The sequence below is a fragment of the Dryas octopetala genome, chromosome 4, assembly GCF_963921425.1.
Source record: "Dryas octopetala chromosome 4, drDryOcto1.1, whole genome shotgun sequence".
In the NCBI taxonomy this organism is placed as follows: Eukaryota; Viridiplantae; Streptophyta; class Magnoliopsida; order Rosales; family Rosaceae; genus Dryas; species Dryas octopetala.
In genome coordinates, this window is record NC_141369.1 from 9,531,632 (window position 1) to 9,663,590 (window position 131,959).

Here is a 131,959-nt window from a genome sequence, read left to right on the forward strand (position 1 = left end):
ATTATAAAAAAAATTATTATATATGACGGTAATATCATGTGATATACAAAAGTGATGTTGCGAATTCACTCAACAAATTTAACACTACGTATGTGTACACTAATTGGACACATATTATAATTATGGTGAATTCGTAACACTACATCGACATATCACATAGTGTTATGTATACTAACATGACATATTATTTGGTAAACAAATTTAGTAACTTTATATTATTGATTTTTTTTAATAAATAAAAAAGAACATTATTGATTTTTTTTTTTCTGAATTTTTTCTTACCTTTTTATCATTTTTCTCTAATCCAAATGACCTATTATATATAGATATATATTTTTTCAAAAGGAATTCATATCTGAATGACCTATTGAATGAGAATAGCTACCTATACCAAAAGATTGAGAATTGCTACCATCAGAACATGATGCGCGCCTCATGGGTTAGAATTTCTTGTACTCTTTGGGATACTTTGATTATATTTATAGGACATTGAGGAAGATGAGAAATGTTTTGGGAAGGACTTTACAAGACTGATTTTCATATTGTTGTCCAAGCTTGGGAAAAATATGTAAGGCTGTGTGGAGCTTGATTTTAACTGAGCCTTTGATCCCCTAGATACTAAAGACACGCATAATTGCACTTTTTTGCACACATTGTTTGGCCTCATGCTCATATATATTGTACAATTCCTTTGTACTTACAATATTGGGGGATCTTATATCTAGGCCTGTAAAAACAGATGAGACCAATGCAGCTTATTTTTTTGAGTAATTTTATTTAATATATTCTTTTAATACCCCTTAAACTATTTTGACTCTCCAGTCCAAAAAATAACTTTTATGACCCTTTTGCATTTGAAATATCAAAAATACCCTCCATATAAAACCATTTTTTTACTGTAGTTTTTTTTTTTTTTTCTCTTCCCCAGCCAACCACTGCCTCTCCCCTCCTTCCCTCCCTTCCTCCCCAGCCAACCACTGCCCCTCCCTCCCTCCCTCCCTCCCTCCCTCCCTTCCTCCCTCCCTTCCTTCCTTCCTTCCTTCCTTCCTCCTCAGCCAACCATTGCCTCACCGTCGCCGCACCACTTGCCGTCCCAGCTGTCGGCGCCTCCATCCTCCGCCGCTGTAGTAAACCCAACAGATGCAGCAAACCCAATAGATCCAACAAACCCAGCAGATGCAACAGCAAACCCAACAGATGCAGTAAACTCAGCAAAATCCAATGAAAAAAAAATCCACGTCGCCCAACAATACCCTCTAAATGAGTTTTTATCTTAAAAAACTCAGATTTGGTTGAATTTTTAGTCGTCACATGGTCGAATTTGTGGTCGCCACATGGCTATAGCACATTCCACCATGTGGCGACCACAAATTCGATCATGTGGCGACCAAAAATTTAACCAGATCTGGCTATAGCATATTCCACCATATGACGACCATAAATTCGACCATGTGGCGACCAAAAATTCAACTAGATCTGGCTATATATAGCACATTCCACCAGATCTGGCTATATCACATTTCACCAGATATGAGTTTTCAAATTTTTTTTGTTTTTTTTTTTCTCATATTTGGGTTGGGAGAGAAGATGATGGGTCGTTGGCCGGTGCCGACCACCATCCTCCACCTCTCCCACCGATATTTCATCTCTCTCTCTCCCCTTCCCTCTCAACCCATTTAAAGAAAAACCCAAATCTGGGTTTTCGAATTTTGTTTTGGTTTTTCAGATTTGGTTTTAGAGAGAATGAGAGAGAGATGGAGAGAGGAAATGATGGGCGTTGGCCGATGATGGAGGTCGCTCTCCATGGTTGCTGCAGCCTGCAGAAAGAAGATGGAGGAAACTGCTGCTACAATGTATTTGTATAAAGGTATTTTGGTATGAAAAAAAAAAAAGGAAAAGGGTCATAAAAGTTATTTTTTGGGCTGTGGGGTCAAAATAGTTTAAGGATATTAAAAGGGTATACTGAATAAAATTACTCTATTTTTTTCGGCTATGGGTCGATCCAGTCCAATATTTTGAAAAATGTTAAATAAATTGGTTGTCATAGCCAACCATCCAAAGTGGGCTACTTAATTAAAGGGCTCTTTTGGTCCTTAACATTTCATGTCGGGCTCAATAAGTTTAACCTCAAATTTGAGTTGGTCTATTTCTTGTTTGGACCTTTCTTGGTCTTTCTTTAATTTTAGGCGGAAGCTATTCCGACCACCTTCCATTGCTGAGTTGACCACCCTAACATATTTTGGATACATTTTTCCTATTTCACATTTTTTTGCAAAAAATTATGAAATCATCTAGACCCATTCGGCATCATGACATCGAAATATACTAAGGAGTTCAGTAGCTTACAGCCGAATATAATGACAATGTTCGGCATAATACTGCCGAATGCCTTTTTCATTTTCATTCGGTGGTTACTTACCAAAAACTCCACTAATATTCGGCAGTTCGATGCTGAATAACCACAAATATTTCGACAGACAAGTGTTGAATGACCCGACGAAAAAAATTAGAATTTTTTATTTTAAAGGTAAAATTAAAATTTAAAAATAGGGTGATCAACTCAGCAATTTAAGGTGGTCGGAATAGCCCGAGCCTTAATTTTATTCAAGTAGCTATTTGGGCCGAATAAAAACCTTTTTGTTTAATTGGACATTAAACGTACATTAACTCTTGGGCTTGAACTTTGAACCCTTCCTAATGTTTAATTGGACTTTTAGGACAAGTTTTAGGGCTGAGGTTATGTAGAAAAAAACTGCTTGAAAATGAATTTTTGAAAGATTAAGTGTTTGGTTATAAATTTTAGAAGTTAAATCAACAATTTTGCCTCACAGCTACTTTACTTCATAATTAATTAACTTCTTAAGCTTTGAGTCATAATTTAAGACACAAAATAATATTCATAATTTCTCATATATTTTACAAATACAAAATCTAATTTCTCACGTTCTATATTTGTTTGTTTGTGTGTGTGTTTTTTTTTTCTGTTTTGTTACGTTGGGAAGTGGGAAGTGGGAACTTGAAACCTCTGTTTCAACATTGTAGAGAGAGAAATACAAGCTTATAGTGAGACTTGAACTAATACCACTTCAAAGAGTTTATGGAATTAGGTTATGTGTATTACACCACATATGTATGTTGGAAGTTATAAAATTACCCTTATGTGAATAGCTAGTGTTAAGTTTTGTTGTACCGGGACATGATTTTTTAATTTAATTGTATAATTATCATTTGTCATATACAGTTCATGATTTATCTACGCTATGCATTGTATGTAGATAGGGTGAAAAACACTAAACCACAGTTAATTCAAGTTCAGAGTTTGCCTAAATGGATGGAGTACATACAAAAGTGAGGGATGAATTCTTTTGTTCCCCCAAAGTGCTGATTGTCAGTTTCATGATTTGTCTCTCTTTCTACACTTCTAGTGCTAATAGAATTATGAGCTAAAGATTGCTTAAAGATACATAAAGTTGGTTGGTAAGTAAGTACTTAATTTGTGCCCTGCTCTGGGTTCATTTCAATTTTCAAATTAAAGGATCTTTCTTCATCATGATAATTGAACCCCCAATGAATATAATAGCTGGATGCATGTGTCAAAGTAATCCCCTTTATCAAATTAATTAGTAGAATAGCATGGAAAGAAAGCAATAATTTCTTCCTACCTTTATATCACATGTCTTCTTTGGAGATTTGGATCACCGTAACCTAATTAATTATGTGAAATTACATAGAACCTTTACTGGGGCCAAAAAGAGTGGAGGATAGAACACGCGGGAGAAAGGGAAGAAAAAAGTTATGTCGGCGTAAAGCATGGGGATTTGGGTGCTTCTTGCCTTTAAAATGAATCTATTTGTACTATTTTAATATAAATTATTCTATGTGACAGATAAATAAATACAGTAATATCATGTGACATCCTAATGTATTATTACAAATTTACTTATATTATAACATGTGTACAATGCATTATATAGTATACTTGTTACCTAAACTCTTACTCTATGTCATGTACTCATGTACATTTACTTACAAGGAATGAGAGAAATGAATAGGACTCCAAAGTCAAAAATCACACTCCTTTTCTTTCATCAATCACACTCCTTTGGGGGGGAATTTTTTTTAATAACCCCAAAATACCCATTAAGAAAATAAAACATTTTAGTAATTAAATAACTTTTTCAGTAAATTCTAATCATTAGTAAACACAAGAGTATAAATCAACTATCTTCATTTTCATTCTGATTCCAGATGCTTAGTAAACAACTTAATGAGAATGACTCATCCCCACTCCAATTCCTTCTCTCCCCACATCCTTCTCACTCCGATTCATTTTCTCTCTCACATTTCATGTTAGTAAACGTGACCTTAATGATTGTACTCTTGTTATAATTTGAGTGGATTCGTAATACTATGTCAGCATATCACTTAATTAAATTACTGTCACACACAATACCACATGTACATTCATTAAAGATAAGTATTTAGGCTTTAGGATTTAGATCATATATTTATCTAAGTATTTTTCGTAATCAATCTCAATCAGATATATAATTGGTGCAATACTGAGATAATTCAATATAATATAACTGAGAATTGAAAATATCCAAATTACAAAAACCAAATTTGATCATTTGCTCAAATTTTATGATGTTATATACTTATATATAAGGATGTTTTTTGATGGGTTAATGACAAACAAGTTCAAATGAGAGAGAATATGCACAAAATATTTAAGCTTTTGAGCACAATTTAGCCCATTTCATTCCAAAGGGTCCAGATGAATTTCTGTCAAAGCGTTTGAACACTCAAATGCCATTATTCGAACACCCATCCATATCACTGATCAATGAATCGGTAACATCCGAGAATTACATCAAAATAATAGTTATGGAATTGTCTTTTTGTTAAATGTTACTTGTAAAATATTAATATATTTTAATAGTTGACGAATATTTTAAGGATAGTGTTAGGGAGACCATTTCTTTATACCATTTAGTGTACCATCTTTCTAATAGAGGTACGACTCACCAATACAAGTGGGTCACAACTCTATTAGAGAGATAGTACATTGGTGAGTCGTACCTCTATTAGAAAGATGGTACACTAAATGGTACAAAGAAATGGTCTCTTTAACATTTTCCATATTTTAATAGTCATGGGCGCTCATAACCAGCTCGAATGCTTAACTCACGAATGTTCAAAAATGCTTATAGTTGACGTTTAGTAGTGTACACTCAACTTATAAAAAATTTATATCTTAAGCTTTGGAAGAGTTCTATAATATTTTGTTTGATATTATTTGAAGCTTTTAGTATTCTATTTGGTTAAAAAAATCAATAAAATAGGTAAGCACAACACTAACACACTAAATTAATGAATGAGTTTAAATTAAAAAAATTCTGGTTTGAACTTAGAATAATTTCTTTTTCTGATCAGAACTTAAAAATTTAGAATGGTTTCACAACACACAACACGAATACAATTAAATATGATACGTTGAGAGTGTTCTTTAGTTTTATTCACTCTTTTAATTTTTTTTTTTTTTTTTGGTCAAAGACAAGAGCAAGAGCATCTACTTGTGTTGAGTTGTAGCTAGTCAAAGAAATTCTCCCACATCCTGACATCCTACTGATTGGACGATACTGCTCAACAGTATCATTTCCTCCTAATAGATTAATTAGTGACAAAATATGCGGCAAAAATAAGAAACAAAATTAGTTAGTGCATGACAAAATCAAAAGTCAAATATCCAAATGTATCTAAACCTTTGTTGATTAGAATCCCAAGACATATATTTCTTTAATTGATGTAATGATGCATTCTCAGATTAAGAATATTATAATCACTTAGTGGGTTAATTTATTTTAATGTCAGTTTGATTGGTAAAGCATAGTTGAGAAGAGACTTCTTTTTCTAATGGTCCAAGTCTCATTCTAATCTAGTATTCATTTAAGAATAAAAACGTTATTCTAAACAAATGGTGGTGCTCCTTATAATCATTCTCCTTTTTTTATTAAAAATATTAATTATCGTCTCCATTATCATTATTTAATGATTATACTTGGCGGCATGCAACAAAGATCGATAAGGAAAGGATCGAAGAACACGACGAACCCATATGAGATTTACTCATATTTTAATCTATTTTATCCAAAATTAATCACTAAATCTAATTTACCCATCTTTTAATTTTTTATTAATAAAATTACTTTTTTTTTATTAATTCAAAATAATAATTTCATATAAATTACTGAAATATTTCAATATTATATAATGGTCAGTAGAAGTATTTTTTTTTGTTACTACTTGGTTTTATAATTTAATTTGTTCCATAATGGTCAATAGGCTCAACCCACTTGCTAATGTCAAGTAACTTTGACAACGAAGGATCACATCGTCATACTAGTCATTGGTACAAATATAAATATGCATGGTAGTGTCAATTTAGAAATGAAGTTTAGAGTTAGAAATGAAGCTTATGGCTTAAGGGTTCCCAAAACTTGGGAGCTAAACCTTAAGTCATTATGTTGCGTAGTAGCCATACAAAAACCTGGTACAAATTTAAGGGTTAATTACAATTTATCCTCCCAAACTATTGAGGGGTTCGTACTTGACACCCCAAACTAAATTTTTTGACACTTTGCCTCTCAGACTATGTTCCATTGACCACATAGCCACCTTACGTTAAAAAAATTCAAATTAACTGTTATTTTTGCACATGTGGCATTCTTATGTTTGAAAAAACATAGTATGAGAGGATAACTGCCAAAATTATTAGTTTGGAGGGCAAAGTGCGAACCCCCCAATAGTTTGAGAGGACAAATTATAATTAATCTCAAATTTAAATATGCATAGTAGCGTATGTTTATTGACACATCGTAATTTATCTTTTTTTATTTTGGTCAATAGTGACTAAAATAAAATTATAAAAAAGTAGATTGAGTAATTTATAAATATAAAAATATTTAGTGATTTATTTGTAACTAGTCATTAATTGATCGATTTAACCCTTTCAATTTTCAAAATAAAAAAGGAAAAATAGAGTTGACCATGGTGGTAATTAATGTCCTGGCTCCATTAATGCCACTATCAGTGTGCTGGTCGTTTTGATCAGTGCCAGTTGCCTCAATGGCTAGCATCAGTGACTAGTTACAATGAAAGGAAAAAAGGGAAAATGGTAGAAGAGGTTTTTATTTTTCATTTATTAGTTTTGATTTTAAGTGAAGTAAGAACCCACAAAATGGAGGCTAACCAAGCATGTTTTGCGTTCAAACATAATCATTTTTTTCAAGATAAATGTCAAAATTATGGCTTTGCCCAATTAAGCAATATGGTGCCTGCATGTGGTTTAAGGACAAAAAAAAAAAGGTACGGTGTTTGTGAGTTTTATTTATTTATTTATTTTTATTTGTCAGAGGTTGGAATTTAAGATCTCTATCCTCACTTCACCATTTTATGCCATCAGAGCTAAGGCTCATGGACATAATTGTGAATGTGAGTTAAGTAGTTGTTATCTGTTTTCTTTTTTTTTCTTTTTTTCTTTGTGAAAAAGCAAGATATGTGAAGATCTAAGGTTTAATAAAAACTATAAAATCTATAGTAAGACAAAATTGGTTACTAGTCTCTTTACTGAGTTATTTGGATCTTATCGATCATATCACAATTAGTATAGCCATACATTCACCACCATTTGCCATACAATGATAAAAACAATGACGTCACTCCATTTATGTTAAAGCCAAAACTTAGGGATATGTCGTTGAAAAATGAAACTATATGCCACATTATTTATTAGGGCAAGCGGCCAAGCGGCTTGAATGCTCCTCCTTTTAGATGACATAAAGAAATTTGTTTAGTTTGAAAATAAATTCTCTTATAAGCATGAGAGATGAATAAAATTTTTGGGTTAATTTCATTTCAGTACCTCAAGTTTGCTTCAAATTTCAATTTAGTACCTCATGTTTTAAATTTTGCAATGTCATACCTCATCTTTCTAATTTGTTGCAATGTCATACCTCCGTCAGTATGACTGTTAAAAAATCTCTTCAATGCTGATGTGGAATTTACGTGGCACTCCCACAATGCTGACTAGATACCACGTGGTCTGACAACATGACACATTATGCCACATGACATAAAAAATAATTTAAAATCTAAAAATTGAAATAAAAAAATTAATAATTACGTGCCATATATGTTTTTAGATTTTTAATTATTTTTATGTCATGTGGCATGACGTGGCCTGTTATCAGACTATGTGACATCCAGTTATCATTGTGGGAGTGTCATGTAAGTGCCACATCAGCATTTAAGAAAGCCATACTGACGGAGGTATGTCATTGCAACAAATTGGAAAGATGAGGTATGACATTGCAAAATTTTAAACATGGGGTACTAAATTGAAATTTGAAGTAAACTTGAGGTACTGAACTGAAATTAACCCAAAATTTTTAGTAGAACTATCTCATTACATGTATAGTATGATTATTTAATACTAGAGCATTATGTGTACTGTTTATTTTAAAAGGTTGTAAATTTTATTAGAAATACGCACACATTTCAGTATATATATTATTGGAAGCCGCACCATACACTAGTTGATACAATAAAGAATATTATGAGAAAATAAGAGTTATAAGTATGAAAAATCTGAGTCATTAGATTGCAAGATTATAATAGCAATTTTGCAAAAATTATACAAATCACAGACCATTTAACCAGATTGATTGGTAATTTTTTCTACATTGTATTCGTCTATTTATTTGGTCAAAACAAGATCTCTTAATGGTGTCTAATTATTATTATTATTATTTTTTTGTTGGGATGATTCTTTAATGGAGACTTGTAAAATGGATAGCTCTAATTATCAAACTGCAGAGTGAACCCCACAAAGAATTATTTAAATAAACATATTTAAGAGATATCTCAATGGAAGCTTCCTCCTTGAATATGTATATATGTATTTGTTTAACATAAAAGTGTAAACTTCATGTTTGAAATTAACTTATATTTATTTTCGCCTAAAATTTGTGTTGATAGCAACTATAAAATTTTCAGTGTCTAATGTGCGTACGTTCTTGTAGTGGCCAGGGAGATGCCAATCTTCAGTTGATCTTTTTGGTGTTGCTTTTGTGCTTGTATATATATGTTTAAAAGTATGTCAGTTTATATTTCTATTAATTAATTATATTTTCAATACAAATTAAGAGTTCGTTAATTACTTACAAATATGTCACAACCTTCAAAGGATAAGGGATTCAAAATTTAAATTCTTTTAAAAATTCAAGTTCAAAGTCGGGCATTCTAACACTAAAATAAAAAAATTAAGGCCAGTTGCGCAACTATAATTGCAACGGTAGTTGTAGAAAAACTAAAACTAAAACAGTATTAAAAACATCAGTCGAGTGTTCAGATGCTCATTGGGAGCGTTCAAATGCTTTTCGAAGAAAATAAAAAGAGCACCGTATTTTTGTTCTTAAAGTTAGAAAACTAATTCCTTGTCCTTTTGGGTATTTTGGAAAGTTGTTAGGTCCTATGCGTAATTAATTCATAAATCAATTTTAAATATTAAACCCTAAACCCAAAATGTTTTACTAAAAATGGCATAGTTTTGGTCGACATAAATTAACACGAGCTACACAATAAAAAATAAGCTGAAATTAAATCCTATTTCACAACATAACTAATTAAAACCAGAGGTTTACATAGTACTGCATCATTAACTCATCTCAGTTACACTTCACTTGGAGGAAGAGAAACGGGTACCCGGCCCACTAAGGCCCATTATATAAGGAGCTGTACTTGCCTGAAATTAAGTAAGAACAAACTGAGTTGTTGTGTAGATGAACAAATTACAACACATATTACATTATGGAACAAGCATTGACATTATCATCACTGAAGAGGGAGACCATATTCTCCTCAGCTGCATTATTATTGTTGTCGTGCGCGGGAAAAGCTTGAACGACATTCCGGACGTAGCCGTTTGGTGCTCTCTTGTCGTAGGCTCCAGAGGCATATGGATAAAACACCAAATGTTGAGGAATGTATGGCCAAAACTCAGCTCTCTTGCCCGTACTCTTTACTCTCTTCAACACCTTGTTTGCTTCCACATACCCACTCACTGTCACCCGGCTTTGTTTCCGGTTCACCTCCACGTCTTTAACACCTAAATATTAAACGGGGTTGTGAAAAAAAAAAAATGAAAAAACATAGTTATTAAATAAAAACTATATTGCTAAATTAGTAGCACATCTGCACATCTTCTCACATAGTGTAGTACTAGCTATATCTATTTATAAAAATAACTTTTTTACACAATTTTTTGACTTCAAAGCCATGCAAGATAATGTCACAGAATAAGAAAAAGTTTGAGGGGTCATTTATACCAGATACCACACATGTATGGTATAACCAATTAATAATATTATAGTGCCATATATTCTATTTTTTTAATTAAAAAATTATAAATTTTATTTGAAATAAAAATACAAGTGTTTATATAAATGAAGATCGCACCATAAATGTGGGACTACGTACTATCCCAATATTGAAAAATCTAGATCTCTATATATATAAGAGATAATAAGCTAGGCTCATTAAAATATGTCCAAATGAAAAAAACCGTGCACAAAAGAGTCCTATTATCCAAAAATTGAAGAACTCGGTCACATTTTAAGTAACCATGCATATGAATTTTTCTATTTAATGTTCAAAGGGCGCACGCCGATCTGTACATATTATTGATCAGTGACATTTGACTATTGTAATTAATAACATTATGTCACTGATTAGCGATCATATAACTTGGGAGTTTTTGTAACAAAAAAGAAAAAGAAAAGAAACAACCATAAGAGTTTTTGAATCCTCAACTTAAAGCTGAGCCGGCCGGGAAAAAAAAACATCAAACATTATTTTTCTATTAACGTAAAGTTTGCAAGGATTTTTAATATTATTTACCAAATAAATTAAACATTTAATATTATAGAAAATATTTCTTTACATAAAACTTTTATCAATGAATTACATGATGTGAATAATATATATATGGCCATTTTGTTTGAATAAAAAATAAAATATTTGTTGGCCGACTTACATCTCAAAAGTTCTAAAATTTTTCATAGCAGTGGTAAGTCAGTAAGAACTTAAAATTAACTTTCCTTCAACTTCCATTCATATTCAATTCTTATTTATTTGAGAAAAAAAAAAAAAAACAATGTTCATGCAAATAGATAAAGCCTTGCTAACTTTCCTTTGTACATCATTCCATTTTGAGAGTAGCATTAGTTAATAGATAAATACGTACTTTTGAAAATCAAAATATGATATGATGATGCATGGCTAGCTTATATGAAGGGTCGAGTTGTTTAATTAATTTTCTTTTTTGGATATTTAGAAACTTCAACGTAAAAGATAATACTATTTTTTTTATTCTTCTAAATGCTTTACGTTTTATGATCCATTTCTTATGATTGCTTCTCTTATTCTCTAACATGTCACAAAACAGCAACTACAAGGACAAAAGTAAGCTTTAATGAGAGGGAGAGAGAGAGAGAGAGAGAGAGAGAGAGAAAGAGAGAGAGAGAGAACCTCTCATAGAGGTAACAGCGTTCTTGACTCTTCTTTCACAGCCATCACAATCCATTTTGACTTTGATCTCAACTGTCTGACAATGAAAAACAAGACACATCTTCAGTGTTTTTGTTTTGTACTAATTAAAACCCATGTTCAGTTTGAGTAAGAGTTCCCCAGAGGGCCAGGAAGGGGAACTATAACTTGCACTGGTTACTTGGTGATAATGATGAGTACCTGCAATGGTTTGCGCTTGCTCCTTGTGCTGGTCACACTGCAAAAGTTGGAAAGATAATCAAGAGCACCCATTTTTAGAGAGAGAGAAGAGAGAGAGAGAGAGAGAGAGAGAGAGAGAGAGAGAGAGAGAGAGAGAGAGAGAGAGAGAGAGAGAGAGAGATACACTGTGAGAGTTGGTATTTATTAAGAGAGCTTAATTGCTCTTTGGATTGGAAGAGGCCTAAGGGATGTGTGAGAAAAATTATTAATTGCATTATTGGTACAAACTTTATTCGATTCTTTTTTCTGACCACATATGACCGCTTTTGTTATTCTTTTTAACGGAAGTTATCAATTGAACTTACTAAAATCATGATAGTTAAAGTACTCAATTAAGATGTACATTTCAAAGTTTAAGTACTAAAATTAGAATTAGATCAAAATTCAGGTACCAATACTAAAGAAAAAACTTTGTATAAATATAAAGTAAAAAAAAAAAAAAACAATGCCCAGAAAGCATATGGCTAGCAATTAATCATAAGAGGACAATAGTGGTTTTAATTGTGTCTAAATTATTATTTCTTGTGCATGTTAGGCTAATGGGAAAATTTGTAAAGTACTTTCGTGTTTGCTTTCCATTTTGTTCAATGACTCCGTGGCTTTGCTTTCAGATTATTTATTAGAAAAGATCCCGCAATAATGGCTTCTAGCTATTGGTTAATTTTCCATTTTGTTCAATGACTCCGTGGCTTTGCTTTCAGATTATTTATTAGAAAAGATCCCGCAATAATGGCTTCTAGCTATTGGTTAATTGTATCCTGAATTGTAGGGGCACTACAACAAATATGGCCAAAGGCCTCTATTTTTTGCACCCATAAATTTGGGGGTGCCTATTGACAAATGAGGTGGTCACTAATACTTATTGTTAGTAATTACTATATTTATGGTGGAGATGATAGTTGCTTTAGGACCCACTAATTTGTACAATAGTTGATTTTTTGATAGCTCGATCCATAAACATAGTAACCAAATTAGGAGATTAGTGGCATAATTTTTTTTCCCCACCCCTAACCCAAACTAATTAAATTTGTAATGGTGGCTGTGCACAAGGCCTCTTTTCTTTGAAACTAAAATTGGGAAAGTGGCAATTGACATTTTGGGTTTAGGGATGAATTTATAAAATATTTCATTAAACTAATATATTTCATTAAAATTATTTTTCTATGAATTTATAAAATTGTTTGTTTTAAAAAGAAATGCTTTTATAAATTGGTTTAAGGTTTTATTTTGACAAAATTAAATATTTATATTATAAATGAGTTTTTTGTCTAGTTGGATAGAGCTCGGGACTACGAACGCGTAGACACGAAGAAGACGTAAATTGGTTTAAGGTTTTATTTTGACAAAATTAAATGTTTACATTATAAATGAGTTTTTGGTCTAGTTAGATAGGGCTCGGGACTACGAGCTCGTAAACACAAAGAAGATGTAAAACGGAGTTACAATCATCAAGATTCGAATTGGTGTACCAGTTAACAAATTATGGTGTTTTTTGTTTGAGGGCTAAATGTGTAATTTCGCTACATAGGGTTAAATAAAAACCTAACTCCAGAATTTATTCTTCATTTCCTCCCACATCCCTAAACTAGCCGCACCCTCCCTTCTCTCTCATCTCTCTGTCTTCGATGGAACATGGATAATCTAGTGACGATTCCAGCGCGACTACCACCAAACTCTTCGTCTCTTCCTCCTCTCTCTCCCTTTGATTTTTTTCTTCCCAAAAACTCAGCCATGAAGCTAGATCGAAAACCAAACAAAACTGCCATCTTTTCCGACGATTTTAGTATTCAGGCGGCAAGGCAGCAAGGCACACGACCTCTATTTTCATCCTCTCGTTGCTTTGTGTTGATTGGTGTCATTAAATCATTTTGGCAACCAACATAGATGGCGATTCAAAGCCCAAACACCTGCGACCTTCCTCTGCCGATCTCTGGCGACTCCGACGGTGTATGACGGCCAGGTTGACGGAGTTGTTACGCTTGGCTGCTGGGGTACTAATTAATTGGTGTTTTATATATCTATATATATATCTTAATTATTTTCACTCATTCTATATATATATATATATGAGAAATTACTAATTTTAGGTTTTATTTTTTGGTTTGTTTTTATTTCTTTTGACATTAAGAAATTAAAACAAGTGAGCTGTAAAATGTGTTGATTGCAGGAGGTCTTGAAGGTCCGAACCTCAAATGTGGAGGTCCAGTCCTCAGCTTCATGGTGGCTTCCTGGATGTCTGGTCCTCAAGGTGGAGATCCGGTCCTCTGCTTCATGATTGTGCTGAATTGTACACGTATTTGTATTTTCAGTGATTATGGTTATTAGTTATGCTAGTTAGTCTATAGCCTATAGTTGTGTGCCATGTGGCTTCTTTTGTTAAGAGATTAGTTAGTTGGTTTCAATATTCTGTTAGCAGTCAATATATAGCTGTGATTCTTGATTCGTGTATTCATTAACTCCTTCAAGCAATATAGTTCAATGGTTTTCTTATTGACATACTGCATTGTTTGACATAGTTTTGTCCCGAATATATACTTGATCTTTCCTGAATCATCAACTGTTTGCAGTGATAACCAAAATGTCCATCTAATAACTGCATAATTGGTCATCTTTGACCAAACAAAATTCTTTTTTAACTTATGTTCATTTTCCTTGTGATTTTATATTTTGTGGTTTTGCTTGGTTCATATTTGTTCTGATATTTTTTTGCCATTTTCCAACCTTCTACAGGTTCATGTGGAACTATAAATACCATGATCTGTGGTATGGATCAGTATGTTCTTTAACTCTTTCTTTAGTTAACTTCAAATTTAAGTGGATACATAAAAATAAAATTTTCCGATTTAACCAAAGTGATATGCTTTAGTGATGATTTTCAGTGACCTTAATGAAGAAAAATGCAGTGTATAACATACTACTCAAAAGTCTAATTTATGTGTCTGTAGTATAGGTCAATTACAACTCTTTTTATTTATATGAACAAGTGTAACAATGATAGTGCATCGTGGGATTTGTCTTGTTTTTTGTTTTTTTTGTTTTTTATTATCTTTAGGTTATGAAAGTGAGAGAAACATGAAAGTATTGTGAGCATATATAATTTTCATGTGTGGTTGGGTTATATCTTTGCTATTTACAGGATGTTGTTGTCAAGGTATTCTCCAAGTAAAAATATGAGAAAGTTCTGATATTTTTCTTCAGACAACAGGTGTGTTTCTTAGCTGCTCATTATTTGGGTTTGGGAAGCATACTTATAGTTTCTTATTTTAATCTGTACTAACTTAAACTTTCTTTTAATTTATGCCTTGTGTGTGTGTTTTCAATCTATATGTATTTCCTTCAAGTTCACATGTGAACAGGGGAATGAGTCAAGATGGGGTTCAAACATGCATATGGGGAAGGTATATGTCTGAACCTCATATGTGACTTGAATACTAGCATGAGTTCCCCTTAACTAGTCTTTCTTTTTCTTTTTCAACATGATTAAGTAATAGTTTCTCTATTGCCTCTCAGTAGGCATGAGGCATTTTTTCAGTGCTATCAAAGTTCATTATATTTTTCATTTTGCAAGCTTATTTGAGTTTGTTGTAGTGAAAAGTATGTTTTCACTTCTATTAATTATAACTTCGATTATGGCATGTTTATAACTCCAAAATATGGTTTTGCTTATGTTCAACTTTGACCAAACAAAATTCATTTTCAACTTATGTTCATTTTCCTTGTGAGTTTATACTTTGTGGTTTTGCTTGGTTGCGATAGGACAAGAAGATCAAAAAGAAGACTTGAGGACCAAACCTCATGGGAGAGGACTGGACCTCCAGAAGTTGAGAAGAAGATTGAGGACCGGACCTCATGAGAGAAGACCGAACCTCCAGTAGCTTGAAAGTGCGAAACCTCCTTCTTCATTTGCACTTTTCTTCTCTCTTCCTTTTCATCCTTCACTTTTTTTAATCCCATTGCACGATATGTTTGGTGGGAAAATGTATTTTGAATTCTAAATAATTAGTCACCAACATTCATGGAAACATTGTTTAATGATATCAATTCTAACACCAATACAGCAATCTTACATCTAATGGTGAAGGGAAAAAACCAACTAACTGCAGCATTAGTGAGCATCTGCCTGTCAGACTGTCATGACAGTTTTTGTCAAATTCTTCCACCATTCTTACATGTGGGTGGGCTTAGCTCCCTTGCCACCCCAACACCAATCTCCAACCTCCAACATGCTCTATGGTGACTGCATGGTGACAATGGGCAATACAAACTAACAACAGTGACAGTTGCATCTATTTCTACCAAAAAAAATTGGTTGCCTTTGCTAGATTTTGTTGTAGTGAGGAAAAAAGAGGCAATTCTAAAGAAAATTGCAAGATTTGTTTTCTCTTTTCGGATTACACATTTGAAAATGTTGAAATGGAAATAATGAAATATGATAGAAAATTAGGTTCAACTCCCTAGAGACAACTTTTCTTTTTTGAGAAAAAATACCCATAGTTGGTATTTTAAAAGAATGAGCCCCTTTTTTTTGGGTTTTGGTTTGAGTGGTCACTGGTCAATGATTTTACTTGTTTTTTTTTTTTTTTTTTCTGAGATTTTACTTGCTTTAAGGAGCTAAAAAATTACTATATGACCGTGACATTATGTGTTTTAAGAATAATGCTAATTATCTCATCTTTTTTTTTTTTTTTTCCAACATTTGTATCACACCTTATGTATCATTATTTTACTGAATATGGTATTTTCTTTTATTTTTTATTTTTTAGTATCTAATGTATGAATATCATATAAGGTGATATGAAATTGTAGTATAAAAATATGGTAAGTGAAACATTATTGTGTGTTTTAAAGGTGAAAAGAAAGACTTTTATCATTGCTGAGTAAAAAAGTTATTAAGTTGGTAGCACAATCTATATATCCCTACATATTTATTTGTTTCTGCCTTTGGGTTGGTATATGTAAGAAGATCCAATCATTCCTTAGTATATTTTAGTGGTTTCATGTGGGTAAGGGAGGGGGATCCATTGGGTAAGATGGGTTAGTTGCAATTTAGGGAAATTGGCGCCTTCAACCAACAAGCCATAGTGGGAAAATTGGCTTGGAGACTTCATTCATCGCCCAAACTCTTATGTTGCATGCCCTAGTGTTTAAATCTGAATATTATGCTGAATTAACTGAAGTGTATGTATTCTTCCTCCTCAACCCTAGGTGTATCTTGCCCTAGAATTACTCATCACAATCCGAAAATTAGTGAACAAATAAGTAATTGTATATGGCAATCAGACAATTTACTCCAACCAAGAGCGAGCCATTGAAGAAGGTCAAGTTGCTGGAAAGGGATGGCCATATTGTTTGACCAAAAGGGCATTTTAAAAGGGAGATTTTTATTGAAGCAGTGGATCCATGTCGGGTCTGTAATCAACCTTGAAGTTGAGCAAAGCCAATATCTTTAAGTTTCGAAATTATACTAAGGACTTTCAAATGGACAACTCTGTGCATTACCTACTTGTACACTAGTACATGATTTCACCATGAAATTCCATTTGAATAAGGGCTCCAAACAAACTTGTTTAGTGGGTTGCTAATGGAAGATTAACAGTCTTCATTTCATCAACAATATCTGCTCTAGGCTTGTCATAGGCTCGTAGCTTAACCAAATTCCATGATCGGTTTGTAATGAAGTTCACTATTCTAAAGCAAAGCGTTAGCCCGAGTAGTAAGAGTGAGTAAGGTAATGCATTAAAATTAGGCTAGATCCAGAATTCGATTTGTAGTGTAAAAAATATAAGAAAGGAAATTAGAGTACCCAATTATGTTTCCAAAAGTGAACATATTGTCCATTCCCTATTAATCCATTTGATACATATAACAAAGGAAATGAGAGTACCCAATTATCTTTCCAAAAGAGAACATATTGTCCACTCCTTATTAATCCATTTGATACCTACTAGACTAGCGAAAAGAAAGCAAACATAACATGATTAGTTTTGATCCCCAAAAGAAATCTCTCTCAAGATGTTCTAGTTGGGTGATTGCTTTCTCAAGACATGGAAGGCAAAGCATAACATGATTTGGCATAGACATACCACTAAGATTAGACTGAATCAATCAATGTTAGTTTACCAGCTTTTCTGGTGAGCATGTTGGCTTTCCACTGCCAATTTGTTTTGCATACGCAAGGTTAACACACATTAATTGATTTGATCTTTCCAGAATATGAGATTATAAATTGTCAAATACTTTCCAATAGTGCACGTATGAGGAACCCAAAATAGGGAATATTGTTGTGAAAGCATCTCCAGCCCTTTCCTTTCCTTTTCTCCAATGTGATGATAAATTCAGGAAAAAAGTTAGATTTGGAGGACACTCCCATGCTAAAGCTGAAATTTTTTCCTAAATCTTTGTTTTGTTTGGGCTTCTATTCTAAAATTTGACCATTTGAGATTTGGAAATGCTCATCCATTCAACTTGATTTGGGAAAACTTTAAAAAAAATCTCAAATTTAGAGAGATTTTAAGAAAGGGTTGGAACTGTGTTTTCTGTCATTTTACACCAAATTTAAATTTGGGAAAATGTATAGGGAAGGGTGGGAGATGCTCTGAGTGATGGACATTCGAGGAAAAATAAGTGTAGACTTATGAAAGTGGACCTTTTGCCCTAATACCATAGAAAAATCCTGTAGAACATGAGGGAAGCCTTAGGAAAAATTAGACAGTCATCAACAAGTATTAAGTTAGCAACATGAGATACACATTGAGATTCACCTACAGCCAAGGCATTTAAATTATTTATAAAAATAGATAAAATAAATAAATACGGGGATAGAAGATCTCCATTTTTCTCCTTACATTTCGCAGATCAATAAGATACAAACATGATGCATTTCATGATCCTGTAACCCAATTAGACTGGAACCAAACTTAAAGTAGACAATGCCTGATAATAATCCCATTCATCTTTCAATAAATTAAAAAATAAAAAATAAAAACTTATGCCAGTAAGGCTACTTTTGAGCCTTTTAAATTCAATCTCAAAAACAATTAGGCATTATGCAGAAATAGGGTCTGGTACAAAAGGAGGAAGCACAAAATGGTTGCACCTACTTGAAAAACCCTTGACCAGATACTTGACACTAGTTTTACAAGCCCAATGACAGTGTTATCCCCACATCTAGAACTCCCACTCAATCCTTATATTCTACCTGCTGTCTATAAATTCGGTTGGGGATATAGTTTTAATTATGAGTAATTTTATGTTACATGTATCTCCAATAAAATTAACTAAAAGAATGAAAGGAAGAGAAACTAGTACAATAGTGACACAAGATTACTCAACAAATTTGCTAGGACTAACTTGAATTACCGTTCACATAAGAAGATAATTCCTTCAGCTTTTGGCCACGTAAACCATTCCAAAAAGCAGCTGCACTCATTACCTTCTTACCAGGAGGCTGAACCTCCAATACCTAAATAAGTTGTTGAAGCACAAAAATTATTAAGTCAAAAGCACAATGTACATTGATTTTGAGAATTGATGGGTATCAAAAACATCATAGTATATATGCTTTTTCCCATGTAGTTGGATTGAAGACAAAGAGGACTACAGAAAATGTAATTTTCAGTTGCAATACTAGACAGTAAACATGTCATAACAGAAATTGACAGAATGCACCTCTAGTGCTGTGCACCCTCCACATGGGAATACTAATGCACCCTTTATAAAAGTGACGTCATCTGCCTGGTTGACCTGAATATTGCTATGGCTGCAAACTTTCGTTGTGATTATTTTAAGTTCCAGGATATTGTGCTGTCCATTTTTACTGTCAACAACTACAACTTTAGCTCGAGTTCCAGGCCAGCCTGCAAATGCACGAACCTATAGAGGTTGCATGTCACTACTCTGTAATCCAATTTAAGGTAAAGTAGAGAGCATACCTTATTATGTAGGACTGGAGCTTCCTGATCAAAGGATAGCCATGACTCCTCAGGAGTAATCTATGTAAAACACAAAATGAACTTCAATGTGCAGTCAAAGGTGACAATAAAAACATATTGGGCCACCATTCTGCTGCAGCAGATCAACTGTTACTATATGGATTGTGCAGAAACATTCTAGTTACTTCACTGCAAGGTGTACCTTGGGAGCTAAGGTAGCTTTAGAGTCATCCTGGGGCTGCGCTTTCACCTTAGCTGATCCATCAAGTATAGAAGGAAGCTCGTGAATCAGTAGTTTTGATCCTACATAATAAAAGAATAGGTTACATATATGAAATGTGACTGAACCATAAGATATACTAAATTGATAATATGATTGTACTGACACAGATCCTACATAAAACCATGAAGCACAAAAGTCACTGCTCATTGAATATAAGCAGGACAACCATACATCAGAATCAAAATATGTTAAGGATTAATCACCAAATTTCAGGACAGCCTTAGAAATCTTCAGTGTGTTGGCTGTATTGCAAAGCAAAGGAGGTATGCATGAGGTAGATTGGTCTGAAGGCACATATAAATAGGTGGACTATAAATTATAAAACTGGGGCCATCAGCCCTTTTTGATGTGCCAGTATTGTTCAAAATGCAACCTAGAGAGCTATCACAGAAAAATTAAGAAAACAAGAGTGAAAAGAAAGAAAGTGCAAAGCATGCCTTCAATGAACCAAAAGAATCTAATTCCATAAATCAAAGTCTATTCAATTCTGGTAAAAGACAGCTGTATGGACACTTTAAAACTTTATTGGAACTTAATAATGAAAAGCTACAGATGAATAACCTTCTTAGAGAAAAGACTGACCTATAAAAAAAATTAATTAGTGCTCAAAATTTGAAACCAATCAATAGGGGGGCTCAAATTAGAACAATATGGGAACCTGGAAACAAATAATAAACAAGCTGGAAACCAGAGAAAAAACACAAGGATTATCAGACACCATTAGAAAGATCCACTAAAAGCTTAATAGATTACATAATATTCTTTGTTGAATTAATATTCGTAATCTGCCAATTATACAAAAACACCATTAGACTACAGCATTAAACTATAGCTTAACAACTAACTGAATTAGCTGAGAGCCACTGCATGTAAGAGTGATGTAATTTACGAGCAATTACTGGTGAAGCCAGAAATTTGTCTCAATAGGATTGAGTTTTAAATGTGATGCCTCGTACTGGAATTTTATAGTAAATTTGAATTAGGTTAATGTACAAGATGCACTAAAAAAATTGGAGCTAATATTCTAAACACACATGATGCATTTATTGTTTTTTTTTTATTTAAATGAGCATTTATTGTAGGAGCCCATCTAATGTTCTGTACCCTATTGATTGTTTTATGTTTGTATCTCAAAATCAGAACTATTACAGAGGAATCAAGAGAAACAATAATAGAAAAGAAAAACACTGAGCAAACATGCCTTACGGCTCTTACTACATCTGAAAATTCAAAATTCCATTATAATCCTGTCATTTTGGTGTTAAAGACTGTCTTTAATCCTGTCATTTTGGTGTAAAATACCATTATTAGACTCTGAGAAAACTCTATTGGCAAATAAATGCTTCCAGTTCCAGAAACAAGAACCTATGCAGATACCAAATAGAGTTCGAATTAACCAAAAAGGCAAATTATAAATGAGATTAGAAATCCAAGAAAATACATCTAAAACTACAAAACACAAGACCAAAGTTAATAATAAAATAATCTGTAAAATTATAAATAAAATTCATATGGGATATTGCAGATACTTCAAATTTTATCATCAATGACTCAAATAAAAGCCAACAAACCCTTGACACAATCATGCAGAACTACCATCATTTAGATGTTGCATGTGGGACATGCATAGTGAAACTCAAGGTGCCATACCAAAAACTTTATACAAATATAGCAGCTAAACCCTCTTTCATTGCTGCAACACATGGACAATTAACAATTATAACGGTTCTGTTAATTTCAGAGTACATCTACAGAGTTGATGAATGCTCCAAAATCAGATAGATTAAATCAGTGAAGATATATACAAAAAAAAAAAATTGCCATAAGAGAGGATAAATAATGATCAAGTGTTAAAACCAAAATAAAATCTTTATCATTATATACATTATCTTGGAACACGCAAAATCCAACTCGTTGGAGAATGTCATGTGTAATACTTTATAAACTGAATATAGTTGCCAGTCATCTGAATAATTCAATGCGGCACATTGGCACAAATATATTAAGGTCATCAACAGACTGGGCCTGACCAGCCCACTATCAAAATATATAGTCAAAGGCCTTACCCGCAAGCAGCGGGCCAACAGGCCTTTAGCAGGCCAGGGTATGGGCCTTGGGCAGCAGGTCATGGTTAGGCCTGTAAATTTTTAATAAAAAATAAATACTAAAATAAAAAATTTAAAAGAAAAATATTGAAGTATTTAACTTTATTTATTGAATCAAAAGGTCAAATAATTATAAGAAATAATGATTAGAAGATGCAATAGCTACAACTTGGTTAGAAAAGAACTACCCTCGTTGGAAGCCCAAGACTAAGCCCATTGTCCCAAATCTAACAATAAGACCTTTTTGGTCTAAAGAGAAATGTCCCTGGTAGTGTAAATATTTCTCTAATATTTAATGAGTCTTTTATTATGTGTAGGAATCTTGGGAGTTCTGTTAGAAAAATTATATCTTGTAAGAAAATCATATTTGGATAAACAAAAAGTTATGTGTTGTTGAAGGCTTGCTGCCTTGATATCCTTCTTTACTTTCTTCTCTCTTCTCCTCCCTATTATTATCTATTTCTCTAATTTGTCTAAAATTACAGCAACCCTAAAACTGCTTTTCCCTAAACCTTTTCTAGTTAACCAAAATGTTCCATCATCCAAATCCCACTCTAATTATAGGCAACACCCACCTTGTGTTGTCCTACATAATTAGAATTGAGAAGATTTCCATCACTGCAAGATGAATGCATTTCAATGACTGATCAAGACAACATTCATACCAAGAAAGTATAAGAGGGAATGGAAAAAAAAAAAAAAGTAGAAAGAAAACGGGAGAGAGAGCTAAGAGAATGAGGGAGCATGAAAGAGATCAAAATTGAAAGAGTGATTTTGATGGATGTGGGCCAGACCCATGCACTGGGCTCAAAATTGAGGCCCTGACAAACTACAACTTGCACGGTAAAAATTAGATTATCAAATAGCAGAAATAAGTTATTTGAAAGAAAGGGGAGAAAAAAAAAAAAAAAAAAAAGAACAAAGTGCACCTTCAGAAAATAGCAACGCAAGAAGATCTGGTGCCTGCAAACCAGAAGAAAAATTACTCAGACAATGCTTCCAAGTGGCAGCAACCGTAAAATTATATTAAAAACCATGAACAATTTTATATGTTAATTCATATTCTCAACGCAAGTAGAGCTGCTGCCACTGGAAAAATCCAGGCATGGCTATGGGTGAACTAAGCCCCTTGCGCCCCGCTGCATACTCATTGTGGTTCTGTGAATTCTGATGCATACCAACTGTGATTTCGTGATCTCAGCATTTATAGTCTGGTTGAGGCATATTTGGGATGTTATGGCATACTAGAATAGACTTGTGAATGTCATGGCTTCTTAACTCTATGACTCCATATATAAACTCCAATTTTCTACGACATCCCACATCTCATGATATCTGGGATGTTATGACTCAAACTTATTTTGTTGGCAACAATGCTTCCTAAATTTATGAGATGAGCACATAATGTCAACAAGGGAAGACATTGACTAGGAATTGCAATTACTTGTAGGTACCAAGAAATATCTAACATGTACACAGAAATCATCATGCATCAAAGATCTTGCACCTCAAGGCATGTCAGCTGCTACTTGATCCAGACAAATCATTACTGACTCGGAGCCAGAAGTAACACAGATCAGATGAATTCTAAAAATTTTGCATCCATAAACTCCATATAAACATTATATGTAGATAAGCATCATTCATACCTTAATTTGATCATCAATTTCCATTCTTTCACAAGCAATGATTGGTCCAGCATCCAGTGCACGGACAGTGAATGCTAATGATACTCCAGTTTCCTTAACACCATCCTAATTCAGAAATTTAAGAATGTAGAAAAAACTCCTTATTCAGAAAGTTTAAATGTAACAATAACATAAAATGCAAAAATGTATAAGAAACATCAAAACCTAAATAACCTGCAAGGCTCTTTGAACAGGTGCAGCACCACGATACAATGGAAGCAGACTTGGGTGTATATTGACCGTGCCTGAGAAAATACTTTGGATTGAGAAATAATTCTGGCAGCTGATCAGGTTTCAAGATAGCAAATATCTCTCAACATATTGTCATATAAAAGAAAATGCCATATTGAGGAAAAAACCAACATGGTGAACTCAATGCATAGAGTGCACATTACAACTACATTAATTTCTGCATCAGAAAGTCTAAGAAAATGTAGCTCATTGGCATAACCATCTATGTCTGATGCTTGGACCACCAATTGCCCTGAAAAGGTTGAAACTGATCGCTAAAATGAACTCCGGCTGAGGTTAAACAACTTATTAGTAACCTCACCCTTCCTCACTTCCAAAAATAAGTGGAATGTCACAGGTGTAGATACAAAATCTAAAGCATGTGTGAAATAGTCTTAAAATTCAAGCCATAAGAGCCAAGTAGAGGCGTAAATCGAAATGAGAAAACCTCTATACCTATTAAGATAGTTACTAACTCTCAAGAATCGGAATTTAAACCAGTCCAATTACAATAACACCCTAATTGAAAATAATCTATAATCTTCTCAACTACTAATAAAATATTTGAAATGCCAAAAAAAAAAAAGAGAACATTTTACTAATAATAAGGCTACCACAGTACCTTGCAAAAAAAGTATTTTATATCCTTTAATTAATTAGGGCTCATTTAGCACGTTATATTGTATTGGATTGTACGGCATTATTTCAATCATATTGTATTGAATTGTATAGCATTGAACTATCTTCTATACTGTCAAGTGTTTGGTGTCATACCGAATTAAGAGACCAGACTATGCAATATTGTACTGTACTTTGTTTGGTGTTATATTGTATAAGAGGTAGAACTAGCCTATTTTCTAAAGAAATAATAATAATAATAATAATAAAATTAGAACAAATCAAAATAATTGAAAATGAAATAAATTATTTTTTGAGAAAAATAAAATTATTATTCAAAACAAGAATCTACAGAATAAGAATCTGAGAGAGATTTTTCAGACCCCATATCCCAAACTCAGAATTAAACAAAGTTCTCATTAAATTAATCGACAATGGCTCAACTGCATAGTTTTTGAAATCATCTGATTTTTTACAACACTGGGGTCGCACTCTTTAATACGATCCGGTGTCTTAATACGGTGCACCAACATAGCAATTCCTGGTGCTATTGAAACAAAAGGATTATGAAATGCAAGACGCAATTGTTCTAACAGATATTGGGAAAAAAAAATACTAACGTGTTGTTTTTCTTATGCAATATACTAAGTGGTATTTTTGGCATTATAAAAATGACAGGTGCAACTCTTGTATTATAAGAAACATACAAGATGCAATTCTTGGCATTATAAAAATGATAGGTGCAATTCTTGTGCAAGTCATTTATGCTCACTCGAGATATGCAACTAGTCAGTTGGCATTTTTATTATAAAAAATGCAATTCTTGGGCATGGAAATTTAATATATAGCAGATAACAGAAATTTTCAATTTTGATGACCAAATTCATTCAACTAACCCAAAGTTGGGATATTGAGAAACTTGCTAGGTAAAATATTCCCATATGCGGCCGTAATGCAAAGTTCTGGCTGCAAAGCTCTTAAATTGGACAAGAACACATCCTGCAAAAACAGTAAATGAAAATGAACCCTCTTCATCTAAAATCACTGCTTTCCAACAGTGTCCAAAACTTTCACTAACGTAAAGAAACACAGAGAACAGATGGAAACCCTTTTAATTATTCTAACATGATAAGAAGCAGTATTGGGTTATTGGTAATGCTAATAGGTTGCTTCCATGGTTATAAACGTAATGCCACATTATTCTTCTATTATTGGCCTAGTAAGTTTCCTTAGACAAAAGTAAGAACTGCACTTAGTCATTCCCATAAGTTAAACATAAGCTGGCCCAGTACACAGGTTCAAACATAATATATCATAATACACATGACTGAAGAGAAGTAAAGGATGGGGTGCCACTACTGGGTGTAAACAGTTAATAGAAAATTGTGCAGATGGTGACAAAAGATGTAGATAACTGACTACTAATGCATCACCCACTTACATAAGCAACTCAAACTCCCATCACAATTGGAAAAAAATCTATATCAAATAAGAGAAAAAACTAGGCACCATGTCATCCAAGTTTAAGGGCTTTGCAAAAGAAAATAACTGACCAACTGTAGTTTAAATTTACAGATGCCACTCTATTACAATATCAAATAATAGTTTTGGCGTAAAGTGTAATCTAACATACCATAAAATAATAAAAACATTGAAAATTTTATAGCTGATGTTCCAGAATACCATTAAAAGTTATGTAATAAATTTAACTAGTGAAAAAGTTAACAAAAATACTAACTAAATCTCTAAAGAGATGCAGGTCTAGTTGATAATTTTGGGACATGAGCATGTAAACCAGTAGTAGTTTAATTCCTCTAGTTACTAATGCACTACTATCACAAGAGAATTGTGAATATATCATCTTCAGATGAAGGATTGCAAAACAATAATGCTAGTTGTCCCACATTTTTTTTCCCACATTTGTATCCCACCTGATGTGTCATTACTTTACTGGAAAGGTATTTCCTTTTTCTTTTTTAGGTTTTATTTGTTTTATTTTTAGTGTCCAATGTATGAATGCCATGTAAGATGGTATGAAATTGTGGTATAAAAATGTGGTAAGTGTAGCATTACTGATTGCAAAATTGCAGCCCAACAGCTGGAATGCCACCCAATATAGAAGATTACTAAAGTTAACTCAATGGTGGTCCTAACCACATAACTAATGATTACATAGATTACTCATAAGGAATAAATAACAAAATTATTTCCTACCAAGAGATGATAGCAAATTACCTCTCCAGCCCGTTCAGGCGTGAAAATAAGGTCTGAAGGGAAGTCTCTGTCAAGAGCATGTTGTGCTAAAGGAGAAGGCATCAACTTTTTCCCCCTATCCTTTCTGGAAGGCGGCTGAGTAATGATTGCTGCAACCTAAATCATACCAAATTAGTCATCCATAGTGCAAGAAATTACTCTGTGTGTTTCTATGCAATCCAAATAGCAATAGTCCGTATCAACTTTTTTTCTGGCTTAAATCAGTCCCTACTAAGCATTTTTTTTTTTGAAAGACCATTCTTTCAAGGATTGCAAGATTGGAAAACGTATAAACAATATGCCTAGAATCAAGTAGTTCAACTTAAGACTGATCCAGTTGAACCCTTGGTTATGCCTTATGACATAGAAACACAAGTAAAAGAGATAACCAGCACACAACCCACCAATTGATGAGTCTACTGAGTAAACATACTTCACCAAAATTAAACCGCTCATGATTTTTAGATGTCCAATATGAGCGCTCATTCCACATAATGTGCTAAAGAGGCATGTCACATCCCATAAATTATATACAAACCAATAAAACAAACACTAAAATCATCAGATTGAGCAATATTAATGGCATCGTAAGGTGAAGCCACCAGATAGCGCATTCCAATTTTCTAGCCATTTTCGCATGCGGGCGAAGAAATAGTTTATTAGATATAACCTCAAGTATAAAAACCAATCTTAGTCCTATAAAGGCCCAACATGAAAACCAGTCTTAGCCATTTTTCAATAAAAAGGTTAAAAAGGACAATGGGTTTTAGAAAGGAAATGAAAAGAAAAGAAAAGAAAAAAACCCATTTTGAGTAAAGTTGAGAGAAAATGGAGCAATCATATAGCTTGCATGAACTAAATGAAAATTTCTTTCAATACCTCGAACAAAGAGTCTGGGGCACTTGATGCATTGAGAAGGGCATCAAGAACAGTTGCAGAGACCTTCAACAACGTACACATTTCATCATACACAAATGTGTAAATATGTAGACATAGAGAGAGAGAGAGAGAGAGAGAGAGAGAGAGAGAGAGAGAGAGAAACACACCTGAGGAGACCCTAAGAAGACGAGGGGCTTCCTCTTGGTAGAGGAGCATAGAGTAGAAGGAGAAGAAGATGAAGTTGCTGCATTGAAGCACCAGAAGCGACGAAACACCAGTGATGAATTCATTCCCCGCTTGATTTTCACTTTCTCTTACGCACCTATAAAGAAAGATGAATAACACAAAGTAAAATAAAAGGGAAAAGTGTGTTGTCTTTGATCTCTTTTATTATTTTATGTAATTTACACTAAACTCATCGTTAGTACAGTGATGATTCCTAACGAAGCAACACAAACTCGAATTAATAGGAGACCACCTAGAATGAATTATAAGTGTTTTAGTTATTTACATCTCCCTGTAAATTTTGCACATGTAGGACAAGAATAAAAGCTACTTAACTACAATGTCAATGGCTATATAACTAGGCACAAATTAGTTTAGCTTTTCTCAGGGTACGCTGACTGACGAGCATAACCTGACCCTAAAAGTTTTATCCTTTGCAACCAGATACAAATACAGAGAAATCTTTAAAATTCAAAATCTGAAAACGAACATTGTCATCCACGTTAATTATAAATTAAAAAAAAAAAAATTACCTGCACAAAGAAAAGATGAATACAATGCATTCTGTCACTTCTGGAACTATCTTTCATGGTCAATTACATTGAACTTCCAGTTGAAAAATAAAGAAAACACACTTTTCCACAAACAAAAAAAAAGTTACATTATGAGTAATTTACTTAACATTAAACTATAATTTACATTATACTTTAGTTTAGTCTGAACTAAACTTTTGATTAAAAAAGACCCACCAACAATTGACAGTGTACTCAAACAAAAACAAAAAAAATGCTTTTAACAAAATTTTTTGATTAAAAATAAAAAACCCAACAACAAATGACAGGGAACTGAAAAGAAAAAAAAAAAAAAAAAAAACCAAACTACACTAAAGAAAGAAAACAAAAAACGTTCATTGGTAAAAATATTCTTTTTAAAATCTAGGAGACCACTTAATGTGAATTATCATTATCTTAGATAATAATATAACAGCCTAAATCGATTTTGGGAAAACAAACAAAAGGGAAACAAAAAGCATAAGCTATAAACTTGAATTTTGAGAATTACCAAATAATTACCATGCACAGACACAGAGGTAAATAAACGATAAAGAAGCAAACTATTAGGAAATACATAACATACCCCACTAAGTTGTTTGGCTTCATAACAATGTTCCAGATTATTCTTGGTGGAAACAAAAGTTAGAAAAACACATACTATATTTTGCTAACGTAAAATGAGAGAAAATATATCTCAGATATTTCCATACAAGAGAATGCATGTATAGATAATTGAATAAATAATACCATTTATGTTGCCCAAGATAAAACAAGCCAAAGGGTAACCAAAAAAAGATAAAACAAACCAAAAAACTATAAATAAAACAAATTCAGTTCTAGATAATTCAAACATATCTAAGTATTTCCATGGCCAATCACAGCAGAAACTACACACATTGAATAAAAAATTGCAGAACTTTTATCTTCGTTTTTCTGGATACTAGAATTATCAATTCGGTAGCTTAATGACAATAGAAATTCAGGAAAATTAAAAGTTGGATTAATTGGAGATAAATATGATTGGCAAAGAAAAAGCCTTCAACTTTAGCAGCTGACGAGAGGAAAATAAACGGAGAGAGAGAGAGGGGCGCACCTGAAGAAGACCAAGACTAGCAGTACCCAACCGTTTGTTTCGCTAAGAGAAAGAACTTCGTTTTTATCTTTTTTTTCAGCCTCAGCAATACAGAAAGAGGGACATGGATCCTCTACCCGTTTTTTGGTGCCAGACTATACCAGAGTTTTAATCTCAACCCTCCAATATTATTGTATGGCTGAGATATTTTAACATCTCCCAACTTTCCATTTTACCGGAAATAATATTAAAAATAAAAATAAAAATAAAAAACGAAAAACACCTTATGGTCCTTATTAGCCCACTGCCCACCCAAGTACAGTGACTATAAACCCAAAACCCCAAGTGCAGAAGATGACGGCTTGGAGGCTGTATTCCCGCCTTTCCCTCAGTTCTCTTTGCAAACTCCCAAAACCCCAAGTGCAGCCTTCACTTCCTCATAGGTCAGAGCCCTTTTCTCCCCATTTTTGCTATGATTTATAGATTATAAATTGTTGGCGCCAAAGCATTGCCTATCAAATTCTGATGTACCCATTTGTGTTTTTCCTCTTTTAGATTGGGAAATCTGTGCGGTTCTGCTGCAAGCACCTCAACAATTGAAATTAGTTATGGGTTTTGTCCAAATTTTCAAGGTAAGCTTCCATTTCTTGAATTTCACAACTAATGATATGTGTATGTTTGAGCAATTGAGCAGTTTGTACAATAAAGTTGTCATTTTCTTCTTCCTTTTTTTCCTCTTAAAGAATTGTGGTTAGCATGCTGTTGGAATTATGTTATGTAGTCCAAAAGAAAAAAGGGATTACTGGAGTTATAATTGATCATTCACTGGTCTTCCTTGGGTGTGCACTCTGGACTGGTGTGATTGACATGTTTGTCATTATGGTGCTCTTATGGAAAACCTTTACCCTGAGGACTTGTTCCATTGCCAAAATTACAAGGAAACAATGAAAAGAAGTACAAACAAGATTTTTGGTTTCCAATTCTTGTCCTATGGCATTTTAGATTGAGTATAATTACTTGTTCTTTCTTATTGTGGTTCCAGTTGAATTAGCTTCTTGAACTTTGGATTTGCTGGCTTGGTTGATTTAAACCATTGTCAGATAAAACGACTTGAGTTCACTGTTACAATAGAAGCCAACTTTGTGGTCCTCTGTAAAGTTAGATACTAATGATGCATTATGGATATATGGTCTTCAAATTATGTGAAGGGATTTTCTTGCCGTTCATTGCTGCAGCAGAAGTATAGCTTTCATTTTACAAAAGAGAAATAAGAAAAAAGACATAGCTTTGCAATACTGTGTTTTCTCTCTGTGTTTTATGCATCAGTTACCTGTATGACTTTATTGAATATGTTGCAGCTTCACGATCATATGCTCGTGGCGGTCATAAATATTATGATCTCTTTGGCAATGGAAAACCTGGCGACGAGGAATTCAGGAAAGCCTGGAACAAAGAGATTGATGAAGATGCTTCTTTATGGACAGGAAGTGAAGACGAAAATGAAAATGGAAAGGATGAAAAGAGACATCTTGAAGAAGAGATCCGAAAAGTAAAACAGAAGGCGAAGGAGCAGTCTGACCTGATTGATGCTGATGACAGTGATGAGTTGAGAAGTGTTTGGTCTGGAAGTGATGAGGAGAAGTCTCTGTGGACTGGTAGTGAAGGTGATGATGACGACGATATTCCTACTGAAGCCTACCCAAATGAAAGTAGTGATAAATATATAGACAAACTGTTTGAGTTTGAGGAAACCTCAAAGTATCGAACAATCTCAGAATTGCTGAAAGCTGAGCAGGAACCAGAGGAGCTGTCCCCGGGAAAGCAAGCTAGGAAAGTTGCAGTTGAGAATGCGTTGAAAAAGTTGAAGAAAGGGCCAGACGGGAGATACACCAATGTTTGGGAGGTCATGAGTGACTTGGACATTCTAATAGGAGCATTTGAAAATATAGTTTCAGGACCGGAATATGCAGAGCTTAGACAGGGAGGGCCAAAGAAATTAAACATGCAGTTCTTCAAGGATATACAAGCACGTATGAGAGATCCAAATTATAAGTTCTCACATGAGTTAAAGTTGAAACCAAAGAGCAAACTAGTTCCTAGAAAGAAATGGCAGAAGGCACAGTCTAGACGGAGGAAAGCACAAAAGCGCTAAGTTTATCATTTTCCTCGCATTTTCTCTTTCTTTTTACAATCTGTCAAAGTTGAAAGACGCAACATGTATATTTTCAAATTTTGGAACTATGTATATGTCTGAATGCTGTGTACTATAATTACTAATTTTGGGTTATCATCCAATTATGCTAGTGGTCGGGTTCCACACATGCGTTTGCAATGTGATCTAGGTTATTTTGCTTTTGGAGGATGCTATAAAGTCCAATCTTGATTACTATTGACTTTGACATGTGAGAAATGACCAAAGCCAAAAAGAAATGGAAACAAAGAAAAAAATTATTCTAGCAGTTATTTATGGCTTGGAGTAAAAATCTTGGTTTTCCACAAAGATTAAAGCCCAACTTGGAAAAACGAAAAGTTGAAAAATGCTAGCTATATATGCTCTGCCCAAAAGCAACAAGTTTCAAGTGACTTGTCACCCTGCTTAATTATACCTATAAATTGTTTGTTTTATTACTTCTTCTGAACCATGTATGTTTATATGGAAAAGAACTGGAATCAATTTTTGTACTTAGCAAAACTATTTTGATCTCTTTTTTTTTTTTTTATAGATTTTTGATTAACTTAATTTGATATAGTTGTAGAATTTTTGTTGAGGTAGCCTCATTTGTGTATAAATGGTTCCTATACTGCTATTATAGGATCTTCTTTCTATTATCTATAACATGATAGTGAGGATCTATAACTTTTATATGTTAAAAATCAACTATATACTTCTTTCAAAAGTAAATTAAAAAGGAACTTTGCATAGTCATTGTTGTTGGACCAATTTGTTGAGACCTACGTGTATAATATGTGTACCTTTATGATCATTGTACTATTTTGGCTGGTTGTTACGTCTTTCACATATATGTCTCTATCTGTTTCTCATGAAGTTTTTATAATATGTATATTGAAACATTTTTGTTATTGTTTCCTGTTAGACTAACTAACATACTCTTATAATTGATGTCTTTCTATCTCTGCAATTGTACTTAAAAAAAAAAAAAAAATTAATGTAGAGGAATAGGAAACTATCAACTTTATTGGAAGTGATACCCAATATTCTTCTAACCCAAATCCTAACTTCTAAATTCTTTTCGATCTTGCAGTGAAAGTCAAGATATAGTGAAGTTAATTCATTTTTTAGTGTTGAACTTGTTAGCAGACCAAAGGTATATTGCAACATATCAGCTACGGTATTCTAAATAATAAATATATGCATCCAATATGTATAAAAATGAGTTGCATTTTGAGTATGATATATCCAGCACCTTATAATTCTTATATTCTTGTGCTTTTCTTTAGAGTTTATGTCTTGCTATTATGTCACAACTGTGGATATTGTTATTTCTAGATTAAGTTGCACTTGCATTTTTATGCAACTTAATTTGAAACTTTTGGATAATGTTATATTTATTCATGGTTTACTTGGTCTCTCAAGATGGATAAAGAATGGCTGAGATTTTCAAGGTTAAACATCATATAACTATAGACTACTAATAGTAATATTGACTTTAATATTGATATTACATAAAATTAATTTGATTGTTGCTTGGGAAGCAATATAAGGAGGCAACATGTAATTTTTTCAATGTAACTCATGCAAAAGCGAGAGATTCATGTTGATGCAAATTCTCGTGAGGTAGATGCAGCAACTTAGAAACGCTGATCTGGCTGATCAGGTGCTTTGCTGGATGATGAAGTGGATGTTGGTTGAGATCTTCCTGCAAAAGAAACAAGATCAAAGGAGATGGACTGGTGTGGTACCAGCCAAACACGCTCCGATGATGAAATCAGTGATGGTGTTTGATGGTGGATGAGGAAGAACAGAGGATGAACTTGGGAGAATAGGAAGAACAAGGCAAATGTTCTGGGTTATTCTCAGCAGGTTGGGTAAGCTCTTTGGTGAATGGGAATTTTTGTGTAAGTGTTTTGTTGATGGATTCGTCGTGTTTGTTTTGCACATATGGGTTGATATATATATAAGCAAAGGAAAACCTGATGGGTAAGTTACCTGCATTTGTGAATGAATGGTTGCCAGTGACTCACCTGATCAGCATTCAATGCTGCATTGAATGCTCCATTAAATGCAAGGTTGGAAGGTCCAGGCAAACTACCTCAATAGTCATGGATGCAGACTGGGACATTTCATCTGTCAGAAGATTTATGTCAGGTGCATTTAAGTGTGGCGGTTCATCCCAACGTGCTCATCCTGGGAATGGCGGCGGGGAGCCGAGCCGAGCCGAACATATATCCTTTATGCGCATGCATGAAGTTTATGCGTGACCGGATCGGGCATGGGATTCCAGACCGAGCCGACCCAAAAGATAGGGGTCCCTCCGAGCCCCAACTGGCCGACGCCAGAACTCGAAGAAGATTTCTTTAGTGCCGAGCCGAGCCGATCTGAGAAGACCGTGGAAAGATTGACACTCAGTCTCTTGGAAATCCATCGGTTCGGCTCGGACCGAACGCGGAGGGCTCGGCATAGAGACCCGGTCTGAGTTGGCGGAGGAAGTGCTGAGCAGTGACGATGTGGAGGTCAAAGTCTGACCAGCCACGTGTCCAACCAGGATTGGCCGTTGGATCGGTGTGGGTTTACCCACAAACAATTCATATATAATTGTGTGTCCTTATCTGATATGTATAAACCTACAATACCACCACTTTGATAGTGTACAAATGCTTGGTCATGAAAGGGGTGAATCCTAATTACAAGATTTAGTACTTTCGTGGTGAAAGACCAAGTAAATTTGTCATGTATGATGTACAAGGATTTATATTTCAAACATGTTGAAGTTGAGTAGGACCCTTGTGAAAGTAAAGAGGCAAAAATTAAAAATCTTGTTAGAGAAGCTGAAATGCATTTGTTTCTTGGTTGTACAAAGTACTCAAAGATGTCAGCAATTGTTACCTTGTTCAAGTTAAAGCGTCATGGTTTAAATGATAATGCATTTCATACCATGCTTTAAATTTTTTGTGATATTGTATCGAAATTCCTGTTAGACACCTAGAGGAAAGGTGAATATGTTATATACAACTTTTTCGACCGTATCACTCAAACACACTCAAATTTTTGTAGTAGTAAAAAGATAAGCAATATGGCCATGACAGTACACAGATTTCACAAGTGGGACAACACGAGATATAAATAAATTAAAGTTCTACTAAGCTACCTAATTGTCAATGAGCTTAATGCTCTCAAGTTAATGGTCTAGTGGTTTTGCAATATACAAGAATTAATTCTTCAACTAGATTAACCAACTTAGGTATCTAAGATAAATATATATATACAAAAATAACTTGTTTAATCTATTTAATCAATCCATAAAGCATTTGTCACTGGATATATATGTTAACATGGAAACCATTCTCTATGTGAAAACCACGAGATACAAGTCCAAGCACCAAATCTACTATGAAAGAAAGATATACAATGACACAAGACTTACTATGGATCCATACATTCCTTGCTCAAGTATTCCCCCACTCCACCCTCTCATATAAGCCACATCCTTGTCAATGATTTTTTTATGGTCGGAAGTTTGAACTTGTATGGTCACATCCAATTGACCAATTCGGCGCGCCAACGAATGATCCAAAATAAAAATAAAGTGTTTAATTTTTGGGTTTGTGTTTCCTCACAAGGTTCACATGACGTACATAACTAGATACAATGGCAATATGATGCATAATATTAATTCTAGATATTATATGTCACTCCTAAAGAACCATGATTGCGTATGAATATATGTGACATGTTAACATTCATAGAGCGAGATTTTCCTAAACTTCTATGACAAATGGAAATGTCCACAAATTAGAGTGACATGAACTTGGAAAGCATAAAAAGCATAATCATTTAACTCTAAAAAGCTAAGGTTTGATCACAATAGCTATATATATATATATATATTTGTTTACACTATATTTTGGTTTTGGGCCAAGTTCGGCCAAGCCCAAGAAAATCCATAAAGTTTTGTGAAAGGTCTAAGCTGCTGTCCCACCATGGATCCAAGACCAGTGCGCCAAGTTGAATGCCAGATCCAAGTTGAAGCCCAAGTCCACGGCAAGAAAGTTTCAAAACCCAAATCCAAATCAGCACGTGTTTTTAATGAAAAAACTCAGTTGTGTTGAGAATCCTTGGCAAATTTGGAGTCTAATTCATGCAAGTCTTGCGCGTAAAGCTCCCGAAAAGGACATTATATGGACTGAATTAAAAGGGTCAGTCATCCTAAGAAGAGTTCAAATACAACAAGGAAAGAATTTCCTAAACTTAGGGAATTGATCAATAAGAAGTATTGACAAGAAGAAATCTCTCTCTCCAACACATTCAATACAACAACCTACAAGTTTCTCAACTAATTTCCCACATTTCAAGCATCTTTGCGTTCTTGAAGCTCTCAAGCCTTTGCTTTCGTTTTTAGCTCTGCTAGGGTTCCCTTAGTATTGATTTTCTTTTCGTTTAGTCATCTGTTTTCTTGTTACTTTATTATGAGATTTGTCATTTCGAACAACATGCAATTGTTTCCCGTTTTCAAAATAATTAGATTACTCATACTTTTTACATCAAAGTTCATAGATTTTCTTTGCATCCAATTACTCGAGCACCATTCATCGCGTCTTTACTTTTGAGCACATCGTCATAGTCACACCAAGTAATTAGAAGTCCTTGAGGATCAAGGCAATTGAATCTAGGTAAGTTTCGTATTCCTTTATTTTCTGTGTAATCAATTGGTAAGAGTTAGATATCTCGGCGTAAACCGGCCATCTGGCCGTGTAATGGCACGCCCGCAATCAATTATAAGGACTACCAATGTTCAGAACGTACAATTTTATCGGCAATCTCTGTTGTGATTTTTGTAGGTGACAATATTCAAGAACCAAACATGCTATTAAATAAAAAAGAACCTAGACAACTTTAATGCTAAATATATGAGCTTCAAATATACATTAATATCGAACCCAAATCTCATCAAACTAGGGCATGAAATAAATGTAAGAGAAAGAAGATGATGTAACACTAGTACAAAAACCTTGATAGATATCACTATTCAAAGAACATGCCATTAAGAGTAAAATGATTGAAAACTTTTCAATGTTCATTCATTAACTTTCACTTACAGAGAAAGAAAAATGAAACACTCTTTAATACTAGAAGAAACAAACACTAAATTATAAAAGACAATATACTTTTTAGAGCAAAATGCACCATTGGTGCACTTATTATAGTGGATTTCCCATGTTGGTCCACGAAGTAATTTTTGTCCCAAGTTGGTCCACTTTCTTAGGCCTTCCACAATGGGGATATCCAAATTTTGTTACCCAAAACCCATTTTGGGTTACAAATAGTGATGTTACCCATTTCTCACAGTAATGGTGCTGTGACCCATTTTGGGTAACAGTATTTTATATATATTTAAAATATGGTTAATATTGATTAAGTGATGTTTAATTTATAATTTAAAACTCAATTAATTATAAAAATTATACAATTGGTCTTATTTTAATGAGATATTTTAAATAAGGTCAATATTGAATATATTTAAAATAAGAAAATTTCATAAATTAGACAACATAAGCCGTACAATATCGGAACTTCGACAACCATAAATAACAAGAACAACACGATGATTTAAAGAAAAAACAAAAATAACAACTGCATTCAACATAACAGAAAATGAAGCAAACTTCTTATTCGGAGTCCGATGACGAAGAATTGACACCCACGTAATTAAACCAATCTGAGATCTTCTGTTCGGTTTCACACTCGTCACATGGTTGAACTGGAGGGTTTTTCCCGCAGGTGCATGGCACAGGTGGTTTGGGCTCTGGCAGGTAGTTCAACCATTGGTGGCAAAGATTTGGGTGATTGGCCAGATTCTTGAGCTCCAATCTCATGCAAAATTCACATAAAGGGACCAAAATATTATCCGAACACTTGCAAAACCTCCAATTTGGTTCTTTTGCATACTTCATCATTAAACAATAATCGCGCAATGGAGCAGCACAGTTAGGGAGGCACTTACACAAGCTTTGATCGCACTGTTGCTTGGAGCTCTCATCGACGCCTTGCTTAGAGCTCTCACCGACACCTTGCTTAGAGGAAAAAGTCATTTCTAAATGATAGTTATGTGGATGTGTTGGCCTACTAATTAAACCTCAGTATTTATAGGGGAAAAAAGCATGATAACTTACCCATTGGATTCTCTGATGGATTCACATATACTCGAAGCTCACATGTGAAGCAACAATGTTGTGCATGGGATGAAGTGTGAAGTAAGTGTATGGTCTTGTCATTGGTTGAGTGAATTATTTTGCAAGCATGTAATGGTTGTGTCATGTCAAGTCAGCTAAGAGAAATCAATGTCTTTATTTCATTTCACAAACTGCAACCAACAAATACAAACACACTTAAATGGCAAACACAAAGACAAAAAACAAACTTCGAAGATAAACAACGAAGATAAACCTAACATACGATAATGAGAACAACATTGATGGACCATGATTCTAATCTCAATGTGTTGGTGCAAGTGGTGGGTTCCCTTCTCGGATCCAGATGTGCGTAATTAAATTGGATTTTAGGGATTCATTGACATTTCAGGCCCTAAGCAAAGTTCGACGAGTATTCATCTAAGGTAATGATGATGGAGCGACACCAGTCGGACATGGTTCTACACCTTCATATTCTTGTTATGCCCTTCTAGTGCTCACTTTTGGGTTTATTAGGTCATCCGTACAGTCATCCCCAGGGCGCTCATCCTCCACTATCATATTGTGCAATATTATGCACGCCTTCATGATATATCCTAGGTCAATCAGACGCCAATAACGAGCAGGGCGTTTTATTATCTGCCACCGGGTTTTTAGAATCTCAAATGCCCTTTTCCACATCCTTTCGGTATCCCTCTTGTCGAGCGGCAAACAACTTGTGGTGGGAAGAATAGGACTGTGCAATGAAGTAATAAGAGTTGACAATTGAGGGTAGATCCCGTCGGCAAGATAGTATGGGAGTGTGTAATCTACCCCATTCATAGTGAATCTCACTTTGTGGTTCCGACCAGGAATCACCTAATCAAATAGATGGGAACAGTCCAGCTCGGTGATGTCATTATTCGACCCAACTATACCAAAATTTGCATGTCATATCCACGTGTCGTACGATGCAACGGCTTCAAGTATAATAGTAGAGACATGATAATGCCCACGATAATGAGCTTGCTTGGCCATAGGACAATTTTGCCATTCCCAATGCATGCAATCCAAGCTACCAATCATACTTGGAAATCTTCTTCGACTCCCTTTCCGTAAAAGTTTTCTCATATCGGTAGCAGTAGGCCTCCAGAGATACTCGGCCCCGTAGATATCTGAGATGACTCTTATGAATTTAGAAAATGATTGTCGTATGGTAAATTGGCTAACGGTCAACATCTCTGAGACCAAATCAAACGGCATGCCATATGCCATCACTCGCAGAGCCACAGTAATTTTTTGATGAGGCGTACAACCCACTCTACCGAGGGCGTCAGGTCTTGCTTGGAAATATTCATCATGGCAGCAAACATCTTTAAGAATCCTATTGAATAGGGGTTGGTGCATGCGGTATTGCCTCCGGAACGTCACGGTGTCCTTGATTAGTGCTGGAATGAAGTAGCTATCCATGAGACGTTCGTGCGCATCTTCCCTATTTTGGTGTGTGCAACGATAATGTGAAGACGTACTATCGTGTCTTGGACGTCCGGCGACGACATTATGACCCATGGACATGATCAATTGGCTCACTCTCTCTTTCTCATCATTTTCCCTATCTCATGAACTATCAGAGTCTGAAGACGAGGAGGAGGATGAATACACGTACAAAGGATTCATCTTTGTGTTAATGGACAGAGATATTATCCTGAAAATAGAGTGAATGGAACTTGGTAAATATAGTAGTATTTATAAATAAGCCACATGATGGTATAATCTTGTCATATGCAAACGTCATGGTATCATGCATTCGTCTTATCAATTGTTGTATGAATAAATGTAGTATGCATTTGTCTTATCAATCGTCAGGGCAATTGGTATCATGCATTCGTCTTATCAATTGTCTTATCATTCATCTCATGCAATAATAGAGGGAATACAATGTTGGGTGACCAACTCAAACATGCCATATAACAAGAAATTCAAACTTGAAATACGTGAAATACAAACCTAGTTCATAGATACTTAATTCAAAGTCAAAGTCTAATTGTTAAGGGGGTACCTCGGATTTAACTGATTAAGGTTGAAAAGATCTGGGTAGTATCCAGATGGAGTGTACTCCGAGCTTTAGTTAGCGCACATCTGCCTCATTGCTATGACTTCAGCTTGTTTTTGCTCCCAATACATCCTTTGGGTCTCATTCATCCTGGAGAGGTCTTGGCCCATAATATTTTGTTCATCCCATTCTAGCTGCCTTGCAATCCTTATCCTCTCTCTTGCTTCTTTTGCCGCTTCTCTTTTACTCTTTGCAGCCTTTCTGTTAATTCTCATTTGTATAGTTATCCTTGCATTTTCATTAAAATCATGCACTTCATCTGAGCTTGGATGGGCTCAGCGGCCTTGGCCGCTTTGAATAGTTTCTTCCTGGTGGCCTTGGCCGCGAGGGACCGATTGGTTGAAATGGTGGTGGGTGTTCGTCATCGCCAATTTGGATAGTCAGACATACATTATTGTCACTCTCGGAAGTGTCGAAATCGTTAGAGGCGAGGGTCTTTGGTTCACTCAACTGGGCCAGGGTATTCGCCACGACATATTTTGCACTTTCCTTTAATAGGTCCCAAACATGTAAGAAACCAAACTTGGATCCAGTCTTGTCTTCAAAACTCCCAAGTGCGTTCGCAAACTACAACAATAAAATTAAATAAATTGCCTTGATAAATAAACAATCATAAAATTAAATAAAATTGCCTTGATAAATAAACAATCTTTAAATTAAATAAATTGCCTTGATAAATAAATTATCGTAAAATTAAATAAAATTTCCTTAATAAATAAACAATCTTCAAATTAAATAAATTTTCTTAATAAATAAACAATCGTAAAATTAAATAAATTGCCTTAATAAATGAACAATCGTAAAATTAAATAAAATTAAATATCATACCAATAATAAATAAATGAAAACTTACCACGTTGGCATCATTTGCACTGCATGCGCGCATTCGCTCTGCCTCCATCAACGAAGCATAAAACTTGGTGCAATTCTGTGCTATGTCAACCCATCGTGATTTAGCGCCGCCAATCGAACGCATGGTTTCACCCCCAAAGTTACACTTGAAGATTGCGTAAATGTCACTCCAAAGCACATTTTTTCTTATATTTGCTCCAAGACAATCGTTGGGAGACTTTTCTAGCCAAGCCTTCACTAGGGCTTGATCTTCACCTTGTGCCCAAGAACATCCTCTAGGAGCTATGATAAAGAATTTTTTTTTTGTTGCAAATGTGGTATGAAAGATTGATGTTTGTGATGAAAAAATCATGGATCTTGTGTAGTATATATATAATCTTTGAGAATATAGCCGTTGGGGGTGTGGTAGATTTTTAGAAATTATTTCTAGAATTTTTTTTAAAAAATTTCAAGTATTTTATGGATTTTACAATTAATTTAGTAATATTTTTTTTAAAAATAGAATGGGAGTGATATGGGCTCTTGATATCCAACGGCTATGTAATCTGGGCCGTTGGATTCAAGGACCGGTCCCTATTTTAAAATTTTGAAAAAGGCCCAATCATGCCAAGAGATCCTAGCCATTCAGCCACAACAGTCAATTAATCATTCCCCTTGGTGGCTTCACGCGCTGGCTTTGGCAACAAACACAATGGGCCCACATGCAGCTTTGGTGTCAGCTCCCCTCTCTCCTCCTGCAAGTCTCACATGGTGGGCCATCACAATTTTGGGTAACAAAAAAAATGGGTTACACTGTTATCTAAATATGGATAACACATTGGTCCACAAGGGAATATGGGTAACAAATTCCGGCCCATTGTGGGGAGTTGTTACCCATTTGTTACCCAAAATGGGTTTTTGGGTAACATTTTCAGGTGCATTGTGGTAGACCTTAAAACTGTTACCTAAGTTGGTCCATTCCATCAAATTTTAGTCAAATGCTGTTAAAATTCAACATGTGCAAGGCATGTGCCTTCTTTTTAGGGCAAATGAGTCTTTTTCACCCAAGCTCACCCCTTCTTCATCTTCTTCTTCCTTTTTCCTTCCTCTTCTTTTTTTATTCTACAACAAATACAATGCCCCAACCAACCTCACCCCTAGACCCAAACAGCCCCCCTCCCACCCATTGCACCGCCCAGCCCACCATCCCCTCCTCCCTTCAAACCCACCACCTTCCCCTCCCCAACCCTTGCCCAGCCCACCCCAAAAATCACTCAAACTAAGTACTTAGACTACAATAAAAACAAAATTCCATATTTTTATCTCCTTCAGTTTCTCAGTAGCTAAACGCTTTTTTATTACTTTTTTTTTAATTTCTGAAAAGCTAGAATTGATTGATCGTATACAAGGGATATAGATATTTGGATAAGGTTTTCTTTAAAATCTTATATTTTCTATCTTCTTTTAATTGCAGAATTGTTGAAGTTTAAACTGGTTGCTGCAGTACTAGACATAAATACATGAAAATACCCAAATTCGTTATATTTAACTATAAGAATTACCAAAGTGTGTTAAAATAGAAGAAATACATCAAAATCTTTCATTTTGATTTGGTCCATTGAATCTATTGTCGGCAAAGAATATAGAGAAAAATAAATTCTATGTGATTAGGATCATGATGAAATTCGTAGATTCTTTTCAAAACATGTAGTCCGCAAAGATCCAGTTCAAGCGCATGTTATTCAACTCAAACAAACTTTCCACATCAGCTGACTCTAAATGATCAAGCCAAGCCCGACACCTCTATGCCTGCAAGTGCTCTGTCCTACTCCCCTCTTCCAACTACATATCAAAAAAAGGAAGGAAGAGGGAAGAAGAAGAAAAAGTGGGTGGGGTCAGTTGGGTGCAGGTTTGGGTGGGTTTGAGGGGAGGGGAAGGTGGTGGATAGGATGGGGGGCCGGCAGGTGCAATAGGTGGGAGGGGGCTGTTTAGTCTAGGGGTGAAGATGGTTGGGGCGTGTGTTGCAAAAGAAGAGGAAGGAAAAAGGGAAAAGAAGAAGATGGGATGGGATGGGATGGGATGGGATGGGGTGGGGTGGGGTGGGGTGTGGGCTTGGGTGGAAAAGACCAATTTATCCTAAAAAAAAAAACACATGCCTCACACATGCTAAATTTCAACAGTATTTGACTAAAATTTGAGGGAATAGACAAACTTAGGTAACGATTTTAAGAAAGTGGATCAACTTGGGACAAAAATTACTTTGTGGATCAACATGAGAAATCTACTATAATAAATGGACCAAAGATGCATTTTGCTCTACTTTTTAATTAAAAAGTGATGTAACTACCTAAACAACAAATGAGTAATAGTGAAAATAGAATCAAGTTGACAAGTTGACAAGACAAAGCTTTCGAATATTCAAAGGATTCTTGAATGACAGTACTTGGGTCACCCCACCCCCTAAATTCTGATTTCGGCATTGCCGGTGCATGATCAGAACAATTCACTTTTTAGACAACCTATTAAAAATCATCTTTACAAAAAATCAAATAAATTGGAAATCATTTGACTATATAAATATTGTCAATTAAGTAGACAAAATCGATGTTTTCCGATTAAAGGGTGATTTTTTAACTAAATCGTTGATTTTTTCTATTTAATCGACAATAGTTATATAACCAAAAGATTTCTGATTGAGTTGATTTTTTTGCAAAGATAATCTATAATAGGTGATCTAAAAAGTGAACGATTCCGATCATACGCTAAAATTATTGAAATTGCAATTTTTGAGGGTGGGGTGACCTTGGGGTACCCCCAGGGGCGATCCAAGTACTATCTTTTTTTTTTTTTTGGTGGTTGTTGAAGCCCATTATTCCTCATATAGCTTCCTTTTTATATTGGTGTGTGGCTTGGGTTTCGTGGGTGACTCCATTCAGCTTGGCTACACGTGTAAGGCCCTTGTTGGCTCTACTTTTGTGTCACCTAACCTTGTACCTTTGACAGTTACCATGTGCCACGTTTGTCCTTTCTCAACTGCAAAAGTGTTCCTGTAGTTTTGCTTTTCAAAACTAGTCGCTCATATTTGCCTGTCACTGTCTCCCAAGGAATTAAATTTCATTTTTTTAGGGTGTCGAAATCGAAACACATGTTTAATAATTTTTCGGGAAAATTTCGCCGAAATTTATCGAAATTTACCGAAATTTATCGAAATTATAGAAATTTTCATATTTTCTATTTTCTCCAACTTTAGAAATTCACCAAAAATAGCTCGAGACTCCAAATAATTCACCGAAACATTCTACGGACAGATATTGATGAGTACTAATTTCCTATAATCTCAAAATAGTCAAATTGCTTTCAAAAAAATTATGAAAAATCCTACTTTTATAATTTAATTCTGAAAAAAATAATAATCGTCAAATTCTTGAATTTTCATTTTCTAAAATTCATTTCCACACAACTAAGCTCTAGAACCACAACCAAAGGTCTAGATTAGTTAAAATAAATTTAAATAAATTTCTAATTTCTTTAAACAAACCTTAAAACAAATTTGAAAAAGTTAAGTAACAAAATTACCATAAGCCAAAATTTGGGTTGTTACACTTAGTGAAAACAAAGCTTGGCTAGGTAAGAGACACGGGAAAAAAGGAAGGAAAGATAAAAAAAAAAAAAGGGCTGAAGAGAGAGGCACGAGGAAAAAAAGTAAGGAAAGAAAAAAAAATGAGGGGGGGTTTGGGGCCTTTGGGCAATTGGAAACAAAAAAAAAGTTTGAGATTTCATTTAGTTATTTTAAACCTTAAACTTTAAGACATTTATATATATAAAAAATAATTAAAAGTATCCTAAAGGGCTTAAAACCTAATATTCTAAAAAATATAGAGTATATAGGGTTTAATGTATAGATTATAGAGTATAAAGAGTATTAGGGTATATAGAATATATAGAGTATTAGGGTTTAGATTTTCGATTTTAGTGTATAATTAAATTATACAGTATAAAGAATATACTAATTTTGTTTATTCATTATACTAATTTTATTTAATAGTATTTGCTCCAGCGCGCATTATATTTACTTTATATCACATGAAACCTACTATATAGGGGTGGACAAAATGCGGGTCTAACAGACCAACCGACCAACCCAAACTGCAAAAACACAGTTTGGTCCAGTCTAGAGATCCAATTTTGTGATAATCGGTTCTCAAGCCCACCGACCCGCACACTGTTGGGTTGGTCTGCGGTTGGGCCTGTCAAAATACCCGCATAAACCTACCCAACCCGCATAAACCCATTATTCTTATTATCCCCAATTTTCAATTCCCACATTCCATACATGTCCCCATATTCCCATCCCACTCCCCAGAGAATTCCTCTGTCCAATACCCATTATTTCATTTTCAATACACTTCCAGAGAATTTCCCACTGCCCAATCCCACTAACCCATCCCACAATCTCAATTCCCAAATTTCCCATACCCTAATCTAATGAAATACAAAAAGAAAATTTTCGACTTCAGCTAGTTCTCGGGCTTGACTTTGGCTAGTTCACTGTCTTTGTTTCTTTGCTCTACCTGGGTCGTTTGGTTTCCTTTGAGTGAACTTTTCCTTTTTAGTTTTCTTTTGTAATTCCCTTATCTGTTTATCCTAGAGTTTTCTGGACAACCACTTTTGTTTCTCTGATCCTTTTGTGGGCCTATCATTGATGCAATATTTTGACCAGAAAAAAAAAAAAAATCATCCATCATCCTCTCACAATCTTATTTTGCGCCTCCACCCTTCACCCTCCACCCTCCACCCTCCCTGTCACCTTTGTCTATCTCTCAATCTCAGATTCTCACTCTCTCTCAATCTCATATTCTCATTAAAGATTGAAGAAGTCCTCTCTCGATCTCACTGACGTACCCCATAGCCGCCACCAAATCTCGCACTCCCACTCTCTTGATCTCACTGAAGATTGAAGAAGTCCAAACCGTCCAAATAGACCAACCCAACCCGAGCCTATTGGTTTGGATTGGTTTGGTTTCAATTCCTTAATTGGGTTGGTTTGGTCTCCAATATTTGCAAACCATGCCCATTGGTTTGGTCTACGGTTTGAGCCCAAAACCGACTCAAACCTACCCGTGTCCACCCCTACTACTATATAATTTGATTTCTTCAATATTTTTTATCAATTTAGTAGATAATATGTTAAATAAACATATGGTAAAGTTTCATTCAAAATTTCCGTATTTTGATAGCAATTTCCGTCATTTCCATCTAATTTCTGTCGAAATTTAAAAATTTTCAAAATTTATGTCGGAATTTAAAAATCTTCGAAATTTCCTCGAAACCCGAAATTTTATTCCTTGCTGTCTCCTTGGTCTATTGAGGTCGTCGACGTGACAAGCCCTGACCAAATTTTGGCCAGGATGTGAATTCATAGGCCAAAGTGATGTTCTTTCGGCCGAAAATCTTGCACTGTTTTCGACGCTATTTGTCATTAACGATATTGTTTTTCCACATGGCAGCTCCCTAGTGGTGACACGTGGCAATTTTGAGATTAGCCCCAACAAAGGTTTAATCTTCTTATTCAAAAGTTCTTTTCTTCTTTGGGTGATTGGATGGAGCAGTAGAATATGAATTCTGATTTCTTTTAGAATTGTTTTTTCTTGTTCTCTTTTTCTCAGGATGTTGCCTTTTTTTTTTTTTTTTTTTTTTATTCTCATTAGTATGTATGGAGTATGAATTGAACCGCAGCTAAACAATATTTTAACAGCTTAAGGATAGTTTAGTCATTTTACAAATTATCTTAGTTGACATTATCATGGAGTTTTGTGCATAGAAATTAAAGCTGTAGTTAAGGTGTGAAATTTTTTTTTTGATAAGTGGTACTGTAGCTTTCATTAACGATCAGGAGGTCTATCCTGGAGAAGGATAGGATACAGAGGAGGTGGGACGTCTTCCCTCCACACCTGGTAATCAGTTAAAGAGAAAGCTAAAAGGGCAAGCTCATGAGCTGCCTTATTACAAGTTCTTTTGCAAAAACTTAAAACAATAGAATCAAAAGAAGAGAACAATGAAAGTAGTCCCACCACAATAGAGCCCACCGGACCCAACGTCTCTTCATTTCTGGATTGCATGGATTAAATCCAGAGCATCAGACTCAAAGATACACTTCCTCAACCCCAAGTCAATTGCGAAATGAACCCCCTCCAGGAGTGCCATTCCTTCCGCAACAAGAGAGGACTAATGTGCCACTTTCTGTTTTGACATGGAGGCAATCACCTCCCCAGCATGGTCGCGAGCAATGATTCCTAGCCCACGTTCAAGACAGTTCTTGGGTACAGCAGCATCCGTGTTAATTTTATAAGTTCCAAAGTCTGGCGGTCTCCAGCTTGCGACAGAGGGTGGCTGCGGGTTAGAGGGTGGGTTGGGTTGGTTAGAGTGTGAAATTTGAAAGTGCAGGGGGAATGTAAAAACACGTCGGAGACTTAAAGGGGGTGTTTGTATAAATAACCCTAAAATTATCATCCCACTCTATCTCAAGACTGACCACATTTATACGATTAAGAGTGCTGCTATTTGCACACCCTTAAATTTTTTTTTGCACACCCCAAAAGTTTAATTTGTGAAATAACCAAAAACATCCAAAATAAAATTACCCAAAACCTCATCCCTTTATCATTCCTCTTCCCTGTCACAGTACCCCACCCCGGTGAGAACCACTGCTGACCACCCCAGCTCCGCTTCGGCCCTCCCCTCTCTCTCTCTCTCTCTCTCTCTCTCTCTCTCTCTCTCTCTCTCTCTCTCTCCCCTTCCCTCTTACTCGCCGACCACCCCACCCCCATCCTCCCTCTCCTCTTTCTCTCTCCCCGAAACCCAACCCCAGCCCTTCACTCTCTCTCTCTCTACAACTTTGAGCCCCTCCCCTTGTTACACCACCTCCCTCTGCACCCCTCCCCTTCTGCCATCCCCCTCCCCTCCCCTGCAACACTCCCCCTGTCGCACCACCTCCCCCTTGCACCCCTCCACCTCCCTCTGCACCCTTGAACATCCAAAAAAAAAAAAATGTGCAAGTGGTTCAGCAAACCAATGCCGAACTCGGCTATTTCGTTCGGTAGACATCCACCGAATAGAAGAGGATTGTTTGGCGAGTAACTGCCGAACAAAATAGCCAGGTTCGACACTGGTATGCCGAACCTGCAATTTTTTTTTTTTTTTTAAGTTGGTGTTGCAGGGAAGAGGTGGTGCTGCGGGGATGAGAGAGAGAGGGAGGTGGTCGGGTGAGGGAAGGAGTGGGAGGGAGGTGGTCGGTGAGGGAGGGGAAGGGAGGGAGGTTGTCGGGGTGAAGGAGGGGGAGGGGGAGGGGCTGGGATGGCAGAGGCTTGCAGGTGGCTGGCTGGTTTCAACATTTTTTTTTTTTGTTCTTTGTTTTTTTGTTTTAATTTAAAAATTCACATTTGGGATAGGGTGTAGTGAGAAATTTTCGTGAGATTAATGAGATTAGGGTATTTTGATAATGGGAGGGATGTGTAAAAGAGAAATTTTAAATTTTAAAAGATAGTAGGAAATATGTAAGAGAAAAGAATGTGCAAAAAAAAAAAAAAAAGATGTGCAAATAGCAGCTCTCATGATTAAACCTTTCACGCAACCATTTTTATGGGCACTGTCCAATCCCATCTGTCTACCAAAAAAAAAACGAGGTCCATCCTGGACGCTTTACGTAGAAATTTCAACTATGATATACAGGTTACAGATTACAAAAAGGACATGTAGGTGGAATGATTTATACCAATCAAGCTGGTTATGACATATGATCCAAAGTCCTAAAGTGCTGGCGCGTCACTAGATCTTGGGTCATCCAACATCTCAACCACAGGAGCAAACTGCAAATGTTGAACGTTAGGGACTAAGAGAATGAAGAGCTGAGGAAAGTGAGCACAGTTCATTTTTTAATACAAACAAAACACTGACCTCATCACCATCTTCAAAGTACATCCCATCAACTGCACTGTTTTGCTGGAATTCCCATCCAAGATTGTTTTCAAGCAACTCCTTGAGTTTCCTTGTCTTTAAGGATAAGTATGGAATTTAGGATTCTTCTCGACATGATTAGACAAAAACAGACCAGCACTTGAAATAATGCAAATTTGAAGCCACCCTTATTAAATGAATCTAGACACAGATATCTTGTATTACTTATCCAATTGTAGGGCACGGCCTATTCTCTCCAACCAAGTTGATATAAAATGTAGCATATAAAGCCACTAAACTTTTGATCTGATATCCAGCATGCAATTATCCATTTCTTCCATTTATCATTATTCTGATAGAATAAACTTTTCATAAAAAGCCAAGCTTAGAGTTAGAGTGCATACCCATGATAGAAGATCTCCATCAATAACTGAGGCATCTTGCACCAGCAAAAAAAAATCCTGGAATCCCAATTATAGGTTAGTCATTAAGTTATGATGAGCACAAGGTTCCATGGATGTGACATGAAATGACTACATGCTGCTTTTTATTTATTTTCTTTTTCTTTAGAAAAACAAACTGAATGGCAACAAAGTTGACTTGTAAAAAATGAACCAAAACTCTCACCAAAGAAAAAAAAAATGAATCAAATTGATCAATGGGAGGCCAATTTTCCATAGATATACCAAGTGCGAGTGTATCATGCAAAAAGCATGGCAGCAGTAGAATAAGGCACTCAAATACCTTGAAAAGATGGTGCAAAAAGCTATTGGCAGAAAACCACGATTCATCTAACAATGCTGATGTACCACTTGTGTCTATGCAATCTTTCTGAAGTCCATGTTTCAGTTGATAGTAGAGGACTTTAATGAACTGTAAGATTTCCATAAGACAGTCATTTATCAGCACAAATAAAGGGGAAAAAAGGAATGCTACATCTGTTCAGTGTTGGTTTACATGAAAAGAAAACGAGATAAAATCAAGACTTGCTGAATGTGTTATTTTGTCTGGAAAGAAAAGGCAATAGAAGCTAGATTTTTTTTTTCTCTTCTTTTCTTTTTTCCAAATGAGAAAAGCATAGTAGACAAGCTGTCCAGTTAAACAAAACACACAGAACCTCTAACCTACCAGCTTCTAAAAACATCTAAAAAGTCCCAAGATAACACAAAATAACAGAACACATCCCAACCACATAAGATTTGTCCCCTTCCCTTTGTTCCCACCTAGATGTACCAAATTTACCCCCCAGCCTGCCCTTTTTAAAAAAATAATAATAATAATTTATAATTCAGCCTCCCATTTATTATTATTGAAAAAGTGACAGATTTTAGACTCCCTTTGATCCATTTCTTCCATTTTTTCCAAACCTTTAACATAAAAAACAAAATCCACAAAGTGTCACTCCACGTAATCTTATGCAGAATCTATCATGCAAACCAACACCTCTTGTTTCTTCTTCTTCACCTCCTCAACAACCTCATTAGCAACAAGTACTGCATCTAAAAATTTCTGCACCTTCCCAAAAGCACCTTGTGGTGGCCCAATTGTATCTCCCCAAACATATTGCATTAAAAAACAGCACTCTTCACCTTATCCTCCTCAATGATCTCTCCAACTAAGCTGCCTTACCCTTGCAAATTGGGCTCTAATCCAAGCATTCCACCCTATACCTAGAAATCTTATCACTTGAATAAAGCTGTTTTAATAAATTGATTAGTTTTTATTTGATCAATCTGTCCTCCACCAAAATACCTTCACTAATCTTGAATCTATTAATTGTGTTCCGGTTCCTCCTTCAAATTTCCATCACCCATTGTCTCCAACAGATCTCTTCATGAAAAACACATTCTTCAAACTTAACCCTTAGGGTTTCATCTTTTGTTTCTTAATCCATCATTCAAACTGCCTCTTTCTTCAAACAAGATTGTTTCTTTTTTACATCCCTGAAAACCTACTTACTCTGCATCTTCAACTTTACCTTAACAAAGGACAACTTCATAAATTAGTAAGCCTCACAATCATTAAAATCCTTCACCTCCCACCAATCCTTAAAGCAATACTTAAACATTTGGTGCTCCAACCACATGTTTCCAAACTGAATGGTCCAAGCACTTTCACGCACCACATAGCATCTCAGTCCACTCATACCATATAAATCAGTCAGTTCTTCTGAAAAAGCAGCTTTCTCTCTTGGCATATTAGGGCCAACAATTCCCCAAAACTGCCAACAATTCCCCCACCAATTACCTCTCTTTGTTTCTTGAATTATCACCACATCAGTACTATATTTCACAATTACCTCCTTGATGGCTCTTCTCTTCCTCTGGTTGCCTAGACCTCTCATATTCCAGCAAATAATCTTCTGGTACTTATTGATAGCAATAAAAACCAGAACTGCTCTATTGATTTTTATCAGAGATTTTTTTCAAGCTCTGTGGCATGACGCTCAAAATGTCGTGAAAAGTGGCTCGTCGGGAGTTTCTGGAAAAAAATGGAGAAACTAGAAGCTTTAAGGGACCGGTCGCCCAGCTCCAGAGAGCAATTGGGCTTTCTAGGCAGTTTGGTAGACCGTCGGAGATCTGGCTGACCGGTAGCCCGAGACCAATGAGGAAAGGAGTCCAGTTTTTTGGGGCAAATTTTGGGTTTCCTAGTGGGGTACGGTTTTGGAAGACAAAGAGGACTTGCGCAAGACTTTCCTAGTGTGGGAAGGAGTTCTAAAGGGTTTTCCTTGTGTACAAGGGAATAGAATTAGCTAATAGGTGAATTACCTAATTCTATTAAGTTTAGGAATCCATATTGTAAGTGGTAAGCCTATGCTCATAAATAGGCTACTACAAGTCTCATAGAAGAGAGAATAGCTAGAGACTTCAAGGGAAGAAACTCAAAGGGAGACTCGGGTTAGAGACTCAAGGGTGAGTGATTTCAAGGGAGAGGTTTTTCAAGAGAGAGAAACACAAGAGGGCTAATTGTGCAAGAGAGAAGAGAGCGGCTGCGAGTTGGGTAGTCTAGGGTTTCAATAAGTTCTTGTAATCTTATTGAATACATATTGTAGCTGTGATTCTCTAAGGTCACACGGGGACATAGGCAAAGTTCGCCGAACCTCGAGAACAACTCTTGGTGTTCTTATTGCTTTATTGTTGTTATTGTGTGTGTTTTCTAATTGTCTAATCCTAGAATACATCAAAGAAAAGGTCACGGGAAAGGGTGTTAATTCACTACACAAAAGATATCAAAATAGGAGTAAACTATCAACTAACCAATGCCTAACCTCATATGTAATAACTGATTCCATACTACGAGAGTAGGTGCTCGAAAAATTAAAACGTAATATATACAAATTTACAGAAGACAAATCAAATACCAATTGACTATGATTTCAACCTATAAACCATGCAACATTGTTTGACTGTTCTTACTGTTTTATACTGGAATAATAAGCACCACTCTCAAAAAACACGTACAAGAATTAACCACTTTAACCATAATGATGCAAGAAAAAAATAATGTGCAAGTATCTGAAAAGCCAGTATGCATCCCAGATATTTCTTAATTGAATCTAGACATATACTTTAACAATTATATCCCGAATCACCAGGATTGTGAACTCTTAGTTATACAGTAAGAAGTTTAGTTATAAATGGTACAATTACCTTAGCAAATAGCTGACTCCTTGTACGGAAAGGCTGCATAAATGGCATAACAGACTTTCATCAGAAACATTTTTCATATTCTCTGTAGGTTTGGGTTATGTGATTTAGCTCAAGTGTGTATTACTGTATTGTTGAATTCTCATGGAGAAGAACAAATATCTCTTTTGAACATAATCAGGAAATTTGCTGAACCATGTAAATATCGTATGAACAATTTGTCATTATTGTCTATTTATTCTGCTCGATTGTGTATTGCTGTCTGGTGTGATTTATCTTTTTAATCTCAGTTTGCACCAAAAAATACCAACAATAAGTGAACTGCAACTTGACAATCAAAGAAATACTTACAGCTTCAGTACATCCAAATAAAAGACTGACCAAAGACTTCCACTGTAGAAATGCTTCAAGTGATTGCCCCATCTGCATAAGTTTAAGATATAATAAAGATCTGACAATATTAATTAACATAAAATGATGTACAAGTCTGCATTCTGCACACACACCATAAATGCAATAAAGGCAAATTGCAGCTCCCCAAGAAGCAAGTCCTCAGACCCTCCATAATCTTCCAGTAGTAGATTTTCTAACAATTGTGTCTGAGCAGATCAGTAAAAGTTAGGAAAAAAGATCAGTCAAAGTATATAGCTAAGTCAGCTAATTTCTTAAAAAAAAAAAAAAAAAACAAGAGAGATGGGGGGAGGAGGGTTCATACCTTGTCAAGATTCAAAGAAGTAAGTTCTTGGCCATGGATTCCTCTTTGTTTGATAACACGGGGAATTGACGTGTAGTAGCATCTACTTGTCTGAGATTTGTCACTGGGTGTTGAGGCACTAGTAGCCTTCAACTGCTCATCTGGAGCTTTCTCCATCATTGTTTTAGGAGTGTTTTTATGCATTGCAGATTCAGATGCAACAGTGATTTCTCCTCCAATGGGTTCTGTACAGTTCACCAGTCATTTAAAATCCAAAGGTTGTTTGGGTCAACAAAGAGTGAAGTTCATATAAAACGTTTCAGGCACCCTATGTAACAGCTCCAAAATATGAAATTTCATGAATTAGCACAAAACTGGTGAAATTTCAGGCACCCGTAACACAAGCTCCTTCTGGTAAACAATCAGCACAAAAGTGGTTCAATAAATAACTAATTTGCATTCCATGAAAACAAATTAAGCTGCAACAGCAGCCCAAAGTGTGTTTAAAACAATCCACAAGTAGGACAAAATTAAAATTAGATCCATAATTTGTAGTTGAAATCTGTTCTCACTTCTCACCTTTTTTTCTTAGATCAGAAGCATTTTTTTTTTTTATTAAAGAGAGATACAAAGAAAGAGGGATAAGTTATCCATCCAAGAAAACAGTCCAACTAAAACCTACATAACATTACACTTATTTATATATTTATTTTAAAAGAAACAGAATGTATTAATCTTTTCAAAGAAAGGTACACAAGCAACAGACAAGAAGTCCACTGATGAAAAGAAAATATTTAACTACATAAGCTATAAAGGCCTCCAACAAAGAAGTTATCTTAAAGCTGCCTTCCAATCGAGCAAAATAGTCGAAAGTGATAGATCCTTGAATTTTGTTGAGACCGAAGCCCAATATATATATATATATATATATAATAAAAAATAAAAACCTCACCCTTTCCCATAGTTCCTCCACCCCCAGTTCCTTATAATTATAAAAAATACTTCTATTCCTTTCTATCCAGACCACCCAAAGTACAGCCAGCCTACAGCAGCCCCAAAGTACTCTGGCCCTCTTTCCATTGCCAAAAGCAGCATGTCTTCTGCTAAGGATATAATGGCAACTCGTTTGAAATAACCCAACTCACTCCAGCTCCCCCTAAACAGATTGTGCCACAGTTGAATAGTTAATAGGCAATGAACAAGCAAATGATGAGCATTATCCCCCTTCATTTTGCATATTGTTGTTAATTTGGCTCGCATTTGAAGATTTCCTGGTTCATGGAAGATTTCCATGGTATTCTAGGATAAAGTTAGGAGTCCAAATAGGTGTTGGAAGGTTATTGATTCCTGGTGCGTTTTGGACTTTGTTTTGGGCAAGTTTTGAGGTTTTCCTTGTGTATAAAGGAAACTTATTTCCTACTCAAAGTTAACTTTCTTCCTACTTTATCTAGGATTGTAATCTAAGGCCTATGGTTATAAATAGAACCTTAGGGGCTTAGAAAAACTGGAGAGAATCAGATTAGAGTGAGCAAGTCCTTGGGATTCTTGGGAGGCACACAATCTAGAATAGGTGAGATCAAGATTAGGTAATTAATCTTGGCTGAGAGATCTAGGGTTCTTGGGAAACACTTTGTGAAAGGGTGTACAAGGGATTTGGGGATTGGGTTATGTGATTTAGTCCAATTGTAATCTTATACTTATTATTCTCATAGTGAAGAACGGAAATCTCTCCCGGGGACGTAGGCAGGAATTTTGCCAAACCTCGTAACAAATCTCGGTGTGATTGTGTGTGCTTGTTGGTTTATTATTTTCTGTTTTCTTGGCCGTGTTTGTTATTTATCTTTCATCGAATTATTGCTTGTATGCCGTGACGGTGGGAATTAGGATTTAATTCTCAAACTACATCAACACATATAATGCACCAACTAAGAGAAAAACAACAATCAGGACTCCTCTGCAGTAAATCACCCTTTTATGAGCCACTAATCAGCCCACTTTGTTCACCTTGGTTGGAACCTTTGCATCCCATATTGCTTCAGCTGCAGGCAACTCCTCTGAATTATTCAAAAATATGAAGAAAAAATAAAGATTTACAGAAGAATTCTCCTGGCTTCTCCAATCTCCACCGCCTTGAATCCGCTCTTCCTTCAATCAAGCGCAGTCTTTCTAGCAATGTCAACAAATCTGGTAGCTCCTCTACCTCTATTTTGTTCAAGTTTCTTCTAAAACCAAAATCCCTGTTCCCCAATGCAAAATCCTCTACCTCTACTACATTAATTAAATCACACCCAATCCAGACAAATCAATGACAAGGGAAAGTCTCCAAATTGCTTACACAATGAAGTCCACAAAGACGTCAAAACTCTGCTCTTTTCCAAAAGAAAATCCACCTCCTTCCAGTTAACTTCAAAAATTATACGGTCCCTTTCCATCCAAACAAGCCAAATAACTGCCAAGAGTGCACAACACCAAACACTGATCACGTTCTTCACAATTCAGTACCAACCCAAACACTTGCAGCAACCTCCCCAAAATTTGAGAGGTGAAAGGGCAATGCATAAAGATATGATCTACACTCTCAGCATCTCCATGGCAAAAAGTACAGGCAATATGAAAGTCAAAGTACTTGTTCTTTCTTCTTTGGAGCATATCATAGGTGTTAATTCTCCCATGGACCACCAACCAAAAGAAAAATGCACCTTAGTATGGACACCAGCCTTCCAAATCATCTTAAAAGGCTCAAAGATCTTATCAATATGATTTTATAACTAAGAATGAAAACAGAATTTACAGGGAAAGAAATCAAGAAACAAGAGAACTCTAACCCATCTGTTAGACCTAATAGGGTTCATTGAGACTACTAGCACAGAGCAAGAGATCTGAAAATTTTCTCATCCAATTTGTTCCTAAAGTCAAGTCCAAGAGATAGTTGTAGAAGGTGTCAAGGAAGCGACAACTGTAGAAGGCGGAAATTCAATACATTACCACATTATGGTTAGTAGACACCCGACATAAACAAGGGACGGTGACTTTACAAGATTAATCTCCTTGCCAAACATCTCCTTACCACTAAGTACTTGTAATAAACAGAACACCATAATGAATCCTGCCTAAGAGGGAATCTCCACAACCATTTTACCTAAAAGATCCCTATTCCTTATCAGTAAGTTCCAAAAAAGTTAAGACCCGATTAAAAAAAAAAAAATTAAACATAAACAGAGAGAGAGAAGCAAACACAGCAGCAGCAGTTGAAGCATAAAATGTATTCGTTTCACAAAACTCAAGCAATGATAATGACGAAACTCCTTATGGAAATATCTACATTAATTGTGAATAAACAGAGCCCTTGAAGTTGTGAGTAATGCCTACCAATTCGTTCAATGCTAGTCCTTGTAATGTAATTAGATAACCGTTTCCAATCTCCATACTGGCTTAGATTATAAGGACCAAGATGTCTGTCAAACTCCAAACTTCTAGCTGCTTGACAATATCTCTCTTCCTTGATGAGACAGAAACAACAGAGACATGAAATAAAATTATTAAATTGATACAAATAAAATCAGTAATGTGCTCTGTTCTAGGCTTGTAGCATAGAATATGTCTTAAACAAAATCTGAAATTCCTCCTGGCTTCCTTCAAAATTCAAGGGTTTTATTAATATAATAAATTGAATAGTAAAAGGAAAAATTACAAAATAATAATAATAATAATAAAGAAAAAAACACTTTAAATGAAAATTGTGATCATCCGAAGAGATGTTGGCCATATTTCCTTGCTTCTTAGCAGTTCAGAAACTAGTATGTCAGCATGTTTCTGACAACTTCAGAGATTTGATTTGCCTCAACATTTTCTAGTAAGTTTAAGCTCAATGCAGCTTATTAAAGATTGAGGTTATAGAATTCAATCAATGGTGTGAAACATTCATTGGGAATCAATTTGGTTCCATATTACTGCAGTTGTGAATCTTTGAGTAAAACAATAATACAGTGGCCAAAAAAAAAAAGTTAGACAATAATACAATCAACATGAATACAAACCTCTTCTTCTGGAACTTTAATTAATCGTTCTTCTTTTTTATCCCACTTACGAACAATTACCTATTACATGAGAAGGGTCAGTGTTGATCACATGTCTTGATATTGTGGTATAAACAACTTACTGTTAAATGTTAACCCCATGGGCCGTAAGTAAACAACAAAAGAGATGGTATTGTTTACTAACCTCTGACGGCCCAGAATCAACAAAAAACCCAATAATTGGTGAGAACTCCTTGCCATCTCTGTGTGTCCAAAAACCAAAATTAACAAATATATTACAGATAAAATACAGCATAAACATGCTACAATAAAGATATATGAAATATATGATTTCCATTCAATCAATAACATAAACATGCTACAATAAAGATATATGAAATATATGATTTCCATTCAATCAATAATATATGATTTTCTGCTCATCTCACCCTTTTCAGCTCAATGCTGAAAGAATTTTTTTTTTTTTTAAATGAAATTAAGTGAGTAAAATGGGATAGTTCAGGAAATTTTTATAGCATCACCCACAAAATATTTACAATTCAATAATTAATGAAGAGAAACACTATTCAGTCTACTCTCACAGCCAATATTCAACAAAATCACATAATCAGCTAGAAAAAGCAAACCTGCTGGATGAGCTGTAGTACACAAAATGAGGACCAGGAGGAATCATCTTTATGCCTTTGAAGGCCGGGCCGACGGAGAACATCTGCAAATACAGAAACTCTCAAGTGTTAAGCGTTCGTTAACTGTGTCTTTTTCCAAATTGTTTTCTCTTTCTTTCTAGCATTTTCTCGGCAACCAAACAAAGGGTGTCTTGGTTACTAGTTTACCTGAGTGTCAATGCCAACGAGGGTGTACTGAGGAACGTCGAGGAAGAGAAGCGTCACGCCGTGCTTCACAAGCTCCAGCGCCGTTTCAGCATCCATTAAACCGAAAAACAAAGTTTTATTCGAACGTTTATTTGAAATTCGGCTACAACTGTGAGAGCAGAGAGAGAGAGAGAGAGAGTGTTTGGTTCAGGAAGTGTCCAGAAGCCTCTTCTTCTTATTAGAAGGGCCTCCCAGTTGGGCTGAATGACGGCCCAAGAGCTAAGCCCATTATCAGGCTTGACATCGGCCTACTCGCTTTAGAGAAACTTTTGTATGAGCCCATCTTCCTCTCATCTATCTTTTTTTATCTGGCCAGCTGGTATTTCTTATATCTATCTCTTTTTTTTTTTTTCCCGGATTTCTTATATCTATCTAAACATTCAGAAATCCTTCAAACTATCCTTTTTTTTTTTTTTTTGTTCAACCCCAAACTATCCTTGGTTTAACAAATTATCTTGACAAAACAACTTTAATCTAGAATGCCATATCAGTAAAAATCAATTACGCAGATAAAAAATTAAAACATAAGTAAAAGGAGGAAAGACCATTATTTACTCAGCCTGAATGTTCAATTACAAAAAACAAAAAAATCACCTTACATACCTCTCCCTAAAATAACTCCATCTAAGAAAATAGTAAAAGATGAGATTTCAAAGAAAAAAACAAAAGAAATAAAACCAAACAAACTCCACCAAAATCAACCACGATTTTGAAAGAAGGCACATGAACTGAGGCAAGAAGGCCCATGAACTCCTCCATCTAGTTTCATTCAGCTTTCAATGCCCACAATTCAACCACTATTCAGTTGCTTTCACTTTTTAAACCTGAATCAACTCCGAAACCATGGTGATTTGCAGAGGCTAAAAACCACAAACAAGTTCTCTCCATTGTTTTCTCCTTTTTGCATGTTCTCTGTTCTATTTGCATCATGCATATATATTCTCTCTTGAGGTAACGAGTAAATTCATGTGGGGCAGGGTGAATGTTATCTTCAAATTTAATAAAGATGTTTAAACATTCTATTTTTATTTTAAAAAATGCAAGTGTTCTTTTATTTTCAATTTGACAATATGAAGCTTATGTATAAATAAACTTCTCTCTTGATGAATACATTTGTCTTTTAAACTTCCTACTATGTTTATTTGATTTTAAAGTAAAAAATTTATTTCCTCAAATCGCGCCGCAATAACATACTATATTTCCTTATATTATTAACATTGGGGTATGACAAGATAAGTCTATATCCAAGTCCAACAAGGTAGAGGAAACCAAATCCTTGTTAGATTTTACTTGATTATCATCCGTGAGGACTAAGGCCTGATTCAACCTTATTTCTTCCAAAAGTATTTGATTTTATGAGATTTTTGTAGATACTAATGTATTTTTCAAAAAATTTATATACGTTGTTTTATTTGTTGGTTTATCTATAACTATGTTCTTTTTGGATATTTTATGTGTGTACGTAATAGAAAATATGTCTTAGCACGCGCGGGAGAAAGAGCTTCTTAGCTCGTAGATAAAGAAAATGTTATTTAATCCATCAGTTTATGACATAAATGTTCCATCTGTAACATTTCAATACAAGGGTTGAAATGTTGAATAAAGATGCAATTCAGCCGATAAGTATGGTCTTAATACTTTAAAGGGTTTTTATCACTAATAGTCCCTCTACTTTCACTCAAACATCAAATTGGTCCTTAAAGTACATTTTCAATCAATTTCATCCCTCATCTTTGTCATCGTATATTAATTTGGTCCCTAGACACACTTTGAAAATTCGTCAAAAATAGTTCGGGATACGAAAAAATTCCCTGAAAATTCATACGGACTCATTTTGACTACTACTATTTTTATATGAGGTTAAATTATTAAATTGATTTTTCTTAAAATTCAAAATTCCCAAACTAATTCCCTGAATTTTTTGAAAGATACTAAACTTCAATTTGATAATTTGACCCCATATTAAAATTAGTTTTAGTCAAGACAAGTCCATAGGAATTTTCAAAGAATTTTTTCGTGTCCCGAGCTATTTTTAGCGAATTTTCAAAGTGTGTCTAGGGACCAAATTAATTTTCGATGGCAAAGATGAGAGATGACATTGATTGAAAATGCACTTTAGGGACCAAATTGATGTTTTTGTGAAAGTTGAAGGACTATTTGTGGTAAAAAGCCTACTTTAAAACATAGGAAAATGATTTTCATATTTATCTAACATTTACTTCTTATGGAAATCACCTAGAATGAAACCATCCGCTCAAAAGACACCCACTTGTTGTGTGTCCATCTCCTTATTTTATAATGAAACCATAGTGAGCTGTCCAACTGGAGAAATTATTGTGTGTGACCGTAACACCACGTGACATGATGACGTGATGTTACAAATCCACTCAAATTATAACACGTGTACAATAATTAATTTCTAAAACCCTAAAATCTAGGAAAAAACCCTTAAAATCATCCACGTATTATAATTTGAGTGGATTGGTAACACCACATTATTATGTCACGTGGTGTTACGATCACATACAATAATTTTTCGTCCAACTGGTGCATGTGGCTATCGAAATAACAGAACAAACCCTTGGGGAGTTGCGTAGAGTAAGTTAATTCATATTTTTTGCATTTTCGAATCTAACTTTTCTTTTTCCAAAATTTTCTTTTAGTTTTTTTACTACTTTCTTTATGTTTTTTAGTCGTCTTTTGTAGTAATAGTAAATCATACATCTTTTCTATTTGCAAATACTACCTTGCAGGCCAGACAATCTATATTTAGCTTCAACTGTAGGTCCTGGAAAATCAACTCACATTCCTCTGGTAGAGTGTACCAGCCTCATTTGTCAAGTCCGAGTCCATTGGCATGTTAAGCTCAATTACAATGAGTACTAGAAGGTGAAAGTCATAGTTACAAATTTCAATTACAAAATGAACTTCACACTGTAGAATCATCTGGTTTTTTAGAAGAGGTATAAACTGTCATTCATGTGAATGTATATGCACTTCTAAACCCTCCCTCCCTCCCTCCCTCCCCCTTATGATCCGGATCCACCCTCTTCCTTCCCCACCCAAATACCCTTTCCTCCTCCGTAGCCCCCACCTAACCTCCTAACTCCCTCCCCCAGCCTAACCCTCCGTGCCCCCAACCCCAGCGTGCGGCATGCCTCCATCCCCTCCGGCACCCACCCCAGCACGCCCAATCAAAGAGAGAGCTAGAGAGAGAGAGCTACACAAAGAGAAAAATAGCACATAGAGGAAAGTTGAGAAAGAGAGAAAGAGAGAGAGAGAGAGAGAGAGAGAGAGAGAGAGAAGAAGAAGAAGAAGAAGAAGCAGCTGTGAAGTGTGAATGAGAAAGAGGAGGCAACTATTAGGGATTTAGGGCTTTTTAATATAATTACCAAAATGCCCTTCTCTTAACGAGTGAAATGGGTATTCACGAATTGACACAACCTAATCCGTTATCTTAATGGGTCACTAACGGGTGACATTGATATCAACCCGACCGATAAGCTCAAACCCGAACACGTAAATTTGTATGTTGTTTCGTGTTGTGTTAACGGGTCGTGTGTGTTTTTGCCAAGTCTAGCCGAAATAGACTAGCCCATACCACCCACCCTCATTGGAAGACGATTTCACTCTCTCTTGCATCAGTTTACCAACCCTCATATGGCGTGGAATTGAAGTAATGGTAGCATCAGTAATCTTGTTCCTTTCTTTTGAACCTCTTAAAACTTTCTTTGGAGGAAAGCCATGAGGTTCAAGGGGGTGGTCCCTCAGTAGTGTATACATATACTTTTATAGCAACTTCACTTGTGTCTTTGAAAGCCTGGGTGGATTGCACAATTCAACATTTTTTAATTCCCTTGATGTAATGCTACTAGACTATATCCGAACTATGATTTGATCGATGCACGAAAGGTCTTCATGAAATCCAAATTTCATAGCTACTTGATGTAGAAAGTACTGCTTGATATTACCAACAAGTCTAGCCTGCTCACTAACCTTCAAGCATCTTGCAAATGACAATAGTTCATCATCCAAAACAGAATCATACACTACCTACATTTCCTCTTCAAGTTAGTATTTAGGAAAATCCGTGTTTTGATTATTCTAAACAGGCAAGGAATGAGGACGCCACTTAAAATCACCTCCGACAGAATCTAGTTAAAAACCATCCTCATATTTTCAACTTCCACACCATTTACTTTATCCCGTTGAGCAAACCTTGGTTGACCATAATTGATAGTTTGGGTTTTGGTCTAAGCTCTAAGAACCTTTCTCATGCCCAAAATTAAACCAATTGAAATGGTCACTTAAGGGTGAGCTTTAAACCATCATCATCAACATTTAATTTGCTTGAACTTACAATTTTACTTTTCAACGATCCCAAATCTTTATAAATGCTTGCAGGAACAGCCGGTGCAAGCGCAATTCAGGTCCCTCTAACTAAATGAATTGTAATGGACAAAACACACGAATCTATCACTTTAAGCATCAATAAAAATATCCCTCGACAACCAAAAGGCAAGAAGGGCTTCGTGCTCAAATGTAGTCCCATTTTTCATGAACCTCTTCAGCCATAAGCTTTGGGTGAGTTTCTTGCACGTAGTCTTGTTCAGTTTTCATTGAACTTTATTTAATTTCTCTTTTATTTCTTGCAATTCTTCGCTTTCATTGAACCTCATTTTTTTTAAATGATGTTAATCATTTAATTTGCACATTTTATATTTTTTTCTTATATGTAATGTTTAAACTATACATAGTGATTCCTATATTTTACTTTCTTGAATTGACAACCATTTATTTGTGCTATTTCTAGAACGCATATGCTTCCCAAAACCTATACCTCGAAATATCATATCTGATCTGTTAGCACGACATGAAACGATACTAAAAAATTCAGTGTTCAGGTTGAGGCTTATCGTGTTGTGTTGAAATCGTATGGACCCATTAATTTTCGTGTCGTGTTCGTGTTAACCCGTGAAACCCGTTAGTGACCCGTTAAGAAATAAATATATTTTATGTGATTTTTTCTTATGATATTAATCATTTAATTTACACATTTTTTATATTTTTCTTATATGTAATGTTTAAACTATACATTTATGGAATAAAACATATTTTTTTATTTATGTAATATAATATATTTAATTTAAATTTTATGTTGAAAAAAATGTATATTTTTTTTCTTAACTAGTGAAACGGGTCGTGTCTTGTCCACATATTATTTTTCGTGTCGTGTTCGTGTTGGCACTTTTTCACCTATTTGCGTAACGGGTCGTGTCTTGTTTGATCCGAACTTGCAAAAACACGACCTGTTGCCGGGTTTGTGTGTAGTGAGAGAAAAAAGAGGTGTGTATATAACAGCCCTCTTAAAAAGCCCTAAAATAAATTAATGTATGCATAATAAAAAAAATGGTTTTTCATTCATATATTTACCAATTGAACTACAAAATTAATCTAGCTAAGAAACAAAATATATTGTGAAAAAAATAAATCCAACAAATACAGAATAGAAAAAGCAACTTGACATGCACTGAAACAAACATAACGCATGTTGAATATTGATATTTGAACACTAGGAAAAGCCCATTCACATGCATGTTAGCGCATACAAAGTGGCTAGTAATACAATAATGCTAAATGTGTCATATTTTTGGTACTATATATACCACATTTCTAATAGAGGTAGTAGAATTTCAAAAAGTGCTTTATTGTTTTGATGGGTACAATTTTGGAGGTTTGTCTACGAAGAAGTTTTTCCATAAAGCATGCCCTATACAACATCATTTAAAAATTAAATGAGACATCAATATATAGGACCCACCTCATTGTAAGAGAGTACCCCATAGGGCACAGATTAAGTAGTCAGCACTAACTGACTACATGGATTGTATTAAGATAGGTGACATGCTAAGATGAGCATATAATTCATGTTGGGTTTAATATATGTTTGTGCTAGTCCTCAAATCAGCTCATGTGTGAGCTTATGAGTGCTTAACTAACCAAAATGTCATTCCCCAATCCAAAGTGTTGACGGTGGCGTGACTTCTTTTAAAACTTGGGATTGTCAAAATCTAGGTTTAGGATAAATACCTCAATTACTTTTTTTCTTCCCAATATCGGGTAAATATAGAGTATACATCCTAATAAGACAAGGAACATAATGAATACAATGAAGAAAGCTAATAATGTGGAAAACTTAATGCAACAAGTAATTGTAATTCTAGAAAAACTAGGACTTACTTAACACTCCTCCTCAAGTTGGAGCATAGACATCACACATGTCCAACTTGACAAATGAGTCAATAAACACCCCGCTTGAGACTGCTTTAATAAGAATATATGTCAACTGATCTTCAGACTTCACAAAAGGAAAATCAAATATCCTGGCTTCTAGTTTTTCTTTGATGGAATGACGGTCCAATTCCGCATGTTTAGTATAATCATGTTGAATAGGATTATGTGCAATCTCAATAGTAGACTTGTTATCACAATATAAAATCATAGTTTTCTTAGGTTTAAAACCCAAATCCTTTAACAAATTCCTTAGCAGTAACAACTCACATACGCCTTGAGCCATTTCTCTAAATTCTACCTCAACACTTGATTTAGCGACAACTTGTTACTTCTTACTTCACCAAGTAATTAGATTTCCACCCACAAAAGTAAAATATCCGGAGGTTAAACTTCTATATATTAGTAGCAGACCCGGCCTAATTTGCGTCAGCGTACCCAACTATATTTAGATCCCCTTGGAAAATAATAACCCTTTACTTGGAGCTGAATTTATATACCTTAAGGTACGCTCCATTGCATCCATATGACTTTTCCTAATACAATGGATATACTGACTCGCAACATTTACAACATAAGCCATATTTGGATGAATATAAGATACATAAATCAACTTCCCAACAAATCTTTGATACATCTCTTTATTAGTGGGTACTTGATCAAGATTGTTTGCTAATTTATAATTTTGCTCAATGGGTGTATCGCAAGGCTTACAAGCAAGGATACCTGCATATAATAACATATCAAGAATATATTTTCTTTGAGAAAGAAATATACCATGCTTAAACCTGGCTACTTAAATTCCAATAAAATACTTAAGATTACCAAGCTCCTTTATCTCAAACTCAGATGCCAAATAACATTGCAATTTAGATATTTCATCATAATCATCACCTGTCACTACCAATCGTCAACATAAATTATTAAGGCAGTAGTTTTACCTCCTTTATGCTTTAGGAAAAGAGTATGATCTGAATTGCTTTGCTTGTAGCCAAATTTCTTCATAGACTTAGTAATTAAATCTTCCAATTAAGCCAAGCTCTAGGAGATTGCTTCAAACCATATAAAGCTTTCTTTAGTTTACACACCATACCTCGATTAGAAGGCTCAGACTCGGACATACTTGGTGGAAGATCCATATATACTTCCTCTTCTAAATCACCGTGGAGGAAAGCATTCTTAACATCAAATTGTAGTAATGGTCAATCCAGATTTGCTGCTAGTTTCAAAAGGACACACAACACGTAGGCTGGAGCAAACATCTCTACATAATCCAATCCATTTGACTAAGATATCCCTTAGCCACCAACCGAACTTTAAACCTCTCAATGGTACCATATGCCTTGTGTTTAATGGTAAAGATCCACCTGCATCCTACAGTCTTCTTCCCCTTAGGTAAAGGAACAACCTCTCAAGTAGAATTCTTCTACAATGCTTTCATCTCTTCTACCAAAGCCTTGATCCACTTAGGATTTGTAAGAGCATCCTGCAATCTACTTGGAACAGATACAGAAGATAATTGATGTACAAAAGATTTATGTGACTTAGATAGCTTGTGAGAAGACACATAATTATTGATGGAATACTTTATCTTGACTTTTGGGTTAGGAGAATATTGAGTTGGTTGTACGTATACCTCGAGTAGAACGAGGTGACAATTGATACTTTGGTGGTTGGGTTCAGACACAGTATTAAATAACTCAACTAAATTATGAACATTAGACTCAGGTCTAAAGGGTACCTCTTGAGGAGCATTTGGAAAAGATATGATTGATGGCTCAACAAAGGAGGTTGAAGGTGTACTAGCATTCAGAGTATATTGAGAATAGGGAACCTGCTCGAAGGTCTAGTGATGTATTTTATTTATTACTCATAAGTGTACGAGTCCATAATATAGACGGCATTTTTGCGAGGTCGATCCTCAAGGAGTGTTGCAAAATAAAAACACTAGTTTAAACTTAAGTTAATTCATCTATAACCGAGCTTAAATATATATATATTTTTTAAGTTTTTGATAAAAGAAACTAAATAACAATGGTAAATATAGGTGGAAAGATCTAGAAATTGGTATGGAACCAAGGTCTAGGAATCCACACCAACATGTGCAAACCTAGAAAACTTCTAGTGATTTCTCATAGAAAGGAAGACACCTAAGACTCAACTTGATACCCTCACCAAAGGTATTTATATTTTAAGCACAAAAGAAATGAATTTTCTATGGTAGATCTTGTTTTTGCTTAAGAGTACAAACTCTAAGCATCCCAAGTGAAACCAAATTTTAGTAACAACTAGAGATCAAAGAAAATTGAATTAAACTTTAACAATCAAGCATAGATGTGGAAAAGAGGCTTCAAACTACCCATAATACATGACATCATGGGTGAAAGTTTGCTCTTTTCACTTTTATAAACAAAGATCTTTGCACTTTTAAGAACTATGACATGGGAAATTAACCAAAAATTAACTAGAGAATGTTAATGGGGTGCTTCTCCCTTACCTTGATAAGAGGGCCTAGTGACCACCCATGATGAAAATAAAATCAAGGAAAGAAATACTAGAACTAGAAATGTAAGAGAATAAATAAACTATGCTCATAATATTAAAAGACAAGAAGGAAATAATAATAGACTAAATAAAAGAGACAAGAGGAGAATTTAAATAACTAAATAAACATAACATTAAATGAAGATGTGCTACAAAGTAAAAATAAAAGAAGACATTACAAAGCATAAAGAAAGGAAAAATAAAGAAGAGGCCTAAGCTAGCACATCCCCTAATGGGCGTGAAAAAGGAAAGAGGCCAGAGATGAGGGCTAAAGGCTCCTTTAAATAGGCAAAGGACTATAAGGAAAAGAGAAAATTTCCATGCAATAGTAGCAAAAAAATTTCAAAAATGAGTGGACATGTGGCAGGAGTGCATTGGTTGGGAGAGAGGAGAAATTAGCATGGAGAGAAGGGCTGGAGTAAGGCTGGAACAACCTAGCTAGAAATGGACAGCTGGCGTGCGCTCAGTTGCTGGGAGAGAAAATGTGCAGCAATTGGAGAGAGAGAGAGAGAGAGAGAGAGACGCAAAAAGGAGGAAGCTTCCTCCCATTTGTGACCATTTGACTTCTAGTTGGGCTGGGATGGCTGCTGTGGCTCTTTGACTTTCGGGCCTGGCGAATTGGGCCGGTTCTCTTTCCTCTTCTTTATAGGCCTTTTTTTTTTTTGGTAGGTTAGGGTTTTCTCTCATTTCTCTTTTGAATTTCTTTTTAAAGCCTACATAATCCAAATTAAAATAAACTAATTAAAAGAAAAGAAAATAAACCTAATAAATAAACTAAATAATTAAAATATGAATAAACTACTAAAAATGCTAGGAAGAAAAGGCTAGGCAGCATAATTTAGAGGTTAAACAAGTGTTATAAAATGAGCTCAACATCGAGCGCTCGCCAGAGAAGGCCAAGCGCTCGTTCAAAGGAGGCATAACTTGGTCATCTGGAACGTAACTTCCTTCCAGTGCCGATTGCTCGCTATTAGAGGTCAAGCACTTGTCAAACTGCTTTCGAATATGAACCTCAAAAATGTAAAATCAACCAAATCTTGGATTTTTCTATTCAAAACCCCTTTCCCTCTAAACAGAAGAATCTAAAGCACCACTGGAATAGTATAAAGTATCTTAATGAAAGGTTACATTCATGGTAACATGAAATTTCTAGTAAGAGGATGATAACACTTACATCCCTTCTGAGATGGAGAGAACCCCATAAATACACATTTTAATGCACGTTTGTCAATTTTACTCCACTGATAAGGATGTAGATGAACATACGCCAAGCATCTAAATATACGTGGCAGTAGACCATGAATGGATGGAACCGAATAGAATTCATATAAAGTGGCTAATGGAGACCAAAATTGAAGAAAACTGGAAGGGATCTTGTTGATCAGATAAATGGCAGTACTCACAACATCACCCTGTAAACATTTAGGGACCCACTATCAAACAAAAGTGATCGACTTAGCAAATTCCATGATATGACGATTTTTACACTTGAAAACTCCATTTTGTTGAGGTTTGTATGGACATATTGTTTGATAAAGATGTCATGACTATGAAGAAACTGAGAAATTCATGGTTAACATATTCTCTACCTACCATTGTTAGACCGAAAAATCTGAATACTTGTATTAAACTGAATCTTCACCTTTGTCATATACACTACTCTTTTGTGTGATCAAATATGCCCAAGTCATGCATGTGCAGTCATTAATAAAAGTCACAAACCTATTTTTTCCAAAAAAAGATTCTTTAGATTGAATTAAAGCAAAAGGCTTGACACTTTTATTATTACTTGAGAAAAATACAGTAATGAATCTTAGCAAAAATAGAACTTTCTCATTGAAAATCTAGCTAAGTCACTACAGTTTGTAAATAGTGAAGGTTTTAAACGCCTAAGATCACTAAAAGATATATGACCTAAACGACAATGTCAAAGCCAAATCTTCTTATTCTCTTGTTTCATACTTTCTTGCATCTGATATGCTTGTACCCCATCTTCAAAATAGTACAAACCCCCTTTGCTTTAATTTACCACAACCAATCATTCTCTTTTTGTGGATAACTCGAAAAAAACAATAAGTAAGAGAGAAAGTGACAAAATAATTGAGGGATTTGGTTAGTTGGCCAATGGACAACATATTACAATTCAAAGAGGGAACAAATAAAACATGAGTCACAAATAATGATGGATTAAGAGATACATAACCCGCTCCAACAACTAGAGAGGACACACCATTAGCATTGGTAATATACGGCTTAATTTGGTAACTTATCAATAAAAGAAGAAAATTTGGTTCTATCACAATCATATGGTCAATTACACAAGTATATGTAAATTATATATCCAATTAGTATTATTGGAAGTAAAAGCAATATTACCCAAAACATAACTAGAGTTACTTGACTGGACATAAGCACCAAAATCATGTGTAGAAGATCCATTGAAAATAGGTTCAATCACTTCAGAGGATGATGCCACATACTGTTTTACCACCCCCTAGCCTTTAGTTCTTTCCACTAACCAGGATAACCATGCAGCTTGAAGCAGGTCTGACGAACATGATTTGGAGCATGATAATGAGAACACTTTCTGTCAGACTTCTTGGGATCAACCTTGCTATGAGATGGCTTCGTTGCAAACGACACCCCCTCCATAAATAAAACCCTCGATCATCTTATTGGAATGACGATTTCCTTCATAACACACCATGGAAAATGCCTCACGAATGTTTGGTAGAGTAGGCGAGGCCAAGATACGCCCATGAACAACATTAAGATGTGCATAAAGACCCACAAGAAAAATATAGACATGATCATCATTAACCTATTTAGCACACAACTTAATATCTTCTGCACACTTAATAGCACCGGGACGAAGAGAATTAAGTTCCTGCCAAAATTCTGCAATTTTCCAAAATAATCACCAATAGATCCACCATTATGTCGAGTGGCTATTACTTGACAGAAGTTGATAGACTTTGGAGAAGTCCTGACTGACTGAATACTGAAGTTTCAAAACATCTAAAATTGCCTTAGCAGTGTTCAACCTAAACAACATAGACTGAACTTTCGTTGTCATAGCACTCAGTAACCAAGATTTCACTAAACAGTCTTCGATTTTCTTCCCATGACTCAAACAAAGGAGAATCTTCAGCAGGCGACGGATTCGATATGATCTACTAACATAAGGTCACTGCTTCCTGCCACTAATAGAATAATGAGTGGTCGTAGCCCAATCAGCATAATTAGTACCATTCAATTAACTTATCAGGAGTAATCGGCGATGAGATTTCATGTGGAGGAGAAGAATCAGCCATAGCCTTCTCATTCTTCGTAGCTAACCCATTAATAGAATAGTTGCCCATTATGAACGACTAGGAAAAAACAGCAATAGAACTTACGAACACGAACTAGTGCATTACCAAGCGCTCGCCAGGTACTACCAGGGAATCGGTGGAGGGAAATAATTGACGCCTTCCTATAGCGTAGCAGGAAGAACATGAAGAAACGTCGTGACCAACACAAGGTACAAAATTTTTTGGAAAAATTTCTTCCAAAGAAAATGTAATTAAGATAATTAGGGTAGGATAAGGTATAGGGTACTCCAAAACCTAGATCAAAGGCCCTAAGGAAGAAAACCTAAAGCTCTAATACCATGTCAAAAACTAGGTTTAAGAAAAATAACTCAATTACTTTATTCTTCTCAATATACAGTATTTATAAAATACACATCCTAATAAGACAAAGAATACAATGAGGAAATCTAATAATGTGGAAAACTTAATACAACAAGTAATTGTAATCCTAAAAAAATCTAGGACTCACTTAACAGGGATAAATGGAGTTCATTTTTTTATCTCTCAAAGAATGTACATCGAGCCATGCATAATGAGAAATTATTGAAACATACTTTATTTTAATGAGTTAAACTTAAAATGAAACAAGTCTCTCACCCAAATTAAACCACACCAACGGTAAAAGGAAGTAAATTTCTTTTTTTCTTTTTTGATGTGTAGGTGCATTACTTTAGCATTCCTTCAACATTTTGCTGAATTTTGTATCCATGGTTTGAATAATTACTTCTATGAAAGCTTGTTTTGGTTTCTGAGTTTTCCCAGCTTCTTTATGCACCTTGGTTTGGATAATTTTTTTTATGGCTTGAAACTTCTATTGTATCATTTTAGGATTTCCTATCATTGGACAATTTTAGCATTGTACCTTTATTATATATTGAGGTTGATCTTTTGGATCTTGAAGTTATTTTCATGAAAATAAAGCATCATTTCAAGTTCATTCACTAAGCCATCTAGATGGAGTGTTTTTATTTTATTTTCTTAAATCCATAAGTATAAGAAGCCTTTGTTATGTTTTTCTTAAACACTTCATGCAAAAATTTAAGACTTAGTAAGACCAAATAAACATTTAAATCCACATACCAAATGTAAACTATTTGTTAGAAAAGGTGACTAATGATTAAGAGGCAAAAATAAACTTCAAATGGTTTTGAAATTCCTTGTAAAACTAATGGAATTCGTCATCCTTAATGGTTGCAAAATTGCCAAAACAAAATGGCGAGGCCAAAGAGAAGAGAACAGTCCAAAATATTGTTCAGTATGTTGAAAAGTAAGATGCCTGACTTTCATGGGCATAACTGCATAAGCATTGGGTAACTAACAGTTTCAAATGATCAAAGGGTATTACACATATTCTGATATCCAATATATAGCACCCATTTAGGTGTATCTTTCGGCTCTGAATTTAATTTGTGGGTTACGAATGTCATCCTGGCTTTGAATTAATCGAATTTCTAAGCTGCTTGACTGGGGATCATGGCCGGCACGTTCATAGTCATTCATTGTCCTCTGCAGAAGGGCCTGTAAGTATTGTAACACATAATCAGTCAACCATGGTCCAAGTAAGGGGATCCAGGGTTCCAGTGACAAGGTATATCTGTGAGACAGTATATTCAAGTAACAGTTAATTTTGCCACCAGGTGGTGTAAGCACGGGCAGTACTTTCACAATTGTATTAACTAGTAACCAGCAAGGCCTACAACAATCACTGAGGCTATTCTATTCGTATTCCCTCATGTGCCTCCGAAAATTTACCATTTCCTTGCGTAAATAAAAATAAATAATGACCAAGTAACCTCTATATGTGTACATCTTCCATATAAGTTTAAGACTTTTTTTTTTTTTTTTCTGTGCTAAGAGCCTTAGACAAGCTTAGGTACTTACCATGAGAAAAAAATAAAATAAAAGAAAATTGGTACAGTTGCAGAACTTTTATTTTTATTTTGTCCAAGAATTATTTACTCCAAGAGGTGTCTATTTCTATAGCTTATCAGGCATTTCACAGACAATCATCTTATGTATATGTCATGTGTAACACAATGCCTAGAAGCATATGTGCGCCACATCATAGAATAAAACAACTCCGTAAGGCCTCATTTGATGCCTAGAATTGGATTGGATAAAATAAATTGCTAGTTTTACATGTATTTAAGGAAAAAAAAAATAAAAAATTAACTTCCCGGCCAAAAAAAAAGGAAAAAAATTTTAACTTGAAGGAAGAAGATGGATTAACCATAAGGAGAAACTCATCCCTTCCAATCCCCACGAAAATGGTGGGATAAGTGGGGATAAGTTTTCCCTTATGGCTAATCCATCTCCTTCCCATCTTCTTCCTTCAAGTTGGAAGACACTCTGCATCTTCTTCCTAAAAATACACATGAATCTAGTCATTATCCTATCCAATCCAATCCTAGGCATCAAACAAGGCATAAGAATAGTGCTATAGGAATAGCATTACTCTTTTTTCACACAATACTATTCAAGCAATAGTATTCGAAGATAGTGTACCATGTTAATGCAGTTATGCTCTATAATGATCTTTGAATGTCATAAACAATGCATCATGTCAAGAGAATCCAAACTTGGTGCTTGTATCTAATTTCTTGTATGCTTTTCAATTTTATTTATTTATTTATCTCTTGATAGATAGTGCCTCTATATGGTTTGTACTCCTACTTAGTCAAAGTTAGAACTCAAAAGAATGCTTTACATCATTCGAAATACTTCTATATGACAAGTAACTCTAGGAAATAACCAAAGAAAAGGAATACCTGCAAGGATGATACAGCAAGCTCGGCTGCCTTGTCTAGGTTATCAGGATATTTCTGGGTAGCACAAAGAACAATCATTGATAGATATAAAACTATATTGGAAAGAAGAACTCAGGAGTTGAATCAAAGCCAAAATACAGTTTAGAGGAATTACATTGCTCCACCCAAGTAGAAGTGCAGTTGTAAGATCTCCTGTTCCCTGCAAGTGCATGCACAGATTTGTTAATCTACAGGATCTTATGAAGCAAATGTAATAACAAATAAGTGTACTCTAAGTTGAATAATACATTTACTTTTACCATAAACTATAAAAAGACAGGATCAATTGACACCAGCATATATAGGATTCCTTTTAGTTAATCCAAGAGTTCAAATTAATGCTCTAATCATGCCCATCATGCAGGTCGAATTTCTAGTCAATCCAATATCTCTAACCTTCATGGAAATGATTGCCTATCAGAAAGTTGGTGAGCATTGTGTGCATCACAACATAAAATCCAATGGTTGGACTAGTAAAGAAGGAATCTAATAAAAAGTAAAACTTGGGAGTTTTACACCAGTGTCCACTGGACTTAGCCAAGGTCCCCAACTACATATACAAACCTATTCAATCAGCACAATTGTGTCATCTATCCCAGAAGGGAAATATATCCATAATGAAGTATGCATCAAGAAGGAAGCCCTTTTGTCTTGTTAATTTTGACCACAGAGAAATTAAATTTCCCTCCCCATCTATTTCTCTCCCAGTCAAACCCAACAAATTTTGAGTTAAAAATGCACACAAAAATACAGTTTGGCAATAGGCATTACCTATCTGATTTGTAGCCGGTAAAATAAGGAGACTTTTATTTATTTATTTTTTAAAGAGGTTCTAGTGTTCTACTAGGATTTCAAAAGAGAAAGTCAACAATATGCTCTAAAAATGAAGTAAAAAATCCATAAGAAATCCATTTTTCTTGAAATGAGATTTCATCCAGGTGCCCACTAATCAAGTAGGTGCATAGGTATATTTAACTGAAATAAAAGAAATGAGACAGTTACATTGCACTGACTGCACATCATCCAATTAGGCAACTATAAAGAAGTCATACTGTAAAAATCATGGATCAGATAACAAGGATAACAGTGCAGGGGTATGTTCTAATTATCACATCTTGATAAATGGTTCAAAGAAATAAATAGAAAAAATTAAGAGAGAATTAACTAAAAATGCGGTATTCTAATATCAGTTCATCATATAGTATTCAACAATACAGTGTAAAAGATATTCCTCGTATGCCTTTCACGTGCTATAATAACTATTATATATGAATAAAGCATTTCAGATGAAAAATCAATAAGAAAATTTTTCTTACCGTGAAATAAGCAGGAATTTTGGGAATCACAATCTTGAATTGCTCAGGAGACAGACCCTATGACATCATCAGTTTAGTGAAAAAGTGAAACTTTACCTTGAAAAGTAAGAACGTCCACGTTTGACAACGATGACATAATTAAAGAAAAAATTGTGTGAATATATTCAGAAGAAACACAAACTCTATGTTTAACAACACAAAGCATACCCTAAAAATAATAACAGTTAAAAATCATTTTGATTATAAAATAATCATTAAAGGTTTTTTCTTTTGGCTGGAAACAGTAAAGCTTCACTTAAAAGCAAGCACAACAAACAAACATTAGCTTAAAGTCAACCAAACAATAATTACAATTTCAGCAGATGATGCAGAAATTGCATAAAGTTAAGATATAGGTTTCAGTAATTTGTTAGTTAAGAAAGATATTATTCTTCAAATATGTAGAACTTGTGGTTGTGACTGCCTACTCTGACCATTTTTTCTATGTATTCGCAATATACTTTCGACCTGAAAATCACCCTAAGAAGATCTTCTGCTAATTTGGGAACTTTGATTTCAAATATAATCTAAATTGTGATTTATGAAATTTGTGTAACAAATAATGATGAGAGACACAAAATTGGTTTATAAACAGAATTTTTATCATTACAATACTATTCATTCATGTTAAATTCTAGAGAGAGAGACTTTAATCTATGGGACAAAAAATCTAACTTATGTGATATGTATAGTTTTAGGCTTTTACCTTTAGAAGTTTTTTGGCGTACAAGAAATACTTTTAAGTTTCTGCATATAGAAAAAAAAAAACTATCTTCCCCTTTTTCTTTCCTTTGTGGCAGAATGAATAATAAAAGGAACAGCATTGGCATATCTAAATATTCTAATACTAAACAAAGAGAAGGAAAACCTGACAACAAATTGTGTTCCAGCTAATAGTATGATGTAGGGTCATAAAACGGTGAACGCATTCAGTTTTGAAATTCTAGAATCAACAATTTCTTTTTTTTTCTTTTTTTAAATACAGTTCAATGGCCAAGTTTTACCCCAAAGTAAAAAATCCCAAACCTGAACTATAATTTCATTTGTAGAGGCGAACTCACCTTTTCCTTTTGATGACTACCAATCAGAAGAAGATTACCATCTATATTTATGCTTGTAATCACAACCTGCAATAGATCATATCTTCACATTACACCATGAGAGAGAGAGAGAGAGAGAGAGAGAGAGAGAGAGAGAGAGAGAGAGAGGCATTGCAACATTAAATAGAAGTGCATAAACAAGTTTCCATATATACAACAAGCTAGTATTGTATTTGAGAAATTTTCCTTTTGGTGCTGCCAATTAGAAGATTACCATCTATATTTATGCTGGTAATCACAACCTGTGAAATATCAACTTTACACATTATAATATGAAATTGAGTGAGAGAGAGCAGATGTAACATTAAATGGAAGTGCACAGCAAGTTTCCACATCAACAAGAAGCTGTGGAAAGCTCATTTTTACTTGAGAAATTTTATCTTTCCCCCAAATTTGGCTTCTTATGAATTTGATTTAAAAAAATACTACTCAGAAAAAGTACTCTATATGAATCAGACTAGACGAAAAATTTGGGATGTCTTGGTCACCTCATCTTCTACTTATGGAATGGTTTCCCATTTGCTCATAGACTTCAAGCGTCTCTTTGTAGTTAAAATATTTTTCAACTACACTAAGTAAATCAAGAAATCCTTAGTGAAGAAAACGACCAAAAATCAATCTTGAATGGATCATGATAGGCCCTCTCATGATGCGCAAAGGGATTCACATCAAAATCGTCAATAGAATATCCATGGCTCGATCCACCATGATCACTATGGGCTTCTTGACGTTCAAGTCACAAAGTAAGTTACTCAACTTGTGTTCGAAGCAGTGTTTTAAAAGGCGAGGTGTAGAGGTGAGGCGTTTTATGTCCCGCAAGGCAAGGTTTACTAATAAGCCTTTCGAGACGTAAATTATTAAAAAAAAAAAAAAACAATATAAGTTATATAAAATACAGTGCACATCAATAAAGCTAGAAAACAGAGCTGATAATAAGTTTGGCCAATTGATCTAACAGTCTGGTTATAAGTTGCTCCATTCTTAAATAAAGATCTTACATTGATAGATTAATTCCCATAAAACTACCACTAGATCGAACACCAGTGAGTTCATACCTGGTAATAAGTTCGGCTAATTGATCAAAGTGGGTAGCTCTAGTAGACCCATTGATCATTGAACAAATTGGGTGGGTAGGTCCAACAGATAAGAAAAAGATGGAAAAGACATAGAAAGAAGATAGAAAAACGGAGGGAAAGAAGGGGTGTATGTTGGCAACGAAGGGGAAGAAGGGGTGGCTGGTTGGGTTTAAATGAAATCCTAATTTGGGCTGGCTATCAGGCTATGGGTGGGAGGAGAAGAAGGGGTTGGCTGGGCATGAAATGCACATTTTCATTTAAACAGAGACACAAAAGAGACAAAATGATTCGTTTTGTCTCAAAGTTAAAAAAAAAAAAAAAAAAAAAAAAAAAAAAAAAAGGTGGTGCCTCTGTATCAAAACGGGTATTTTGCTAAGCAGAGCTCTGCCTCGCCTGAAGGTGCGCCTTGAAACCACCTTTTAAAACATTGGTTCAAAGTGCTTGAAGTTCTTCATCTCTTTCGCCTCTTAATTCTTCCATCATATGGTTTCAGTGCATTCCTTTACCTCATTTTGCAGCCAAGAATATGATTAAATGGATTTGGAGCATAGTTCAAGCTCTGATAGCAAATGATGTGGGGGTAAGGTTAGCGCACTCAACAAAGAAAAGGAGAGAACTGACAAGAAAACCTTAATTCACTAGGGAAAGTTCGTATTTTCTCAATGATTCTTGCCATCCTCACTTAACCCCTATTTGTATTCAACCGGGTGAATTCTAGAGACCTCCTTTATCAACTAACATAAATAAACTAGCTTGGAACTAAAAGACTTACAATATCAACTAACCTAATGACATGAATCAGCTTTGAAATACCAAAGGTGCCCATGCATGAGTCCACCATTGTGAATCCAAATTAATGCTCTGCTGCCTCTGCATCAGTACATTAGCCAGAGATTGAAGATAGAAAATCCTCTTGTTCTGGCAGCAAGGCCTACAGTAACAGACCATTTGCAGTGCCATTTATTTATTATTATTATTTTATCTCTTGTCTCTAAGCAAATAAATAGAATTCACTTAACCAATTTGCAACAAATATTACGATACCAAATAACATTGACTCACCATTGTACAAATATTCAACTAGATCCTACAATTCCAGAATAAAAACATAACCAATGATAGTTTTTCAGGATATAGAGAATTGCGAGAAAAATAAACAAGACCAGAACAATCTGTCAGATAAAAAGAAGTGAAAGCTTTATTAATGAATAGTACCATTATTAATTAAAAACATTATAAAATAAAATAAAAAGTGAAAGAATTTCAGGACTTGTCCAGTGAAATATTAAACAAAATAAACATTCTTAAATAATAGTACCATTGATGGTCCAGCAGAATGAAGAATGTTGCAAGCTTCACGACCATCTTTTTCAGACTCAATCCTGTAACAGCATTTAGATATCACCTATTATTCATAAATAGGACTCAAAATAAAGGTTTTACTGGTCTAAAGTTTCATTTATTGGCTAAATGGGAGACAAACAAATGCAGCCTGAGCAAAACATCGTTCTTTCCTTGTTCTAATCTAGTATATATGTTAAACTTACTTCCAGTCAATATTTGCAATACTAACAGAAAAGAAAACCAGATGTTGTTTAACTACAAGGAGCAATGTTCTATTTACCTACCATATAATGTGGTATCAGAAATTACCTCAAGTTAGTCAACAGTTCTGCTTCAAATTGGTTGGGAGTCAACATTGAAGCCACTGGGACAACCTTATAAAAAGTGCATTGCCAGAAAATAGCCATTATACCAAAGTCATTATCAAGTTCTGACTTTTGTAACAGGAAACAATTACAGGAATGGGCAAAAAATCAAGATTAAATGCTTAGGATTGTTATTTAATATAATGATCTGACACATTCGTAAAACACAAATTACGGATATTGGTTTGACATAAATTTAAGTTTGAGCAGTTGTCAACTACTAACATCCAAATAATAAAAAAATCTTATCTAACCTTATATGTGCTTGCTGTACATATGCACATATAAAAAAAGTCATATTGCTTACCTTCTCTCGATATACTGATATCAGCTCTGAAGGGACATAGAGCTTTCCTTCATCACCCATCACTGGATCACAGACTGGGCAAGAAAGGCAAAAGTTATATCACAATAAAGATGAAAAAGGCATTATTTTATTCTTTTCTATAGAGAATGAACAGAACATTCCATGGAGCCACAAACCTGCAGAATTCAACTGTTGCCCTCAAGATTAAAAATGATAAGGACAGACTGCAATGCATCCATTACCCCTTCTCAATAGTTCCACAAGTCTGCTTTGCAAAAATATTCTATTTATGTCCCAACCTCTTCACATGATAGTTTCTAGAATTTTTAAAGCCAATGACTTATTTGACAAGATAACTTTAAGGATCCGAAATTACAAGTATATGTTTACTTAATTATTATTATTATTATCAAACTAAACAAGAAGAATTTATCTTCATGTGCCATAGAAAAAAATACAGTTATGTTCTTTCATCATATATTAACTACTACAGAATCTTGAATTTTAACCATTAGTAGCAATGTTTTAATTCAATACATATGGCCATACACCAGTTATTTTGCATTCTTGCATCATATAACAAGTAAAACCAGCAAAACGAATAATAATCCATATGTATCAAGTAAACCAGAAGAAGGGTTCAACAACGAAAGCCATGAAGAGAAAATCCCTTGTATAGGTTAGATTAACATTTTCAGATGTCCCACACAATAAAAATTTCAGAGCTATAGAAAGGATTAGTATACATGTTCTAGACCATGTTTGATGAACGGCAAGGACTTATGAAATATTCATCATCCACTCACCATATTTCAGTTTTGGGTTTACAGAGCGAAGCCTATTGACAACTTCCAATACAGTGTTCAAAAACGAAACTGAACCAATATAACCTGCAAAGGCATCAACTAGATCAAAGACACATAAATTTCAAACGAAAACAAAATTAGTAATATAAGAATATATCAAAGATTATCCAAAATAGTTGCTTTCCTAGTTTAACATTTTGTTATCAAGTGTTTTTAATGCTTTGGTTGATGCAATTTAACCTCTTTCCATTCTCAACTCTGAGGTCAGCACAATTGTGTAAGCCCTCCCAAATAAGGAAGTCACAACGAGTACTGCTTTGAAATCTTCCAAATTATATCAATAACCAAAAAGAGAAGAAAAAATAAAAGACGGGAAAGAGAAGAAGGATCTGGTCCTCTTGATTACAATGGTAACAACTTTTTCTAAAACTACAAAGAATAAAAATCGCAGAACCACAAAGAAGAATGAGGTAAGGTGAATATCCCGTGTGACAGTAGAAATGTATGCAAGGTCTTAATGGGTGTTTTCTTTCATGAACATCTATTAGAATGATTTCTTTCAAATTCTACAGAAGTTTGTGTTATCTAATTTTAATATGTGTGATACAGGTCCAGCATATTAAGCTTGTCATGCTATGTTCATGCATACATATTATATGCATACCACTGACATGGCAATCACCAGTCCAAAATATTCAGTTTTTTTCCTTTCACTGGCAGAAAGTCATCATGACACATTCACCTAATAATTCCCATGGCCTACATGATCAGATATTCAAAAACCAATCCATGAATAGCTTATTGTACCTGTTAATAAATGAGTGTAGTATAATAAATCATTTGCTTCAAGGCCCTCTATCAATTCCCATAGTTGTTGTCCATTCAAAACTTGACCCTTAAAAGTTGGGTATCCTGCAAAATATTCAGGTTGATTGAATCATGATCTTACCTTCATTTAAACTAGAACACCATGCTTGAATTTAGACAGGTTCACAGATGACACCACACCATATATCAGGCCTCAGAATTCTGAGACTGTTTGAATGAAGTAGAAGCAGCTTGCCTGTGTGGTTTGAGAACTGGACTGAATTAATTGGATCCACATCATAGCCTAATAGTTGCAGGGGAAATACAGCTGATTTATTCCCGACATATCCCTAACGAGAAGTAAAAAACCAAGAATGAATTAACGTTAAAACATAATCTACAAAATACACTTAGTTATTCCTGACCCACTTTCAAATCCTCGCATATTTACATCAGGATTGTTAAAGATTCACACAGGGCAGGCAACTACGGCTAGTCCACTTCGAGGAAAGTGAGAATATTTAGGGAAGGGAGACAGTCAACTATGGCTAGTCCATTTCGATTTCTCATAATGTACATACACATGAGCCATTTTATTGATAATATAAAGCATGAACTACTTGGCTAGTTAAAGCACGAATTACTTGGTTAGGTAGCATGAATTATTGAAACAACATAACTTGGCCCCTTCATTGAATGTGAACCAAGGAATATAAAATGATGACTGGAGGAGGTTATATGAGTATTTGATAGTAATCATTAGATTTCAGGCCCTTTCAATGGCAGAACTTAGTTTCTAATAATGCATGGTGGCACAAAACAGACAAATGGCTTTATCATTAGCAGCATAGGAAAAATCTGGCAAGGCCATGTCCACCCCAGGAAAATCACCACAAAGAGGAAACATATGGCTGTTTAGATCTATGATTGAGTGACACATATCTGTTAAAAAGTATAAAAGTTATTACATATGAAAAATTTAAAATGTAGCATAGCTATACCTTTTATATGGACTAAAATCCATTACAATTACAATTTACAGCAAAATAGTTATATGCAGAAAATCTAGTAAGCTATGTAGAATAGGGGTAAAGTACAATTTATTTTTCGCTTACTTATAACAAACCCAGCAACTCCAATTTGGGGTATACCATATAATCCATACTTCATTACAATCTAATATGCCATTATTTTATTTATCTCTAGCAATTATTGGTCTATTCAAATCTTAAAGAAGTTTGGTACTCATGCGAAATGTGCAATTGAGTACAAACCTAGAAGACTATGCCTTGAAGTAACAGTCAAATAAGAAAATCATTTATCATTGCATTTTGTCATCCACACATAAACAATTTATATCATAGCAAATCGCATGCAAATAAGAACAAATTAAGGTCAATACTAGCATGCATTCATGCAGAAAGGATGCATTCAACAACACTAAAAACTCTGAAAAAAAAAAAAAAAACCCAAAAGAAAACAAAGGACACGAAAAACTTCACTTGGCCAAAAATTATGAAATCAATCAAGTCACCAAGCTGAGTCAAGCTGAATATCTAAACTTTCTTGTAAGCTTCAAATTTTGCAATTTTCTTCATTTTTCTCAGTGGCCAAACACAAAGAGAACCACCAATACCTGGACTGTGTGAGATTGAATACTTAGAACTCGACCAGTCTCGGAGGGCAGAACCAAGGAAAGGATCGGAGGAGGAGCCATTCCCGAATGTCTCAAGCTTCGCGGGCTTCCCAATGTTCAATTCCAATAAAAAAGATACAAAAAAAGGTCAAGATCAAGGTCAAAGTGAATCTGCAATACGAAATCTGAGAAGAATGAAAAAATTTCCAGGCCAAAATTTTACCGGAAAATATGAGTTTCCCGGGAAATTGTGAATCGGAAGAGGTTTATGAGCTCAGACTGAAGCAACATACAGAAGGAGTGAAAGGGATTAAAATGCGTTTGTTTGGTGACGGTATTTATAGCGAATAGTGTGACGTGGAGTTTTGGAGAAACCACGCAACTACCACGTGTTAGGTTTTGGGTTCGTGGAATAAGAGGTGGCTGTTTTATTCGCATGAATTAAGAAGCTATTTTGGTAAATTTGATGCACGTGCAGGTGGAATCTGAGTTGTAGCGTTGATGGGTGCTAATTGCGAGGTTGGATTGTTGGGAAGGTGGACTAGATACAGTAGAATTTTGTGATACTTTACTAGTCTGCCTTCCCAACTAGGATCACGCATTAAAATCGAAAATACCAAAATCGTTTCATTCCATCCCGTTTCGTCTCGGTCAGTCTCTTTTTGAAATTTTTTTCTTCATTCCGTCCCAATCTCGTCCTGTTTTGTTCCTAAATGGAATGGGAACGGTTTTGATATTTAAAACTCGTCTCATTTTATCCCGTCTCGTAATATATTTAATTTTTTATTTTTTATTTTAAAAACTTATTTTCTCTTTACTCAAAGACTTTAAAGTCACTTTTTTTCTTTTTTTATTTATTCCTTCTTTATTCTTGTGACAAACTGACAACCCCTCATTGTACATTTGTACACTTTTTTTTTTAAATTTATTTCCTTCTCTCTTCCCGTGACAACTAACACCCCTCTTCCTCATCTCTTCTTTCTCTCTTCCTTAGTTCCTTCTTAGTTTTCACTTTCTTTCTCTCTCCCCAACACCCAGCCACCCAGCCTTTCTTCCTCCTTCTCTCTTCCTTAGTTCCTTCTCAATTTCACTTTCTTTCTCTCTCCCTGACACCCAACCACCCAGCCTCACTTTCTTTCTTTTTTCCTTCTTTCTCCCCGACACTTAGCCACCCAGCCATCTCACCGTCCGACCACTTTACCAGTGACCTAAGGCCACCAGAGTGACTCCCTCCCGCCGGCCATCACTTCTCATCTTTCTCCCTTGCTAGCCGACCACCAATTGTAGCAATCAAGGCCGCTTAATTGTGATTTGTTCTGGGATCGGGTTGGTACAGAACCAGTATCGAACCATTTTGGTATGGGACGAGACAGTACCATAGCCCCAAAACGCCCACCTCGTCCCGTACCAGTCCCGAACCCAAAGCATGAGATGAGAACGAGATGAGGTCAGTCACGTCCCCCCCTGTCCCGTGCCCACCCCTACTTTGCGTGCAGGTTACTATGGACGATGGAGCTCAATGTGTTTTTAGTTGGTTAATTCGAGCAATAGTCTCTAAATTTGAGAGCTGCTATTTGTACAAATTTTTTTTTTTTTTGCACATCCCTATTAAAAAAATAAAAATAAACACAAACAAAAATACCACACAGCCCCTCCCTTTTCTCTCTCTTTCTCTTTCCCTCTCTTTTTTCTCTCATTCACACCCCCTCCCTCCCTTTTTTTTTTTCTTCTTCTTTCCCCTACCAAAGCCAAGCAGCCACCACCACCAAACCAGCCCATCCACCAGTCCAAGTTTATTTCCTGAATACAAATAACAAACTCAATAGCCATTTGGGCATACTCTCAAAGACAGTTCATGAGGCCTAATTCGCCAAAACTAATTCCTTTTATATGTTTCCCGTCCAATTTGTTTATTTAACGGAAAGTCAAGATCAACCAAGCAATTCCAATTATCCTATTAGCCAACGAACACCTACCGAAATTCGATCCAATTTTAACCATATAAGACAACTTCCATGCTTATATGCACATTGCTTATATCAATTTCCCACTCGATCCAAATCATTCAAATCAAAGTCAACACATCATTTCCAAATTCCCAAAAAAAAAAAAAAAATCCTTAGCAGCAATCTCATAAATATAAAAGGAACCCAAGACGATTTAAAGAAAGAATTACCCCAAATGATCAGGAACAGTTCTGGAAATCCTCATTTTTCTTCTAGTCCCTTTGTAAAGATCCTGCAAACAAAAAAATTAGGAGTAGGTGGTTCGGCAGACCAGTGCCGAACCCGTCGGTTTCGTTCGGCAGGTATCTGCCAAACACACTAGGTTTGTTCGGTGAGTACCTGCCGAACGAAACCGATGGGTTCGGCAATGGTCCACTGAACCATTGCGCCTAATTTGTTTTTGTTTTCTACTTGGGCGAGAGGAGAGAAGAAAGGAGGGAAAGAGAGAGAGAGAGGGGGGAAAAAAGAAAGTGGTGGTGGTGGTGGTGCCGTGGTGGTGGTTTATACGGAGAAAGAGAGAAGGAAGAAGGTGATGGCTCAGGTAGAGGGAAGAAAAAGAAGAAGAAAAAATAAAATGGGAGGGGGTGTGTACGAAAAAGAGATTGTGGAGGTGTATTGTTTGAATGAATTAAGTGACGTGTGTAAGAGAAATTTGTTAAGATTAATGAATTAGGGTATTTAGGTAATTGAGAGGGGTGTGTATATGAGAAATTTTAATAGTAGGAGGAGTGTGAGGGTGTGAAGTGAGAAAAAGTGTGAAAAATGTGCAAAAAGAAAAAAAAGGGTATGCAAATAGCAACACTACTAAATTTCTTCTAGATTCTCACATTATCACAATTCATATGACCATTTTTAGAAGGGCATAAGTAGAGGTGTACAATAGGCCCATTTGTGTTTCGTGCCGTATTTGGGTCGGACCGGCCCAATTATTTTAAATCTTAAACTCAACACGGCCTATAACCTAACCTATAACGGATTATGTTGGACTCGTGCTGGGTCGGGCCGGCCTAATTAATTATTTTGAGTTTATATTATTATTTAAAAAATCAAAGATTTAACTTTTAAAATTAATTAACAATGCCAGTATAAATTTTTTAAAAATAGAAAACTATGGCCCAGCCTGACTCATATGTATGAGTCGGGCCGAAGGCTGTGCCCGTGCCGGACTCAGGCCAGCCCTGCCCGATGTACACCTCTAAGCATAAGCGTCTATGGACACTCTATTAACTTCCCCATCCTCTCACCATGGTTATCCCACCCAGTGTCCCTACATTTGCACCATATTCCACACCGCTCTTATATCTTCCATATAACACAAAATTGGTTGTAAAATTTATTTGGATTTAAGTTAACTAACCTTGAAGTGAAAAAAAAATTAGAGAATTGAGCTCATCCAATGGATATGCTTTCCATTAAATCATTTGGAAGTTCTAATTGAATGAGGTACTGTGGTTGAGATTGCTCAGCCAACGGAAAACTTCTTAGACATATCTCATCCTTGGGATAAGATTCGAGAAAGAATTTAAGGCTAATACTATATTATTATTCAATGGATATGTCTTCCACTAAATCATTTTCTTTTTATTTGGTTCAAACATACACACATATATCCTGAAAAATAAGACTAATACTATATTATTATTCATATAATTATATATGTGTAAAGTATAAATTATTGTGTATCGTATAAAGATACATGCTACCCACACACTTTTGGTATATGTAATCACTAATTATTTATATTTTTTATATTCAAACATAATATAATATAGGGATTAATGCCATTTTGCTCCCCAGACTATGACACTTGTATCAGTTTGCTCCCCAGACTATTAATTTAGAAAAATAAGGACCTTGACTTTGTCAATTTAGCCAATTTAGGATATTCCGTCAACTTATACAATTTCCGTCTAAAATTCCGTTTGTGCAGAACCACGTGCTTTTCACATGAGTTCATTCTTTAGGACAAAATGGTCTTTTCCCTTCCATTGAGACCTGACCATGTTCCCTCCTTTATTTCCCTCCTGAACTGAACCTAGGGATTGTTCATTGGTTAGTAATTGAGGCCACATAATACGAATAGTCTACTGCTTCAGAAAGAAAGGGTTTGTCGGTTCTCAAGCTTGGAGAATCTTCTACGTGGAAAGTTTCTGAAGATGCCCATCAAGTTGAGGGACAAAGGTGAAGCTCCACTGTATTGTAAGTTCCCACTTTTCTCTTTTTGTTATTGTTTCGTTGGGGGCTGCAGATAAATTTGACCATAAAATTGTTACTAGTGAACAAGGAAGCCATAAAATTATTACTAGTTGTTTACAAAAAATAACTTACCAGGTAGTTGTGGCAGAACAAACAACGTTTATGGTGTTTAGTTTTTGCAATTTTTTGTTTGCTTTTGGTGATAATACTAAGTTTTATTTTTTGTTGATTTATTTTTTCAGGGGAATGTGAGGTGTGATTACTAGGAGTGGTACGACCCCCCAATTTGTGATTGTTCAAGATCCATAATACTTGGGTTGCTTAGAAAAAATAACAGCATGGAGGACCAACTGACTTGTCATAAAGCAAAGGAGAAAAAGCTTTGGTTTTGTTTGTTTTTGTCTTGGATGTTCAAATTGATGGGTGTCTGGGGGCCATTGGTGCATGGGTGACTTGTCATAATAATGTTTTTGTATTTTTTTTTTTTCTGGGCCATTGGTGTCGTTGTTGTCTTGGCTTAGGATTGGTGAGGTTTAGGATTTATGGGGTTTGTGGTATGTTTTTTGTATCACAGTTGATGAGTTTTGTATGCAAGACATGGTTGTTTGGGAATTTAGAAAAATGGATTTCGTTTGGTTTCTTTATTATGGGTTTCAATCTACATTTCTATGGTTACTAAAAATCCAAGGTTATGATGTAAGAAAGTGAATCAAAATCCATCCCAATTCCAATGAAAGTTTATTATTTGTACTGTGGAAAAATTATCATTATGTGCATTCCTACATTGACCTGTTTGTGCATTCCTACAATTTTAATCCAACCATTCACCTATGAAGAACATAATTGAACATAAGTAAACCTTCATAAGTAATCTTGCTTTCATTTCATAATAAGCCAAAAAGTGTCAGGTCTTATCAAAACAGGATCATATTGAAACTTGAACTTAGACATAGTTACAAAATAAGTTTCATACCCAAATTGAACCTAAACATGGTTCACAAAATAAGGTGCTTACCCATGGTTCACAAAATGACCAAATTGACAATAAACAAGGTGAACAAATGGGTTTGATACCCAAACTGACATTAAACAAGTATTACTACATGTCCAAAACATAGTAGTTCCACAAATCATGTCTAGGGTCTCCAATGTGATCCCCTCCTGGCAGCGAACTTGTACTTAATCATTGAGAAGCTCGTAGTTGCAGTTGGAGGCAGTGGTTGTGAACTTGAAATTGCTATTGGAGGGTGGGGTTGGGAATTGCTAGTTGTAACTGGAGGCAAAGGTTGGGAATTGCCATTTGTAGTTGTAGATGGAGCCTTAGACTTGCTTGCTTGGTTCTCCCTTGATTTCCTAGCATTTTCTTGTCTCTCACTCGGTTGTCTTTGTGCTTGACCTTCAGTTGATTTTTTTTTCCTTGATTGCCTCTGTCTTTGAGTTTGAGTTTCAGCCTGCCCAAAACCATAAAACTTATCTATCATAGTGGAATTCATACTTAATAAATCAAGATCTCTTTATAGTATTAAAATGGAATTTATATAAGAGATCACATCATGGTTACAAAAACATATAGAACACAATGCACAAACATGTAATACCTGAGATGAGGATTGGGCATTGGTACTGCTACTGCCTGCTCCTTTTTTTGCACATGTTCTTGCATTATGACCTTCTTCGCCACATACTCCACATGCTAGCTTCACAAAACATCTCCCCAGCTTTGTTGCTTTTCGACCTGGAAGCGACACTTGCTCATCAGGCTCTTTAACCCGCACCCTCTTGGGCCTTCCTGGTTGATTGTGATAAATAGGTGGCTTGATGGCCCTATGCTCAGTTCTGATCCAATACTCTGGACTAGGCATTGGTGATATATAATGAGCATAAGTTCTATCATATGCGTCTCTCTTATAATAAGGATGCACATATCTAATTGGGTTATGCTCTCTCCTAGCGATTGCTGCCATTGCATGTGGACAAGGGATACCACATAGATCCCATCTCCTACATGTGCATGTTTGTCTCTCCAAGTCAACCACAAACTGACCTCCATTAATGTGTAAAATCTGATATTTCCCTGCACCAGCAAAACTAGCAATACAATTGCCACTTTTCTCTATGTTCTTCTCAACAATGGAATGAATCTTTGGTCCAACAGGTTGTGTCCATTGAGCCTCTCTTTGCCTTGACATCCTTAGCATCAAGTAGGATCTGATCATCTCAAGCATTGTCAACACTGGTTTATCCCTTGCATTCAATATTACAGAATTAAATGACTCACACAAGTTATTAAGTAGTATATCACACTTTGGATCAATAGAAAAATGTGACCTACTCCAATGAGATGCTGGCCTATCTTTCAACCAAATGTATGCCCTTTTAGATTCTTTCTCCAATTTATCCATTTCAACCTGCCACACTTGGTTGGTGGTTGCCCTTGCTGCAGCCCACAACCTTTGTTTCAATCCAAGCCCTACATGACCTGCAATTTTGAAATTATTATGTAGGTGCCGAACACAATGTCTGTGTTCTGCATATGGCATCAGATTCTCAATGGCATTCCCTAAGCCCTTTTGTTTATCTGTCATGAATACCCAACCACCTCCATTTTCTATCCCCACATCATCTTTGAATTGTCTCAAGAACCAAGTCCATGAATCTGTATTTTCAACTTCCACAATAGCATATGCTACTGGGAAAATGCTATTATTGGCATCAATGCCAATGGCAGTTAGAAGCTGACCTGGGTGTGGACCCTTAATATGGCAGCCGTCAAAACCAACAAAAGGCCTGCAACCCTCAATCAAACCCATTTTACAAGCTTGGAAACATATATACATTCTCTGAAAAAATAGGATCCTCACCTCTTAACTCTGTCTGGATCACAACAGTGCTTTGTGGATTTTGTCTCTTGAGCTCTTCAGCATAATCCCAAAGTCTAGCATATTGTTCTTCAATGCTGCCCATGATTCTTGTTTTAGCTTTCCTCTTTGCTTTATACACTTGATTCCTAGTAACGTCAATACTGTAATTTTTCCTCACAGTCTCCACGAATTCCCCCACTTTCCACTTGGGATTCATCCTCAATTCTTCATCATATCTATTCGCTAGCCAACTGGCAGTTGCAAACTTGCTACGCTGCTCCCTTGAACATACATGCCTTTTTTCGAAGGTTCTAATCACAAATGTTGTAGACCTTCTTTGTCTACATGCATACACCAACCAAGGACAACTGCCACCTTCACAAGCACCTTCACACTTCACCCTAACTCTCCTAGGGTCATTCCTTATGAACTTAATCTGCTTACCTGTCTTAATGCCATACTCTCTTATGGCCTCTGTACATTCTTCCTTACTAGGAAATGTTAATCCCAACTCCAACTTTGGATTCCTTAAGTCAGTTTCCCTTCTCCACACTCTCAATTTAGGAAGTTTTTTCTTGGGCGGCCTATTTCTCACAGCATTTTCATCAGATCCACACTCATCCAAGCTATCAAATCCATCAGAGTCAGATTCAATAGGCTTACCCTTTCCTAGTCCCAAAGCTTCACCTATTCCCATATCAGCATCTTCATCTTCAGACTCATCATCTGCTTCTGCATCTTCTTCAGCATCAACATACTTATTGAACAACTCATCATCCTCTTTGTGATTATCTTGCTCATAATCACTATCCACAAAATCATCATCCTTTTCCACAGCATCATCATCATCCTTTTCCACAGCATCATCTGTATCCTCAGTAGTAATTGGCTTAATATAGACCACAACTCTGCCACTATGGATAGTGAAACTAATGCACTCAAGCAGTGTTTTATCACTAGTCACATGCACCATACCCTTTATTGGGTGTGACATATAATACTCTACTTCTTCCCCTTTGTACCCAAGTTGGTCAGAAAAATCAAACAAGTCTACCAATGCCACATAGTCAACATTCATATTATCAGCCCATTTGACTTTACCCCCATTGTATAAGCTATTACTAATAAATTCACCACCAAAATGCAATTCAAAAGAGAATTTATCTGGATCAGCTGCAACATTTAACCAAAAGAAGCAGTCAACACAAGTATACTGAGACAATCTACTGCATATATATATATATATATTCTTGATTATTATAAAAATCTACTGAAGCACCTAATTAACTATTATAATTTCTGGCGACTTCTATTTCATTGGTACAGATTTAGCTAGCATATATTAAACCAATATAATATATATATCATTTAATAATGCAAAGGAATAATTGTTTATTCATCTCTCTGCTATATCTGCAGCCCCCAACCAAGTCGAAATATTGATTTTAAAGCAACCATGATTTTAAAGTTACCATGATTTTAAAAGCAGAACAAGTCGAAATATTGATTTTAAAAGCAACCATGACAATTTTATGGTCAAATTTATCTGCAGCCCCCAACCAAACAATAACAAAAAGAGAAAAGTGGGAACTTACAATACAGTGGAGCTTCACCTTTGTCCCTCAACTTGATGGGCATCTTCAGAAGCTTTCCACGTAGAAGATTCTCCAAGCTTGAGAACCGACAAACCCTTTCTTTCTGAAGCAGTAGACTATTCGTATTATGTGGCCTCACCAATGAACAATCCCTAGGTTAAGTTCAGGAGGGAAATGAAGGAGGGAACATGGTCAGGTCTCAATGGAAGGGAAAAGACCATTTTGTCCTAAAGAATGAACTCATGTGAAAAGCACGTGGTGCTGCACAAACGGAATTTTAGATGGAAATTGTATAAGTTGACGGAATATCCTAAATTGGCTAAATTGACAAAGTTAAGGTCCTTATTTTTCTAAATTAATAGTCTGGGGAGCAAACTGATACAAGTGTCATAGTCTGGGGAGCAAAATGGCATTAATCCCTATAATATATATATAGATGTACATGAAATTCCCTAGTAGATCACTAAATAAGCCTAGAGGAGGGTGAATAGGTTTTACAAAAAATGTATCCAATTTTAATTTTACCAAGTTGATTAATTAAGTAGCGGATAAATCAATAAGAATCAATCAACAAAACAAAGCAATCACAAATAACACCAGAGATTTGTTGACGCAGAAAACCCTTCATTAGGTAAAAACCACGGAACCTAGTCCAAATAAACAATCCAATATGATAATTTGAAAAGATACATCCAGTGACTCGATCCAAATCCTAACTAGACCCATTTCAAAAAGTAAACTAACTTCACGCCACCTATAACTCTTCAATCACAAGAATTGTATGGAGACCTTCTTGCCAACGCCCTGAAGAGAAGCTCACAAATCTAGCTTCAATCTTGATGCTCGAGTTTAATCCTTGATGGAGTTGAATGAATGAAGGTGATAGCTTGAATAGATTCACAAGGGACAATCCATTCAAATTATCTATGCTTATGCATAATGAACTATCCTATATGATTAGTGTTTATGCAATAAGGATGTTCAGATAATCGAAATCACACTAAACCCTAGAAAGCATAACCTCTCAAAAGTGTATAATATGCGTGAACACCTAGCCGTATACAAATCTTGGTATTTATAAGAAATTAGACCTTAACAAAGTAGGAAATAAGTCACAAACTTTGTAGGAAAATATTAGAATTGAAATTAGACTTAAAAACCTTTTGGAACAAGGAAATAAAACAAAAACTTTATAGGAGAAAGAAATAAGTCATAGACCCTATATGGAAAGTTTAGAGATGAATTAGGAATCAAAACCTTGTAGAAAAATGACTTAATAAACCTTAGAAATCGTCAAAAGTTCGGCGGGATCGATCTTATATATGCTCAGTAGGATCGATCTTGCTGAAAAACAAAGGTTCTGGAGGAAGGGTCCTTTGAACAGTAGGATTGAACATCGAATCATACATTTCAAGGTCTCTAAGTCACATTCCCTACTTAAGAGATTGAACAACGAATCATACCTTTCAATTTAGCTTCAATCTTAAACTGTGATCAACATGCTTTACTTCACTCTTCTCTTGACACAATATTGATCTCTTTGACTCACACACTCTAACCTAACTTAATACTTACATAATGATGTGTTTTGTCATAGGAAATTGTCAATTACATTATCTTACATTAACAGTACCTAATAACAATTTTTTGTTTTGGTCGAATCATAGTAACTTTTGGTTTAGTGATATTTCGAAAATATGAAATGTGATAATTCCAAATTATTGAAATTTCAAAAAATAAAATAAAATTCCTTATGTAATCACCTTATATGATACTTATAGTATATGGCTCCCTTGGGCACAATATGTATTTACCTTGCATATCAATGTATACTTGTATTTCATAATATATATAAATTGGTCGGTAAGCGTGTCACACCGTTCACACAAAAGTGACATTAATAAACTAAATATCAACACTCAATATATATTTGATCTATTTTATTCGCATATTTGTTCACAAATGAGGAAAATTAGTTGAATTATGTGATCACCTTGCATACTCTAAAGCTAGTACTGTCCATAACATTTTCATAAATACGCTTCATAAATACGCTTCAAACATTTTATTTTGTTAACAAGTAGTTATTGACCACAATAATTCATTCCTTTAGCATAGCCGCACATGCCAGACAATCAATTTCCTTTTATTACAATAACAGTTATGACACATTGACATCATTATTGTTTAGTTATTGTTCACAAAAAAGTTTTACTTACTTGGCTGGAAAGACAAGCTCTTAGAAACACATTGTAAAATCATTTGATGTATATACATGTTGAACATAAAAATGATGTTCAATAGCTTTGCATGTTCTAGCATGCAGAGTTGACCCATACCTGGGTTGATTTTGAATTGATGAATCTTATCAATTATGTACTACGTTGTTTGAAATTAAAGCAAAAGAATAACCAAAAAAAAATATACTATAGTCAGTTCAGTAAAAAGGCAATGATGAAATATAATAGCAAATTTAAACATAACAAGTTCTTAAAGACCGACATAAGCAAACATAATAAGTTTTGTTAAATAATAAGTACAATAAAATTGGAGTTTGGCTGGGAAGACAAGCTCTTAGAAAAACATTATAAAATATACTACTAATTCTCATTTAATTTCATGCTAGTAAATGCTCCTCTCATCATGTAAAGTTATGAAAGTTTGACCGAGATCTATGTCAATGAGATACACCCCAGTCAGAGCCGGTCCGTGAATTTAGGCGGCCTTAAGCAAGATTAAAAATTGAGGTCCTTTGCTCATATAATAACTAAACTGAGTTGAACAAAAAAAAATCAATAACAAGCAAATTATTTGTTGGAATTAAAAACAGAGAAGCGACTCACAAGTCACAAAAGAGAATCATCTACAACAAAATAAGCCAAAAAACAAATAGCCCAAACTGCCAAGCCATAACAAAGATCCAACAACCATCCAACATAAAGTAGCCACCTGAAGCAAAAACTGTAAGACCCCGTATTTTTCAAGGAGTTATTTTAAATATTTTGCGAATTTATTTTAAGGATTTTGGGAATTTATTTGGAAATTTAAAAGGTTTTGGTTTAATTTTTAAGTTTTGTTTTTAAATTGGGCTTGACCCAAAAGTTGACTTTTAAAACTAATAGACTTTCGTCTTTGACTTTGGACACGTTGTAAAGGTCTCGAGTCCACGAGTTCGTAGACACGCGGCACGCGTCAATCGGAGTTACGGTTTGAAAGATATGGACATGTGAAGTGAGTGGCACACTTGTAATTTTTACGAAAGTGGTTTTTAAAACCCAAAAAGTCAGACTCATTTCTCTCTCTCTCTCTCTCTCTCTCTCTCTCTCTCTCTCTCTCTCTCTCCTGCGTCTCTCTCGCCCCTCACCCTCGCCGCCCCTGTCATCGGCGCGTCCGGCGGCGGCTGGGCTGGGTTTTCGGCCCACTAGCTTCTACGTCCCTCCCTCTTCCTCCCCCTGGCCGCCGATCACCCACCTGAGCCACCATCGCGACGGATCGACGCGAAGACCGAGAGGGGCTCTCGCCGGCGATCTTCTTTTTCCGGCGACGACGGGACACCTGACCACTTGGGCTTTCATCCCCAGGCCCCGGCGAGTTCAGCCTCGGCCTTCCCTTGCTCCGACGACCCCCCATGGAGGCGGATCGAAGAATTTTGGCCGGCGGCTTCTTCGGCCAGTTTCGAGTGATTCCGACGATTTTTGGCCGTCGACCCAGGTATAAAAGTTGATCCTCTCGACGTCCCTTCCGTGCCGGTGTAATTTTTTTACGTTAATTTTCAGTTTTGAAATTCGTGCAGGTTGACCACCACGGACCACCGCGGGTCCCGCCGCGTTTGGCCTTGCCGATGGCTGGAATTGTTAGTTTTTGGCTTCTAGCCAATCAACCGAAGCCCGTGGGTGAGTTCTGTGACTTTTGGTGTGTTGTTTGGGACTGGGCAGCTACCGTGTGGGGTGGTTACTGCCCATTTCGACTGTTGAACGGCCAAGTTGTGATATCTGGTTATTAAGTTGTTGATTGTCTGGTCTTAACAGGTACACGGGCTCGGGAAATCTTATCCCTAATGCTGTTATGCTGCCGGATTTGACATCCGAGTAATGGCACCGTGAAGGGCACTTCGGTCTTTTCACGCGGTCAAACAGTGAGTGAAACTTATTGGTATTTAAATATAGAGTACCGTTAATGAATTGCATGTTTGTGTGTTTGTTATTATATGTTAGAGAAGACTTAGTGTAGAATTTAGATCATGAGAATGAATTGACGAGGATTTGAGATTTAGGGATTAATTGGGAATTATAGAGATGCTATGATGATAATTGATGAATTAGAGAAGAAATGCTTATTGTCGAGGTAAATGAGTGAGGATTAGACAATTATTATGCAGATGATCAAAGTTTTGATTGAGGAAGTATTGGTATGATTTGAGTGGCAAACAAGTGAGAGGTCGTGAGTAGGAATCAATTTCGGAAATGATTCGGTATAGCTCGGGGTAGACTGTGAGTGGATCTTTGGTTTTCGAAATGTTTTGCACATTTTATAATTCAACTATTTTCTTGATTTAATTGAGTATGGATAGTTTTTGGAAATGGTTTTGGCATTATTTTGAGAAAGTTTTATTATTGAATTTTCGTCTTTTGGAAATGATTTGAATCTAGTAGCTTTCATGATTTGAGAATAGTTTTATTTTAAGCGGATTTATTGGAAGAATTAAATTTTAGTTTTTATCTGGAGGAGTATTTTTGAGATGTAGTTGATTGAGATGTTAAAAAGCAGTTTCAAACCGCAGTTTCAACTCGGCGGTGTATGACCAGCACTCGCTCTGCACTTGCCTAGTTGGCGGTGTATGACCAGCAATGACATTTGCTCTGCACTTGCCTAGTCGGCGGTGTACGACCAGCATCACAGCTGGTATAGATTTGCTCTGCACTTGCCTAGAGATGACTCGGCAGTGTATGACCAGCAGTTCCCTGGATACTAGTGTGACGTGAGTTTTCAGTTGTGGAGTATTTTGAGAAATTATATTACACCAGTAAATGTTTTAAATGACAGTTTCAGTAAGGCATTGCGTATTGTTTCAGATATTTTAACAGTTTTACAACTTGAGAGTATTAATTGTTTTTCAGAGTTTGATTTACGGTTTGAGGGGATTTAAAAATGGATTTGAAAGAAGAGATTTTGAAAATAATTTTGAAGCTGGGGAATGTCAAAGAGTGATGTGAGTGAAATTAGTTAGTTTAACTGTTTGCTGGATTTCTTGGGTGCATTTGTATGCTAGGACTTGATTTGACTAGGACTTGGTAAGTCTAGGCTTGAATCTTGAGGATGGAATTGATAAATGGATTATGCATTGAGGTTATGAGTTAGGATGTGAATGATTCGAGATTGAGGTTAATAGCTAACGTTTAGGCAATTGATTTGCCAGAATGAGGATTTTTATTTATTGATGGGATTTAAGATGTGAAATTGAGGAATTATGTTTATTTTGATGCTTGAATGATTGGTGATGAAATTGTGATGTGAATCAGTAATTATGGGTGTTATTATGGATTAATTTTTGAGATTTATTGATTAAGTCATTTCACTCATACTAGCTCTAGTGAGCTTACCGGGTTATTTATTTGAATGACCCGGTGTACCATCGATATGGTGCAGTGTGGTTAATTAATGTTTTGCAGGTTAAGCAGACTGAGGAGGCAGTGATGAGAAGTTGAGGCAGTGGGACCTACTTTGTTTTGATTTAACTGATTTTATACAGTGATTTTTACATGCATGTTTTTGGGCTCACACTCTGATTTATCAAATGTATTTATTTATTATGTTAAGTGCATGACTCATTCTTTGAAAATAGGTTTAAGGGATAAAGTTTCAGTGTATTTATGGACCCGAGGTTCGGGGCGTTACAAAAACAATAAAAAAACAGCAGCCCAAGAGGAGTTGAGAACCAACAACAGCCAAAGATAAAAGAAAAAAGCAAACAGTTGTATGTGAGATCAAAATGAAGCAACATACCATCTCCTAAAATCATCTTAAAACCATTCTTCTTACATTTTTAGCTGCAAAATCATTAATCAACCGTGCATAATCAAACTTTTTCAAAAATTCACTTTCAATATAAATTAAAGCTAGCCCATTTAATCTTTCTTGTGACATGGTTGATCTCAAGTAAGATTTTAATAACTTAATTTTGAAAAACTCCTCTCAGCAGATGCAACTATAACATATATTGTTAATAAAACTTTATAAGCAATAGTATCATTTGGAAAACAATTTAGTCTTTTCAAAGAACTCAATATATCCCTGGTTGTTTCTACTTCGTTTGGAAGAGTCTCTCAAATGATTTTTAACTCTACAAACAAGTATTTCTCATCAAAATCAGTAGTATTGCCATGTTTTAAAAAAATTTCAAGATTAGCACAAGATGATTCCAAAAGAGTTTCATCCAAATAACTTAACTTCTCAAAACTAAACAAAAAAGCCTAAGAGATCCTCAAATTTTTGATATTGATCAAACTTTCTATTGAGTGAACCAAGTGCTTGATTAACAATATATAGAAAATAATCAATTCTAAAGGAATTTTCAACATATGGTAGAGCTGTTTATGTGGGTTCCTCATTGGGTCTCTCATCAAAATACTTCTTTCTATGGATTGGACGATTTTCTACAAAAACGGGATCAATCTTCATTTCATTGGCAATTTCTTTAGCAATAATCATAGCTTTTTCAAAACCGGTTTCTCTGTAGTTTTCAAAAAACTTAACCTATATATCCTTTTACTTGATCTATATCAACATCAATTAACATGTCTCACTCTCATAAAAAACAAATTTTCAATAGAATAATCTCATAATTGGAACCACACCATCAAATGGACCTTTCAAATGAAACTCATCTTTTCCAATCAATGGTCTATACTAATGCAAAAAAACTTTCGTGTGGAAAACTAATAAAAAAACCTTTTAAAATTTGGGTTATGTGATATCATAGTTTTATGAGCCTTAATCTTAACCAAAGCATTTGGTTTTCTCATATTTAGAACATTTGCATACTTATACAACTTCCTATAACCCCTACATGATCCCCACCACTTTTTGCATAAGCTATACTTTTCGCCCTGTACAGTTTACTCTTCCAAGCCTCAACCCCATGCCTTTTTCTCAACTCTAGCTTTCCTCAACACCTCAATACTTATGTCAGAACTAGACTGCAACAAAGATTCCATTTTATTTGCAATCTATGCAGCACTAGCCTTATAGTTATTACCGGTCTTTTGTATGTATGTTTTCCACCATACCTCTAAATTTTGAAAGAAACTCCATTATGCATAATGGAAGCATGAAAACTCCATGGGAAGTTTGGTCAGCACACTTGCAAGTGACCCTTGTCCTCTCATTTTTTAACCTTTCCAAAACAAAACCCTCTTGAATCACATAATCCTTAAGGACGTTCCTAAAGTGGTCAACATTATCAAAAATATATCCTTTGTGCAAAGTAATATGCCCATCAACACTAGCCTGATACTCTTAGCCCTTCATATACCTACTCAACTTGGACATAGCATTATCATCTCTTGAAGAAGCACTAATTCATCCTCTAAGTGATCATCATTATTAGATTGATAACTTAACAGTTTATCAGAACTATCATTGTTATTAATCTCATTAGGCATGAAATACTTTTCATTCTCTTCATCCTCTTCATTCCAACCAAATCTTTCACCTGCCCACCTAAACATGTCATCAAATTGATTATCAACTAACTATTCATTATCTATTGGAAAAGTAGAAGATGGTCTCGGTCATGGTATTGAGGATTGTCTTAGTGAATGTATCGGGTATGGTCATGGGAAAAGGGTGATGGGGATTGTCTTGGTGATGGTAAATAGTGTTCATAGACGTTTTTGCCCATAAAAAGTGGTCACGTGAGAGGCACATGACCAATTTTGACAAAAATGTAAACGAAATAAATAGAATGGACTAAAGTGGGAAAACTGGAAACGTTTAAGGACTTATCGATTTAAAAAATGAGGTTGAATGACTAAACTGTAGGGCTGAGAATGGGTCGGGTTGGGCCCATATCGGCCAAACAACCGACCTATCCGACCAACCATCTTTGGTGATTTCCCAAAACAGACAATCGATCTGACTGTTATGGGTCAATTGATGATCAGGCACCCGACTTTGTCAGTTGAGGTTGGGTTGGTCATCCAACAACCGATTGAATTCAGTTTCTTGATAAAATCAAACAACTTCCTGATAAAATCAAACAAATATCCTTTTGGATTCAGTTTCTCTAAACATCTCCTTAACTATTAATTTCTTGATTGGAGTTCCAATAGCTTGCTTTGAAGATCTCCACCATGGTTCCACCCAGAAGCCAATTTAGTATGCCATCCTATGAGCTTCACGAGCTTCTGGAGCGAGTCAGTTGGGCAATATGAGACCGAGACAACGACCCATTTATTAGGTTGGAAATTTTCGTAAGGTGACGTTGTAATATTAGCGATGCAGTCAACGTTGGATTTGAGCTTGGGGAGCTGGATCTTCTCGAAGGTCTGGGTATGGGTCTGGAACAAACTAAGGCTACAGAGTCACGGCGTTCCAGAGGACAAAGAGGACGGCGACGTTGGCGATGTAGAGGACGGTGACGATCAATCTTGTAGAGATTGTCGAAGACCTATGTAAATTGAGGTTTAGAGTGAAGGAATTCAGGAAGGCTCTGATATGAAAGTGAGAGTTGTGAAAGAATTTAGGGGATTTGGGTGTGGTTACTGATGAGAGAAGATGAGAGACTGAGAGAAGAGAAAGACTGAGTTCTTAGACCTGAGAGATAGACACACATCCCACTCAACTCCAAAGTCCCACATTTTTTAATAAAAGTTGGTTGCATGGTCGGTTGTCCGACTTTCACTAATTTTCAAAACCGACACCTGAACTCACTTTACCAAATCGGGTGGAAACAACTGAACCGACTTGGTTGGGTCAGTTGTCGGTTGCATATTGGCCACAAAAACGAGTCCATTTTGGGTCAATTGTTGGGTAAAAATTGACCCATTCCCACACCTAGATTAAAGTGAGAATGAAGAAAAATTGAAGGACTATTGCTCTAATTAAGCCAATCTAAAAAGAAGTTAAACTGGTGTGTGATAAAAAATAGGTGCGTAGAGAAAAGATTAAGGATGTGCAATGCATATAGCAGCACTCAAAAAATCATGTAAGTTATAGAGAGCAAATTGTTGGATAGGATTTCATAGGAACAAGGGTTTAAATTTCGAAGTTTTCGCCGAAAATTTCGTTTTTTAGGGCTTCCGAAATTTTAACACCTATTTGACCAAATTTCGAACAGCAAATTTTTTTGAATTTGAGAGAAATTTCGACGAAATTTTGCTCAAATACCCAGCCTAACCCTAAGTCCCTCACTGCTTCACATTCTCACAAATCACAATCTCACCTGCACAGTCGTCGGCGCACACTTTCGATCTCAAACCCGATCTGCAGCGCAGCACCTCTCTCCTACGTCTTCTCGGCTCTCTCTCTCTCTCGCCTCTCTCCTCCGTCTTCTCGGCTTGCAGCGCCGTTCTCGGACGTCTCTGTCTTCTCAACAACTCCGGCCACCTTGAAGTATCCGGCCACCTCGAAGCCCCCGGCGTTTCTCGAAGCTTAGCCCCCCTGAAAATTCTGAAATCAGTTTGTGGCTTTGACATCTTTGTGCGAAGTCTGTGACTCTGTGAGTATTTGAGTAATAGACATTAGACAGTCAAAATGTCTAAATTGATCTATATCATTATCAGTATATGAGTATATCTGTATGAGTATATCATTTACCCACTTTTAAATATTATCTAACATCAATTGATCAATATCATATTTTGGGTTTACATGTAAATTATATTGATCTTGGGTTGATTTATATAGATTTGGAATTAATTGTATAATTTTGGGTTGATTTTGATTTGTATGATTATATGATTTTGGGTTAATTTTGAATCTTTAATCGTATAATTTTGGAATTGATTGTATAATTTTAGGTTGATTTTGATTTGTATGATTTGTGTAATTTGTATGATATATAAATATTGATATGGAAGTTGAAAGTGGTGATATGATATGATATGCAATTGGAATTGGTATGATTTGTTAATAATTAATATGGAATTTGTATGATTTGTTAATAGCATCTAATATGTATCATGTATGAAATTTGCCGAATTGGTAATTTAAAATTAGTGAAATTAATATGGAGTTGGTAATAAATTAATAATTAATATGAAATTAGTAATATGGAAATATGGAATTGCCAATTGGTAATATGAATATGATATGAAATTACTAATTAGTAATAAGTTAATAACTAATATGATATTAATTCCTTGGTGATATACTGATATGATATTAATATGGAATTTAATTGTTATTGTGTTATTGTGTATGTCTTTTTGTTATAAGGAATTTAGGATTCAATGGCCAGTGGAGGGAGATCACGTGATCCAGCTTGGGATCATGCCGATCCATTACAGGGTAGCAGACAAGGTTCAATATGCAAATATTGTGGCCTTGTAATGAAGGGTGCTGGAGTGACACGATTAAAATACCACCTTAGTGGTTTAGATCCTAGACACAATGTGCAACGATGTAATAGTGTCTCACCAGAAGTGAGACAATTCATCATTGCAGGGATGCAACACAAACAACACCAAAATAGCAAAAAAATACAAAGGATGGAAGAGCTCAGAGAAGAGCTTCGAGGACAAGGTCGGATTGAGCTGAGTGATGATGATGATGAAGATCATAATGATGATATGGGGCCTCAAGAGCGAAGAGAATTTCGAGCTGCACTTCGAGCTTCTAGAACAGTAGAATGGGAGAGGGAACACTCACATAAAGCCCCTAATAGGGGACAAGGTTTTGGGTCTAGTAGTGGTGCACAGATGCAAAGAGAATCAAGCATGAGGGAATCACGAGATTCGCGACCAACACCTCCAGTGGCACCAAGCTTGTACAAGGCAGCTCAAGCATGCCAAAAGAGTGTTAAAAATTTCTTTTCCGGAGGGTCACTCAAAGATGGGATGCAACGCTTGATCAACAAGTTCTTCATATATGAAAATGTTCCTCCTTCAAAAGCAGCATCTCATCATTTCAAAAATTTGGTGATAGGATGTCAACAGGCAAGAGTAGGAGTGGAACCTTTACACCCTATCAGATACGCACCGGATTTTTGGACCAGGAGTTTCAAGAAATGCAAGAGCATGTTAACAAATCGAAGACTGATTGGGCAACTTATGGTTGCACAATCATGTGCCCAGGTTCGACAGGTCCAACCAAACTGTCTATCATAAACTTCATGGCCTACTCAAGAGGGAAGTCGGTATTCCTTAAGTTCGTTGATTCTTCAGATTGCACAAAGGATCATAAATATATTTATGGGCTACTGAAGGATGTAATCACGGAGGTTGGAGAGGAGAATGTTGTTCAAGTTGTGACCGACAATGGTTCCGCATTTGTCAAAGCAGGTAAGAAGTTAATGAACAAATACAATGTACACTGGACGTCGTGTGCAGCACATTGCATTGATCTAATGTTTGAAGAGATGGGGAAGAAAGAGCAGGTTGCTAATGTGATTAAAAAAGCCAGAATGATCACAAATTATATTTACAACCATAACTGGTTGTTGGCAAAGATGCGAGAGATCACGAAGGGAGATATTGTTCGTCCTGGTGCCACCCAATTTGCTATAAACTATATTGCATTGGATAGTTTGTATGGTAAGATGATGGGACTGAAGCAATTGTTCACCAGTGTTGATTTGGGTCGTAGCAATTTCCGGCGTTCAGATGCAGGCATCACGGTTGAAAGTATAGTTCTTGATCACTCTTTTTGGCAATAAGTGCATAAGGTGTGCGGTCTGTTTGAACCTCTCTACGTAGTTTTACGTATTGTTGACACAGAAGTGTATCCTACAATGGGATCAATTTATGAGTTGATGCGTGTCGTGAAGGAAGAGCTAGAAAAAACACAGGGTGCACGGTGGGTAATAAAAATCATCAACGATCGATGGTTTAAAACGTTACAACACGATTTGCACGCAGCAGGTAATCCAATAATTTATTTGTTATTTTGGTTCCGCATTTTTTTTAATTGATTTAGCTTTCAATTAATGAACTAAATTACTAATTATGTATTTCTATATTTACTTGATGCATGATTGCAACCTATTATTTGAATCCTCGCTATCAATATAGACCTGGCGTTGGAGATGATGGTGAACTTATTCGGGCTGTGCACAACGTATTCTCCAAATTGGATCCCTATTCACTAGAAGTTGGCCAATTTGGAAATGAGGTAAAAATAATTTGCCATAAGGCCCATAAGAATCCTTACGAAAAATATTAATACTTTATAGAATTTGATTGTCTTAAATTATATATTTGATTGATATTGTATAATTTGTATTGTATTTGTATCTAGTTAACATATTTTAAAGATGCCCGGAAAATGTTCGGAGAATGAGCTGCAAAGGCCGCTAGATCACGAATGTCTCCTAATGAGTATACATCGTACTTGTATTAGTTAGATTAACTTAATTATTTATTTTTATAGTTACACTTACACAAACAAATTTTTCATTTCAGGTGAATGTTGGATCATGTATGGGAGTGATGCGCCTACTGTGAGGAAGTTAGCCATCAAAGTTTTATCACAAACGGCGTCATCATCAGCTTGAGAAAGAAACTGGAGCACTTTCGCACTCATACACTGTAATGTCCTAAAAATATATATATAAAATAAATAATAATAATAATAATAAATATAATAATAAATAGATAAATAAACTTTGGGCTACATTTCTAATGTTTGGGTTTTAGACCAATTTTCTACAACATACAAAGCCCATCTTAAAAAAAAAAAAAAGAAAAAAAAAAGGAAGAAGAGATAATAACCAACGTCATCAGCTTTCTCAAAACTAGAACACCTAAGCCTTGATCAAGGGTGATGATTCCTTTAGGGGATAAGTCCTTATCTAAATAATCATTAGATACATCTCTTCTTAACTGAAAATGCATGCCAATTAGATTATAAGGTATGCTTAAGAATAGTCTTGAGCAGCAAAAAAGAAAACTGAACAGAGGAAACCAAAGAAGAAACCTGAGAGAAAAAGAAAAGAGAAAGAGGAAAAAAAAAGAGTCCAGCAGCTAGACTAGATTGCCTAGACATAACCGAAACCCAAAGGAAGAAAATAAGAAAGAAAGAAAAAGAAGAGAAAGAGAAGTTGGAAACTCTAGTAAGGAACTCACAGCTTTTAGCCTATATAGAACTCAAGGGGGGTATAAAGAAAGAACTGAACACATAGGAACGGACCAAGAAGGAACTCGTGCTCAAGAAATTAAGGTAGGGTCTCTATTTTCCCCAATGATTGGACTATATTACAATTAATCGTTGTGTCATGTTGTGTGATTAATTTTCTTGTGATAATTTATCTTTATTACTTGTGATGTTATTTCTTCATTAAATGTATCAAGTGCATTATATTTGTGAATAAACTTTTATTATTAATCTTGTGGGTGCACTGTGAAATTCTTAAGTCTGTGATACACTCAAATTGCGTAAGGTTAAATTATTATGCATGTACTATTTAATTTCTCTATACATGCATTAATGTTTATCTTTACATGCATAATTATAAGTGCATAAGGAAAGTGTGATTGTGAACAAGGTTAAAAAAATGATTAATTGAGACACCAAGAAGAGAGAGAGATGAACTTGGTGGTCTCGTGATTTATTAGAGATACCATGAAGAAAGGGAGATGTATCTGGTGATCTCATGATTTGTGAAAGAATTATTGAAGAAAAAGTGGAATTAATTATATTCAAAATATTTGGGCTTAAGAGACGGACAGGTGTTGGCTCATACTTGAGACATTCGGGGCCACAGTGGAAGGATGCACGGTATAGGACGTGTAGGCCTGTTTGTCTTGGGTATGTGTCAACGGGAATGGTTAAGGAGTGAGTACACACATTCTCATTGCATATAATTGAAATCATTATCTGTATTTATTTTCTTTTACTGAGACATTGATTAAATGTAATAACTGGCCATGAGAGATCACTATACCCTATTGAGCCTTAAAAGCTCACACCCCTAATAAATCATGCAGGTGACGGAAATATGATCAATGATGTGGAATACCCAAGGAAAATTTAGAGAATTTGCTGGAGTACTATGTTTTGTTTGTTTATCAATACATTGTAATATATAAGAAAATGAGCATCTAGTATGATACTCTTGGAATAGTAGTTTGCTAAATAAAGTCTATTTTTCATTTTCACTTTACTTAGTCTCTTCAATTATTTTATATTATTTTCTTTTCTTTTCTTCTCACGTCTTAATTGTAAAAATAATTTTATTATTCTGCGATTAGGACGTAAGTCACGCTTCACTCCTAGATATTAGATTTTATTCATGATTGGGGTGTGACAAGTTGGTATCAGAGCTTATAGGTTTGAGAAATTGGACAAATTGAGTAGGATTATATTTCATCTACGATTTTAAAAGGTAAAAGAAATAATATATGTATGTATATGATTGATTTTTGTTTGCTGTTTGCATTCAATATTTATTTGTTTATGTTCTACTAACCCTATGGACAAATTAATTATGTTGACAGTATGGATGTAATTGAAGGAATGGATAGATGGGGGGGTTATCGCATCGGTCCTGAGGGGATAGCTCCTCTTAACCAAGCGGTATATGATGAAGCGGTCAATCAGGATGCTCGTAATTTTTTGATTAATGAGATTAGAGATATCTTGATTTTGTTTCCTTACCTTGCACCGGAATCTCAAAGGGAGATGGTTCGACACAGTGTAAGAGGACATGCTCGGGCTTTACTTGGGGCATTAGAGTTGGCTATGGATGATGAGATTTATGAGATTTCCCGTGAAATAGCAGTAGCACAAAATTTACATGCAGAACAACAGGTTATGGAAGCAATACCTATAGCAGCAATGGCACCTGTGTCAGAGATTTCTACATAGTTAGCTTGTGGCGAGCTCCACACACCCCCACCACCAGTCACAGATGATAGTTCTGACGACGAGTAGGATAGAGTGCACTAAAAATTAACTTAAAGATGACCGTATTTAAGGGGGTTGATTCTGGCAACTGGAAATATTTTGGGGGAAATATTTTGGGGAATGTTTTGGAAATATTTTTGACTTAGATACTAGGATAATGAAAATGGAGGGTAAGAGTTGTAAAAGATGACAAAGTCTACCCAACAAAAAAAAAAACAAGATACCTAGATTTCTAACTATAATATTAAATGGTTGTTTACTCTTTTTGTGGTGTGGTTATAGATTATATATGTAATTGCGGCAAACAAGTTTGGAAATTATTTTCTATTTGTAGAAATGCTAACTAGTATTAACTCTTATTCTATTAAGATGGCCGGAGAAGCAGATGATGCGAACCACGTGTTGAATGAGAACGATGGAGTAATCGTCGCTATTCAAGACATGGCAAATGCGATTCGTGAAAGCAATCGAGGATGTCACGAAGAAGATGAAGTAGAACGAGTCATGCGAATTCAAGCAGAATTTCGAAAATCTCGACGCCCTGTCTTTAAGGGTATACCATATCCAATAGTAGCAGAAGAATGATTACGTCAAATCAAAAGAAGTATGATGAATTAGAAGGTATCAAAAAGACTACGAGTAACTATTGCCAGTTCTTATCTTGAGGGATATGCATATCATTGGTGGGAATAAGTTCAAGGGATGCAAGACACAGAAAATATGACTTGGCAAGAGTTTGAGAGGATTTTCCTTGAAAAATATTTTCCTGGAGTTATACGAGAAGCAAAAGCACGTGAATTCATGTACCTTCTCCAAAGGGAAATGACTGTAGTCCAGTATCAAGCCAAATTTGAAGAACTAGCACGTTTTGCACTTTACATGATACCTGATGATGCTACAAAAGCAAAAAGGTTTGAGGAAGGTCTTTGACCTACAATCAAAGAAAAAGTGAATATTCTCAAATTAACTCGTTATGCAGATGTCGTAGATCGAGCACTTATAGCTGAACGAAGTACTCCAGAGGTAAGGAAAAATTGGATTTATAAGAATGCAAGTGGAGGACCAAGCAGCAAGGGCCCAAGGTTTGGACCTTCTCAACTTCCGCCACCAAGATCAAATGTGGTGAACCGAGACTCAATAATTTGCTACCACTGTCGGCAAGTTGGGCATTCCCAACGATTCTGTCCACAATTGCAGACATACCAGGCTCCTCACGCACCTCAATTCCAATTCCAATACCGTACTCCGTACCCGCCACAACAGAACCAATGGAGGCCACCGATGGTACAACAGCCACCCCGGAAGACAACCCACTCAAATAAGACCTAAACCTCCACCCGGTATAAAACGTTCTGAACAACCTGCCCAGGCAAGAGTGTATGCTATGGGAGCAAATGCGGAATCAACAGAACCAGAAATGGTGGAAGGTATATTCGTAGTATTTAATTCTTGGGCTAAAATATTGTTTAACTTTGGTGCTACACATTCTTTCATCTCAAAGTTATTTGCATCCATCCTTGGGTTAGAATCTGAATTCATGAAATTTCCACTGAAAGTTGGGTCTCCGTTAGGAGGTGCTAGAAAAATCAATAGATTATGTAAAAATTGCATGATAGAAATAGCGGGTCATAAAGTATATTTTGATTTGATGATAATGGACATGTCGGAGTACGATATCATCCTCGGAATGGATTGGCTCACACAATACCAAGTTATTATTGATTGTAGGAGAAAAATGGTAACAGTAAGTACATCGGATGGACAAACATTTAAATTTTATGGGGATAGGGAAACTCACCATCCTAGATTAACTGTTAACTTAAAAGAGGATGACTTTAGGAGCTTAATCGCTAACCTCAAGATCGAAAAAGAAGATGGCCCGCGGATTGAGTTCATCCCAGTGGTGCGAGTATACGAAGATGTATTTCCAGATGATTTGTCCGGATTACCCCCGAAAAGAGAAATAGAGTTCACCATAGAAGTTTATCCAGGCACATCACCTATCTCTATACCTCCACATCGAATGGCACCGGCAGAGCTTAAGGAGCTGAAGACTCAACTTCAGGAATTTCAAGAAAAAGGGTTCATTCATCCCAGCACATCACCATGGGGTGCACCAGCTCTTTTCGTGAAGAAGAAAGACGGATCTCTCAGGATGTGTATCGACTACCGCCAGCTGAATAGAGTCACGATAAAGAACAAATACCCACTGCCTCGGATCGATGATTTATTTGATCAACTGAGAGGATTTTGTTTCTTTTCCAAGATAGACCTTCGATCTGGATACCACCAGCTTCGTATCAAGGAGGAAGATGTACCAAAGACAGTCTTTCGAACTCGATACGGGCATTACGAATTCTTGGTGATGCCATTCGGCTTAACGAACGCACCAGCAGCTTTCATGGATATGATGAACCGAATTTTTCCACCTTACCTGGATCAGTTCGTGATCGTATTCATCGATGACATCCTCGTATATTCCTCATCTAAAGAAGAGCATGAACAACACTTGCATTACGTCTTGCAAACGCTAAGAGAACACAAGTTATATGCCAAGTTTAGCAAATGTGAGTTTTGGCTCACAGCCGTAAAATTTTTAGGGCATGTGATTTCTAAAGAAGGAATATCAGTAGATTCTTCCAAAGTTGATGCAGTGTTGAAATGGAATCAACCAAAAATGTCACTGAAATACGGAGTTTCCTTGGGCTAGCCGGCTACTATAGAAGATTCATAAAAGATTTCTCCCGACTCGCTGCCCCAATGACAAAGTTGACACGTAAGGGGGCAAAGTTCGAGTGGAACGAGGAGTGCGAGAATTCATTTCAGGAACTAAAAAAGCGATTAACCACTGCTCCAGTACTAATCATTCCTGAGCGAGGTGTAGGCTATGTAGTATACACTGATGCTTCCTTACAAGGATTAGGAGGTGTCTTAATGCAATCTGACAAGGTCATAGCCTATACTTCCCGACAACTAAAGTCACATGAAAAGAATTATCTTGCACACGATTTGGAGCTTGCAGCTATTATTCATGCTTTGAAGGTATTGCGATATTACTTATATGGCGAACGCTTTGAACTCTATTCCAATCACAAAAGTTTGAAGTACCTTTTCTCGCAAAAGAAGCTTAACTTGAGACAACGAAGATGGATGAAGTATTTAGAAGACTATGATTTTGGACTACATTATCACCTAGGAAAAGCTAACGTAGTCGCAGATGCATTGAGTAGAAAATCTCAAGGAACGGTGGGAAGCTTACGGATTCAGAAGTACGTGGAAGGTTGTAAAAGTCATTCGTGAATATAATCTATACGTTGACGCCAATAATAATAATGCTTATCTTTGCAACTTAATTGCTTAACCCAGCTTAAAGGAAAAAGTCATTGAAAAGCAACAAGAAGATGCATTCTGCAAATCCATACGTGAAAAGCTCGCCGAAGAAGATGCAAATAAAGGATGGACCATTCCCAAAGACGGTGGATTAAGATACCTGGGAAGGATATACGTGCCTGAAGTCCCGAATTTGCGAGACGAAGTACTACATGAAGCTCATTCTTCTACCTACACCATCCATCCAGGTATCACTAAGATGTATCACGATCTTCGGCGACAATACTGGGGGAAGGGAATGAAAAAAAAAAATAGCAACTTATGTTGCAAAGTGTCTCACGTGCCAACAGGTGAAAGCATAACACCAATGGAAATGGGATAACATCACAATGGACTTCGTGACGGGTCTATCGCGATCGTCAAAGGGACGAGATGATGTATGGGTTATTGTAGATCGTTTAACCAAATCTGCTCATTTTCTACCCATAAAAACTACTGATTCCACCGAAACATTGGGAAAGCTATACATTAGGGAGATAGTAAGACTACACGGAATCCCAATTTCGATCGTTTCAGACAGAGATTTTAAATTCACTTCTCGATTATGGGGAAGTTTACAACATGCACTTGGAACGAAACTGAACTTCAGTAGCACTTTTCATCCCCAAACTGACGAACAGTCTGAGAGAACTATCCAAATTTTGGATAGACATGTTGAGGGCATGCATACTAGATTTTCAAGGAAACTGGGAAGACCACCTACCATTAGCAGAATTCGCCTATAACAACAGCTACCAGTCTAGCATAGGGATGACACCCTATGAAGCACTCTATGGAAGACCTTGTAGATCGCCTTTGTGTTGGGCTGAAGTGGGAGAAGATATTTTGTTAGGACCGGACTTGGTTCAAGAAGCCACAGAGAAGATAAAGATCATCAGACAACGCTTACTTACTGCACAAAGTCGACAAAAGAATTATGCAGACCGACGAAGAAGGCCACTAGAATACAACGTGGGCGATCATGTATTTCTCAAAGTCTCGCCACGACGTGGAGTCAAGAGGTTTGGGAAATCTGGGAAACTTGCTCCAAGATTTATCGGACCGTTTGAAATTCTCGAACAGATTGGAGAGGTGGCATATCGATTAGCATTACCTCCCCAACTCTCTAGTATCCATAATGTTTTTCATATATCTATGCTTCGGAAGTATGAACCAGATCCAGCACACGTTTTGGACTGGGGAGAACTCAGCGTTGATGAGCAAGTATCTTTTGAAGATCGACCAATTCAGATACTCAATCACAAAGAACAAGTTTTGCGCACAAAGACCATTCCATTAGTCAAGGTTTTGTGGCAACATGGGAATGTAGAAGAAGCTACATGGGAATTAGAATCTGACATGCGAATTAAATATCCAGAGATTTTTGACACAGGTACGTCTAAATTTCGAGGACGAAATTTTTTTTTAGGTGGGTAGATTGTAATGTCCTAAAAATATATATATATATATAAAATAAATAATAATAATAATAATAAATAGATAAATAAACTTTGGGCTACATTTCTAATGTTTGGGTTTTAGACCAATTTTGTACAACATACAAAGCCCAACTTAAAAAATAAAAAAATAATAAAAATAAATAAAAAAAAAAGAGGAAGAAGAGATAATAACCAACGCCATCAGCTTTCTCAAAACTAGAACACCTAAGCCTTGATCAAGGGTGATGATTTCTTTAGGGGATAAGTCCTTATCTAAATAATCATTAGATACATCCATTCTTAACTAAAAATGTATGCCAATTAGACTATAAGGTATGCTTAAAAATAGTCTTAAGCAGCAAAAAAGAAAACTGAACAGAGGAGACCAAAGAAGAAACCTGAGAGAAAAAGAAAAGAGAAGAATAAAGAGAAAGAAGAAAAAAAAAAAAAAAGAGTCTAGCAGCTAGACTAGATTGCCTAGACATAACCGAAACCCAAAGGAAGAAAATAAGAAAGAAAGAAGAAGAAGAGAAAGAGAGGTTGGAAACTCTAGTAAGGAACTCACAGCTTTTAGCCTCTATAGAACTCAAGGGGGGTATAAAGAAAGAACCGAACACATAGGAACGGATCAAGAAAGAACTCGTGCTCAAGAAATTAAGGTAGGGTCTCTATTTTCCCCAATGATTGGACTATATTACAATTAATCGTTGTGTCATGTTGTGTGATTAATTTTCTTGTGATAATTTATCTTTATTACTTGTGATGTTATTTCTTCATTAAATGTATCAAGTGCATTATATTTGTGAATAAGCTTTTATTATTAATCTTGTGGGTGCACTGTGAAATTCTTAAGTCTGTGATACACTCAAATTGCGTAAGGTTAAATTATTATGCATGTACTATTTAATTTATCTATACATGCATTAATGTTTATCTTTACATGCATAATCATAAGTGCATAAGGAAAGTGTAATTGTGAATAAGGTTAAGAAAATGATTAATTGAGACACCAAGAAGAGAGGGAGATGAACTTGGTGGTCTCGTGATTTATTAGAGATACTATGAAGAAAAGGAGATGTACCTGGTGATCTCATGATTTGTGGAAGAATTATTGAAAAAAAAGTGGAATTAATTATATTCAAAATATTTGGGCTTAAGGGACGGACAAATGTTGGCTCATACTTGGGACATTCGGGGCCACAGTGGAAGGATGCACGGTATAGGACGTGTAGGCCTGTTTGTCTTGGGTATGTGTTAACGGGAATGGTTAAGGAGTGAGTACACACATTCTCATTGCATATAATTGAAATCATTATCTGTATTTATTTTCTTTTACTAAGACATTGATTAAATGTGATACTGGCCATGAGGGATCACTATACCCTACTGAGTCTTAAAAGCTCACACCCCTAATAAATCATGCAGGTGACGGAAATATGACCAATGATGTGGAATACCCAAGGAAAATTTAGAGAATTTGCTAAAGTACTATGTTTTGTTTGTTTATCAATATATTGTAATATATAAGAAAATGAACATCTAGTATGGTACTCTTGGAATAGTAGTTTGCTAAATAAAGTCTATTTTTCATTTTCACTTTACTTAGTCTCTTCAATTATTTTATATTATTTTATATTATTTTCTTTTCTTTTCTTTTCTTTTCTTCTCACGTCTTAATTGTAAAAATAATTTTATTAATCTGCGATTATGACGTAAGTCACGCTTCACTCCTAGATATTAGATTTTTTTCAGGATTGGGGTGTGACATACACACCAAACAACGAAACAGGCTCTCATATAGTAGGTTAGAAAAGATGGTGTATTGCTACTATAATATGAGGCTTACACTTCGAGACAAGAAAGCAAAGGAGGATTGAGTCGATGAATATGATCCGCTGGATATATATGATGATGTGAAGGAAAACCAGCTTTATCAGTGGATTAGGCCCCTCCATTTAGATGATGATGCAGACAATCCAGACCCTGATATTGCAGCTCAAGCACGCCAGGAAGGTATCAATGTAGACAGAGTTCTAAATGTGGAGGTGAGCCCTATTGCAAGTTTCAATAAACTTATGCAACCAAGGTCGACACATCGTACTGAGCCAGTTCCCACTAATTCTTCTCGATCAGGCAACTCTAGCACAAGATCGGGCACTCCTACCAACAGTGGAGGTAGAGGTAGTGGTGGTGGTGGTGGTGGAAATGAAGATGTCACTGGACATTCTCAAGAGTATATGAGCCCATTTTCTGTCGAAGCAAACTACACACATGCAACACAAGATGAGGATCATGAGAGTAGGCGTGCCGGACCAAGAATTGGTGCCATAGGAAAAGACTATAGTCGCAGACAAAGAGGTCATGAGAGTTTGGCACAAGAAGAAGATGATTTATTATCCACCACTTTTGGCTCTATGGGGGTAGGAAGTGACAATTACAATTATGGGCAAAACCCTCTAATATTCTACCCACCACATCTGCCTTACTTGGTTGAGTCTGATAGTAACTCATTGGCACAACAAAAGACAAACTCTTCAAATGAGTATGCTTATGTGCAAATTCAACCACAACAGGTTCCTGATCTATATGGTTGGCATGTTGGCAATTATATGCAAAATTATGCTGGAGAAGTATTTTAGGATGATTATTCTTCGCATTACACCTACTATGGACATGATGATACTGAAGACAACGGAAATTTTGAACCTCCTAGAAACTCTATGTGATATTGATTACTTTTGTAAATTTTGTGGCAATATTGTAGTAAAAATAAAATTGAGGTATTATTGAAGTAATTATTAATTAGTGAAGCATTTTTTTAACAGTATTTGCCTCCAATGCGCATTTTATTCATCACATATCACATGAAACCTATCATATAACTTGATTTTTTCAATATTTTTTATTAATGTAGTAGATAATATGTTAAATAAACATATGGTAAAGTTTCATTCAAAATTTCCGTATTTTGATAGTAATTTTCGTCGTTTCCGTCGAATTTTTGTTAAAATTTAAAAATCTTCAAAATTTCCGTCGAATTTTCTATCAAAATATTCTCGGAATCCGAAATTTTATTCTATAAAATTTCCCCTAAACTAAAAAAAAAAAACCCCAATATTTTATTTTGTGGGAAGCAGCAAACTGAGCAGACAGAGATGGTCCAAACAAAAAACTGATCGGACAAAGCACCCTTTTCTTCGGCCCCAAATCTCTGAACCTCTCTGTCCTCACTGTGCCCTTTCTCAAAATGAAGCGAAAGAAGTGGTCGGAGCTCGAAGAATGGACCCTTCTCACCAAGTACTCTGAGCTTCTCAGCTCCGGAGCTCTAGCCAAGCTCAAAACCCGTGAGAAAAAATTCAAGCCCATAGCGGACCACGTGAACTCAGTGCACCACCTTCACGACCCAGTAACCTTCCCCTTCAAATGGTCCTGGCGCGATGTCTCAATCAAGGTCCAAAACATGCGCCACCAATACCTGGGTGTCAAGCAGAAGATCCGGGTCTCCAAGGACGAGTTCAACTGGAAAGATGGCGAAAATCACTGGGAGAATTTCTTGAAGTACAAGGAAGTGTTTGGGGATGTGGAGCTTGATGTGAAGGGAAAGAGGGCGTGCGAAAATGAGAATCTTGATGTTTTTGGGGACTGTGGGGACTTGGGGTTTGGGATTGACTGCGAGGATTTGGAGGAAGAAGATGAAGAAGAAGAACAATTGGAGGAAGAAGAAGAAGACGAAGAAGAAGAAGATGGTAGTGGTGGTGGTGATGGTGATGGTGATGATAATGGTGGCGACGAATTGGGTAGGAGTGAAGGCTGTGAATTTGGGGGTGAGAGAGGAATTGGGGAAGTGGGTTTTGCTCAAAAAAGGAAATTGAGTAAGGTTGGATTACATAGGAGGTTGGGGCTGGTGGGTGCACAAGTTTTGGACTTGAGGGATGTGGTGGTGAAGAGGGAAGAGAGGAGGAGGGAGAGGGAGTGTAGGAGAGAGAAAGGTGAGGCTGAGAGAGAGGAAAAGAGGAAAGAAGTTGAGTTCAGGAGAGAGAAAAGGAGGAGTGAGAGGGAGGAGTGGTTGGAGGATAGAGAACTGGATTTGGAAGAGAGGGAGGTCATGTGGGCAAGGAGAGAATTCGAGAAGAGGTTGAGGCTAGAGGGGGAATTTGATGAGGAACGGCAGCGGAGGATGAGGATGGAGGAGAAGAGGGAGGAGGAGGAGTTGGAGTGGAGGGAGAGGATGGTGGGTTTGCAAATTGAACATGAGAAGCAAATGATGCAAATGCACGCGGAGGCATGCCAGAACCAAATGCAGATTCTTGGGGTCATGGCTAGGCTTGTTTGTCAATTTTTTGGGTCGGTGAATGATGGGTTGGGAGGTGGTTTAGGCGCGTTGCCGCCTCAGGTTTTGCAGAATTTGCAGCATCCAGGGGGATTGGGTGACAATGGGAAGCCGGAGGCCAATTCGCCTTCTGAGTTCCTCTAGATGTAATTTAAACTCCTTGTCACATACTACTGCTGTCATAGCTCTATTTGTTATCTTTGTAGTATCATAATGAATTGTTTTCAATGCCTATACGTGCAGTGACTATTGTAAGTCTGGAATGATTGATCTCTGTTTATATAATGTCATATTCTTTCACCTTTCAAGCAGCAGTTATATTCTCTTTCCTACATGTTGAGTTTTTGTCATATTAGTTCGACATCACATGAATAATGCTCATGTACACATTATACATCTTTATATTCTCCAAAAGAAGGATTTAAGTCTCATTATGGTTGATTGACTTCATAGGGTGTTTCATCTGTTCAGGTAATGATATCATTGCTGTCTTTGCAAATTAAGAATGAAAAGGTTTTTGTTATGTTTTTAGGTTTTCTTTTCTTCTAAATGTATTTTTCAAGCTTTTGAACTGACATCTTGATTGGTTTTCGTCAATCGGTTTCAAGCTTTTCAAACTGTAGTTGTGTCTGTTTCTCAGCAAACAGCATTGAGAATTACATAACCCTTTGGTAAGTTGATCATGTTTCTCTTTCTTACCTTTTCTTTTGGCATAGGATAGTTCTATTGTTCTAGCAAAGATAGCTAGAATTCCCTGCTATGAAATTGTTTTAGTGTTTGTGACTAGGATAAAGAATCTGAATCTTAAAGGATTTGAAGCTTGCTTTTCTTCTTGGGTATTCCTTTCTTCTTCCCCTCTGTTGTTTTAATTTTCTTCATTTTTTTTTGGTGGACTTTTTGCTTACAGATTGAATACCAGTTGGTGTGGTCACCTACCGTTTTGGGAATTGTACTCTTGATCAATGTCTGTAAAAGTTATATTCATATTCAGAAACAATATAGGGATTCTTCAAGGTAAATCTCACCCCTTTATAGTTATTCTCCAAGCTTCAAGGGAATTCATTGAGATAGAAGAAAAAATAAGAGGGTTTTCACGCATGCTTTGCAGGTCAAATTTGAGGTCACGAATGATTTTTTTATTTTTTTGTTATATATAACGAATGACGTTTGGATTTTCATAAGTATACTTTGCTTTGCAGAAGCAATAATTATTTCCTCCACAATACCATATATGAAAAAATTCTCACAGGTTATATTATCTGCTGCATATGGAAACAGCAAAATTCAACTTTATAAGCTATTAAACAGGTTAAGCAAGGGGACACTAGTATTGTAGTAAATCTTAAGTGGCCATGGAGCTACCAGATTAGGGACCTGTTACAATAGTCCAAGCTCCGTGTCAGAATTTGAAATATGGCCAAATAGGGGCATGGATTATGATGGATGTAACCCTTGGCTACTCAACTGGGCTTCCCTTTGCCCAAAAGTTGAATCTAATAGATTCACATTTGTCATATGAAATTAAGTTTAGTATACAAGTAGCCCTTCTTCTTTTGGTTGTATACTTTACCTTTAAATTTAGTCCAAGGAAATTCCAGCAAATCAGGGATTGTTCAGTGTGCTTTGCTCCGCTTTGGATAAGTGGTAAGGATGCTGAAATTTCTAAATTGGTTGTAGCTCTTGATTCATTTTGACTTGACATGGTTGATTTAACAATTGCGCCACTTGAGCATTTGCAGTTGACTGCATCAACTTTTTGTTTTTGTTTTGTTGTTTTTTTTAATTTACTTTAGGTGGTTGCAGAGCGGCCTGAGATCACAACTTTCAGCTCTTCAATTGAGAAATGGAAAGTCATATTTGATTGTTTGGTATCAATGCTTGGTAATTCCACACCTTTCATGTTAGATAAGTATCCCCATTCCAATATTTGAGTTATTTTGTATACATGAAATCTTGAATTTAATTATTGAATGGTAGCTGTTCAAAGGATAACAGGATTTTAAAATTGTATGTCTTACATCACCTGTACTGACTAATGAATATAGTATCAAGCCACCTTTGATGACTAAAAAATATGGCATAAAATCATCTTAACGTCTTGTGATACACATGCTCCTCTCTAGAGTTAAAAGAATTAGTAACATTATGAAATTTTTTGTAAATTATAAAGGCCTGCAATCCGTTTTCTTTGCCCAACTTTGATAGAATGCAGTAGGTTACCCCAAACCTATATTTTGATGGATCCAAAGACGTTTCTATTCCTTTGAGACCATGCAATGGGAATTCCAAGATTATATCCACATGGACGAAATCCCATGTCAATTGTGTATAGGCTTGCAAGGTATTGGGCTCACAAAGGCGCTTATCCAAAAAAATCAGTACTCACATCTGAGTTGGGGGACAGGTTAATATATAATTTTTAAACATGAGCTCTTTGAATGCTTTGATAACAGAATGCCTCCATAGTTCACATTCATAAAGCAATAAATATTCTTTGGTTGAATTGAGGTGAACTGAAGAAGTATTAGAGCAGTATATTTTTAAATGAGAAGATAAGGATAATATTTTTGAAGAATTTCCATTTGTGTGATTTCTAGTGATCTGAGAGGGACAATGATGGTCCTTATTTATTTCAGAATCCAATGCAAGAAAATTTGGTTGAATGATCTGACAATACCTTGCATCATGAAAGAAAAAAGAAAGAAAGCTATATATACCTTTGATCTAGCAAGTTAAGGTTGCATGTCTGTGGAACAATTAGGCAATTTGTTTCTTGATAGGAGATTAGAGGGAAACATATATCATGGAAATTATATAAAAGTAATACAGGACAGTAAAAGTAACCTTATAAACTTTTCCACCTTATCTTGTTGTTGAGATAACATTTCATGCAGAAGATAACAATGCATGAACCTTGCTGGCTGCAAAATGGGTAGCTGTGGCAAAAAAGCATACCTGATTTTTTTTTTGTATAAATGACATTTGTTATTTTTAAAAGGATAAATGAGGAGCACAATGAGACTTGGACCATGTATTTGGTGAACTTTCACACCTCCACATTGAATAAATGGATTAGAAGTTTCCACCTCAAAACACTAAAAAAGTAATGTGATTCATTTATGAGACTATGTTACGTTTTTTCGTTGTGCTGCCCCAAAATGTGTCACACACACACATTTACATATTCTTGGTTTTAGTTTCTCCCGAAATGAATGAGGACCTTGAAATATGCGCATTCAACATTTAATATATTACAAACCTGTTGGTTTAGTTCAGCATGTTTAAGAAGTAAGGCTGAAAGGAATAACTGATATGAACTGATATGAGTGACAACTAATGATGCTTTATGCTTGAAAATATTGGGCAATTAAGAGGCAGCCTATACATTACATGAGTTTAGTGGAGATGAGTTGTTAACATATATGAGTGGCAACATGATGAAAATAGAATGACAAACACAATTTGTAACTCCCACGGGGGAAGGGGTAGTTGCACTTTAGGATGAGGGAGATTACTAGAGATGGTTTGATCATGCATGGCAAAAACCTACGAGCATACTGGTGTGAAAATTTGATTCTAGTGAAAGGCAATAGGGGTTTGGGTAGTAATGGGGAAGTATGTGATTGTTAAAAAATTAAAACTATCCTAGATAAGGTTGACTGAAATAAAATACTTAACAACTTGCTGTGAATTGATGTTTTCAGTCAGGATGATAGATTAGTCTTCTATTGAATGTCCTTGAGTTTTGAGGTAGTTTCTTTGTGTATTCTGGGGGCTCTTGGTGTATCTGGAGTTTTAGTTCTACTATTGTAAACATCTTTATTGTTCTAATAAAATTTTGTTTCTTCTAAAAAACAGAATAAAAATAGAATACTTACAAACCTCAATTTAGCTGGAATTAAGGTTTAATTTAGTTGAGATTTTTGATTTATAGATGATTTATTGAAAGTTGATGTGAGTTTTGATAATGTTTAGGGGAAGAATAATCTTGCCATCTTGTGGTTTGGACCAATTTCATATTGCCACATCATGATTTTAATAGTGCCACTTTTTCCTCCTGTCTTATTCCCTTCTTACCTTTTTTTGTGGTGCATCATGAACTACCCTCTGTAAGTCAATCAAAACTTTGCAAAACCTTCACTATTAATGATTTTATGGTGGATATGATAGAATTTTACTGCTCTAATTCTCAAATTTTTTGCTAGTGCAAGTAATTATAGGCATTAATGCACAATTCCATTGAGTTTAAGTCCAACCAACAGAATAAACCATAGCTGATAAGGGGACACCTTTTGACATTTTGAAACTGGGTCATACCACAGGGTGGCCAACCAGATTTTACCTAAAATTTTTTCATTCTGTGCTGCTTAATAAAATGTAGTGGTATTGTCCAACCTTAATTTCATTGCATATGAATTGTGACTCTTGGACAAGTTGCGTAACTTTTGACCCAATAAAAAGGGACAAGTTGCTTAACTGTTCCAATACTTATCTGAATCTAAGAAATAGTTAAGGTTGTAACAAAAGGACTTGTGTGTGAGCCTAGGGGCAGTAAATCAACTACTTCTTAACTACATCCTTTGACTTGTAAACCGAGTTGAGATTTCCCTAGGCAAAGACAGTTTAGACTGGTTGTTGTCAACTGTTGGTCAAATAGTAATGGTAGTTAACATGCTAATGGGAATTTCAGGGCCTCAGTAAATTTATATTCCCTTTTCATGTTATTGAATTCTCTTGATTATCATCACCTACACTGTTGTGTTCATATGACTGAGTAGATTGTGTTGAAGGATGATTGATTCAAGTTGATGATTGTTAGTTCTGGATCTGCCTTGGACATCTTGGTGCATAATTGGCAAGAAACAATGAAAATTGTCTGTTTTTCTATCTGCAGAACTCTGTGAAAGCATGACTGTTAGATAGATCAGGTGGTTTCATGACCAACCAGTCCACATGAAAGTGAATCATAGCCTTCTAATGGGATATACATTATACAAATATTCGTGTTCAAGTAAACGTTCTGAAAGTTGAATATGAAAGTCAGGGCACTGAAAAATTGAAGGGTGAAACAATAGTAATATGGTGACCCCTTGTAGCATTAAATGCCTTGCCTTTTCAATAATTCATTACCAATTAAATGGTTTTGATTCCCTGTGTTGTCATTCGTTTGTGACAATACATGTTTGTCCTGTTGGTATCTAGAACTGGTTGTGAAAATAAAGGGTAAGGATTCGGAAATATTCTATTAGGAAACTTTCTTATCCTCTTTTGATAGGAAAGCAGTTAGGTAGGAGCAGATACTGTTACTAGATAAACATCACCCTTCACCTACATCACACACATGTCACACACACACACACACACACACACACACAATTATCTAATAATTTTAGTCATTGAGTTGGGTCTGTAATTTTAATTGGTTGGTGAGCTTTCGTTCCCAAGGTAGTATGTTTCTGAAAATATAAGGAATGTTCTATTCTTATCTATTTCACTTACCAGTCCTTCATTTGCAACTTCTGTATCCATTATCCAATTCTAAAAGATTAAGGCCGTACAAAAAGTAGGGGTCCTGCTTAACAGTACCTCTGGTTTGGATATTGCAGTATAGTCTGTATTTTAAATAATTTGCTTATGGCATATATCTGGGTATCCATTCGTGCTCCACCTTATCTTACATATGTTCTTCACTTACCCTTCCCTGCCCCCCACCTCTCTCCTCTGAGGCTTCATAAATACATTGTTATTTGTAGTCTGCAAGAAGCTAAAGTTTTAGTGCAGTAGAAAATATTATATTTTTGTTTGTTGTTTAGCCTTAAATTTGTACTTAAATGGGTTCTACCCCTAATTAGCAGACCTTAAAACCTTAATGAGGATTATAATAAAGGCCCAGCTGTTGAATGCTTCCTTTTTGGTACTTGTGTTTTGGATTTACTGGCCGTCTGTTTAATGTAATAGGCTTCTGGCTTGAGTTGGAGGCAGAGGTTGTATTTTACTTATTTTCTCTGGCAGGTATTAGAGTCTCTGTATATTGTATACTGTTCCTTTTCTGTTAATATTATAAAACGATGGAAGAAACTTATATGGCTTGTAAATATTACACCAACATGTCTAATGGGAAAACTGCATCTGCTGTCAAGTTTTGTTCAGGTGAAGACAGAAGAAAGCAGAACATTTGAAATGGTAGTTGAATAAGCTCCTATTTCCTAAGCCTTGGCTTGATGGTATTGGGATAGAGAGGGAGAATGGTAGGTCAAGTGTTATCCTTTCTGGTTTAGGTGGTTTGGGTGTTACTCTACCATATTTATTTATTTATTTATTTATTTTTGTTCAGAGATACTCAAACCATTTAGTATAATTTGAGAGGTGTCGTTTGATCTAAGTATGGGTCATTGGCTTTGATTAAGACCATTTCATCCTTTTGGGCTCAGATAATACCAGTATCATTTCTTCTTTGGGTATGATATTTTATTCATCACAGGTCATTGTAGTACAGCAGTGTTTTTAATTTCGAATTAAGTAAATACTAAATAGGTTACTCCCATTTTGTAAAAAGGTTGCATGAGTAATGTTCCTATTATTTTTAAATGGACATTAGTTTTTATTTTTTGGGGGGTAAGTTGGCGGGCATTATGCCAAAAAGCCTCAAAACTATATAACAAATAACAATAGACCTACTCTTAGAGACGCCTATCAAATCCTCAAACAAAGCATGGCTAATAGTAGGGGAGGCGATCCAAAGTTCCAAACACATGAAGACATTAAGGATTGTAAAAGCCGAAACTGATACCAGCAAGCACATCGGCCACTGAATTCTGCTCCCTAGAGACATTAAGCTTTTCCACATAGTTTTATTTCTCATGTAACTTGTGCCTTGTGGTATGTTAATACACAATTATGAAAAAGTAATACACACAATTTCAAAGAAGAAAAAGAAAGTCTCAAAAATTAAAAGATTCAATTATTATCATTGGTCAGTAACAATCAACACATGCTTGTTACAAACTGACACAATGGGCGTTTGAATGCTCACAAAGGAGCGTTTGAAGGTTTGTTTATAATGTGAATTGGATTGATTTAATTAATTATAAAAAGTGAGTTTATTTAGGGAATTTCTATCAGTATGATCTGTGTCCTACATTCCTACTAATTGCTCTTAGTACCAAACTTAAAAAAAAAAAAAAAAAATTTAGAACCATAGTTTTACCCTTAAAGATCAATAAAACCCAAAATAGATAAGAAAAAGCCCACCCCCCCCCCCTCCCCTCCCCTCCCCTCCCCTCCCCCAACAACCACCCCTGACAGCTCCTTGCCCCTCTTTAGCCACCACGCCGATGAGCCCCTCTCCTCGTGATGGCGACATCTCTCTCTCTCTCTCTCTCTCTCTCTCTCTCTCTCTCTCTCTCTCTCTTTTATGAACACCACTAGACCAAAGGGGTGTCGACGACTTTGTCAGCATCCGACCTGGAGCTCCTTAGGTTTGGTGGTGTTCGCCATCCAATGTAGGTGGAAAGAGAGACGGGAGTTGCGGCGGAGGGGAGAGGCCAACATTGGTGTAAGGGGTTGTCGACATAGTGGTCAAAGAGGGGAGATAAATTTAGGGTTCTTACAAAGCCCAAATGAAATTTACAATGATAAGCCACCAGCCCACCTTTTAGAAATTAGTGATAGGCCGGCCCACATTAATGAAAAACGTGCTAGGCACAGAGCCTAACGCACGTCATTTTTTAAAACACAAAAATTCAACCTTATGGAGTCACATTCACCCTTGAAATATTTGTCGTTGCAAAGATTTTGTCGAACCTGAACTATCATCGAAGCAGCTGTGGCTGAAGTCGCTAAGCAACAATAAGCAAGGAATTCAATTTCGGATTTCGATGGAAATTAAGAAGATTTTTTAATTTTGACAAAAATTAGACGAAAATGACGGAAATTACTATCAAAATACAAAAATTTTTAATGAAATTTTACCATATATTTATTTAACATATTATCTATTAAATTGATAAAAAATATTGAAAAAACCAAATTATATAGTAGGTTTCATGTGATATAAGGTGAATATAATGCGCGCTGGAACAAATATTGTTAAATAAAATTAGTATATTCTTTATATCGTATAATTTAATTATACACTAAAATCTAAACCCTAATACTCTATATACCCTAATACTCTTTGTACTCTACAATCTATACATTAAACCCTATATACTCTATATTCTTTAGGAATTAGGTTTTAGGCCCTTTAGGATATTTTTAATTATTTTATTTATATAGAAATGTATTAGAGTTTAAGATTTACAATAACTAAACGAAATCCAAAACTTTTTTTTTTCTTTCCAATTGCCCAAAGGCCCCAAACTCCCCCTCTTTTTTTTTTTTTTTTTTTTCTTTCTTTACCTTTTTTCCTCGTGCCTCTTTCTTCATTCTTTTTTATTTTTTATTTTTTATATTTTTCCTTCCTTTTTTCCTGTGCCTCTCACCTAAAATTAGAAGTTTCCTTAAGTTTATTTTAACTAACTTAGACCTTTAGTTGTGGTTCTAGAACTTAGTTGTGCGGAAATGAATTTTAAAAAATGAAAATTCAAGAATTTGGCTATTATTTTTTTCAGAATTAAATTATGAGAGTATGATTTTTCATAATTTGTTTGAAAGCAATTTGACTATTTTGAGGTCATAGGAAATTAGTACTCATCAATACGAGTCCGTAAATTTTTTCGGTGCATTCTTTGAAGTCTCGAGCTATTTTTTGTGAATTTCTGAAGTTTGAGAAAATAAAAAATAGGAAAATTTCGATAAATTTCGCCGAAATTTCAAAAATTTCAGCGAAATTTTCACAAAAAATTATTAAATATGTGTTTCGATTTCGAAACTCTAAAAAAACAAAATTTTCGACAAAATTTAATACCTTTACAATAAGTCAATTTGTGCACCATTAGGAACTATCGCCCACCACTTTTTTTTTTGTTTATTTGAGCTTCTTCTTTTTAAAATGTGAGTTTATTTATTATTAGGCGGACCTTTTTAACATTCCAAAATATATATTAAGTAAGTAGATTTAACATTAAGGGGTGTAGAATGAAGTTTAAAATTATCTACTGAAAATTTTAACTATCGGAAATGAGAAATACAATTAAAATAAAATTTGGGCGCAAAATTGTATTTCTCATTGTATTTAGTTTTTTTTATTATTACTTGAAGAGAACATAGTCTAATCCTAATTTATTATACCACTTACTTTACCGCTTGGACTAATTCAAACAGTAAAAATAGCTCATGAAACTTAGCCATGTCCCAAGCGGGAAGGGGGAGAGCCTGCAAGCAAGGCTTGCACAGAGTTTCACAACAATGTTTTTTTAAGGGTTAATTACATATATATACCTCAATTATACATCACTTATCAGTTGGGTACCTCTGGTTTAAAAACTTTCATTAGGGTACATCAACTTATGTTTTTTGTCAATTGAATACCTCCGTTAGTCTGACCGTTAGGAAGACCGTTAAATGCTTACGTGGTGCTGACGTGGCACACGCGGATCCCACCATTAAATATTAATTTAGCATTTAAAAATAGCCACTAAACCAAAATTAATAAAAAAAAAAAAAACCATTAAAATTATATAAAATTGAAAAAAAAAAAAAAAAAGCCAACTCCCACCTAGCACACTCCCTCCCCTTCCTCCCCCACCCTTTCCCCACCCAGGCCACCGCCCCTCCCCCCCAAACCCAAGCCACCCCCCACCTCCCCCGCAAACCCAAGCCAAGCCACTAAACCAAAATTAATAAAAAAATAAAAAATATCCCTCCCCTCCAGACCCTCACTGACCAGTACCGAACCCGAACCCGTCTACACCTCTGTCAAGGCATTCACGCCCGCCATCGTGGCAAACCTCGGCCGGGGCTTCGACTTCCTGGGCTGCGCCGTCGACGGCCTCGGCGACTTCGTCTCCATCACTCTCGACCCGCAGGTCCTCCTGGGAGAAATCTCCATCTCCGAGATCTCCGGCAACCATTCCAAGAAGCTCAGCAAGAATCCGATTTGGAACTGCGCCGGCATCACCGCCATCGAGGTCATGAAGATGCTCGGTGTGCGCTCCGTCGGCCTCTCCCTCTCTCTGGAAAAGGGCCTGCCATTGGGAAGTGGGCTAGGATCCAGTGCGGCCAGCGCAGCCGCCGTCAACGAAAACAAATATCCAAGACATGACGCACACAACCGCGTACATGCCAAAAACGCCACCAAGCCCAACAGATTTGAGCATCACCGGAAGGGAGTAAGTGACAATGATGTCGCAAATCCAAAACGTAAGGGCGCAAATGGCAATGCAGAGGCCTCAAACTCGGGTGGGGAAGATTTCAGCACAGAGTATGTTGGGGATTGGCCCGAACCTCATAACAAACAAAAAGAAGTAGATGTTCCAATGTCATATGGGATGACAGCTGAGTTTGCATTTGGAAGTAACACATCAGGGTTAGTGAAACCATGGGAAGGTGAGAGGATTGAGGAATGTGTATCGGATGATCTTGAACTTACTCTTGGGAACACTAGAACCAGGTAAGTTGGAATCAATTTGTGGCTGAATGATTCCAACTGTTGGAGAGTTCCTCAAACTTTTCTGGCTTTGTTTGTTAAGGACTTATCTTGGTGCTGCAGATAGAGAGGCTTGAGAGAATGGATTGGGAGAGAATTGTTTAGGGGTTTGGGGGGGGAGGGGCGAGGGAGGTGGAGGGGGTGGCCTGAGTTTGCGGGGGAGGTGGGGGGTGGCTTGGGTTTGGGGGGGAGGGGCGGTGGCCTGGGTGGGGAAAAGGTGGGGGAGGAAGGGGAGGGAGGGTGCTAGGTGGGGGTTGGCTTTTTTTTTTTTTTTTTTTTTTCAATTTTATATAATTTTAATGATTTTTTTATTAATTTTGGTTTAGTGGCTATTTTTAAATGCTAAATTAATATTTAATGGTGGGGTCCGCGTGTGCCACATCAGCGCCACGTAAGCATTTAACGGTCGTCCTAACGGTCAGACTAACGGAGGTATTCAATTGACAAAAAACATAAGTTGATGTACCCTAATGAAAGTTTTTAAACCAGAGGTACCCAACTGATAAGTGATGTATAGTTGAGGTATATATATGTAATTAACCCTTTTTTTAATGAACAAACCTTTGAGTTATTGGGGAACACTCCTACACAGCGCTAGGTTGGTATCACTTGGCACTACCTTGGGCTAGCGATACCAACATGCACTCATCTTTGCAAACAATTATTGGTTGTATCCGATATATCGTCATGTTGTGTAACCGATCTAATGTGTAAGTGTATTATTGGACAATATATTTATATTAGTGGATATAGTATTAATAACATCTACTCATATTATGACACGTTGGATAAGTTACACCACGTGACGGTGTATCGGTTACATAGAAAAATTTATCCATCTTTGCAATACATCTACTCTAATACTATATTAAGAAATGCTTTGATCGAGATATATAGAGGCTCTTTCTTTGAAGGATTTCTCAAATAAGCTTATTTATGCGAACTTTTGTGAGGTCTATTTCACATTGTATTTTGATGATCGTAGCTATCTATTTTTTTGGTCTCCATTAAAGGATAGTCTTTGCAAAAAATTAGATTAATCGGAAACCATTTGACCGTTAATTAAATGGTCACCATTTCAAGTGTTTATCGAAAATATTTTATTTATCTATTTATTTAATCAAATTTTGATAGCTTAATGGTTTATGATTTGTCTAATTTTTTGCAAGCAAAGATAATCTTTGAATATAGACCTAAAAAATAGACGGTTCGGATTGTTGAAATACTATATGTAGTGGGCTCATGAGGGATCCCTTAAATAAAATTATTTGAGAATCCCTCAATGGAAGGAGCTTGTACATATATATATACAGTAATGATCACTCGCTCAACATAGAGCGATAAATTCTCTACTCATCTAACCACCCAGCAACGAATTTCAATTATCGGAATCGTTCATATTGTAGGATATCATTCAAATATCACTCTTACAAAAAATCAGTCAAACCAGAAACTATTTAGCCAGTATATTACTGTGAACATTATTTACCCCTTTATTTAACGGACTGTATTTTTCTGTATAGTTTGGAATACCAAATAATTACGGATTTGGCTGATTTTTTACATGAACGACCCTTAAGAAGAGACCTAAGAAATGGATGGTCCTGATCATGGAATTCTCCGCTCTCTGGTTAGTGAGAGATCATTTCTGTATATATATATATACTTCAAGTAAAGATGTTCTTTTTTAAGAAAAGTAAAAACATTATCTCTTGATATCACCCAACAATTCAGTTTAATGATTAAAAGTGTCTATTTTTTAGGTCCATCCTCAATAATCATCCCTATAAAATATCAAGTGATTGTTTAGTCATTTAAACTGTGTAGACAAACACAACTCGTCAAATAAAATTGAAATGATGTGTTAACAATAATAAACTGGTTAAACAGTTTCTGATTTGATTGATTTTTGATAATGATAATTTTTTAATGATATCCTAAAATATGGATGATTCTGATTGAATTGTAAGCTCGGGATAAGATGTCTTTATTTTTTAAAGTAAAGACATCCTTAAATTCCCTATATATAAAATAAAAGGGTTAATTACATATACTATACATCACTTATCAATTGGGTACCTCAAGTTTAAAAACTTTCATTAGGGTACATCAACTTATGTTTTTTGTCAATTGAATACCTCCGTTAGTCTGATTGTTAGTCTAACCGTTAACTAATAATGTGGTGCTGATGTGGCACATTCACTTGGCATTTAAAAATATACAGGTGGATAAAAATTAATTAAAAAACCTAATTAGAGTTTAAAAAATGATACCAAATATAAAAAATAAACACAAAATTAAAAAATGAAAAAAACAAAAAATGGCTGAGAACCCAGCAACGTCACCCTCAACCTTTCTCTCTTCGCCTCCCTCCCCCTCTCTGGCCAGCAACTCGCAACCCACACCCTCCTCCCTCCCCCTCCCCAAGTCCGCCACCCTCCACATGCACCCACTGACCACCACCACCGCAAACCTCCAACCGTAGCCATGACATGACAAGCCCAAGCCCAAGCCCAAACCCACCGCCTCTCTACCTGTCACCGCCTCCCTGCCAGCCTCATCATCGGTTTCTGCGCCCCATGCCTCCGCGAACGCCTAGCCGGTCTCGACTCCGCCGCTCACCCCGAAACCCCAACTCGGAACCCACATTCCGGGTCAGAGCTCCGACGCAGCAAATCATGCCAACAACTCTCCAGAACCGACTCAGCGCAAGTCCTAGCTCCGGCCCAGGACTAGATTTATCAGCCAACAACCCTCTATACTCGACTCGACGCAAGTCCTGCGACGTTAGGGCTCGGAACACTCTCTCGGAGCTCTTCAACATCGACGACGAGCGCAAAGGCCTACCCAGAAAGTTCGAGGTCGAATTGAAGGAAGAGGACGATAATGGAAATGTGCTTAGGGTTTCTGATGCGGAGTTCAAGACGGTGAAGGAGTTGAGTAAATAAAATTGGGGGTGAAGGGCGTCGGAGAAGAGGAAGAGGTTGGGTTGGGCAGGATAGGGGCAGGCTGGGGTGGGGGGTGCGATGGAGCTGGCTGGGGTTGGGTGGCAGAGGGAGGGGCGGGGATTGGTGGAAGAAGGAGGTGTTGCAGAGGGGAGGGGAGGCAGAGAGAAAGAGAAAGAGAAAGTGAGAGGAGGGAGGTGGGTCGGGTCTGGTCTGGTCGGGGTGGGGTGGGGTGGCGGGGGGAAGGTGTGGCCTGGGTTTGGGGGGGAAGGACGGGGGATGTGGAAGGGTGGCTTGGGTGGGGGAAGGGTGGGGGAGGAAGGGGGAATGAGGGGGCTAGGGTGGGGAGGTGAGGCCGGGCCTGGCTTCGTTTTTTTTTTTTTTTTTTCAATTTTATATAATTTTAAGGATTTTATTGATTTTTTTATAAATTTTTGTCCACGTGGCTTTTTTTAAAAGACAAGTCAACGTTTAGTGGTGGGTCCGCTTGTGTCACGTCAGCGCTACATATGTAGTTAACGGTCCTTCTAACGGTCAAAGTAACGGAGGTATTCAATTGACAAAAAACATAAGTTGATGTACCCTAATGAAAGTTTTTAAACTTGAGGTACCCAATTAATAAGTGATGTATAATTGAGGTATATATTTGTAATTAACCCAAAATAAAATTACAATATTCAAACAAATGATTGGATACCCTTTTTCCTCTATAATAACAGTAATATATAATCATATCACTATCCGTTTAATGCCAATATCTAGGTATTTATATCATTGCATAGATGAATCTTCTTTATGGCTCATCTGGGCGAGCGAACAGAGAATACTTTTCTTAACAAGATTTGAACATGAATAAATGAATTAGAGATCGATCATTAAATACTTAATAAATAAAATAAGAAATAGAAATCATGTGAAAAGGAAAGTGACATATACTTAACGGTAAACAACAGACTACAAAGTCTACAAAGCACCACACGACCTTATCTTCTTCTTCTTCTTCTTCTTCAGTAAGCAGTACGTATGACTTTGTGATATATGGAGTGAATGAGTGAGACCCACCTAAACAGCCAAAACCACCAGTCCAAGTCAACCTTCCTCATGCATTCATTCACAACCCACAACTATATCTACACCCATCTCCTATACATTACCAGCTGCTTGATCTCTCTCTCTCTCTCTCTCTCTCTCTCTCTCTCTCTCTCTAACTAAAAGTTAGTCATGAGAAAACCTTGCTGTGAAAAAGAAGGAACGAACAAAGGAGCTTGGTCTAAGCAAGAAGACCAAAAACTCATTGATTACATTAAAACTCATGGCGAAGGCTGTTGGCGTTCTCTCCCTAAGGCTGCAGGTGGGTTTGTAGCTTCATGCATGTTTGTGCAATTTAATGTTTATATAAATTAATCCCCTTTTTTTCCTTAATTGATTATTAACCTATATTCATGTGTATTTCTTGTGAATTAATTAGGTTTGCACCGCTGTGGAAAAAGTTGTAGGCTAAGATGGATAAACTATCTCAGGCCAGACATCAAACGTGGTAACTTTGAGCAAGATGAAGAAGACCTCATAATCAAACTCCATGCCCTCCTTGGCAACCGGTACCATCCCATCTCTGTTCATCTTTGTCCTTTGATTCATTTATCTCGTACTAAATATCAAGCATGTTATGTGAATCTCACATCAAACATTGAAACAAGAGTTTATTAGATCCACAGACAACATAACATATCAGACTGTTTGGTAAAAGAACATATATTTTTTCTTTTAATAAACATGAAGGTCAACTAATGGTAAAAGTTTCATGGGCTGTTAGGTGGTCACTGATAGCTGGAAGGTTGCCGGGAAGAACAGACAATGAGGTGAAGAACTATTGGAATTCTCACATCCGGAAGAAGCTAATTAAAATGGGTATTGATCCCAATAACCACAGGCTAAACCAAATCATTCCTCATACTACCACTCCTCAAAACGACTGCGTTTCGGGTGGTGGTGCTGCTGCTGCTGCAACATCAACTGGGTCAATGAACAATGCATGTGGTGGTAATGAACCATTGAAATCGAAATCCTCATCATCACGTGATCATCAAAATGATGATATAATCATTAGGGCCTCAGAAGCTGCGAGCTGTCTTGACCAAGATGATGATGTTCAAACATCTGGTTCATCTGACTTGAATCTTGACCTCACCATTGCCTTTCCTCCTCCTCATCCACTTCAAGTTGTGGAAGAGATCATACCAAATAATAAGCAGGGGCACTCCCCTATGCCTAGAGAAATGGAAACCAACCAGCTACTGCTTCCTAATCCTAGTCCTAATCCTAATCCTAATCCTAATCCCACCCTTGCTCTTTTTACATAATATTAGATCAGTTGATCACAAAGGATCGAGATTCATCTTTCAACTGATCGATCTGCGAAGCATTTTTGTATGCGCGGGTCATATATAATTACCTTTCTCTCGCAACATGCACATACTGGAGCACCATAAAATGATGGGTCTTACATGCATGTTGTTAGATCGAGAGGTCGTTATAAATAACTGGCACATACAATAATTTTTCCTGATTTGTAGGCCTCATAGTTGCTTACATCGAAAAAGCACTGGGAATTGCAAGGGGCCGGGAATTGTTTGGCTGAGAATTTTTGTCAATTAGTATTGACAAACAGCACGATTATGACTGATTAGTTTGGGCGCGCGCATTAACATGGAAAGAATTAGGGCCAAACTCTTCATATGCCAGGTTGGAACCCCTTGTAGAATTTGGAATGTACGTTGGCATTACAAGATCGATCAGTACACCTAGAGATGTGCATATATGGGAAAAAGGTGCAATGATTGTAATTTGAATTCCCGCAGGGCGACAATTGATGTCGGATGACTGGAGGACTCTATGGTACAGATGTTATTTTATAGTTATATAGCTATCAATTTATCAAACTATATATGAAGAATTGAACATATATATTTTTGTTGCTTAATTATTCTTTTCGTTTACTCTTATTAATTTCCTTTGTTCATGAAAAATGCATTGTAATTTAGCCTTTGTTATTAGCTCGATCAAGTAGTGATGGTCGGTGAGTTTGAATTCATTAGGATGTCCGGAATTCATCTCCCTCAGGTAACTAAAAGGAATGCATTGTAATTATAATTGATGAATAATCCAGAACTTCATTCTAGCTCCCAAACATTTGTGCAAGTTCGGTATGTGAATGACTTATTTAGTTTGGCCATTCCAAAAAGGGAATTGCTGAAGACCATCTCAATTTGATTATTATCTATATTTGGTTTAATTGTTTCAATTCTAGTCATATATTAATTACAGACCAAGAGTTATGAATCCTTGAATATGACCTAGCTCAGACACACCCAAAAGGTGTTATGAAATCATTTTCTTTTTTGGCTCACACCCCATTGGATATATTTTATACGTACCAAACTATGCAAACGTACATGCACCACCCCCAAACAACTTATCGGATATTTAAAAACTTTAAGGACATATATATGTTGATTCTCGCATGTGTCAATCGCGTTCGTACAAAAATTAGCAGCTGCGACAAGAAGAACAACCTACCAAAGGTAAAATACAAAAATG

The 131,959-nt window shown here is 35.9% G+C and overlaps 10 protein-coding genes and 2 pseudogenes across 12 annotated transcripts; 6 read left to right on the plus strand and 6 right to left on the minus strand.

Moving 5' to 3' along the window:
- Positions 1–9,863: 9,863 nt before the first annotated feature.
- Positions 9,864–11,986, minus strand: HIPP21 (Heavy metal transport/detoxification superfamily protein). Its single transcript, XM_086240230.1, has 4 exons — positions 11,964–11,986; positions 11,809–11,926; positions 11,590–11,665; positions 9,864–10,168 (listed from the first exon to the last, which is right to left on the minus strand). The coding sequence occupies exons 2-4, from the start codon at positions 11,878–11,880 to the stop codon at positions 9,864–9,866; spliced, it is 453 nt and encodes a 150-aa protein (XP_086096356.1). The 5' UTR covers positions 11,881–11,926; positions 11,964–11,986.
- Positions 11,987–18,867: 6,881 nt separating this feature from the next.
- Positions 18,868–29,851, minus strand: PDE194 (formyltransferase). 3 transcript variants are annotated; one of them, XM_086242282.1, is made up of 13 exons: positions 29,708–29,851; positions 28,003–28,157; positions 27,836–27,898; positions 26,939–27,073; positions 25,600–25,702; positions 24,029–24,099; positions 23,816–23,920; positions 23,096–23,129; positions 20,265–20,303; positions 19,981–20,081; positions 19,779–19,838; positions 19,516–19,719; positions 18,868–19,309 (listed from the first exon to the last, which is right to left on the minus strand). In XM_086242282.1, exons 2-13 carry the CDS (start codon positions 28,123–28,125, stop codon positions 19,193–19,195), a joined length of 1,155 nt encoding a protein of 384 aa, XP_086098408.1. In that variant the 5' UTR covers positions 28,126–28,157; positions 29,708–29,851; the 3' UTR covers positions 18,868–19,192. The 3 variants fall into 3 exon arrangements, with proteins under 3 accessions (XP_086098408.1, XP_086098409.1, XP_086098410.1); XM_086242283.1 differs by lacking the exon at positions 20,265–20,303; XM_086242284.1 differs by lacking the exon at positions 29,708–29,851 and having other exon boundaries at positions 26,939–27,066; positions 28,003–28,077.
- A 152-nt stretch (positions 29,852–30,003) lies between these two features.
- Positions 30,004–31,993, plus strand: LOC147286620 (glutamyl-tRNA (Gln) amidotransferase subunit C). Its single transcript, XM_086242341.1, has 3 exons — positions 30,004–30,129; positions 30,242–30,318; positions 31,045–31,993. Exons 1-3 carry the CDS (start codon positions 30,041–30,043, stop codon positions 31,836–31,838), a joined length of 960 nt encoding a protein of 319 aa, XP_086098467.1. The 5' UTR covers positions 30,004–30,040; the 3' UTR covers positions 31,839–31,993.
- Positions 31,994–38,533: 6,540 nt separating this feature from the next.
- LOC147286621 (uncharacterized) lies at positions 38,534–39,502 on the minus strand. The gene is made up of 2 exons (XM_086240802.1): positions 39,035–39,502; positions 38,534–38,911 (listed from the first exon to the last, which is right to left on the minus strand). The coding sequence occupies exons 1-2, from the start codon at positions 39,500–39,502 to the stop codon at positions 38,534–38,536; spliced, it is 846 nt and encodes a 281-aa protein (XP_086096928.1).
- A 9,066-nt stretch (positions 39,503–48,568) lies between these two features.
- LOC147286622 (AAR2 protein family) lies at positions 48,569–58,287 on the minus strand. The gene is made up of 13 exons (XM_086241646.1): positions 58,141–58,287; positions 57,934–58,016; positions 57,492–57,549; positions 57,308–57,367; positions 56,640–56,769; positions 53,292–53,515; positions 53,083–53,175; positions 52,928–52,999; positions 52,580–52,612; positions 49,674–49,802; positions 49,334–49,390; positions 48,930–49,025; positions 48,569–48,841 (listed from the first exon to the last, which is right to left on the minus strand). The coding sequence occupies exons 1-13, from the start codon at positions 58,234–58,236 to the stop codon at positions 48,782–48,784; spliced, it is 1,191 nt and encodes a 396-aa protein (XP_086097772.1). The 5' UTR covers positions 58,237–58,287; the 3' UTR covers positions 48,569–48,781.
- A 13,308-nt stretch (positions 58,288–71,595) lies between these two features.
- On the minus strand, positions 71,596–82,265 carry SOS4 (pfkB-like carbohydrate kinase family protein). Its single transcript, XM_086241485.1, has 13 exons — positions 82,194–82,265; positions 81,971–82,076; positions 80,591–80,684; positions 80,335–80,439; positions 79,528–79,611; positions 78,722–78,795; positions 78,359–78,423; positions 78,024–78,087; positions 75,591–75,656; positions 74,491–74,547; positions 73,290–73,334; positions 73,136–73,189; positions 71,596–71,885 (listed from the first exon to the last, which is right to left on the minus strand). Exons 1-13 carry the CDS (start codon positions 82,259–82,261, stop codon positions 71,745–71,747), a joined length of 1,023 nt encoding a protein of 340 aa, XP_086097611.1. The 5' UTR covers positions 82,262–82,265; the 3' UTR covers positions 71,596–71,744.
- A 5,043-nt stretch (positions 82,266–87,308) lies between these two features.
- Positions 87,309–94,258, minus strand: LOC147286624 (uncharacterized; annotated as a pseudogene).
- A 6,821-nt stretch (positions 94,259–101,079) lies between these two features.
- On the plus strand, positions 101,080–102,503 carry LOC147286625 (uncharacterized). The gene is made up of 2 exons (XM_086240803.1): positions 101,080–101,705; positions 101,774–102,503. The coding sequence occupies exons 1-2, from the start codon at positions 101,080–101,082 to the stop codon at positions 102,501–102,503; spliced, it is 1,356 nt and encodes a 451-aa protein (XP_086096929.1).
- Positions 102,504–106,060: 3,557 nt separating this feature from the next.
- On the plus strand, positions 106,061–107,020 carry LOC147286626 (uncharacterized; annotated as a pseudogene).
- A 2,372-nt stretch (positions 107,021–109,392) lies between these two features.
- LOC147286627 (uncharacterized) lies at positions 109,393–113,138 on the plus strand. The gene is made up of 2 exons (XM_086240805.1): positions 109,393–110,453; positions 112,471–113,138. The coding sequence occupies exons 1-2, from the start codon at positions 109,733–109,735 to the stop codon at positions 113,136–113,138; spliced, it is 1,389 nt and encodes a 462-aa protein (XP_086096931.1). The 5' UTR covers positions 109,393–109,732.
- A 483-nt stretch (positions 113,139–113,621) lies between these two features.
- On the plus strand, positions 113,622–116,624 carry LOC147286628 (uncharacterized). Its single transcript, XM_086241770.1, has 2 exons — positions 113,622–114,975; positions 115,737–116,624. Exon 1 carries the CDS (start codon positions 113,747–113,749, stop codon positions 114,971–114,973), a length of 1,227 nt encoding a protein of 408 aa, XP_086097896.1. The 5' UTR covers positions 113,622–113,746; the 3' UTR covers positions 114,974–114,975; positions 115,737–116,624.
- A 12,929-nt stretch (positions 116,625–129,553) lies between these two features.
- LOC147286629 (transcription factor MYB8-like) lies at positions 129,554–131,342 on the plus strand. Its single transcript, XM_086238910.1, has 3 exons — positions 129,554–129,713; positions 129,831–129,960; positions 130,176–131,342. Exons 1-3 carry the CDS (start codon positions 129,584–129,586, stop codon positions 130,720–130,722), a joined length of 807 nt encoding a protein of 268 aa, XP_086095036.1. The 5' UTR covers positions 129,554–129,583; the 3' UTR covers positions 130,723–131,342.
- Positions 131,343–131,959: the final 617 nt, after the last annotated feature.

Bases quoted from the DNA above. Each gene is read 5' to 3' on its own strand.
- PDE194 (XM_086242282.1), bottom strand. From the start codon at position 28,125: ATGAATTCATCACTGGTGTTTCGTCGCTTCTGGTGCTTCAATGCAGCA. The intron at 24,100-25,599 runs GTTAGTTGAATG...GTATTTTCTCAG, and splicing joins TCTCAATATCCCAACTTTGG to GCACGGTCAATATACACCCA. The intron at 19,720-19,778 runs GTATGCTCTCTA...CAACCTCTATAG, and splicing joins CTCCAGTCCTACATAATAAG to GTTCGTGCATTTGCAGGCTG.
- LOC147286625 (XM_086240803.1), top strand. From the start codon at position 101,080: ATGGCCAGTGGAGGGAGATCACGTGATCCAGCTTGGGATCATGCCGAT. The intron at 101,706-101,773 runs GTTCTTCATATA...ATTTGGTGATAG, and splicing joins ATGCAACGCTTGATCAACAA to GATGTCAACAGGCAAGAGTA.
- LOC147286620 (XM_086242341.1), top strand. From the start codon at position 30,041: ATGACGGCTTGGAGGCTGTATTCCCGCCTTTCCCTCAGTTCTCTTTGC. The intron at 30,130-30,241 runs GTCAGAGCCCTT...TTCCTCTTTTAG, and splicing joins CAGCCTTCACTTCCTCATAG to ATTGGGAAATCTGTGCGGTT. The intron at 30,319-31,044 runs GTAAGCTTCCAT...AATATGTTGCAG, and splicing joins GTTTTGTCCAAATTTTCAAG to CTTCACGATCATATGCTCGT.
- LOC147286622 (XM_086241646.1), bottom strand. From the start codon at position 58,236: ATGGATGCTGAAACGGCGCTGGAGCTTGTGAAGCACGGCGTGACGCTT. The intron at 53,176-53,291 runs GTATGAACCCTC...TGATCTGCTCAG, and splicing joins CTTCTTTGAATCTTGACAAG to ACACAATTGTTAGAAAATCT. The intron at 48,842-48,929 runs GTCAGTGTTTTG...CAACATTTGCAG, and splicing joins ACTTTGAAGATGGTGATGAG to TTTGCTCCTGTGGTTGAGAT.
- LOC147286628 (XM_086241770.1), top strand. From the start codon at position 113,747: ATGAAGCGAAAGAAGTGGTCGGAGCTCGAAGAATGGACCCTTCTCACC.
- LOC147286629 (XM_086238910.1), top strand. From the start codon at position 129,584: ATGAGAAAACCTTGCTGTGAAAAAGAAGGAACGAACAAAGGAGCTTGG. The intron at 129,714-129,830 runs GTGGGTTTGTAG...TGAATTAATTAG, and splicing joins TTCTCTCCCTAAGGCTGCAG to GTTTGCACCGCTGTGGAAAA. The intron at 129,961-130,175 runs GTACCATCCCAT...ATGGGCTGTTAG, and splicing joins CATGCCCTCCTTGGCAACCG to GTGGTCACTGATAGCTGGAA.
- LOC147286621 (XM_086240802.1), bottom strand. From the start codon at position 39,502: ATGGATAGCTACTTCATTCCAGCACTAATCAAGGACACCGTGACGTTC. The intron at 38,912-39,034 runs GTCTCTACTATT...CTATTTGATTAG, and splicing joins ATTATCGTGGGCATTATCAT to GTGATTCCTGGTCGGAACCA.
- LOC147286627 (XM_086240805.1), top strand. From the start codon at position 109,733: ATGTTGAGGGCATGCATACTAGATTTTCAAGGAAACTGGGAAGACCAC. The intron at 110,454-112,470 runs GTACGTCTAAAT...ATGATGATGCAG, and splicing joins TCCAGAGATTTTTGACACAG to ACAATCCAGACCCTGATATT.
- HIPP21 (XM_086240230.1), bottom strand. From the start codon at position 11,880: ATGGGTGCTCTTGATTATCTTTCCAACTTTTGCAGTGTGACCAGCACA. The intron at 11,666-11,808 runs GTACTCATCATT...TTTCATTGTCAG, and splicing joins GCAAGCGCAAACCATTGCAG to ACAGTTGAGATCAAAGTCAA. The intron at 10,169-11,589 runs GTTCTCTCTCTC...TTTAATATTTAG, and splicing joins CGCTGTTACCTCTATGAGAG to GTGTTAAAGACGTGGAGGTG.
- SOS4 (XM_086241485.1), bottom strand. From the start codon at position 82,261: ATGTTGCTTCAGTCTGAGCTCATAAACCTCTTCCGATTCACAATTTCC. The intron at 78,088-78,358 runs GTAATTTCTGAT...ATGCTGTTACAG, and splicing joins GAACTGTTGACTAACTTGAG to GATTGAGTCTGAAAAAGATG. The intron at 74,548-75,590 runs GTGAGTTCGCCT...ATGATGTCATAG, and splicing joins GTAGTCATCAAAAGGAAAAG to GGTCTGTCTCCTGAGCAATT.